At 40.8% G+C, this 131885-nt stretch overlaps 4 protein-coding genes, 1 long non-coding RNA gene and 2 pseudogenes across 7 annotated transcripts; 4 read left to right on the plus strand and 3 right to left on the minus strand.

Annotated features, from left to right (window-relative positions):
• Nucleotides 1-16858: 16858 nt before the first annotated feature.
• On the minus strand, nt 16859-18873 carry LOC148353939 (forkhead box protein E4-like). The gene has a single exon (XM_088351048.1). It carries the CDS (start codon nt 18592-18594, stop codon nt 17482-17484), a length of 1113 nt encoding a protein of 370 aa, XP_088207174.1. The 5' UTR covers nt 18595-18873; the 3' UTR covers nt 16859-17481.
• Nucleotides 18874-27397: 8524 nt separating this feature from the next.
• Nucleotides 27398-35487, minus strand: LOC148353940 (uncharacterized). Its single transcript, XR_015852559.1, has 4 exons — nt 35372-35487; nt 35125-35260; nt 30840-30898; nt 27398-28259 (listed from the first exon to the last, which is right to left on the minus strand). It is a non-coding gene; the product is annotated as an uncharacterized LOC148353940 (long non-coding RNA).
• Nucleotides 35488-38029: 2542 nt separating this feature from the next.
• Nucleotides 38030-42998, plus strand: acyp2 (acylphosphatase 2, muscle type). Of its 2 annotated transcripts, none has more exons than XM_088351327.1 (4): nt 38030-38191; nt 38367-38383; nt 38462-38571; nt 42745-42998. In XM_088351327.1, exons 1-4 carry the CDS (start codon nt 38134-38136, stop codon nt 42857-42859), a joined length of 300 nt encoding a protein of 99 aa, XP_088207453.1. In that variant the 5' UTR covers nt 38030-38133; the 3' UTR covers nt 42860-42998. The 2 variants fall into 2 exon arrangements, with proteins under 2 accessions (XP_088207453.1, XP_088207452.1); XM_088351326.1 differs by having other exon boundaries at nt 38055-38191; nt 38303-38383.
• Nucleotides 42999-50500: 7502 nt separating this feature from the next.
• sptbn1 (spectrin, beta, non-erythrocytic 1) lies at nt 50501-119637 on the plus strand. Of its 2 annotated transcripts, XM_088351535.1 has the most exons (45): nt 50501-50655; nt 54115-54343; nt 71810-72067; nt 87136-87287; nt 87929-88102; nt 88851-88942; nt 89199-89279; nt 89950-90065; nt 90467-90579; nt 90796-90983; nt 91120-91237; nt 91636-91794; nt 91874-91969; nt 92089-92295; nt 93438-93591; nt 93674-93825; nt 94372-94590; nt 94661-94741; nt 94814-95020; nt 95666-95877; nt 97061-97198; nt 97301-97421; nt 97675-97890; nt 98520-98939; nt 99188-99390; nt 99493-99583; nt 99664-99810; nt 100278-100541; nt 100751-100975; nt 101413-101502; nt 101570-101848; nt 101962-102092; nt 102165-102369; nt 102453-102827; nt 103337-103423; nt 104005-104162; nt 106157-106295; nt 106743-106827; nt 106905-107101; nt 107175-107260; nt 109442-109496; nt 112819-113027; nt 115914-116087; nt 116363-116405; nt 117792-119637. In XM_088351535.1, the coding sequence occupies exons 3-45, from the start codon at nt 71923-71925 to the stop codon at nt 118050-118052; spliced, it is 7065 nt and encodes a 2354-aa protein (XP_088207661.1). In that variant the 5' UTR covers nt 50501-50655; nt 54115-54343; nt 71810-71922; the 3' UTR covers nt 118053-119637. The 2 variants fall into 2 exon arrangements, with proteins under 2 accessions (XP_088207661.1, XP_088207660.1); XM_088351534.1 differs by lacking the exons at nt 50501-50655; nt 54115-54343; nt 71810-72067 and adding an exon at nt 80983-81460.
• LOC148353943 (U2 spliceosomal RNA) lies at nt 57853-57934 on the minus strand (annotated as a pseudogene).
• Nucleotides 77940-78064, plus strand: LOC148353944 (U2 spliceosomal RNA; annotated as a pseudogene).
• Nucleotides 119638-123127: 3490 nt separating the features above from the next.
• On the plus strand, nt 123128-125640 carry LOC148353945 (2-aminoethanethiol dioxygenase-like). The gene is made up of 2 exons (XM_088351735.1): nt 123128-123702; nt 125085-125640. Exons 1-2 carry the CDS (start codon nt 123375-123377, stop codon nt 125468-125470), a joined length of 714 nt encoding a protein of 237 aa, XP_088207861.1. The 5' UTR covers nt 123128-123374; the 3' UTR covers nt 125471-125640.
• The last annotated feature ends 6245 nt before the right edge of the window (nt 125641-131885 follow it).

The raw sequence follows: 131885 nt of genomic DNA on the forward strand, positions 1-131885 counted from the left end.
CCTGTGTGCCCTGCGATTGGTTGGCAACCAGTTCAGGGTGTCCCCTGCCCACTGCCCGGAGATGGCTGGGATGGGCTCCAGCCCCCCCGCGACCCTAATGAGGATAAGCGGTACGGCTAATGAGATGAGATGAGATATTTAACTATGCTGTTCAGTTGATGTTTCAATGTATCCTTTCATTTAGGAATTTCCTAGTAATGCTTCTAACAAGTGTTCTGATAAATCTGTCCTAGTCTTATAACACAATTTGCATAATCCAGTTAGATCTCGTAAGAACAAAGGTTTCTTGTGAAGACGTCCCTCCCTTAGTTGGACTGGAAAATCCCATCTCTGTTAAGTCAAATCTTTCATTTTTGGCAATCCACGCCTCTTTCCAATGAAAACGGTGGACAGCCATTTTTCGATGCTTTTAAAAGGGAGGACTTTATCCCAATCACAAGACCAGATTATTCTGTTTCTTTCTTATTTTGTTTCTGTGTAATAAAAGTCCTCAAAAGAACTGCTCTAATTAGATCTTGTTTCTTCGTCCACATCCGAATCTCAGAAGTTGAACACACGACGAGACCCTGCTAGTCTATGCCAACACTATGTAAGCGTTTTTCAACCAACATGCATGGGCGCGCTAGTGTGCCCTGAGACCTTGTCTAGTGTGCTGCAGAAAATTGCCCAATTTTTTTCTTTGCAAAAAAGCATGCTTTGGTTCAGTATTTCCTTTTTTTCTAGTGGTCAGCCAGGTAACTGAAACATTCATGCATATCAGTAGGTGACAGCACTTTACCACAATTTTATTACCCAAACAAGGTTTTGGCTTTCATATTCCTATATAAAACCAGTGTTAAGCAATGTTAATTAAAGTAAGTCTTTTCTTTTTGGTGACCTAAAATAACCCCTGTGAGTAACATTCTAAATGAAGCTGCTACCTTGTTTATGACTTCTTATGCTGACTAGTCGACATTGTGTTTGTCAGAGGGAAAGTTTGTTTTTGTGTTTTGTTGTTCGTGAGGGCCGAGGAGGGGCCGAAGCGTCTACTGACCGCGACACTGCTCTTTGACCTTATGGCCTGTAAAGCTAAAATACTTCCTTTTAGGGTCAGGGTGAGGGCATCTTGCGGTCTTCTCGTTCTTGAAGAAAGACAAGGGCTTGTCAATCAAAATCACAGAAATTCCTGAAAAACGAGGTGATCGGACCTCCAACTTCCTGTGTGTGTATCTTGGTAGGTGTAGGGGGGTTGGAATGTATAAACAGGCCAATGGGACGCGAGCGTTCAATCAAAGTGAATACGAGCCAAAATGGCGGCAGTCAGCGTAATGGAATTGGACGCGGCGGCAACGATCCGTGCTTAGCGATTAGCGTAGTCACGGAAGGCTAGCATGGCGCATGCGCGATGGCGCCTCCGCCCAGGAAGGTCACGACGCCCCTTGAAACCCCCCGTGTTCGCACGCTAGTCGATGCCTGGATTTCGCACGCGATTTTCGACGACGGGCGGGGGAGACGGGCAGTTTCGCCTCCGGCCAATGGGATTGCACCGTTGCCTTTCGACCAATCCACGAGCTGATACGATGACTACTCTTTACTTCTTCTTTTTCTCGTTCGCGCTCTTGTTTGTTTGAAAACGTCCAAACGTTCAGGTTCATGTCGCCAGCAAAAATCTAGCTAGCTTGTCACGAAAGTTGGCAGTGCGTAACGTCAAAAGTGAAAATGCGCTTGAGACAAGATAGTGTCGCTAGCTTCCATTTTTCCCTATATTTTTTAGACCTATCCTCATAATGCTCCTATTGGTTTGCTCTCCATAAAAAAATATGAACTAAATGATGAATTTACTTATACAATATTTTTTGCATGAATTAAATTCCAAAAACCGTGTGAAATCTTTAGCATGACGTTTTTGCGCGTACTGACAAAAGCGATGCTAGATGTTCGTTATCATAAAAAAGTGTCATAAAATACATTAACATTTAATGTTCCTACAAAATAAAATTATTTTTGAAATTATTCATGTTTAGGAGTATGTTTATATTCACTTTATCAAACTTTGTATGCGTGTGTTTGTGGTGTGTAACAGAGAGAAAAATAACTTATTTTTACGAATTATTTCCTCAATTTAAATTTTAATACAAATATTGTAATTGATTTCAATAATTCTAGTCTTATATTTGTGTACTTGGTTATTATAGATATGATATAAAATGTAAAACCTTTTACAAAACGTTTGTGAATTTGGCTTGACGCGTGTGTGTGTGCAAGTGTGTGTGTGTCTGTAATTGTTTCTGTCTCTGTACTGTACATGAGTGAAATATTTAAGTCTTTATTTTCAACCGTGATCACATAATGCGAATTTCTTTCTATTTGTTCTCAAGATTTTTATACTATATATTTGCTTTGCTCATTAATTTTAACTGGCTCACATATTTTGCATTGAACCGCTACAAAATGGAATGTGCCATGTTAAGGTTTGGACTCTACAATTTTCAAGCGTCCGTAAATGCAGTTAAAAACAACTGAGATGTCCATTACATAATTTTGGCAAAGAGAGAAATGCCATAATTTTGGATGACGCTGTATATTCTTCAGGTGAAAACGTAATTTGATTTTCTTTGTGTAAATACAAAATTCTGATTCACTCAAAAATGCAGTACAGCCCAAAATAAGTTTGTTTTTTTTGTTTTTTAAAGTTTACATTTAGCAGTTACATTTTGGAATTTTTATTAACTTTAAGAAAAAAGGGTGATCTGTTGTCTGAATTATGTCATCATATATTGTGCAGAAGTCTGGAGCAATACTTCCAAAAGTTCACTACAACCCCTTTTTATCCTCCAAAAACGTGCATTCAGAACCATACACAGGGTAGGATATCGGGATCATACTAATATTTTATTCCTGCAGGCCAAATCATTAAAATTGGATGATTTAGTCAAATTTTTCACTTCACAACTGCTATTTAAGGTCAACGAAAACATAGTGCCAGAAAACATCAAAAAACTGTTCACTCAGAAAGTGGGAAATTATGACTTAAGTGGCTGTTGTACTTTGGAACAATTAACAAGACGAGATCAAACAATGTCCAACTATTCACGTGTTCAAATTTAAATACAAAAAAAAACATTACTGGCAGAATACAGAGATGAAGAAAATAGGGTATGAGTTATACTAAAGATTGGAAATATGCGTTTACAACTATAGTTAACCTTGTTGTTATTGTTACTATTATTATATCATAACTGTTATTATTGCAATTGTTATTATCATTGGTGTCATAATGATATTTAGTGACTAAGAGCATTTTAACGTTAAAAAGATGGGTACTACAATGATTAGTGTGTAAAATATGTGACTATTGTTATTATTATAATTCTTGATATTTGACCTACGTAATATGTCAGTCCTGCAGGATATGTGTTATATCCGTGAGATTTTGTTATATTTAGACACAAAAGAGGAGCTATCTGTAACATGTAATTAATATGGAAGATGAAGGGGTAGGGAAAATAAGCGTCTGCTTCTTACTACCCCTTTTCAAACATGTTATGTTAACATTATTTTTTTTGTTGAGTCACTGTTTTTTGTCCTGTTTTTATTTTATAATGTTCAAAATAAATTTTTCATTCATTCATTCATTCATCACAAAAACACAATAAGAAATGTCTTTATTGTATTTGATAATTACTTAGTAACCATTACTTACAATTAAATTATAAGTGGCACTCCGGGATAATCATGTAATAAAGGCTTAAAAGTGAAAAACAAGATCAAATAAATGTCAGAACAAATAGGCAAAAAATATTTACAAGGTGCTGCTTGGAAGATGGCCAAAGTTGAAGGTGCATCATCATAATAGTTAAACAAGAAATATTGCAATAACATCCGTATAATTATTAGAATTGAGCCTTAGCAGAACATCAGGACCAAAGTTGACGTCCTCACCCTTCACCCTTGAGTGCCACAAGTGAGTGTTTCTGTTATTCTGAGTTGTGTGTCTTTGGCTTTTTATTTAGGCATAGCACAAAAAACATCAACCACTAATAAAAAAAAAAACAACAACAGAATATTTGCAAACACAAAAAACATTTGTATGGTACAATCATATAATACATAAACATGTGCCCAAAGGGAGTAGACTGAAACCGAAGCCTTTTTGTGCCTATCGCTGTTCCACTTTTTTCCTTGCGGGGAAGACAAATTGAAAATCAAAACAAGAAAACAGAACCTTACCCAATAAAAAGGAAAGTAGAAAAAAAATTATATTTTAAACCTTCAATGATACCCCTCGCTACTCCAATAACATATAACACTTAAAGAAACTCTTGATATATTAATCCTTTTTCATGCATTTTTACCTAATATATGTATAGTACTGTATTTAATTTTTCAAATTGATATAAATTAAGGACATTTTTATAGTACTAATGTAAATCATTCCATAAATTAATACATTTCCAGGTGGCACGATGGCTTTTCAAAGTTCAAGGATTTATGAACTTGAAGTTATGGATTTCCCTGAGATGATGAATGTTTGCTCTGTAGAAAACAGTTAAATGGTTGTTGGGAGTTGATGCTTAAGTTTCAGAATAAGTGATTTAAGTTTCAGTACATCTTCAAGTTGTAGGATTTTGAATTTTAAAAATTGTTTCTTTTATATTTTCATTCTGGTTTAATTTGAGTAATATGTGCTTTTTGGGCCAAAATGTTGCACTGATGTCAGACTGTGTTTGTGTTAACAAACATTTACGGGTGGAAGTCAGCGCGCCAGCATGCCGCCATGGATGTCGGTATTGCTTGTTTTGAAATTGCTACCAGAAATAAAACATAGGAAGGGGAAATAAGACTTATTGCTTATTTGGGATTTTGAAAAAAATCCAGATTGCAGGTGTAAAGCATGGAAAGTCCTCCTTGAAATAGCATTGTTTCGAACAACTTTGAGGTGGCCCAATTGTTTTTACGTTGTCCCAATTCATTCATCTGTTTTTAATGCGACGCCATCTACAAATAAGAGCTATGCAACATATTTAGCCCTGTGTTTTTGCTTAGAAATTCAATGAAAAAGTTGGAAGAGTTCTCAGTCGATCTTCAACAGATTTTCGCCTCAATAGAGTCAATGAAAATTTCCAAAACTTCAACAATGTAAAATTTTAGAGTCTAACTTCGCTTAGTTTGAAATGCAAACATTTCCAAAAGTGAATCAGCAGTATTTCTACGTCAAGCTAAAGTGTCTACATCAGCCCACAGTGATGTTGCTCAAAAGCAGAATACAAATGCAATTAAAAACCCTGCATATAATAGGTGTATCCAGATTATTTTACCAATTTTTATTTGGGTTTGATGTTTCACCCCGGGATGGCAAAACTCGAAATGCTTGAAAAATGTAGTTCACTTGGGGAGATCACTGCAACATATTGTCCACATTTTCTTTTAGTTTTGTTTTTCTTTTGTTCCGTATCATTTCAATAGATTTGATTGTTTCCTTTTTATGTGCTAGTATCTGTTTGATTTTGGCTAATGTTTGTTTTAAGTTGAATTAAAATGTTTCGTTTAATATACTGCATAACAAGAACATATCATTGAGAATTCCGTATGCCACTTTGTTTTTGTCCTGAAAACCCCCCACAATGGTAGAGACGGACTAATCTAGCTAAATTGGTCCGTACAATTGCACGAAACTAAATTAAACTTCATGTTTTTGGAAAACAACTTTAAGAAAGCAACTTTGCAATAAATCTGCATTTTCACACAATAAAAATACTTGGTGATTCACTCTGAAAATGTCATACAACTCATTTAAAGTAAAATCCGGCCCACGAGAACATTTTCCATGGCCCCTGAGATGATCTTTATTTACTATCGTATTGTACACCAAGAATCGGTGTTTATTTTTGTTACTGTATTTTACTTATCCATAATGAAAGTGTTATATTTGTATTTTAATACAGTCGTATAAAAAAAATCAGGTGCGCTAATGATACAAAATTTCTGTTATACAGTATATATATATTTTTTTTCTTTTCTAGATACATTTTGCCTGCTTTTGCATGAATAGAAACTAAAGGTGCCCTATAATTTAAATTTAATATCATGGGGATTTTTATGCTAAATCTTTTTTGAAAATTGAATATAACTGATGGAGCCATGGAAAATATAGCTGTATTCAACTGCTCATATTAAATTATATTTGTTGGGTTTTCAATAGGTTCAATTAGGATCTCTAGACTATATGCATCACTTTAAGTCTTTTCAACATCTGATCAGTCTCTGCTTGCTGTTTGTTCTATTTGGCCCTTTCTCATATAATATATAAATTAATAAATGGGTAATGCAATGGAATGTCACATGTACGAACGTCTATGAATGTCTCGTAAGCAACACTCTAACAATAATAAATAACAACATGATTATTGCAATATTCTTTATTCAATATGTTATGACACAAATGTTGCGTACTGTGACTTCATGTAGTGGACTTTGGTTGTATTGTATCATGTCATGACGCCATGATTGTTGTCCTGCTAGCTTCGAAATTTATTTGAATTTGTGGATTAAGAGGAGGAGGAAATCCCAGCTGCTACATTTTAGGCATTATGGCAGTACTTTGGAGTTTTTGGCGTCTGTGGCTGGGGTTTACTATCCTTTTGGACCAAAGGAATAACAGTGGTCGTCCATCCATCAGATTTATTTAATGGGTATGTAGACGAATGAATGCTGAAGATACTTGGCGCACTGAGTAGATCATTTTGACCAGGACCTTTTTAGCACAAAAAAAAAAACATTGACTTTCTGATATGGGAAGGTTTTAATTGTGCATTTTAAACAATGCAACAGATAGATGGTCCTGTTCAAATCAAATTATTATGTTTTTGTATAGTACTTTTCATACAAATAATTTCACCTCAAACTGCCATATAATATTGTTTTAATGTACAATACATTATTTCAATAATGGATGCGTTTGTCATTGTAGAAATGCACATAAATAAAATGAAAACTTAAAAATAAGGTTAGAACAAATCAAAATAAATACATAAATATCAAAATGAGTATCAATACAAATATCTAAGAAATGCTAAATCCTTTACCGGACAAAGACCAAAATGTCATCGCAATAGAGTTTGTGTAATGAAAGCCCCAATTGAAGCAATGTATGAGTCATATTTATTTGTATAACCTTTAATCACAAAGAGTCTCAAAGGGATGCACAGATCACTATTACTATGTGAATGTGAACAAAGCAGGCCTACTCAAAATTTTGGAACATAATTAAGTTTAATTGCCCAAAAAACAGGTTTTTTTTAGTTATCTGGTATCAGTTTATGGCTTCCTTTGTTTATTTGGGAATTTTTGTTGATGCGGTATGTATTACACTATTTTTCGTTGCATTCGTGTTACAATGCATACTTTTTTATTGCACGATTATTATAATTTAAGTCAGTCTCTACTTACCATGTTGTAAATATTTTTGCCTATTTATCCTGACAGTCTTTTATCTTATTTTTCTTTTTAAAGTCTTTATTTCATCTTTACCCTGGAGAGCAGTTTTTAATCTCATTGCATACAATATTTAACCACATTGTTATTAATGACAATAAAGCCAATTCGATTCAATTCTCTGATTTTGATTTGACTGTGTTTAAAAGTCAAGCATATGCCTGATAATGTCCTGTATGTTAATCTAAAATATAATGTGAATGGATGTCAGCACTGACGAAATACAAATTGAGTCTTCCCATAATAATCGTAGTAATGCTAGCCAAAACAAAAAACAAATCAAATCAAAAGAAAATCTTAGCTGCAACGCTGACGATATTTTAAAGATAATATGTGTTTGGATCGTAAAAAATGATAATGGAAAAAAAACAAAAAAGTGGAACAAACTTTTGACGAGCACAGAACAATTTGCAGTCGAAAATCCCCCAAAAGGGGAAAAATCGGAAAGGCTTTTCGGTTCAATTGCATTCCCTGACATTGCATACATTTGATCTCCTCTGCTTTGGATGATCTTGCATTCAATGAGGAGTCGTTCGGTTGCGTTTGCTGAACTTCTTGCGGGGCTTCGGCTTTCCTTTCAGTCTTTCAACTCGCCCTCAGATGACCTTTCCACTTCCCGCTCAATTTGTAAGAAGGTCAGGGTGCCGCTGAACTCTGAACTCTCACCCATCCCCAAAAGCACACCAAACATCCTCCTTAATTAGGACTCTGTTCCAGTCTTTGGTCAACTCGGTTCAGCAACACCTGCTCTGGACACTGTTGAAATGTAAAAATAACAACGACAACTACCACTTTTGTTTTCACGATCTACACCAGGGGTTTCCAACCTTTTTCGAGCTGAGAGCTACTTATTTGTTTTACTAAATAGCACAAAAGCAACCCAGTTTGACTTGTGAGTCCTTTGTTAGCACCTAGTTAATTATTGGAAGTGGGGTTAAATAGACTCATTTTACTTGAAAATCAAACTGATCCAGCGCTGGTGAGCTTATTTCAGACCAGGTCTTTGGGCACCTTAGCTGTCCTCTGGGGACACCCTGGTGCCCGTGGGCACCACGTTGGAGACCACTCATCTATACTAAATACTTTTTGCATCCTTGCCTCCATGAACCGTTTCATATATTTCAGAAGGGTGGAAAATAAAATAAATAGAAAACATACATCCATATTTCCAAATAGTTTTTGTCTTTTTGTGTGATTGTGTTGAATCACATGGTTTGGTGAAAATGTATCATCTTTAGATGTTTTATTTTTCATAATAAGGTTTATGTTGATTTTGTTTATCTTTAAAAAAGAAAAATGTTGTGTGACCCTGTCAAGGTGTATCCGATATGTAACAATGATAATGGGATGTGATTCCTTTTTCATGTAATACAGTCATTTGTCATAATCTTTTGGTTTTCTGAAAGTATTACTGTGAAACACTGTCAATGGGACGGGATCAAGATAAGCTCTGGCTTCTGACTGACAGCCATTTTTTTTTTCTCGCATTTCTCAATTGTTTCATAAAGTTGTTGATGTGATTTCATTGTTACCTTCTATTTGCATGAACGGGGAGAAAACAAAAAAAAATGTCAATCAAGTAATCAAAAACTAATTTGACTAAAACTGCCAAGCCTGCTCTTTGGTAAAAATGTGACTAAGTAGTTTCATACAGGTGAAATTACCTTCACCTCCAGGATAGTCCTTCCCTTTAGAATCATGTTTGCATTATCTGTCCTCCAGACCTTTTTCTTTTTTTGCTACGCGTATAACCCTAAAGTGGTTCCATGTTTTAGTGGTTAACCCTTTTGACTGTGAATCCAGCTTTCTGAGTTCAAATTTTGGTGGAACATTTAAGTTTTCCTCTTAAAAATATTTCGAAAAGCACCAATTCATTTTGCATTGAAAACGACCACCAAAGAGGGATTATAATTTCCTTGTAACCATGCAATTGTAAACAAAAAAAATACAAGAAAGGAATATTGGCATTTGTATTTGTTGTTTATTTATTTTCTTTTTAATCATGTTGCAATAAACATCACATCACAAAATGAACAAATCTCCTGAAAAGAAAAAAGGGATGACGGGTTGAAGCAAAAGGCTTATAAGGGCCCGTCCCTAAAATAACTTTAGATGCTTCTTCTATCAATCATTTCACAATTTGTCATATCTCACATCATTATAGCATTCATTTTTATGTGTTTTACAGTTTCTGTTTCCCCCCACACTTCTTCTCCTTACTTTCTAACAATCCAGTGTGTAAAACCTGAGGCAAGCAAAAGGGATTGAAGAAGGGAACATTTCTCGTAAGACTCCTGAAGGAGAATTTTGGTGTGGCTCTTTTTCTTTCAGAAATGAAACAGGAGGTGCAATAGAGATAGATAGATAGATAGATAGATAGATACTTTATTCATCCCCGTAGGGAAATTCACACTTCCAGCAGTCTACCCCGTTGTTTATTAACAGATTAACATGATGCCCTAGGGGTGCTTGTAATGCATTTCAACCACATATTTTTTTGTTTCTATCACTCTTTTTTTCAGAAATCAGCGATTCTGCGTCAATAAACACATTTAACATTTAGGAAAAGCAAGAAGGCGTATGTGGATTGTGATTCATTTATTTCACTAAGAGGCAGGGAAAAATCAAAACAATGTCTCAGATTACCAGCCTTAACAGTAAAAAACAATGTTACAGCGGTCCTGCCGCTAGTGGTAGAAATGTGGGACTGCCTACCCGGCCTCAATAGTAATCAAACATAAATAAATACAGTAAAGGGATAAATAGTATTAATTAAATAAAGTGCAAGTTTATTATGAGGGAGTCACCATAACGAAAATGTGTTTGTGGCACGGAGGTGTGTAAATCGAGAGGGGAAGTGTGCGGGAGGAGTGACGGCGCACGATTTTTGACGATATGTAAGCTCTTACAGTACACTTAAAATTAAAGTTACTGATACTTTAAATAAACATACACACAATTTTGCAGCATGCTGTTTTTATGTTATTTCTTTTATTTCAATGAAGTGAAGTGCTGCAAGAGCTCTTCCACGGCTTTGTAACTGCACTCACTGCTTCCTTATGCCAAACCATAGTCACAGACACAGTCGTCTTCTTGAATTTCTCAAACGAGTCATTAAAATTAATTCCAGTTGTACCTGACGCTGTCTAAAGTTGTAGGTCTTTGTGAATAGACAGTGACTTCTGCTCTCGGTGTCGCTATCTCCTGCTAGCTCCTTCTCTCGTATCCACAATACCAAGTCTCTCCATCCTGCCATGAATAGTGGGTCGCAATATGCAGTGACACACCTAACCAGTTATCTAGCCTTGATGATATATTTCCGGTTCAATAGGGACAAATGGGAGATGTTGACCGATCGTACTCCCTAGCTAGGTCACTCAGATGAACACCATGATTGTCTGTTACATCCTGCTTCATTTCAATTGACATCATTCTCCTTAGTTTCAAGGAAAACATCTTACCATTTCCCTTCTCAGAACTCATGGGTAGGGTCACAAAAAAGGGATGTGAACTTGCTAGTAATATAAACAAGGTGGTGGGATCAGGCGTCTGATGGTGGGAAGCGCATGCGCCAACTCGGAAAAGCTGATGCTGATGGTGAGCGGTCTCTAACGGTCTCTATTGGTAGTCTCTGGGACTGCTTGTAAACTGAACTTTCCTTTGTGAAGTAATTACGATGAGATTAAAAAAAAAACTAGGGTATCGTAAATTTCGTGTGTAGACGTCCTCTTATAAAGTGCTACCACTGTATTTTGTCTGAGCCAGATGTTTTCTTAAAACCAGCCACACCTGGCTCATGAGCTATAGGATCCTGACGCCTGATCTAAATCAGCAATTCCTCTGGAGTTGTGGACGCCGATCTTTGTGCTGGTCTCTCAAATGGGCTAACAGTCTCATCCATCCATTTTCTGTGCCGCCTACCCTGAATAGGGTTGCTGGGGTGCTGCAGCTTATCCCAGCCATCTTCAGGCAGTGGGCAGGGGGCACCCTGAACTGGTTGTCGGCCATTTGCAGGGCACAGAGAGACAAACAACTCACTTTCTTATTTACACCTAGGGACAACTTGGACCGGCCAACTAAGGCTAACAGTCCCATAGCTACCAGAATGGACTTGAACATATCAAAAAAACCTTGGTGTGTGTGTGTTTGTGTGTGTGTGAGTGACACGGTGTAAACGTAAAATCCCACAGGGGACGGCGGCAGTCCAAACGTGGCAGGGCCATCACTTGTCAGTCCTGCAGGGTAGCACCACACGTTTTGAGACACAACATGTCAGCCCTACCACACAAAACGGCTTCTCGATTTCACCGCCGGCCGATGTAGCAAATCACTGCATTTGGACTCAATGCCAGCCTGATGCCAACTGCTATTGCTTCCTTTGATCGTTCTTTTTCAAACTTTTTGAATGAGGTACTGCATTAAACCCAAAAATTCCCCAAAAAAGAATGAACCAGGACGGCTCAGGAGGCGGGGCTCTTGAATATGCCAATTGGGCCAAAGGTAGAGCTGGCAAAGCCCGAGCAAGAAGCTTTTGAATGAACTTAATGAGTCTGCCAGATGGAAAGGTAACGTGCCAGGTGCTAGTCCTGTGATGCATTCCTAACAAATAATCTTGAAGGACTCAACAGCAGTTTGGTTAAAAGAACCCAAGTTTGGGTCAAAATGGATCAACCTAATCTTTGGGTTGAACTGACCTTACGTCTGGTGTATTTTTGAAAAAACAACCCCCACAAAAATTTAATAATGTTTATGTTTTCTGTTCAGGGCAATTCTGCAAAACAAGTACTTTTGTTCCAAAAAATGGTTCATACAATACAAAATAACCAGGGTTGATTTTGTTTAGATCAACCCAGAAACAACCCAGAATATAGGTCATATTGACCAAAGTATTAGGTCGGTCCCGTTTTTGACCCAAGTTAAAGGTAAGATCGGGCCGTAAAAAATCCAGCCGAATATGGGTCGGGCTTGGGCCAGGATTAGCCTTGGGTTTAAGATTGTACCTCTAACCCAAGTGTTTTTAGAGAGTAGGGTAGAAATACACACAGGACTTAGTACCCCGATGACCCTAGCAATTAAATGATCCGTGAACTGTGAACTAGTACGAGTACAGTGATGAAAATGCTTGTCCACATGAGAAAGTTCTGGAGCACTTTCAACACATATCATAAACAGTTTTTAGGTAAAATATTATCGAAACTATTATTTTTGTTTTTGTTACTGTTATTATTGTCAACTGTATGACTATTTTTATTGGCATTTTTACTTTATTGCTGTCAAATTATACAAATTCATTCCAATCTAGATCTACGTTTATAAACAAACTAGTGAGGTGAATAAATATGTTGGTGATGATGGTGAAAACAAAACAAAAACGAAACCAAAACTAAATAAATAGAGACACAATCACATAGATAACTTTAAATAGAAACACAAAACAGACATTCCAGCACATTTTTAGTTAGGGCAGACAAGTGGGAGTTTTGATGCTGGAGGTATCTGGCTTAAGCTCCCGTACCTTGTCTTTTTAATGCAATGATCAGGACACTCAAGAATGGTAGTCCTGCTAACCTGGGGGTGGAACCCCTAACGCAGCAGGTTCAAAGATACTCATATGACAAAAAACACACACCAGATCACAGTCAGTTGTCACCATGACCACCAGTGAGAATTATAGTAGATACTCTTATTATATATTATGCTGAGAATGGATGGAGACAGCAATGATAGTGATGGTGATGGTGAAAATGGTGATTGTAAGGATGATGATGATGATGATGATGATGATGATGACAAGGTGACTGTGCATCCACAAAACGTATGTAAATAAGTATATTCTTGAGGCATTTCTTATATGTAAATAAACAGGATTTTTTGCAATAAGACACAACTATTAAGGAAGTGGTGTAGGATCAAATAAGCATATGCTTCTTCCTATGTTACGTTCACATTGTTTTTGTTTTTTGACTTGTTGTTTTGTTTTATTTTGTTTTCCCATGTTCGAAATAAAGTTTCATTCATTCATTTTTTAAATAAGAAAAAAAAGACCAAAAAAAAGACAAAAATTATCCACCTGTGGAAGATTTTTTTGGGGTGTGTAAGCTCAAGACTTGTGTTCGTTGAGACCTTATCTAGTGTGCCTCAGGAAATTGCCCGATTCTGTCTTTGAAAAAAAAAAATGTTATTGTTCAGTATCTATGATTTTATTTTTCCAGTGATTAGTAACTGTAAAATTCATCCATAACACTAAGTGGCAGCATTTTAATATTTGTTTTCTTTCTATATACCAGTTTAATGCTCATGTACAGGGAAATATCCCAAATGACTTATTTTGTTTGAAAAAGTTGTTTAATATTGCGCCGCAAAAATGAAACAAAAAAAAATCAACGTAAAGATCTTTCACATCATTTTGTTGATTTTAACTATTTTCTTATTCCACCCAAAAAAATCGTCATAAGAAAATATTTGTTCCAGACGCAGATGATTTTTTTGAAAATCTGTTTTTTTTTTTTTTGTTACTTTCCTCGAAAAACACGATCAAAATATAGTAAAACTTGAAAAACAGATTAAAAATGAAGTAAAATCCAAAATTTAAGCAAAATGATTAATCCAAATGAATAACCGGTCTTACCTCCTAAACCAAGGTGACCATAAATGGTATTAAAAACTTGATACCGTCAATTTACTCAACATGATAATTTAAGCAAAAAAAAAAAAAAAGAAATTGGAGCCATAAATTCATTTAGAAACATTTTTGACGGACGGTGTGCCCTGAAATCCTAAAGGACTAGACCCTAGATTGTTATATTTGTAGATTTTCTGGAAGTTACAACCACAATTTCCATTCACGGGGGGCAAAAGAACTTCTATATAAATTTTCCAGTGGGTTTGTCCTTTGGTTAGTTGTAATTTGCCTATCTCCTTTGAGCCTTTTGCAACTTGCCCAGTGACAAACTTATTTGCCAAACTGACTTAGTTGATGTCATTCAGCCTTCAAACAGAGATAGCACCTTTCAGACACTATATTTGCAATCATGTAAGTGTACAAGATATGGCTTGTGGGCCAAATTACACGAGTCAAGATTGTCAGGTATAAAAAACCTTAGATAGCCAGCAATTCAAATAAACGACTTTCTCAATTTACAAACAAAAATAAAAAACATCATCTGAATACGAAGATTCTGATCCCTTCTTGTGGGATTCCCAAATAATTTAGAGTTTAGTATGGGTTTTTTGTTAGTTTAAAATAAGGTTTACATCACAGTGAAATTTATTGTTTCTGGGCACAATACCTTCCCATCATTAACAACTGTTTTATATGAGTAATAGTATTGCCTGCTACACGTTTTTTTTAATTGGACGATGTCATTCCATATCTCTTCTGTAGTGGCAGTATATTATGGCACAATTTGAAAAAAAAACGATTGAAGAAAAATTGTGGTATATCAGCTATTAACCGTTTACCAGAAGTTGCTTAGGTCAAATTGCAGCTTGGCAAAAGAAAATCCATCCATCAGGCAAAGGCTTGTAGATTATCTTTATAAAGGTGATTATAGTTCCAACTATTGTGCCTAATTTGTTACACACACACACACACACACACATCTCTCTTTTTCTTTCTCTTAATGTTTCCCTCTTTAGCCTATGTTCATTGCTAGCCAAGAGTTCAATCAGTCTTAACCTCCAAAAATGTTATCTAATCATGTGAAAAATCCAAAATCAAGTCAAAGTGATTGAAACAACAGCACACACGCATACAATATTGAATGAATGATAGAGAACTGTTTTTAAAAAAACTCAAGTTTGAAAATAAGATCATAAATAAATAAATAAATAAATAAATGATAAGTAAAAACATCTGCATCAATGAATACAAATATTTTCTACTGTCGTTTTTATTGTTGTTGACAGCAAAAGTGAAAAATATTTTCTTAACTTGATACTTTTCCCAAGAGAGTCACGTTTATTTTTACATGTATTGTCTGTTATCGGACAACACAAAACAATTGAATTTTTGCAGAAGCCAACTCGCCATGATCTAATAGCATCAAAATAATAATCTGTCATATTAAAAAAATAGGCAATCGCCTTTCCCAAATTTACCTTGATATTGGTATGGTTTCGTTTAAATATAATAAATATATTAATCCAACCTAAATGAGTGCAATGAATTGTTTATAAAACATACATTTACGTCATTAATTCATCTCAAATATATAGTTTTTTGGGGCGGTAAAACATTTACAATACCAATCAATTTTAAATATCTTAGACATATATAGGGATAGTGCACCAAAAATTGTTTTTGAGTCAATTGTAAAATTTACTCTCACACACATACACACACGTGCGTGCGCAAACACGCTACAGTTGGCAACAAATTTCATTTAGAAAATGTATATAGCAATTTCGGGAAATTAACAGTTTCAAAAATATATATTCCAATTCATTTTTGTGTTTTGATTACTAAACAACAATAGTCGTGCAGGACAAAAAGTCATTAAGTTCTTCTCAACCGTTCAATCGGAATAGGCCTGTCTGTCTGTTTTACCATTATATTCCCCTGCTTTGCAAACACTTTCACACGCAAACTGTCACAAATAATATTGAAAAGGGAAAAATAGATCCGGAATTGATCAATAAGACAACGAAAAGTGTAGATGGTCCTTTTTAATTAAGTTCAGTTTGCAAGGGGATGAGGAAAAATAAACAAGACACATGATATTAAAAAAATCATCACAAATAAAAAAATAACGGTAACCAAAGTGCCAAAAAATAATACTTAAAAAAAAAATGTTTATTATAGCAAAATGCAACATTTTGACATTTTACTCCATCGTGTCAAATTAAAATATATCACAAAAAAAGAAACTTGCGACTTCTCAAAAATACGTTTTTGTCTACATTTTTTGAATGACTTTGTCAAGCGTTTGGTTGCTAATTTCGACAGAAGGAGATTTGCGTTTGTCTCTAAACACAAAAAGTTAAAACCAGCATCAAGTCACCTGTTGGAATAGGAGGAGGGGGTAAAAGTGTCTACAAAACGTCATCGTTAGTTCATGTGTTAAAAAACATTAACGAAAATAAAACAAAAAAAAACAACTTCTTGTCAAAACGCATTTCAAAATTGACAACAAATTAAATGCAAATATTTTGCAAAACATAACGAAATTACTCCAGAGTTGGTCAATTATGTGCCTACATCAATTCTAATTTTCATGGCTACGAAGCCATGTCAAGTCATGTTTGTGTGTTTTTGTGTTTTTGTGTGTTCTTGTGTGCATGTTGTGTGATGCTCAAGTAGAAAATAGTGAGAAATATATATATATATATATATATATATATATATATATATATATATATATATATATATATATAATTTTCAGCTGCCATTAGTGAACACAAGCACACACACAACAAAAAACACTCGCAATATTTTACACACACACACACACACACACATGCAAATTACACGCAGACACACACAAACGCCATATTGAAGAAAAAACATAAACAAAATACAGTTTCTTCTATTGCATAAATTTCCACGCGGGGTGAGTTTCATTTTGAACGCAAACTCCTAGAATTTCAAGTCATGTTTTTATAATCACTACTTGAGGCAAGTTGACCTGAGAATATTAAAAATGGGAATAAAATGCCTTGCTCTTTCAACCCTGATTGTTTTCGCATATATAAGGCTAATTAATAAGTGTTTAAAATATGAATAATAGCTATGATTTGTTTTACAGATTCCTGCCCCCGACTCGATTGTCTTGCTGCAAAAAAATAATGTTAATAAATAATGTGTGACCGAGTGCAATGTCGTCATTGTCAGGCGCACAACATTTTAAATACAATAAATACAAAATGTCCTCATAAATAAGAAATACGTGGATATAAATATACTTTAGTGTCGTTTCTGCATGTGCAATAGCAACGTTGTCCCTTTTTTGCCCTCAATCAAATGTGGCACCGATAGCTTTGAAATAGAGATTTTTGCACAGTTTTGCATCAGTTTAGGAATGCGTTGGAGGCGACCCTCTTCTGGTGGGTTAGAGCACCGGGGAATGCCGCTGCAGGGCCGCTCCGAAGCGAGTCCGACAGCAACGAGTGAGGGGGGCTGCAACCGCCTCCATAGCCGGTTGTACTTTGCTGCATGTGCGGGGGCCCCTGGGGCCCCGGTGGGCTTGTGGAGGATACAAAGTAACCGGCGGCGGGGCCTTGTGGAGAGAGCAGGCCGACTCCGTACGAGTTCGTCAGGCCGCCCTGCAGCACGGAGCGGCCGAGGTCAGCCCCGTTGGCCAGTTGCTCCACGCCGGGCAACAATGAACCATACCCGGCAGCCTGGCCAAGGAAGCCTGCGTTGTAGTGCGGGTGATGCGCGTGGGGGTGGTGCGTAGGGTGCGGTTGCGGGTGCAATGAGAGAAAGGGCGAGATCTGCCAATAGAGAGGGTTAGCGCCGGTATGCTGGCGCTCCACACCTCCACCCCCTGCGAGGCCCAGTGGGGAAAATCTGAGGCCGCGTTTGATGGCCAGTTTACCGCGTGATGTAGCCGAACGCCGCCGGAGCTTCCCGGTTGTCCCGCCAATGAAGACATCGTCGCTGCTGGGGTCCAGCATCCAGTAGTTTCCCTTGCCCGGGTCATCGTAATGGCGTGGCACCTTTACGAAGCACTTGTTGAGGCTTAGATTGTGACGGATAGAGTTTTGCCAGCCTTGTTTGTGCTCCCGGTAAAAAGGAAAGTTTTTCATGATGAATTCGTAAATGCCGTTGAGCGTCAAGCGCTTCTCGGGACTTTGGCGGATCGCCATCATGATGAGCGCGTTGTAGGAGAACGGTGGTTTGTCGTATTTTCCGCCCTTCTTGTTGGCCGTTGCACCCGAGCCTACCCCGGCACTTTCGCCACTGTCCTCCGCCGCTACTACAGCGTCAACACCCTCCTTTTCAGGCTCCTGGGGCCTTGCAACTTCCGGGGAGCGCTCTGCATCCGAACCCGGGGAAGGCGCCTCGTGCAGCAGAGTGCCGGAGTCGCTCCCGCGGGGCTCGCACCTAGCCGACGGCAGCAGGAGGCTTTTGATGCTGAACGACGACGAACATTTCACCGGCTCCTTCACCTCATCCATGCCGGCAAAAGAAAAAAAACAAAATGAAAAAAAGTTTGCAGTGCACTTTTACGAACAACTGCACCAAGATCACCGGCAAAAAATCAAAGTCCCGTTCTGTTCCGTCCCGTACCGTCCCGTTTCCAGGCGGGAAACTGCTGAGTGACAGCCACAGGAGAAAGGCGCGCGACTGGATGACAGAGAAAAAGAGAGAGAGATAGAGAGCGCGCGTGCGCGCCACAGAGAGAGATAAATGAGTAATTAAGGAGGAGCCTCCATCGGCAACAACTTGTCTGTTCTTCTTTTGCTTTTTCTTCTCTGCGTCTCCTGGTGCGCCCCCAAAAAGTCCGAAACGCATGACGTTGGAGAGGGGCGGAGCGCGTGCACGTCGTCCGGCTTTGTTTTCTCAAGCACAATCATCATGTGGGCAAACACTGCGCGTGCACGAGCCTGTGCGCTCATGCGTGCGCTTGAGTGGGGTGCGGGGAAACACACGCTGACGCACAAACGTCACACACACACACATTACGTAGGACGCTTCCTTGAGCTTTAGCGCTCTCCTTCGGCAGTCTATGTTACTGCAGTTCCACATCCCCGACCATTCCGAACCGCCGGTGGACTTCTCTCATCTTCTGGAGTCCTTCAACAGGAGTAGCACAAATAATTGACACCACACAATGGGACACTTCTCAAATATTTACTCATTACTGTTCAAAAGTTTAGGGTTGCTTGGAAAAATCTTTATTGTTCAAGGAAAAACAAATTTTTTTCCAGTGAAGAAAATGAAACTAACCAGAAACTGTCATGTCTTGCACGGTTGCCATGGCGCCCAGCTGGCCCCGCCCATTTGAAATGTGCTCTGCCAGATCGTTTGTTAAACCTTGTTATACCTGTTAAACTTTGATGAGACTTCGGTGAGATTCCTACAAGTTCTTTTTTATTCTGAGAAGTGCCTAGTTTGTTATTTTGCCTGCGTTTGACCATGCTTTGTTTTTGGTCTGGTCCGTTTGTGTTTTGGACAACTTTTCTTTTGTTTGGATATCTAATCCACTCCGCGACCATCGATCCCGGATCGAGTGTGCGCACCCTCCTCATCTTTCCCCAATAAATTGTGTGAGTAAGTCTACGCAAATGAGTTCTTATTTCATGTTCCACGCTCCGCTTTGTGACAAACACACCCCAAAGTTAACGTGGTAAATGACTACTTTAGCAGCAAATGTCTGAATGTTAATGCAATGTGTACATAACCAGTATTCTGGTGTTCTAATGATACTATAGAATACTCTTGTGCAATGATGTTAGCAAAGCTGACAAAATTTTAACTGGTTGAAAAAGCTATAAAACTCACCTTCATTTAAGCCAGTTGGGTATCTTAGGCATCCCTTTTGTGGGTGTGATTGAACGATGAAAATGGCCAGAAAAAAGCAACTTTCGTGTGAAACTTAACAGTCGGTTTTTGCTCTAAGAAATGAAGGACATTCCATGTGAGAAATTCCAGGAACTGAAGATCTCCTATAACGGTGTGTACTACAGTAATCCCTTGCTGTATCGCAGTTTACATTGCAAGGTTTTGAAAACGTGAAACACGGCTATATCTCGTATTTTAGCAACTTGTTTCATTGAAAAGAAATTCATCAATTAAACCGGATTCTGAGGAAACACAGAAGAGCGCAAAGAAATGCTGATCACCAGCAGGTGCTCCGTGGATTGTTATTGAGTCCGGAAGTGACTGAGGTGGCGTTGGTAGGAGAAGGAATAGCAGTGCTGCACGTCCAGCCTAGTACTCGAGCTACGTAACTAGCCACCTCTGCCAAGACTGTCCAATACCCATGAAACAGATGACTTGGAGAGCCGACTTAAAGGAAACCTCTAAATTCTTATATTTTAAACATCACAGGTATCTGGCTCAACAAGACGATCCCCTATGCCAGCGTGCAGCTAGCCGGACACTATCTACATCAATTTTACATGAAAAGGAGAAGCCGTCCAATTTCATTATACTATTGTATAATGACGGGTGGCACGGCAAATTAGTGGTGAGTGCATCCGCGGCACAGTTTTGAGGTCATGGGTTCAAATCCGGCTACCAGCCTTTCTGTGCAGAGTTTGCATGTTCTCCCCGTGCTTGCGTGGGTTTCCTCCAGGCACTCCGGTTTCCTCCCACATTCCAAAAATATGCTTATCAGGTTAATTGGCCGGTCCAAACTGTCTCAATAGGTGTTAATGAGCGAGTGAGTTGTGCCCTGCTACTAGGTGGCAACCAGTTCAAAGTGTCCCCTGCCCACTGCCGAAAGATAGCTGGCATGGGCTCCAGCACCCCGCGACTCACCTGAGGATAAGCGGTGCAGATAATGGATGGATATTGTATGATGACAATAAAGACAATTCATCCAACTGCATTACTGTGTTCTGTTTCTATTTGTTAATCTATAGTTGTTTTGTTACAGTCCCCTGACATCTAATCAGATAGATAAATCATGAATAAAGGATATATTTTCGTGATTCACGAGATTTGACTATCGCAGGCCCTTTTGGAACGCAACCCCCCAAAAAACAAGGGAGTACTGTACTCCTTTCGTTTTTTTTCCGTTTTTTTCTGGAGCTTGTGATCATACATTACAGAATCATTGCTCTATTTTTTTTAATGTGCTTGTGTGCTTGTATTTGTGCTCTTTAGTATATCTCTTCATAATACTCTGACCATCCCCGTGCATTTTTGACTCATAGCTGGTTCAAGCAGACAGGAAACCTACTAATTTCAGAGAACAGCAAAAAAACAGCCTCTAACTACAGCGAAGAAAAGGTGGCATGATGACAAGTACATTAGAGTCTTGGGTTTGATTTATAGACAGGTCCTCAACTAGCAGCTTCGTTAATCACTTACTGTTACTGTAATATTTGCCCATGATCTCAATCCAACTGTACCAAAATTAAATGGCATGCTCTTCTTCAACCATTTGGAGTATATGAACAACTCTGGTCTCTTTCGAAAGGTCACACTCTAAACTTTTATTCTAACTTAAAATAATCACTGCAACATAGAGTAATCTGAGTTGAAACACACAGAAATAGATGGTTTTATTCACTCTTGAATTTATTTGCAATCAAATGCTTGCAAAAGAGTGTGGCCGGGCATCTTAGCTCGAAAACAGGTGACACAATAGCTTGCAGCCTTACCTAGTTCCTTGTCAAATTTGATCACGATCTGAAAACCTAAACATTGTGTATTACACATTTTTGTAAAGGTAAGTGTAGGCGTTTCCAAAAGTGACCGTTTTGATACGACCAGTTCACAGCCCTTAAAACTTTTGTGTTTCACCTTGGCCATTTTTTAGACATTGTGAAAGATTATAAATATTTAATTTCGACATATAGAAGTCAGGCAGCACGGCGGCGCAGTGGTTAGCGCTTGTGCGGCACAGTTCATGTCATGGGAACCTGTCGTGGGTTCAAATCCAGCTCCAGACTTCCTGTGCGGAGTTTGTATGTTCTCCCCATGCTTGCGTGGGTTTCCTCCGGGCACTCCGGTTTCCTCCCACGTTCCAAAAACATGCATTTCAGGTGAATTGGCCGGTCCAGATTGTCCCTAGGTGTGAATGAGCAAATGAGTTGTCTGTCCCTGTGTGCCCTGCGATTGGCTAGCAACCAATTCAGGGTGTCCCCTGCCCACTGCCCGGAGATGGCTGGGATGGGCTCCAGCCCCCCCGCGACCCTAATGAGGATAAGCGGTACGGCTGATGAGATGAGATGAGATATAGAAGTCAATTTATGAATGTGCAACTCTGCACGTAATACAGGTGAGTAAAAATGAATCACGGGTGGCTTTGTGGCTTACCTTCAGCTCTGATTTGAATACACACCGTAAATGTGTAAATTTTTACGTTGAGGATTCATTGGCTTACCAATGTGTCAATCCACATTTGAATCGGTCACTATTGACTAATGATTTTAGAAGCTGAATTGGTCATTATGTTTGTTTTTTCTTTTTCTTCTTTTTTTTTTTTTCAAAACAGGCTCTCATAGGTTTTCACGTTCTAAGGACAGTTAAAAAAAGCTTGCGATTGGCCAAGAGCCAGGCTAATCAAAAGGTCAGAGGCTAACAGAAGTATTGAAAACAATCTGACGAGTCTGTTCATTTTTAAAGGGGTGTATTGAAGCCAAACACACAGATACAACAAAGATCTCAAACAATGCAAGGATGCTTTTAGGGGGATTTTTTTCACCGGCATTTTTCCTGCATTATCGTGTGTTTTGGAGTAAATATTTGACACAGTTGGATTCACTGGACGTTTGTGAAAATAACCACACCATATTACGTAATACGAGCCGAGTTCCAGGAGACGCTGTAGGTGAGCTATACCAGGTTTATAGTTTTCGCATATCTCTTTTCAACTGATCGTAATGTTTCTGTGATGAGTATGGTCTGAAATGAGGGTAAGAGGATAAAAACATTAGAGCCTCTAGTTTGAGAAATAGACACCTTACAGATCCTAAACGAGCAGCTTAGTTAAATAGTACCCGTCAAACATCAGTGTCAACATATACAGAAGCGATTCCGAGATGCTGAGTGGCAAAGAAAAAGCCATATTTGAGACTGGCCAAAAATAAACGAGATTCATATTGGCAAAAGTACTCATACATCGGAAAACTCTTGATCAATAAAGGTCTGACTTTTCCATGGAAAACACAAAATAGTCTGGGTGATCCAGATAAGATAAGACAGAAAAGTCAGAGGCATGACAATGCAATACTGTCAATGAAAAGATCTCCTAGTAGGTATGATAAAGACTGTGAAATATAGAATAAAAAAATGAACTGACGATGTTGAAAAATACTTAAAACAAATAATAATAATTTTCTTGGAACTGATTAACGAACGCTCTCGCCCACCAGCACATCATCAACGTCTATTACTTTTGTCCAAAATGGTGGCACTGCATATCTGAGTGTGTGGACAAGAAGTGTGATTAATTTGTTCATCTTTCATCCAGCAGCTCTGCAACTTAGGCACGTCTGCTCATCATCGCTGTTTGTTTGCACTCGCTGCACATTGTGTATGACAACAGCGCTCAAATCCAGATTACACACTCACACACAGACACACACAGCAGATTTAATATGGCACACGGTGACCTGTGTGTGTGTATGTGACAGATGGTGTTTCTGTTTAACTGGATGTGAGCCGCCAACAAAGGCTTCGTTTGGACCCCATTCACAAGTAGAGACCACACACAAACACACAAACACATATACACACTAACTAGCTCCCTGCACAGTAGGCGACAGACATGTTTCCCTCCTCGTCCATCTTGCTGTCATCACAACTTAAAATTTTCAAGTGTATGTCCACAAAGGCATCTTAATGGAATTCATAACTGTCTTCTTGGAGAGAATAAAAGCGTGGAAAAATCAGGCCGAAAGTTGACTGGACTCCGCCAGAGTATTTGCTTTGACTTTGTGACCTAGAAGCAAGCGAACCGAGCACAAGCTGGTCACGCTTTGGCACTCGGACGAAGAAGTCGAGCGAGTGCTCGGAGGCCCGGCCGAGCCGTTGTTTCCTAAACATGGCCGTCGGCCCGGCAACACATGAGGTTGACCTTGGCGCGAGCGTCCACAGTGAATGTCCTGGACCTCGAGGACTTTGAGAACCTCTGTACCTTGGACTTGGAAGGTTCCTTTCTGGTTTGTACATTTGTGATGTGTGCTGTTTGTCTCTCGATGGTAGGAAGTGACTCGATGACCAAAAATGAGTTAAGAGAGATTTAGGCTAATTAGAACCCTCAGCCACTGCATTTTAAATAATCTTTCAAGTGACTGCACCACAGGTGATCTTTTGGTCGGATGAAATATTTCACAGGAAGATTGCTCTTCCAAAATGTTATGTCATCCTAACTACTGTAAAATTCAGACTCTAAGGCGCACCTGATTATAAGTCGCACCCAGTACATTTTAAAAAGAAAAAACATTTTAAACATACATAAGCCGCACCTGACTATAAGCCACATGTGCCCACGTTGAACATGAGAAGTTTACAAAGAAAGATGCTACACAGAAAAAGTTTTAATAATATACGCTACCTTAACCACTTAACATTCTGACGGCCTGCCGGTAGGACGCCAGACCTTTGCTAGGCAAATGCGTGTCTGTACGATGTCACTAGTCTCTGAAATAAGTCATATCATTGGACAGCCCAAACTCTTGGGATTCAATATGTGATCACCATTTCAAAATATACTCATCAGAGAAACATCCCCATCAGTCAGAAAGACGATATCCGAAAACTGTAAAGCCTGCGTAACTCACCAGTACGTCCCTTGGGCCGTCTTCAACTTTTTTGACTGTCCACAAAAATAGCTTTGTTACATCAAGGACAATCCACAGAATCCAACTGTGTAAAATATTCACTCCAAAACACAGCATAATTGCCGACGGATAGATAGGAATACGCCTTAAATATTTCTGCTTCGTTAGACGTAGCTTCTTGTAGTCCATTCGTATTATATGTCGAAGTATCCTTGGGCTAGACACTGAATCCCTTCTTCCCACGATAGCAGGTAGTTGCCTTGCATGGCTGACGATGCTTTCGGTTAGTTAGTGTGTAAAAGGGAAAAGTGTGAAACACATTGTAAAGCATTTTCTTCATTGACTTAAAAAGCTCTATATTAATGTAGACCATTTACATTTGTCACAGTATTACCAATTACAAATAAACAGACTCACAATATGATTCCCAATATGGTAGTTAACCCTACCATTTAGATTGACACATTTTGCATGATGGGGGTTTGTTCATGCTAGTTTTATTCATGCACAAAGTGCGAGTTTACATCAAACTTGTGTCTTGCCCGACACATATATTCCTCGTGTCTCACTCTTACCCTGGCAGCTGTAACAGGAGGAGCCAAAGTGGTCTTTTTGGAGATACTGGGCAAGAATGAAAAGGAAAAAAATTAACTCTGGAAAGACACCCAAGAAGAGTTTACTGTCTTCCCAAAAGTTTACCAAGGACCTCGGGTGAAGTTCACATGGCAACCCAATGACTTTCAAATTAGCTTTTAAAAGTAGCTCATTGCAGATGCAATGCAGACGTGAGAGGCCTCCGGAACCATACCTATCCAGCCTGAAAATCAAGCAAGAAACATCAACCTAAAAGATAAACTCCATTCAGGGACCCTCCACTCAGAAAATACTGGTCCACTAGTAAGTGGAGGCTGCAGCGCTACCGACTGGGGTAGTGTGAGGAGGGTAACGAGGACAGGAGAGAAAATAATCGGGACTACACTTCCCTCCATTCAGGACATTGGCCAGAAGCGCTGCCTATCCCATGCTAAGAACATTACCGGGGACCCCTCTCACCCCCATCATGGACTGTTCACTCTGCTAGCCTCTGGGAAGAGGTTCTGCAGTGTGCGGTGCAGGACCACCAGGCTCCGCAATAGTCTAGTCCCCCTGGCCATTAGACTGTTAAATGGTCAATCTAACATATAGTTAACTTAAATCTAAACGGCTGCTAATCTGACTTTTTGCACTACTGGCAGTTTTTTATAGCTTGCCACTCATTGCACATTGCTCTCTGCACTATTGTAATTACAGCGTTATTTTTACAGTGTTAATGTTACTGTGTACCTGACTTGTTAACCTGACTGCCCATTTTGCACATCTGGTTAGCTACTCTTCTTGCACTATCGGCACTATGGTAAAATACTATACGTAGCCAAAATACAATACAACTTTATTTATATCTGTACATTCAAGGAAACTGTGGGGGTCAGATGCAACCACATTTCGTTCTGTATACACGTGTACTAGAATGACAATAAAGTAGATCTGAATCTGAATCTGAAGTCCAAGAGCAGAGAAGAAATAGATAGATAGATAGATAGATAGATAGATAGATAGATAGATAGATAGATAGATAGATAGATAGATAGATAGATAGATAGATAGATAGATAGATAGATAGATAGATACTTTATTCATCCCCGAAGGGAAATTCACATTTCCAGCAGCATCCCTGAGCTGAGAACAATACAATAATAAAGCAAAAATAATACAATATACAAACACCCAGTGTGATGTGCAAATGCCCACTGTAGCGTGTTATATAGAATATTTAAATAGTGCTACACGTAATACATATTGCAATAAAATTCGGTAATATGCAATGTAGGTGGTGTGATTTAATGTGGGCTTTTACTCTGCCGGGTAGAGTTAAAGAGCCTCATGGCATGAGGAAGAAAAGATCTCTTCAGTCTGTCCATAGTACAAGACAGTGACAGCAGTCTGTCGCTGAAACTGCTCTTCTGTCTGGAGATGCTGTGTAGTGGATGCGATGGATTGTCCATGATTGACCGCAGCTTTTCCAGTGCCCGTTTCTCAGCTACTGCTGTTAGGCTGTAAGTATATTGTTGCCCACTTTTGCATTTTAGTTTAATGGTGGGGTGATGCAAGAAGCACAGAGTGATTTTTCTAATACACCACCGCTGCTCCGGAGGCCACTCACTGTGGTATTTGGTGGCGCATGCTGTCAGCACATCCGGGATACAGAAAAACCCCAAAATACAACAAATGGCAATCGGCAAATGTCGAGTGCGCAAGATGCCATTGGTTTATAACCTAACTACCCAACTAACTACACAACTAACTACCTACTCTACTGACTGTCCAACAAACAAATGTGGACACAAATAAAATCGTTAGATGCATTTTTGAGTTGTAACCGACTTCTTGTTTATTGGCACCCTTTTCGGCGGGGAATTCAAACAAAGCCGATCAAATATGGAGGTGTGATAGAGTTCTCCATTCAGGCCCTGGTGCTGTGGAATGATCTGCCCTATGAGATAAGATCTGTAACCTCAGTGCAAATGTTTTAGACACAGTTATACTGTATAGTTTATGATTGCTGTCGACCTCATACTATTGTTTTATTGTCCTTTCCGGTGGCCGGGTGTCAGAGAAGGACAAGCCTGGATGTTGCACGGCGCATGCGTTTTGAGCCATCAGACCAACACCTGAACCTGATGTATGCCATCACCTAGATGTGTGGGAAAATAATTTGAAATTTACCTTGTCCTTAAATATGCCTACATCCCCACAAATCTGGTACGAGAATGTTCTAAACTTGGCTGGCTTGACTTTCCTTGGAAATGGACCAGAAACATTTTTGACAATTGTACTTCCTGACAACCAGTGTGATGTCTCGACATGTTTCTTCACCAGCATTTAGCTTGTGACTTTAATTGAACGCAACATGTCGGCTTCTCTTGGGGTCGAAGTTCACAGCCTCGGCTTCTATTTCCTGGATGTCCTGTGCAGCTCAAAGAATTTTTTGAAAAGTTTGCGTGACGAAACACGACAGACGAAGTGGAGGAGTCCTACCATGCGTATGGCAACACTGGCCTGGTGTTGACCCTCTTCAGCTCGGAGGTTGTGTGCCGGTACTCGTCTCTGACAGACCTCTAGAACAATAATAAAATGCTGGCGACCCATACGCTGCCTTTCAAAGCGACTCTTATCAAAATGACAGCATAGGCACACGCGCAACGACCTTCCACCTGGGATGATTGAGGCGAGGAGAGAAGTCCACCGGAGCAAATAAATCCATATTTTTGAGGGATTTTCCAGACTTGACCAAGTTCAGCAAGCCCACCTTCTCAATGCATCTCCAATCAAGTGAAAGCTCACTCCTGAAAAGAAAGAAAATACATGTACATCTTTACAAAGGTTTCTAAGTCAGCCCCCTAAAAACATCAAATGTTAATATGCATACACCAAGTGCTCCTGCCGCTGCTGGTAAACACACAGTATTTCACTGCCGGCCTGAATGCATTAAAAAAGTGAATTTTAGCTTTGAGCCGGATGTACTCATGCAAAGAGCCACACCTGACTCACAGTCATGCATTCCTGACCCCAGATCTATCCATCCATCCATTGTCTGCACCGCTTATCCTCAGTAGGGTCGCGGGGGTGCTGGAGCCCATCCCAGCTATCTTCAGGCAGTGGGCAGGGGTCACCCTGAACTGGCTGCCAGCGAGTCACAGGGCACACAAAGACAGACAACTCACTCGCTCATTCAAACTTAGGGAAAATTTGGACCAGCCAATTAACATGATATGCAAGTTTTTGGAATATGGGAGGAAACCAGAGTGCCCGGAGGAAACTCACGCAAGCACGGGGAGAACATGCAAACTCCGCACAGGAGGTTCGATCTCATGACCTCAGAACTGTGCCGCACACGCGCCCACCACTGCGCCTCCGGGCTCTAGTTCATATCAAATTGGCCCGGCTGAATTAAGAGCATTGTCATTTATCAACAAGAACCTCAAAAGTGTCAGTCAAGGACGTTTGTGTGCTCCAATTCCAAGCTAGACTTCTGCTTATCTCCCAACGCTGTTGCCTGCCTTTTAGTCTTGTGAGGAACCCGCTGGTGTTTTTCTTGTTATGCTGTTGTTGTTACAGCACCAACGTTAACATGAAAAAAGGTCAAACTAAGTCAGGCTGACTCGTCGCCCGCTTCGAGGTCATGTGGAGTGTGTAGCTAATAATAGAACTGTGTGTTCCAGGACAAACTCCCCACACCACTTTAGTCTCCGCCCACAACACGTTACACACGTGCAACATGCAGACCCCGCCAGGCTTTTCCCACACGTGTGCACTCTCGTACACACAATGAATGGAGGCGTCATCAACACAGAGTGTAAGGGGAAGGGGAAAGGGGGACGTCAGGTTGAGTCGCCGCTTACGCCTCGGGCGCTGAAGCGTCCGTTACAAATCAAAACATTTGCTTGATTCATTCTGGGATGTTTACCAACACACACAACACGCCACACGAACACACATGTGTGCTGGGGGGTGCTCACACACTGACCTACATTGATATAAGTGTGCTTTGACTGCTTATGAATGAACGTCCTTTGCTGTGAGTGGGCAACTGTTGGAGATGAAAAAAGGCTCCATGTGGTAAGTTTCGGGCCATGTTTGATTTCAACAATCATAGGGCCGCTCTTTCAAAGATGACCGCCTCTCTGAAAAATTTTGTGAGAACTCTGAGAGCACGGAACTTCCTTGTGGCCCACCGTATCCTGCATTGACTGTATAACAGTGTTTTGCTCACAAATTTACCGGCTTAGCTCAGTGTTCTCATGGTTCTTATTGATCAAGAACTGTTTGAAATCAATCCATCCATTATCTGCACCGCTTATCCTCAGTATGGTTGCGGGGGTGCTGGAGCCCATCCCAGCTGTCTACGGGCTGTGGGCAGGGGACACCCTGAACTCATTGCCAGCCAGTCGCAGGGCACACAGAGACAGACAATCACTCTCTCATTCTTACCTAGGGAAAATTTGGACCGGCCATTTTACCTAATATGCATGTTTTTGGAACGTGGGAGGAAACTGGAGTGCCCGGAGGAAACCCACGCAAGCATAGGGAGAACATGCAAACTCCACACAGGAAGGTTCGATCTCATGATCTCAGAACTGTGCCGCACAAACGCTAACCACTGTGCCACTTCAATTTGAATATAAGCAATGGAGGTAGATCAGAAGATGCTGATGTGGTTGCAGCTTCCATTTCTGTTTTCAAGGTCTCAGGATAAGACTCAGCTTGTATATAACAAGGACAAGGCCACTCATTCAAAGATGGCCACCTCTCTGAAAAGTTTGGTGAGAGCACGGAACTTCATTGAGATATTGGACATTCCTCCGCCCAAACAACAGTGACTCTTCAATCTGCCCTGTGCTGGAATAACTCCTTTAATAAGATGCTCAGTAAAACATATTTTGTCTTTTATCTACTAGTTATTTATCTATTTAAATAAATCCATAAGTTTAACATAGATACACAACTTTATGAAACACAAAGTCCTTTACCAAACAAAGAGTCTTTGAGCTTTTAATATGTCACAAAAGCAAATGTCGTAACGTCAGTCGCAGTTTGTTTTTCAACAAATATATGCATATATACAATGTAATACTCAAAATTTGGTTACAAACTTGTTTTTCCCCAGTGTTTTAGGACCTAGTATCAGTATTGTCACACGCCGCTACCCATCAATGACAAGGTCCAGCTCATGTCTGAAGAGTGCAATGACGCTTTACACCAAAAACACAGACCAGATGATAAAGGTGCTGTATTAGTCAAAACAGGAGGCATCTCCTGCTACTGGTTATCATGGAATCCAGTACTGTCCATTTCATGTGGGGAAGCAAACCCTGACCCAAAAAAAGCGTCCTGGAGATGGATATGCCCCACCAGGCTTTACTTACCCAAGACACACTACAGGAAGTAGTTCTCCAATGACCCGGGTGGTGAAGGGATTTGTGAACTGTGACAAAAGAACCAAAAATTTCCATTACATATTCTCCTTCTTTCTCACGGCGAAATCAGTTATTTTATTCATCACCACAATCCATAAAGGATCATAAATGTCTCCTTCTCACGAAAAAGCATACTTCATTGCAGTGTCTCATGCGTATGTTGCCAGACGTATGGACATATACAAGATGTGTATGGATACTGATATGTTTTTTTCTGTCTTTAATATTGGACACCTGCAAAAGAGAACAAATAGGAGGCCAGTTCGTTGTTCCTTTGTCACTATCCGCTAATCAAGATGCTGTTCTTTAAAATCCACACTCTTTAGGGCCAATCTGCTTTTGTAACCAAGGAGATTTAATAAAAAGAAAGAGCTCTGGGGAGGGCTTTAAAACAGGTTGGAATTTCTTATCTGAGGTTTGGGCTCTCCTCTGTTCTCCTTGCAAGTTCAAAATCAAGTCTCCTTATTTTGAGTGTCAACTAGATTAGAAAATTATCAGATACATTTTTGCTGCAGTGACAGATACAGGTATATAAAGTGAAAAAGTTTGTTTAGCGAGTTTTCCAGTTCGTGGGTTCAATTTGTTTCTATGCTGAAAAGACCAAGATTCATTGTGGCAATTAACAAAGAAGGACAGATCTAGCATGAGCATTGGCAGAAATCAAACGGTTTCCATTGAATGATAAAAAAGTGAAATAAGTAACTTTTTCAGACTGTTAATAGAATTAAAAAGTATGTTCTGTTAGAATATTTAAACGTGTCAACGAATATGAAGTCACGAGTGTATGGGTTTCTCCCACTCTTTATAACCTTTTTATTTTGTTTAATTGTTGCATTATTTTAAGAACGATTTACTTCTTGATGTATTCATATGATGTCTTGATGTATCCTTTCACTCATTCATCCAATCTGTACAGGTTTGGGGGGAGTTTTGAGGAATTTATACTGAACCAACAATGCTTTGTTCTTTCAAACATATTCACTTATTATGAAACCACCGGCCCACCATTTTGTTGATGCAAATAGCGCGCAGGTTGTTCTGTACAGACAGGCCCAGAATATATTATGCATTTGTTTTATTGTAATAAAAATCTCAACGGGAATGTTTCGCTCCAGTGCTGTTTTTACTCATCTAGTCATGCGACCTGTATGTTGATTAAAACATGCGGAGGAGAAAAATACTCCTTCAGTTCTGATCATTTTCTTTTAGCATAACATGACCTCTTATGAAATCATACATATTTATCAGGCAATAGATTATGAATAATTCTCACAACATGAATGAATGAATGAATGAATGAATGAAAACTTTATTCGAACATTAAAATAAAAACAGAACAAAAACAATAACTCAACAACAACAAAAAATCTTTGATAATATGTTCGAAAAGGGGTAGTCAGAAGCAAATGCTTGTATTCCCTACCCCATCATCTTCCCTATTAAACAGACCATTTATATAAGACTGGGCAGCACGGCGGCGCAGTGGTTAGCGCTTGTGCGGCACAGTTCATGTCATGGGAACCTCCTGCGTGGGTTCAAATCCAGCTCCACACTTCCTGTGCGGAGTTTGTATGTTCTCCCCGTGCTTGTGTGGGTTTCCTCCGGACACTCCGGTTTCCTCCCACATTCCAAAAACATGCATTTCAGGTGAATTGGCCGGTCCAAATTGTCCCTAGGTGTGAATGCGCGAGTGAGTTGTCTGTCCCCGTGTGCCCTGCGATTGGCTGGCAACCAGTTCAGGGTGTCCCCTGCCCACTGCCCGGAGATGGCTGAGATGGGCTCCAGCCCCCCTATGACCCTAATGAGGATAATCGGTACGGCTAATGAGATGAGATTTATATAAGAACAATTGTAATACTATTAATAATAACAGATATAATATAATAACAGCAACAATAACACAAAGTTAATCATAGTTCTAGACGCACTATTCCCAATCTCTCGTGTCACTCATACCCGATTTTCTTCATCTCTGTATTCCCCCAGGAATGTTTTTTTGTATTTAAATTTGAACAAATGAATTGTTGGACATTGTTCGGTTTCGTCTTGCAAACCGTTCCAGAGCTTGACTCCACACACAGACACACACATACTTCTCCTGGTGGTTCTCACCTTTGGGATCATGAATTCACTACGGCCCCTTAAGTTATAATTCCCTTCTTTCCGATTGAATCATTTACGGATGTTTTCTGGCACTATGTTTTTGTTGACCTTAAATAGCAGTTGTGCAGTGAAAAATTTTACTAAATGATCTAATTTTGATAATTTGGACTGCAGGAATAAAATATTAGTTCGCTCTCGATATCCTACCCTGTGTATAGTTCTAATTGCACGTTTTGGGAGGGTAAAAAGGGGTGTTGTGAACTTTTGTAATTAGACTTCTGCACAATATGTTAAATATGGCAGAACTAGAGAACAATATAATGAATACAATGCATTATAGTTTAAAATGAATTTGGCTTTATTAATTATTGAAATGCTTTTAGATACTTTAGTTTGTATGTGTCTGATGTGTGTTTTCCAGCTTAATTTATTATCTATTATGACCCCTAAAAACATAAACGAATTTATCAAACACACATCTGAATACATGAGTATTTTCAAACACAAATGTTTTTTCTCGCATTTAAAAAGCTTTTGCAGAATCTGAAGTTAAACTGTTTGATAACTATAACCAGTGAATGTTTTAGGAGGGTTACTGGTCTAACAAACGAGGATATTAGCTAATATTTGCCAGAAAAACAGATATCAGCAGTGTGTAAAAATACAGTAAGTGTTGTTGGTGTGACATCATAACTAATTACTTCCCGACAAAATGAGATACTAGCTGTGTGTAAACAAACAGTAAGTGTTGTTGGTGTGACATCATAACTGATTACATCACTTTTAATGCCACCACCGTGACCTAAGGCCCTGGATGTAAGAAATCGCATCTCCTTTTTCCATTGCCAGCTGGGTGTTTGGCTTTGTTTGCATTAAGCCAGGTTGACCTTGACACTATCCCATACATCGGCACGATCAGACGATCTGAGAACGACATGTTGCGGAGTGTGAGCCAGACAGCCAGCGAGCGATTGGCACCTCTCACGAGTCGGTGGTCGCACGTTCCTCGTGGAGCGCCGTCCAGCTTTAATCCAAAGTAGATTAATGGGTCAGTTTAGTCAAGTTCACGCAGGGTTCAAGAAAGGTTCACTCAGAGTTCAGCGCGCACAAACGCGGGCGCACTCGTGGCCGAGGGGAATCACTGGGCCGGAAACGTGACGAGGGAACACCCGCGCTGACGAACCCAAACGGGACAAGAGGAAAGCAAGATAACGAGTGACAAAACAATAAAAACACACAACACAGGAGCCACGATCAACCTTCCCCATATGCCAATAGCCAAAACAAAGTTGAACCAACCCCGCAAAGAAAATACAAGTGGACGTCACGTGTAGCCCTGAGCCACCGGCTGACCCCCACTTGACATTATCTCGTAGTGACCCCTGGTCTATGTTAAACTTTACCTTAAGGCACGATTTGAAATGTATCACATTTACATAATCCCACCTTCTTACAGCCACTTTATCTGAAATTCAAAAGCTAGGCTGGTTAACAGAAAAAGACCATGGATCATAAATAGTAACATCTCAAATAAGCAAAAAGTATGTGCTGTAAGTTAATGAAATTATTTTAATGATCAAGGTCAATAAAAACATTTTTTTGATTGGTGCTACACAAAGATTGTGCAAGCCACTTTGTTGAGCTTTTTTGTGCGACATTTTCATATCGCATCCAACGCCGGTCAATATTGGGTAATTAACAATGAAAATCCCTTTTTAATTTCAGCAAGTTAATTGGACAAATATAGTGACTCAAACGACGAGTCCATATTTACAGTAGCTTAGGTCACACTTCTCGCATATGTTAAACTTTAGAAGAATTTACTTTGCTTGGCTTGCACCCACCTTAAATACATTGTTATTGTTGATGGGATCATTAATAATAATGCTAACAACCAATCAATTATTCTTAATAAAAGAATAAAAATTGTTATTATCAAATATATATTACACAAAATATACATTAAAAATAATGTTAATTTTACTTTTACTGTTATAATTATTATTATAAAAGATCTACTAGCTAGCACCAGTTGTAGCAATTGGAAGGCAACAAAGCTTTTCCTTAGCACATATCCTACTTACACAAAGCATTCGGAATTCAAGTAAACAAGATCTGTACGATAAGTTACCAGATAGAAATGGAAACCGCAACGGACCTTCCTAATGATGTCCTCGGTCCATTCAGTGAGCCTCCATCCTGAGCATGTTTGTAACTGGACACAGGTGTGTCCAATATCCACACACCTGCCCCTAATTATCCTCACCCTTTAATAAGGACATCTTGAACAGTACACATTGTCAGGTAATTTTCATATCCATCACCATGCCAGGTGTGTTAGTGGTTGCTTCTGGTTTCTTTGTTTCTCTGCTCCCTACGTTTTCCATTTCCAGATTTGGTCTTTGTTTCCGGGAGTGTTTAGTTTGGACATTTTGTTGTTTTGTGGGCCCATTCTTCTTTTTGAGCACCTCTTCCTCCAGTTCCTGCTTCCCCCACATGGGTCCAGCCTCTTTAAAAAACATAAAACACAGGCTCTTACGGTCCTTTTGAAAAGGCCACTTTCCTCTTAGAATTGCAAAAAATGGTGCTCCTTAAAATTGTGATTTGTACACCATTACACACAACAGCTGGGCATGTTTTTTTGTAAATTGCGACTTTAATAAAGTAATAAGAAAATCTTCTCTCACTCTATTCAAACTCGTGCTACCACTTCAGCTGTTTTAGGTCAACAATGCTTGCATATCCTGTGGTTATCCGGTGACGATGTAGTTTGGGAAACATACAACCAAATTGTCTATGTGATGCAACATTTACGCAAACTCACTAAAGTTTTTATTCCACACCAGTAGAAGTCAAAATGAGATTGAAGTATAATGCATGTAGGTGCGTGTGCGTGCACGCGCTAGGGCTCATTTTACGCGCTCATCTGTGTGTGTATGAGTGCATGTGCGCATTTCCACTTGGTTGAGCCTTCTGCTCAGCGTGCAGTCGCTCTCAGTGAGCTGCGTTTTTAGGTCGCAGTGTTCTTTCCGCGTGCGCGCTTACGCGCTCACACACTAACGCACGGTTACGCAGCGACGTCAGGGGAAGAGTGCTATGAGGCGCTTTGGCTGGATGGGGGTTGATGTGCACGCGCGCATGAGTGTACGCGCGTGTGATTGTGTGTGTATACGTGTGGTTAAGTAGTCCCAGAGGTCTTGTCATGCGTGTAGACGCAAAGCAAAGCTGAGAGCCAGTACGTGCAAGTGTGTGCGAGTGTGCGTGCGCGCGCGTGCGTGCGTGTTGCCGGAGGGGCTCAAAGCTTCAACTGCTGCGTAACATGTCAAGTCCTTTTAGTAATGTCACCCCACACAAACAAACTCACACACACGTAAAAGACACACAATTAAGTGCACGTGAAAATTTCAAATGTTGTCAATGGGAAAAAACACAAGCTTGCTTATGACTTCCTCTGATCTCTTATGTCATATTTATTCTAATGGATTACAAGAAAGTTCAAAAGTTCAAATGTCGTTTTCCACACACAAATGTAAGTGAGTATGCAATTACAGTATGTGCGTATGATGAAACGGATTGGCTCCATCATAACAGGTGCAAGGGGAGGATGCGTTGCCTTGACGACGCGTGGTGTCCTTGCAGGCGGCTAAAGAGGCTTTCCTGAGGTTCTGCTGTCATCTAGTGGCTGAATACAAAAACCTTAAAGTTTTCAATTTTTTTTCGTTAACCCTGAAAGACTAAACGTTTTCATTTTTTCCTAAAAATTGTAATATGTTTTTATGTGAGTGGCTTTCTTCACATTAACAGACACATTGGGTGCTATTGCTTGAACTATTTTGGATTATTTAGGGTCGGAAATTTCTCATTAAATTGTACAATATGTTTCAGCATGGTTAATTAATATTTTTTTTTTTATGTTTTCTATATCTGGGTCTTATAGTGTGTATTATTCAGCGCCGCCTAGTGGTAAATAAACTCACAACATTAATTCAAATAATAACCAAAACTTCCTATGAAATCCATCCATTATCTGCACTGCTCATACTCAGTAGGGTCGCGGGAGCACTGGAGCTCATCTCAGCCATCTCCTTTGAGTAGCTCAGTGAGTTGAGCAGAAAAGAGACGCTTCTTGAAAAACAAAGGGAATTCCCATCACCAAGAGCTTTTTTGAGTGAGAGGCGCGACCTGGTAAAGGCAATTCACTGCTAAATTCTGCAAACACGTAGCACAACACACGTGGGGACACAGATGAGAGGCAAGAAGTGCAAGATGAGTGAAATGAATAGAAATAGTTCTTCTTTTAATGCGTTTCTTTTTCTTTTTTGGGCTTTTTCTGCTCCACCTAGCACCTATCTGCCCTCTATTGTACCTGACTCTTATCATTTGCACTGTTGCGAGTTAATTTTACCGAGTGGTGGTGGGCAAAACCAACTTAAAATTTTGGAAGGGGGAATTCGCCCAGATGGTAAAACTCACCTCATCTGTTGCGCTGAATGTGTCCAAATAGCTGACTAGAGAATTAATACACAAATAGGGTTAGATGCAAGTAACACATACACTTTAAAACCATTTTTCTCATCTAGCCAGCCAAAATCGACCTTGACATGAGCCGGCCCTTCGGGAAATCTCCTGTTCTTCCCGATTAGTCACTCCAGCATTGATTTGGATTATATTTGAAACGGTCCTTTTTTTAGTTTCACCATTTTCATCCTGGGGAAAAAACTCCTTTCCTCCAGCCTAATGTGCTACATTGACAGAACACTAATGATTAAAGTAAGATAAAAGGAGATAAGCCCAGTGAAAAATATATATAAAGGCTCTTTGAACTTAGTTCGACATTGTCAATACATACCTCAAACTATGCACCCCACTGTTGAATAAAACTTATGCACTTGTTTTAACTGTTGGTAAATGCACGATCTTGTTTAATCGCATTTGCATATTCAAACATCTTTGACGTAGTGGTTGTTTGATGAAGGTGATTTGATGTCAGATTGCATTCAAAAGTTTGCAAATCCACGTGGTTGCGTTGAGTGGACATATTTGTAGTTCGTAAGGAAAGACTACAAGTTAGCATTTGTTTGTGCTAGTCAGACCCCTGCCCACGGCTCACCTCTTCTTCAGCTTCTTCCCTGCTGTACAAATGGCGTCCGGGAGTCAGCTGCTGTCTGTGGACTTTGAAGTTTTTGGACATGTTCAAGGTTCGAACGCAATGGATAAATGCAGTCTCTGTTTTTCATTTGGCTTTCCGACCATGTGTGTGTATTAAGGAGCGTGCGTGTGTTTGTGACATGATCTGCTTCCTAATTTAGCAACAAGCAATATTGTGTGTGCCTAAGAGGAACACTTCCATTTGCTTCTCGTTTTTGTTGTCAGGAGTTTGCTTCAGGATGGTGAGTTGGATTCCTCTCATTCGACGCCATCAGCTTTGGCCACCTCCATAAATCATGACGTCATATCTTGATTGACAGTACACAGAGAAGGAGGCGGCGAAAGTGGGCGTGGTCGGCTGGGTGAAGAATACCAGCGGCGGGACGGTTGTCGGACAGCTGCAGGGGCGAGTAGATGACGTAGAGCACATGTACGCGCATGCGCAATCTTCATTACCGCTAGATAGCGCCCTGACTCCTTGTATCACAGCAATCATTTTTACCGGTGGCGTCACCAGCTACACCCCCACCCCCACCCCGAATTCTATGGATTCTGAGTAGTTCACTTTAAATTTGTTGAGTATATAAGTATAATAAAGTACAAAGTTTAAATGAGTTTAAAGTTCACTGCAGAGTGAACAAATAAATGCTAATGTTATTTATCAGAATAAGATATTTTGTGTTTGGTGCATGATATTGGTAATACAGTACAGTATAGTAATCAAGAGACCAAACGACCCCCCCCCCAAAAAAAAAAAAGATCTGTCTTTTTTTTATCTTTTTTCCCCTTTCTTTTCCTCATTTTCTTTCTCTTGTTTATTTTTTCCTAGCTTTTTCCTGATTTTTCCCCCCCGCTTTTTTCTTCTTTTGTTCTTCATATTTCCTTTTTCCTACATCCACTTTTGTGTGTGAGCAGAGCATATCTGTGTGTGGGCACTGCCCACCCTTCATTTATTCCGTAATTGAAATTCAACGGAAGCATTAGAAAGGTGTATTCAAACACAACTATTAAACGTTGAAATTAAACTATAGCACGTGAGGTGGTTAGTGATTATCTTTGTGCCTGTCAAATTGTCAATTCGTCTTTATCTGAATTTCCTCTTTGGTTGAGGAGCTGTCAAGCGCAGACCCTTTGAATTATGTGCTGTGTTGTGTGAGTGTCGACACTAGGGAGCGCTAAATAAAAGGTTTCCCTGCACTGTTCCCAACCCATTTTTGAGGACATTTATAATCACTAACTCAAGGGTGTCCAAACATTTCAGAAAGCGGGCCGGATTTGATAAAGTGAAAATGTGTGAGGGTCGACTATTCAGCCTGGCATTCTTTGAACGGTCTTAAATAAATTCCCCATCCGTGAATTGTTTGCAATGCTTGGCAATCATCGCCGCAACCTAGTATCATGACTTTTTGGCATTTTCATTTGACACTTGTGAAAAAGCATTGCTGTGCTGTTAAAAAATCTTCCAGTTGCTTTATCTTTTCACAGCGTTTGTTTCCAGTTAGTTTCTTGTAGTCAGCATGATTCGTCTGGCAGTGCGTCTTGATATTATTCATTCATTCATTCATTATCTGAACCGCTTATCCTCAGTAGGGTCGCGGGGGTGCTTGAGCCCATCCCAACTACCTTCGGGCAGTAGGCAGGGGACACCCTGAACTGGTTGCCAGCCAGTTGCAGGGCACAAAGAGACAGACAACTCACTTGCTCATTCACACCTAGGGACAATTTGAACCGGCCAATTAACCTGATATGCGTATTTTTGGAATGTGGGAGGAAACCAGAGTGCCCGGAGGAAACCCCAGCAAGCACGGGGAGACAATAAAAACTCCACACAGGAAGGATCAATCTCATGACCTCAGAACTGTGCCACACACGCGCTAACCACTGCGCCACCATGCTGCCCTCTTGATATTAAATTCTTTGGAAACAGCCAGAGTCTCTTGGCAAATTAGGCGGACGCAATTATTTCGGATTTTGGTGAAGAAACATTCTAATTTCCACTTGTCCGGGAAGCGGAAGACTTCAGTCAACTTTCCTTTTTTTGATTACAGTCGCCATGTCCCAAATGGGTGAGGCTTAAATTCTCAAAGAAATTTAAGGGCAAGGTGACCGAAGGGCTACTGCCATCGTCTGGTGATATGGTGACTTATTTAAAAAAAAAAAAAATTGTACAATTTTATTTTATACTGCAGTCAACATTAATTTTGTGACAGAGGCTGCGGGCCAGTAAAAATTGGATCACTGGCCCCCGGGCCGGACTTTGGACTTTCCTGCACTAACACTACTGTTTAATGTGTTAGACGACCATTTTTTTCCTTTAAATCGCCTACCGATTTCTTTTTTTTTTCCTCCAAGTTTAATCAACAACAGCAAAATCCTCACTCGACTAGTTATTATTCCATGGCTGTTTTATTTTAAAGCCAAACTATGTGTTGCTAAAGTGCTTCACCTATCACATTAGATTTATATTTTAGTAAAAGGTTTGCCACCAACGCTTTTTAATGTGAAAAGGTAGGCATGTATGGGTTACGGTGGCTCAGGAGGTAATACAAGTTATTGATTTGGATTAATAATATTTCTCTAATTTGGGATTTTACTATGTGTTTACCTATTTTCCAGATTTTCTATATTTTTTTAATTCTTCTTTTTATTCTTGTCTTTTTAAGAAAAATTACAAAAAAAAATCTTAAAATGGGCTCAATATCTGCCAGTGGGGGAAGAAAAGTAATATGTTACATTTAAACTTTTCTCTTTTTATTTTAGTAAAATCGGAAAATAATAATTCAAATCAGCAAAATTATGTGCAATATTTTTATTTTATTTTAGCAAAAACCCAAATTCATAAAACAAAACAGGTTATTGTATTCATTTCCCTACCTTGCCTGAAAGGCCGATAAATTCTATACAGACGCTGCCCTACTTATGAACCGAGATACGGTCCGGACGATCGTTCGTGAGTTGAATTTGTTGGTAAGTAGCTTTAGTGCTATATTTTGTATATAATGTATGTTTAAGGTTTATACGAGTATCTTTAAGGCTTGTATACGTAACCTGTATTGTTTTGTACAAAAGAAATAAACATTTCATAAAATAATATGCTCTACAAAGATGAATAAAGTTGAGTTCACCTTACTTTTGGAAGATGCGCTTTGAGAGGTTTGCTTCTGTGGTAAAAAGTGTCCGAAAAAAAGCATTCCGACCATTTTATCAACCGCATCAATCTTTCTTATTCCATTATCATTTAAATCAAACGACTCGCCTCTCGTTTATACTTTACACCAACCATATTGAATGGATGCACGAGATATTAAACAATACAAATGTCAAAGTTCGTAGCGCTGGAAATACAGTAAATTATGTTTACACACGAACAAGGAAGAGGAAGCCGGATTTCCTCTTCGGGGTGGATGCTGGGTGACCTCTCACAGCGCCACACGCCGGTAGTGGTGGAAAGAAGCACTACAGTAATGTCCTGTACTCACAAAAAGATGCACAATACAAAATCTAAATTACAGCAATGAACGGATGTTTTTCGACATCCCAAAATTTTTCGTATCTACCGTTTTTTGTAACTCGAATGTTCGTAAGTGGGGAAGCGTCTGTATACATATAAATTTGCAATCTGCTGCCACCTACTAAAATTAATGAATGTTACAGTTACTTGGCTGATCACAGTAAGAAAGCAAATATACCAAACAATAGTATTCTTTTTTGCCTAAGTAAAATTGGGCGATTTCCTGTCGCAGCACACTATTTGAAAAACACTGTAGTATAGTATGTAAAGGAAAAAGAAAAGTGATAAGGATTGGGAAATGGTTTAAATCTCTGCGTCAATGCCGCATACTTCAAATTACGGATAAGTGGTGAACGCAATATGTCCGTCAAACTTTCTACTAATATTTTGCCTGTGAAACTGTCATATCGATCCAAAACCGTGTTTTTGTCTACATGTGGCATCTGTCCTCTTCCCCTTATTTTCATCCTGTGGAGTGCACTTTCCACCCTGCTGACTTCACTTCCTGCTGGGCCTGGGAACTAGCTCGATGGCGAGTGACGTTAAGGGGCGAAAAACTTTCCCATGTCAACAATTGAAAACCCCCCACCCCATCCCTCTCAAAAAAAGCACATATAAAATGGAAATTAATTTTATTTACGGGTATTTGGAAATGAGTAGCTTGACTTTAAATACAACATTGATGCGATTCAACTGTTTTTTTCCAGTTGCAGATGTTGTTAAGGGAATGCACATGAGATTAAATCCTCCAAGCACTCTTTGGCAGCTGTGTGTGCGTGCATCTGCGTGCATTCCAGTGGGTCAGCACTCGCGCGTGCACCCATCAGAGAAGGGGAAAGTAGGCCAGCTGCTGGTGGGTGCCATGCAGCCCCAAAGCACTGGAAGCCACGCAGTTACTCAGGCCTGACCCTGATCCTCCACAAGCCCCATAATCACACACACATCCCAAAATGGTGCAAGCAGAAAGCAGCTTTTTGTTGTCTCCATGGGACTGTCCATCGTTTCCTGTTTATTTAAAATTGTATTACTTTGTAGTTTCTAAATGTATGATGTATCAAAAGCTTTTTTGTTGCGTTTTGTGCACATGCGCAGGAAAGTTTGGCTGAGCAAAACAGGCAGTCCGAGCAGTCGCATCACGAGGACGTCGTTCAGTAATGAGAGGGAGATCTCGGCTTTGGAGATGAGCGGCTTCGGCACCCGCTACTGAAGACTGGTCATCAACTGGTTGAAAGGTCGCCATTTGGGGGCCTACATGAACTTAGGCAGGTGCAATCACATGAGATACAGTCCCATGATCTTTACCATCAAACCAGTGTGCCATTAAACTGAGTGTCTCTTGCTGAAAACGTTGATGTCATATTTGAACGCAGTTGACCTAACCCTGGCTCATTGTGAATTCTTCATCCAAAACACAAATTACACAAAAGCTAGTATCACATTTTTTACATACCTGTGATTCAAGAGATGTGCTGAAAAATATCCTTTTTTTCCATTTCCAAACCGTCACTTGACCATTTGGCACAGTCTGATGACATACGTGTGTCGAAAGTCATGAAAAACAGTAAAAAAAAAATGGAATACTTGGGGATAGTAACACCTCAAATGTGGCAAGATGTAAACAAAAACAAATGCATATTCAATATAAAACTGCCAATTATCTTCCTTTTTTTTCTAATTGCAGCCATGTCCCAGGTATTTGTATAGCCCTTAATCACATAATGATAGTTTCAAAGGAATGCAAAGGATTACAATAACACAATCGCCTGATCTTAAACCAACATGCGGGCAAGGAAAAACTCAAAACCCCAGCATGAGGAAAAAAAGAAACCTTGAGAAGGGGCCTCACAAGTGGTAATCCCCCTTCCAGTATGACCAGGGTACAACAGATTTAGCATTAGGTAAAAGTACACAGTTTACGTACAAACTACAGACTTAGCATTGGAACAATGTAATTATACTGTTTTAAACTGTCAAAGCTATAACTGTACGCACAAGATGAGTTAGTGAAAAAGTTAAAACTGATTTGCGGGAAAAAAAAATCCAGGTCATAATTCAATATTGGCTCTCACACTTGCACCTGAGATGTCTCTCGTTGATAAGTTCCAAATGTTTATCTATTATTATCCATTATCTGCACCGCTTATCCTCAGGAGGGTCCCGGGGGTGCTGGAGCCCATCCCAGCCATCTTCGGGCAGTGGGCGGGGGACACCCTGAACTGGTTGCCAGCCAGTCGCAGGGCACACAGGGACAGACAATTCGCTCGCTCATTCACACCTAGGGACAATTTGGACCGGCCAATTAACCTGACATGCATGTTTTTGGAATGTGGGAGGAAACCGGAGTGCCCTGAGGAAACCCACGCAAGCACGGGGAGAACATGCAAACATCGCACAGGAAGGTTGGCAGCTGGATTTGAACCCATTACCTCAGAACTGTGCCGCACACGCGCTAACCACTGCCCCGCCGTGTTGCCTAATGTTTGTCTAGACAGCATAATAATGGGTGGTGTCTTCTTCAATGTTTTTATCTTCATAGCCACCTTGTTTTTTTACGTTTTCATCTTGTACGTCCTCTGCTAACCGGTAAACCTCACGCGATTATAGGAAGTTCTCCTGGGATAAGAAGTGAATCATTCTTCAATGGAAACAACTACAAGTTGAAATTCTTTACAGAAATGGTGTAAATATCACATTTATCTTTGGAAAAACTTTAAACGTGGTGTGCATTGTTTGAGGTGTCCTTAAAAGTTGAAAGTTATATATTTTCGCAATGTTTATGCTTCATTTTTCACCATCGCTATCTGCTTCTCTTACTTTATGTAAAGATGTTCAGTGTGGACCAAAATAAGTCACAGGACTGGGATGGAATGCTGGACCATGACGTAATGCGTTTCCCTGCTTGTTTTGTTAGTGTAGCATAAACATGGTGAAAGTAAGGCGAGGCCTTGTTCAGGTACAGTCCAAACGCCAACCCAAACCCCAAGAAAGATGGAAAAAGAAGTGTTTATTGGAGCGTGTCTAAGAAATGCATGTACTTGCACACACAACAAAAAGGAGCTGAACAGAGGCTGCAATGATGACTCACGCCAGAGGTGGCGGTGCGAGTAAAAAGGTCCCAAATTCTGTACAGCTCCTTTGTATGATTATTATGATTTGATTTTATGCCTTTACAAACTAAACTACAGGCATTTATACAATTATTTCTTATTCTGATATCATAGAAATGTATTTTTTTGTAAAATAATGTAGACTGGTGGAGATTATTCTCACCGAGAAGTAGGACACTTGTCAGAACCTGAACAGACGGTGGACCCAGACGCGTAACGTTTTCACCCAAGCTTTATTTTACGGAAATAGGGCAGTCATGCGCGTGAACACAAACGCCAGTGATTCGGCGATCGCTGGGCGGAAGAAGTGAGACAGAGAAGCCAGGCGCGGGAAAACAGGAAGCCAGAGGCAGACGAGATCGAAATCGGATAGGACAGACATGATCCATACCAGATACAGGATACACGAGCAGATACCGGACATGACAGGACAGACAAGATCGATACCAGATACTGGATAGTGGAGCAAGATATTGGACAGGACGGAACAGACGGGATCGATACTGGATACTGGATACAATAGCAAGATACAGGACGGGACAGACGGGATCGATACCAGATACTGGATAGTGGAGCAAGATATTGGACAGGACGGAACAAACGGGATCGATACTGGATACAATAGCAATATACCGGACAGGACGGGACAGACGGGATCGATACTGGATACTGGTTACGTGAGCAAGATACTGGACAGGACAGAACAGACACGATACCGGATACACGAGCAGCATATCGGACAGGACAGACGGGATCGATACCGGAAACTGAATACACGAGCAAGATACCGGACAGGACGGGACAGACGTGATCGATACTGGATACTGGAGCAAGATACCAGACAGGACGGGACAGACGGGATCCATACTGGAGACACAAGCAGGATACCGGATGGGACGGAACAAACGGGACTGATACTGGATACACAAGCAGGAAAAGACAGAGTTAAAATACAAGTGCAGAGGTTCGTTGACGTACTGACAAGGAGTGAATGGGAGCACTGAGTTTAAATAGGAGGGGAGCCAATCAGGCAACGAGTAGCAGCTGGCGCCAAATGAGCGAGCCCAGGTGAGGGCAATGGGCAATCGTGACAACACTCCCAAGCACAGCAACCACTTGCCTTGTGTGCAGGATAAGCAGTACGATCATTGACAAGACTCGTAACCGGGCTGACTGGTTAGCACATCTGCCTCACAGTCTAGAGGTCATGGGTTCAAAACCATCTACCTCCAGGTGTGGAGTTTACATGTTCTCCCAGTGCCTGTTGGGTTTACTCCAGGTACTCCGGTTTCCTCCCAAAATTCGAAAACATTCATGGCAGGTTGATCGTGACTCCAAGATTGTCCCTAGGAATGTGTTTTTGAATGGTTATATGTCTATGTGAGCGCTGTGATTGGCAATTAGTCCTTGGTTTCCCCTGCCCACGCCTGGTAAGGGTAAGCTAGGATTGGTTCCAGCACCCACGCAAACCTAGTAAGGATAAGCGGCTCAGAAAATGATTATTTTATCATATATATTGCAAAGGAAGAGGAAGACTGAAAAAGAACTGGGCCGACAACATAAAGGAATGGACTGGTGCCAACTGTGCCACGACCCAAGAAAAGGCCAGGAACCGTCAACAGAGGCGAAATCTGTCCAGAGTGGAATCTTCATTGGTGCCCCGATGGCCAAATTGGTTAAGGGATCCGTGAACCATGAACCCTGACATTGCAAAAAAAGGTTTTGGTGTCTGATGTTTTTAAAAATTCCAGATGTTTACAGTCAGAGACTTTGACACGGAGTTTACGCAGTTTATGACAGAGCTGCAATGTAATCACAAATCCTCCCCAGATCGTATTTACGTGTAAGTTTGGCAAGTGTTCATGTGAATTCCACAGATGTATTCTTTGCAAGCGTCGCCGCCATGGTGGGAGAAAGCCTGACACAGCAGCAATCCTTTGTGTATGTGTGCACATGTGTGCACACTCAGGGGGAAATCTTGCTGGTAGTTGGGGAGGCCTTATCGTCGTGACAACCCGCTGTAAAACATTCACACAATTACAAGAGAGCCATGCGTTTCAGTTTGTGTGAGACTTTGTTTTAGCTAGCTCAATGCTAATGCTCGCAAAAATCCACATTGCAGCTCTGTATTTATTAAAGCAGGGGTCACCAATCTTTTTGAAGCTGAGGGACACTTTTTGGTACCGATTAGCTTGAAGGGTTACCAGTTTTATATGCATTACTAGAATAATAACTTATGTTATTATTACGTAGTTACTATGTTATAACCAGGTTTTAATCATTAGAAGTAAAGTAGGCCCAATTATCCACTGAAATATCATGCTAGTTAAATATCAAATTTCCTTGAAAATCATAATGACCCATCACTGGTGAGCTATTATCAGAACCTGTCCGCGGCTACTGAAGTGTTTTAAGAGTAAATGCTGGTGGCCGCAAACACCACGTCGGAGACTCCTGCATTAATAATAATCTAATTTTTTTTATAGTAATATAATATTTGACTACTGGATATTGATGCATTGTGTAGTGCAACCGAAAACAAGCACTACAAAGCACTGGAAGAATATAAACTACGGCGACTCAATGTGATCAAACCGCACCATTTTTCTTTTCATTTTTTACAAGGTTTTTAGTGGGTACCCGTTGCATAAAGATGGCAGAAAATGTTTTTTTTATTTTTGTTTCTTTTGTATTTTTAGGGGCTACTTTTTTATTATTATTGGAGGTTTTTTTATACTTTTATTTCTGTATTTTTTTTCTTTTCATCTTTTAATTTTTTTATGATTTTGTTATAATTATGATTTTTTTTACATATTGTTAGTTTTTTTATGTATTATTTATTGTTAGTTTATTCTAACAATTATATCTGTTCCTTCTAAATGAGCTAAATTTGATGTCAAATAAATACAAATTTCTCGACCTTTGAGTATTTTAAAAATACCCCCCAAATAAATCATTTTTAAACCACTTTTTTACCACTTAGACGGACTTAACAATACAAAGGGTTCCTTAAAATATGAGATTAAACATGGACAGAGTTAGTAGACTTGTTTAAAGTCATGTTGTCTTTATCCTCTGCATTGAGTGACAGCTTGATGAGCTTAATGAGGGGTTGATGCTGCCCCTGTCTTCGAAGGAGTGTTTTTTTTTTCTTATATTGCTTTGTTTAAATCTTTCCATTTTGTTGTTGTCGTTATCTGGCTTATTTTAACGAAGCAATCCTTATATTGTTTTGTCTTCCTAAAAGATGCAACCACAGCCATTGCTCAGCCAAAGTCCTGTTCTATAACCGTAGGTATCCTGGAGTCTTCTTCAATATTCCAGAGCACATCCGTAGATCTGCATGTGGCATAAACACCTCCAAATATAACATCCCCATTATCCGCCCCCATTCAACAAGAAGCTCTTCTTTCAGTTTGAGCTGCCACACTGGAAACAATCATGGGGGTGCCGCCCCCGCACCAAAAACCCACCGAGCTTGACCTCCTCCTCTTCTTCTTTCTCGTCCTCCTCCTACTTGCCTGGCAACAACTTAGGCATCCCAGTGCTGTCGCTATAGAAACCATCCCCTCTCTCTTATAAATGCTTAACACTGACAAAAACTCTTCCATGCAACCTTCCCCATGTCTGCTTGCTGCCAAGTCACAAATGCCCACACCTACCTGAATTTGTGTGGGTACTACTAGAAGTTGCTGAGCAACAGGTTGACATTAAGGCAACTTTGGCCTCGAACTTTTATAAATGTTTTTTTTTTTAAGTTTCGAAATATCACATACGATATTTCTTCATTAAAAATGCAGCTCGTAGAGCATTAAAGGAGTGGTACGGAAATTTCCTGGCTTTTGACGTCACTGCAGCCTCCATCAGCTCATTTGTGATGCGTGTGCAAGTACATGCATTTCTTAAACACGCTCAAATAAACTCCTTTTTCCAACTTTTTGGGGTTTTGGGTTAACATATGGACTCTACTAGAAGCCCACCGTTTCTAACTTCCACCATTTTCTTTCCACACTGATGAGTAGAAATAAGATAAAAACCTGCAAAGACGAGCATGACGTCACTCTGTAGCACAACCTCCAGCTTTGTTCCTCGAACATAATGTGTTGAGCCCCGAACAGCTCTACCGAAAGTAAGATACAAGCATTTTATGGAAAATAAAGCTTGAGGGCTCTTTGATACCAGTTGGGGATTGTTAACACATACTTCTATCTATCTATGTACCGTGGTCATATCCCTAGAGAGGGGTGATCGACAGCAAGACAAACACACACAAAAACAAAGAAAAGAAAAAAGGAAAAAAAAATAGCAAAAAACACAAAAAAAAATGACCATGGCCAACCCAAATGGCCAAACACTCAAAAAAGTTATACTTAATAGAAAGTATTAAACTTTCAACTTTTTAAGAACACCTCAAATGACACACTCCACCTTCAAGGGGCAACTTTTGTTGTTGTTTTTTTCAAATAATTGCACTTTAATTTTATTTTTATTATTAGATATCTTTAAAATTTAATTTGTGGTATTATTTTATTATTTTCATTTATTTATTGATTAGGGCAGGGGTCTCAAACTCGCAGGCTGGAGCCTAATTGCTTCCAGGATATAAGTTTGATGCCCCTGCCTTAATATGAACGTTAAAGGGACTGTGTTTATTATTTTCGTACAAAACGTCGCTGTATACTGTCATGTCACTAAAAATGAATACTAAAAGCGCAACGGAAGAAGACTAAATACAGAGACTTAAAATGACCAAAACACACCTTATTACTTTTGAAAAGAAGTGAAATAAGAACAAAAAAGAAATAAATAAAATAAATAAGAAAAAAGAAAAATTACAAAAGGGAAATTGGACAAAAAGTAAAACTCAACAAAAAAGGAAAAAAAAAGAGAAAAATCAATGAAAAGATAAAAAAGAGGGGAATATTACTTTTTTTCGTTTTTTTTTCTTGACTTTCTTTCCCTTTCCTCCATTTTTTATTTTTTTTTTTTGCTTTCTTCACTCCGTTAATTTGAAAATTATTATTTTACGATTTATTTTTACTTTAATGGTATTTATTTATTTATCAACATGTCAGGGCACTACCAGAGGTAGCCATTAAGGCAACTTTGCCCTCAAACTTTTATAATAATTATCCTTATATGTTTTGAAGTTTCACATACTATATTATTTTTATCGAGTTTGAAATATCATCAATACATTTCAAAAATAGTTTATCTTCACAAACAAGCACGAGCACAATGGACAATAAAGAGGGGGTGACGATTTATTGTCTTATTTCCTTTTATTTTTACTTCTTTCGACTTAATTGTCTCTTTTAGAAGTGTGTTTTAATTTACCTAAAATAAACATACGTCATGCAGTCCATGAATGCTTGGTACATCAATGCCATCAAAAGCGCTCGTTTAGTCGTACTTACGTCATTTTAGGTTGAAGTGTTTTTTTTTTCATGCAAAGCTATGTTACTCTCTTTTCGCCTTTTATTTTCGCAAAAACTGTTCAGTATGAAACAGAAGAGCACGTTACGTGTTGTAATACTTGAGTCATCAAGCACAGGCAGACTCAATTTCTACTTTTTCTCCATCATCCAATCTCTGCAGCCTTCCCCCTTCCCTCATGTCTCCTCCCCTATCGCCCCTCCCTCTAGTTACCGCCACTGATTTAGGAAAAGGAGCGCTTCTTTTTAGCATCTTGTGCTACCCATGCGGGTGGAGACATAGTTTGAGAAGTCCCCAAAGCGTTTCTGAGTTTCTCTTTTTTGAAGATAAGAACAACTTTACCTCTGCTAGCTGAGATCTGGCACATTTATCCCTCGTACGTTAAAATGTGGTGCTGTAGGGGAGAATGTTTAAAATGTGTTTGATTCATTCAGAAGCAGATTTGTCACGTCATTTAAAGGTAAGCACAAAACGTTGATATACAAACTCAAATAGGATGTGCTAGCCTCATTGCTAGCAGTGAAGGTGCTAAAAATAATTTAAAAGGAGTATTAGTTTAGTGATCATATTAAATTTTGGTGAGTTAAGCCCAGAGGTGGGCAAACATTATAGCCCTGGACCACGTTGGGAGTCCAAACTGATTCTGGCCTGGGAGAGTCAAATATTTTTCTCTGAAAGCTGCTGAGTCAGCAGCTTAACTGCTGAGTCAGCTTTTTGGGGGGTGGGTGGGGGCGATTTCTCACACCTAGGGTAATTTACCTGGCTGCCTGTGAATGATGGTGGTCATAACTTAAATTCCTTCCTTGTTGTCTTGGGTAGAAGGACACACCGTCTCTCTCTCTCTCTGTCTCTCTCTCTCACTCTCTCTGACAATATCGGCCTATTCAATTTTGTACATCATCGCTGCTATTTCAAAAAGACATATCAATATTTAAGCATTTTTTTTCATTGTAAACATAACATGCTTGCAAAAAAATCAGGGACATTTTATGTATTTTTTCAATAAACATGCAGACATATACATTTCATATTTCTCTTCTAGTCTATAAATAGATAATGTTATCAAAAAGGTTTGGAACCGCTCTGAATTAATGCAAAGCAATATATTATGTCCCTCTTTTAAAGGAGCTGCATGGAATTTGTTACTTAGTTACTCGCTGCTTCCTAGTGTAAAGTCATAATTGCAGCCTCAATCCGCTGATCCGTCACTTCTTAGACGCACGCTCTTGAATAAATCTACTTTTGCATCTCTATAGGGGTTTGGATCAGCGTTTGGACTTTACTAGAAGACTCTACATTTTCTTTCTTTCACCATTTTCATGCTACACTGACAAATAGAAAAGAAAAAAAAAACCTGCAAGGACAAGCATGATTTGACTTTTCAGCACTCCCCCCAGCACTCATTCCTCGATCCTAATGTGTTTCGCCTCAAATAGCTATGTTAAAAGCAGATAGCCGCAGTGGAAAATAAAGCATAAGGGCTCTTTGAACTCTGCATTGTTAAGACATACTTGGTAGAAAAAATATTTCACCTTTTTAAGGACACCTCAAATGACGCACACCCACCTTTAAACACTAAATTCCATTGTATCCATTGAAAAACTTAAAATTCCATTGTTTTTTTTTTGATGCATAAAATATCTTGGTAAATAAAATAAATACTGGCTGTTTTCTTTTTTTTAATTATATTTTGATGAAAATGTAGCCAGTTATTTGAATGTTCGGGACATTGAGGACAGGAAAGGCACCCAAGCAACACATTTTTAATAGTAATATCTTCTTTTTTTACCATTTTATACATATTATTCTAAAGGGTGTTAAAAAATGAATATCTTTCGGGATGTAAGGATCACAGAAAATACATCAATAACGCAAATTGAATAAAAAGTAGTATTTTGAGGATCATAAGATTGCTTTTTTTTCTAAATAACATATTCAAATGCATGTAAATTATGTGAACAATTTCACAGATGTTTAATATGTCTGAGACACGGCAATTGTGAAGTTGGTAATCCAGCTCCCGAAAAACACGCTGGAGCATATTTTGGGTAACATTATCAATTTTTTTTGTTTTTATTTCAAAATTATCTGCTTGTGAGATAGTACAGGGAAATATTTTTTTATGACAATAATTAACTATTTATATTAAAAATGTATACATTTATTTAAAACCCTGTATTTTTGTCATTTGGCGCGCAGAAATTGAAAAGCATGGCAAGCCACATGAAGCCTACAAGCCAGAGTTTGCACACCCCTGCTTTAGCACTTTCTTTGCTAATAATTTTGTTTTGGTTTGTGGCCGAATGGGTTTGATTTGCTGATCTTCACATCGGAATCCTTGAAATGATTTGCTGAACCAGCAGATATATAAATTGAATACCGTAAATTCCGGACTATAGAGCGCACCTGATTATAAACCGCACCCATCACATTTCGGGAGGAAGACCGATTTTGTACATACACAAGCCACACCTGTATATTAGCCGCATGCGCCCAGATTGAAAAAACGCAATACAAACACGAAATTAACCCATACCCAATAAAGTCCAAAAAACACAGCCGGCTAAATGGACGGAAAATGATACCGGTACTTACTATTTAATGCAGACCTGCAGAGTCCGGGTGCCCGTTGAAAGTAATCCAAGGAAAAAAGTGTGTATTTCCAAAGGTAAGGGTGGGAAAAATATATATCCACTATTGTCGGCCGCGTCCACAAACACGTCTCACCTTTACTCCACTTCCCGTCAGCCCGCGTTTGCCCCGCCCCTTCTTTCTCATTTGCTTGTACAAAACATATCAGAATAAGTTTCTGAAATAAATACATTACAAAAATATACAGTTGCAAATACATATTATACATGGTTACACATATTTTCAAAGAAAGACAGTACACCGAGAGAGTTTTCAAAGCTTTAATAATAATATTATAACTTTCCTCCCAAACCGTGCCTGTGAAGGGTAGCAAAACGCTACTAGAAACACGCTCGCAACTTGGTAAACAGGTCTGTTAAGAAAACATACCGTAATTGTACGGTTAACCGCCCTCATCTTCCTCCTCATAAATGACGTCATCAAAGCCGTCTTCCTTCTGTATGGGAAAGAGACTTTCTCATATAGACATCGTCCCACACTCCCTTATTCATAAACACGCTAGCATCACGCTCGCAAGGTAAAATTTACGTGCGGTAGCTCTGTTTCCTTCTATGTCGGACTGCTCGATTGTGTTTAGCTTGAAACTTGCGTCATGTGTCTTTCTTTTTGCAATTTGCATGATGAGGACATGTCTACGCTAAATTAATTTGTGCAAAAACTAAGAAGTTGCAGTCTAAATCTTACCTTTTGTACTTGAGCGCTGCTGACGGCTGTTAGAAAAATTACATAAATTGGCCGCATCACTGAATAAGCCGCATAGTTGAAAGTTTGGGAAAAAAGTAGCGGCTTATAGTTCGGAATTTACGATACTTGCTATTTTCTTTTTGTATTATGTCAAGAAAATATGAAGCCAGCTTTTTTAATTGTGGGGTAAGGATGGCACCAAATCAACACATTTTATTAGTAGGAGTAGTTGTTTTTTTTTACCATTGATAACATTTGGTGGGCTGGGATGAGAAGCCTGTCGGGCCACATGCGGCCCACCTCTGCTTTAGCCATTTCTTTGCTAACAATTTAGGTCTGCTTTGTGGCCAAATGGGTTTGATTTACTGATCATCACGTCACGACTATCACGTGATTCACCAAACCTGCAGTGGTCACCGTAGGCACCGCCCATGCGGGACACACCATTAACCGAGCATCTTGGGCAGGAGCGCTAGCTCGCAAGTCCTTATTAGACGACTTTTGGTTGACTGGAAACGTCGTGTTTAGCGGTTTGTTTTAATGTAACTTGTGGAATTTGTATTTTCTGTACAATTCCATCCAGGACGGAGCTCTTTAACGCTCTCGATTGCGACGCGGTGCCGCCCAGCGGTGGCACCGCGTGTAGAAAGCGAGCGCATCCCACTCTGCAGTCTGGTCCTCGGATCTGAGGCGGGGGAGGAAAAGGAGGAGGAGGAGGAAGAAGAGGAGCTTCTCTGCATTGTTTTCAGCACCACTGACCCGGCCGCCCTTGACCAGGACCGCCAGCACAGCCGCGCTTCGTCGGCCTCGAGGTGAGTCCCGAATACAACCAGTCCGAACCCCTTGTTTTCTCAATATGAACCGTCGCGGTTCTCCCCGCCACAAACATGCGCAACATTGCGTGTTTGTGGTGGGCTCAGCGTGAACGCGTCCACAAAATGACGCACCAGCACGGCTAAAGTTGCCGGGGGAGGCCGAGGAGCAACGCCTCTCCCCGGATATTCGGCCCCCAGGCCCCTCCTTGTAATCCGGACCTCGTTGGGTCTCTTCACCTAAATGCTTGTTTCAGCGTGTGCGCGAAGCACTTAATGCCTACCCCTTATTGCAGCATCTTTTTGCCCTTCGCATCCTCTTTTCAAGGAGGTTGGAGGTGTAGAATGTTATTTTCATCTGCTTAGGTGGTTGTGAAGGATGAGGGTGATGATGGCGCCAGTGATGAAGGAGGAGATACAGGCGTGGTCATGAGTGTGCGTGTGCAATTTTTCTGAGGTAAACACGAATGGGATTGTGTGCATTCGAAGCTGTTGCGTGTTAGGCCCGACGATCTTTTGCTTGTTGTTTGTCTGTTTTTGTTGTGGTTTTGGTGCAAACCGGCCCCCCAGTCCAGAGGCGTTGTTATGTAATCGGATCCGACTGGACCTACTGCTCCTGCGGTGGTCCCTTCTCCGCCCTATACACTACCTTTTTTTCTTCTGTCCTCTTCCCTTGTTTGATCTCAAGTCTCAAATGCGAGGTTTGACATTTGCACCGTTCAAGTTGTCCCACTTGAACTCATGAAGTCACTTGGGTTTGCTTTCCCTTTGTGGACATTCTTAGTTTATCTTATTCTCAGTGTTCCCCATCCCTCCTCCCCACCAACACCCCCATCCGCCAACTGGCAGACATTTGGTTACTTGTTGGAGTTGAAATGAGGTGTGACCGCATCAGTTGGTCACCTGTTAAAAATTGTTCAGTCTGCGCACACGCTTGCCAACCGGTTTTCAACCAGGTTGTCTCGATTGTCAGTGAACGATGAGCCTGTGTAGTGCGGGGCATGCTGAGTAGATGTGACTTAACCCCATATTAAAATAGGCTGTCGAAAAATAGTCTGGGATTATGGAAGTGACATTCGAAGTGTCCACTGTGTCGGACTTTATCCACATTGTCAACACTGCTGTAATTTATGGATCATTGTGCTAAAATATAATTCCCTTTCATTAAATTTCTTTGCATTACACCCCTATGTCACCTGCCCCCTCCTTAATTTAACTTGTATTTCTTTTAATGTGGTGCAAAACATTTTGTCTAGTTTTGACCAGTACAGACGCTGCCCTACTTACGAAAGCTTCCGGATGATCGTTCGTAAGTTGAATTAGTTCGTAAGTTGCTTCAGTGCTATATTTTGTAGGGAATGTATGTTTAAGGTTTATATAAGTATGTTTAATGTTTGTAAAACTAACCTGTCTTGTTTTGTACTAAAAAATAAACATTTCATAAATAATATGCTCCTAGAGATAAATAAAGTAAATTTTAACTTACTTGTGGAAGATGAGCTTCAACAGTTAGACGACTTCCTCCTCCGTGGTAAATGTGGCCTAAAAAAAGCGATCCAACCATTTTCTCAACAGCATCAAGCTTCCATATTCCACTTTCATTTCAAATGAAACGTCTCGTCTCTTCTTTACACTTTTACACCAACTATATGTAATGGATGCATGAGATATTAAACAATAAAAATGTCAAAGTTCTTAGCGCGCTGGAGATACAGTATAGAATATTCACACACAAACTAGGAAGAGGAAGCGGATCTCTTGTTTAGGGTGTATGCTGGGTGACCTCTCACAGCGGCACACGGCAGTAGTGGCGGAAAGAAGCACTACAGTGCTGTCCTGTACTTCGAAAAAGGTGCTCACAATACCAAATCTAACTTACAGCAATACAGTAATCCCTCAGTTATCGCGGTTAATGGGGACCAAAACCACCCGTGAAAAGTGAAAATCTGCGAAGTAGTGACGCCCCTTCAAAAATGCTTAAAATTTTTATTTTTTTATTTATTTAAAATTATTATTATTATTATTTTTTTTTTTTAGACCCGGTTAATGGGGACCAAAACCACCCGCGAAAAGTGAAAATCTGCGAGGTAGAGACGCCCCTTCAAAAATGCTTAAAAAAAAATACTTAAAAAAAATTTTTTTTTTAATTATTTTTTAGACCCGGTTAATGGGGACCAAAACAATCCGCGAAAAGTGAAACCTGCGAAGTAGCGACGCCCCATCAAAAATGCTTAAAAAACAAAAAATATATTTTATTTTTATTTTATTTTATTATCTTTATTTTTAGTCCTGCGAAGCTCTGAACCCGCGAATGTGGAACCGCGAAGTAGCGAGGTCCCACTGTATCCAGATATTTTTCGACATCCCGAAAAATGTTCGTAACTACCGTTTTTCTTTAGTCGAATGGTCATAAGTAGGGGAATGACTTTATTGCTGTTTGTTTGACCAATCTTATTGTTAATGATCTCAAAAACGGATTCATACAAGCAAAGCACACTTCTGCTCCTAGTTTTATTGTCTTGGTACACTGTCGGAAGTAAAAAAGTTGTACAAGGTACACCTAATGCTTGGTAAATTTTAGCAGTGCTTATTACAACCAAGGTCAAGTATAGATACAAATAATACTTTTGATGCAAAACATGTATTCATTGTTTGACCTCATATCCCTTCGAGTGTCCATGAAGTGCTTGATACCAGGACACAGCCGGAACTGGTTAGAAGTCGATCACACTGGAGACAGAGACTCCGAACTATTTCTTAAAATTGTATAAAATAAATGGCTAATTTCCATCCTTCAAATTTCTCAATTTTGGACATATTAAACCTCTGCTGGACATATTGTTGGAATTAGTAATCCTTTAGAAAATGATGTAAGTTCTAAGTGATGTAAGTTCCAAATGAAACTGCAAACACGATATCCTAACCCTCTTGTTGATCGTTAATCGCATCCGCTTTTCTCAGTTAATTTAAGTTAAAAAGTTGTCTTGCCTTGTACAAGCATAACAAGGTGCACTTCAATTTAAAGTGACTTTATGTGCAGACTGTCATGAATAATTCAACAAAGGCTGGCGTTTGCTTATGCCTGTGCTTTTTTGTTTTTAAACTGATTTGTTCTTCCCAAATATAATTCTGATTTAGTCAGTGTGACATTAAATAGCATGGTGGAGTGTTTTTGTATTTCTTTATTGTTTGATCTTTGACGGGACACGCAAGTGTCTCCAGTCTTCGAGTTCAGGTCTCTTTTGTGAACTAAGTCAGAAGTGAGAGTGAGAGAATGGTGATGACAATAATGATAAACATCTGAAATTTGATGTGATCTTTACTTTTGACCTGTTTCAGGGGTTTGGGGTTTTTAAGGGTTATTGATCTATCTTCGTTATTCATTATCCATTATCCGTTATCGGTCAGTTCATTATACGCTACAAAGCCTAGGAGCCGGGACACTTACTCTCAGCCAAAAGGCTAAGCTAAGGTCCTAGCCCTATAGCCTTGTTGCGATCATTGCGAATGCACCGTTCCCGGAGGTACTGCAATACCGGGCCGATGCGTGGAGTGGACAGAGCAAGCTCTTATTCCATCTCCTTCGTTAAAGTCCACAGTCCAAAAGTGTCAAGCTTTATTGTTCTGGAATTTATTTACTCAGGACTTGATAAATTCTAGTAATTTGCCGTTGTTGGATGACTCCCTAATTATTGATCACAAGATCCAAGTGGACTGATGGTTTGTAACACAAATGCAATTCTTTTTGAGTTTATGGTTTATTCCATTAATTCCTCCAGTCTCCCTTGTAATTAAGAGTTTGCTGGAGAGGCTTTTAACTAAACCGATATACCAAAAATCAAATAATGGGATGTCATGTGACCTAGTCTAAGCTTATTGGCTTCCAAAACACCTAACAGACAGCTGCACTTTGTCAAAGCTTTTAACTGGCCCCTCCACTGAGCCTCATTTATAGAGCAAAAACCCTCCTACAGCATACTGTAAGTTTTTTTCCTAAATAGTAAGGGTAGACGCAAAATGGTTTCTGGTATGGGGGGAAAATGAAAAGTTTAATGTTTTGGCGATGCCTTGTTTTTGTGAAATGTCAACGTTAAAGTTCCAAGTTTCGCATTAAAATTGAAATCAAGCCAAAGGATTTTCTAACAATCATATGTTATATGGGCCAGCTCATTAGTCCAAACACAGCATTTTGATTAATATTTTTTTGGTAATGCATTAAGAAAAATCCACAACCATTTCCTGACTCTTCTTCAGAAAGCAGGTGAACTATGATTGGTTAACAGGTGAACCCTGAGCAACATCAATGCCATCAGCCTTTGACTAATAGGAGCCCGTATAGCTTGATACAATTTCAAAATCCTTTCCCTTCGGCTTAAAGGGAAAAAAATCCTTTATCATGCTGTCTGTAAGGTCTCCCATGTCGGCATTGCACTGGTTGGACACGTTAAATCTACACATGGGTTTGTCAGTGCGTGTTTGTGTATTTTTGTGTGTGTTTGTATGTGGGCGCCAGAGGAGGAAAGAAAATCATGGAGGTGATGTTGGCATTTGCCTAAAAAGAAAACCACGCAGCCCCATGCAACTGATTTGTTCATCAAGCAAACAAAATCATCCCCCAACCAGAACACTTACAATTGAGTTACAAAAAGTCAACAAAATGAGACCATGATAAGACCCATGATGAGAGTAAGTTAATGACGCTCATTACATTCTCTGTAGTTGCCTACAAAAATACACAGCAAGCTTGAATTCACTTATACAGTGCGTCTTTACTGTGTTACCAAAGAGCTAAAATTTCACAATGCGCACATTTCTCCAATTTATGTGTGTATAAGGCACACTCATATATTATGTGCACCACTAATTCTTTATTAAAAAATAAAAATGTAATTGACAAATGTTGAATACAAGAGTCCATGATTAAAATCATTTATTGACAACAAACACAATACATACAATTTAAATCGTATTTATTAAATGTCCCTCAAAGGCTGAGTTATCATCAGATACACCAAACAGTCGATTGCCTCGTTGTGCTTTTTTAGCGTTTGTATCTTTCAGGATGATTTTTTTCGTTTTCTCCATTCTCTAACATTCGTCTCTGCTATCGTGATTAAAAATAGTGTGCTAATGGGATGACATGCAATGCCTTTTTGTATGTCATCTATATCACTGGTGGTCTGGTGGTTAGGATTTGGTGCTCTTACCACAGTGACCCAGATTCAATTCCCATTGCGTCCAATGTTTTTTGATTTTGTCAGCGACCGATCAATCATTGCACAAATATGGTAATACAGTACTAAATACTAATACTCATGTATAATGCGTACCTAAGGTACAAAGATGTGCATTATACACAAAGAGATACAGTAGGACTCAGTACTGTGCCAATACTTGCCTTCAGTTTAGGAGAATTCATGCAAACAACTTGCCAAACATCTTGTGGCGGTTTTACAACAATACATACACGTTAACTGAATATAAAATTGCTGTTCATTACATGCTATTTTGACTATGTATTAGGTCTCGTTTGAAAAGCTTTGTAATCTTTGGTCCAACTTCTATTAAAAGTACTCAAAAGGGATGTCCAACATGATGTGGGTCTTTCTTTAAAAGGATGGTGCTATAATTTTGCTTGAACTGTGTATTACAAACACTCATAAGGGATGTCCGACTTGATGTAGGTATTTATTTAAATGAATAGCTGTGTAAAGTTTCATAGAACTTGTATTAAAAGTTCATAAAAGGGTTGTCTTGATGGTGAGACCCAGGGACAGAGGAACCTTCTGGAAAATGTTCAGCAGGCAGGAAATGGACACACTCTGGGTGACCTAATCAGCTGGCCACGCCCATGGAATGCAAACATACACTCAGATTGAGAAGTACTGTCTGTGTGTGAGGTCAAAGTTGCTTTTGGGTTTCCAGTCAAATTTGCCTTTAAATCGTGTTCACCTAATATCTGCATTAGTGTATATGTCGCATGTCTGTGCATACATTTGTGTCTTTATGTCCGTGTGATTTTATTTTTTCATAATTGTGTTCATAACACTGTGTATGTGTGCTTGTTCCTTTCTGTCTGAATGTGGATGTGAAGAACATGTCTTGTTTCGGTGAGTGCCTCCGTGTGAGTATATACACTGATGCAGGGTGTTTTGGGGTGTGGTCAGACAGGAAATGAGCCATTAGTTGTAAATGGATCTAGTTCTGTTTTCTGTGCGCTCCCTCTAGCTGCTGATCATTATGTCAGAACGACAACCAGAACCCCATCTCCATTCAGAATTCACTCACCTGACCTGTCTCACATTTTTCATGTTAGACTCATATCAAATGAATTGATGCTAATCTAAGAAATTAGCACTAAACTGCGGCACCATCGACATACAAGGTGTATTCGTTGCCGGATCAAGTTTGTTTCTAGAATTACTCGTATCTTAAAATAGGTTTCTCAGTAAGAAGTAACTGAAAACAAAATAATACGTTCCCGGCCTCCCAAAATCCTTTAAGTAATACCTAAATAGCAGTGATCACTAAAACACATTTGAATAGTAAAATAAACATAAAAATACAGTAATAAAATAAATGCAATGATCTTAACGAAGCAAAACGTGTGTTTATTATGAGCAGTTACCTTGGAGGAGGTTGGTGGTTGTTATTTAAGCTGTATGTGTGGTGGTGGAGGATTGAGGGAGATCCAATGCAATTAAAAAACACAAGCGCGCTGGATCAGGTCTGTATGGACATAAACACGTGTGTTATTTGGGACTATCTGATCCCAGTAGTGAGCAGTCTTTAGGAGTGGTTGTCCTGAAATTCTCGTACCTTGGATTTTCTTCTATGTCGGGCAAGACTTTTGCTCGAAAGACATCTCGTATTTTGAATATCTTGTATTTTGAGAAGCTCGTATGTGGAGGCGCCAGTGTATTGGCTACCCTGATTGTTCATGGTGAGAAAATAATGCTTATCAGTTATATAAGGCTGTTCAACCCTAACCAACACCCCTTAATGCATTTAAACCCCGCCTTTCGACTTCATGCTATTGTGATGCTAATAGAGGTAAGACCTTTAGCCCGACTCTAATTCAAAAATTACCCCTCCTCCTGAGTCCTTACAAATAAAATATAAAAATTCAGGTTGGTTTCCGTCCCTTAAATTAAGTTAACTGGTCGGGCTTGGGCTGGGTCAGGCTTTAGTGACCACGGGCCCAAGTCGGGTCGGGCTGGATTTTCCTAGGCTTGATATTACCTCTCAAATCTTAAAATACCTAAGGAACTGAATTTGATTTAGTCTAAGAATCTAGGCAAAAAATAACTCAAAAAGTGTAATCACCAAGGCCCCAACGTTGGCATTTTTTTAGAGTTGTAATGGTGACAGTGGAGTGGATTTAGTTTGCGCTCCACCTGTGGTAGGCCTTTGGGATTGTAAATCGAGCCCGGGCGACATCAAGTGTGTGTATCAGTGAGCATGTGACGAGGCTTAGAAGCTTGCCACTGCCGCTGGTGGCACTTATATCATCATCATCGCCCTCACCTTGAGTTGTGCGTCCTTGACCAAAGATGGCGCTGTCTTCAAATTATCCACTTTCATCTTGTCAGCTGTTGCCGCGATCAAAATGTTCTGAGCCCGCTACTGGATTTTTTTTCTTCCTTGGGGATCAAAAAGGGACTGATTGAATTATTCCTATATTTTAGAATAGCAACTTGAGATTGAGCGACCTTGCCAAATACTGGCTCTAATATTCTAAATATTGGAAAAATATTGTTTTTTATGTTTTCATTAATCTGTCAGACGTCAAGCAATCTATTTAAAAGTGCACCCTGTTGCCTTAGGTTCAATATGTTTTAGAATCTCACTTAGGCACTGTCCTGCTTGCAGCAGTATCCATGGATACCAAATACTATGATCTTTCCATAGTTAACTGTACTTGGCAAGTTTATAGTAAATTACAACAAAAAGCGTTGTCTATGGAAACTATAAACATCAAAATGCACAAATCAAGCAAGGCTAATTTTGTATTGACATTGTTGATTTTTTCTTGGTTATTCATGGTGCATCCGTGCCATTTGCTGGACACTTCCAGGTTTGATGTGCAGTTTCTTTTTGTCTAAGAACAACTTTCAGCTTGAAAATGATGCCCTTAATTGCTACTATAAAGAATTTTTCAATATATAATATATTTATCCATTCTGAAATATGATTTTCAATGTTTGACAGCTTTGCAGTCTCTGATTGTCTAAAGCTTTTGTACAACTAACCAATCAGTAGTGATTCAATTAGATAATTTTCCGAGATAGGCAAGTACCGATACCAGGTATTGGTATCTCTACTGATACCCAGTACTTTCCTTGTTGGCTATTACTAGTATCCACTGCCCTGTATTGGCCATTTTTCAATCAAGAACTAGAAACTAAAGGAATAATGAATTTCCCTTAACCAAATTAAATGTTAAGGAAGTATATTAGTTTAGGATTTATAGGTATGTCTTTAAAATATAAGCTTTTTTTTTTCTGGAAAGATGAAAGTTACATACTACTGGTAGCAATATTGTTGACTACTACGTAGTTGATTGTCTGTATTGGTTGCGTCTTACTTACTTTATATTCAGTTATATCAAATCGTTAAAGAAATTTGTATCTATGAATTATGCAACCCAATTTCTGTTTCATCATTAGAGACAGCATAGCTTTTATTTCGCAAATATAGTAAGATTGACTGGCCACCCGGGTCTATTTGGTCCTACAAGAGTCTCATGTACTTTTACGATTAAAAAAGTAATACTTGTGAATATATATAAGTGCGTATTTAATCACTGTCTTCTACATTACTCATCGTATAATTGATCGCAAATGTTATTCTTTGTATTTGTTCTAAGTATATCTGTCAGTCAGAAGGAGTCTTGGCCAATCAGCCCCTCTCCCAGTGCTAAAGCGCACACCCTTTCTTGCAAAGATGACATTCGGTTGTTGCGGTGTTTGTTCCACCCCGCCTGCACTGTGATTTGACGGCTGGGGAAAACGGGACGCTTATCGACTCTCTGTGACCAGAAAAATGGTTTTGCGCCGAGTGTTCCACGCCGAAAACCTGCCCAGCGCCGACATTTTAAACAGAGTAAAAGAATGGCGCTGCTATTTCAATTAGAAAAAAACTGCTCAGAGCAGGAAAACGCTTTGGTAGCTCATAAGTTGTGCGTTACAATAACTTCCAGTAAACCATTGAAGAAAAACCAGCATCCTGTCATTGCAGCAATAAGATGAGCTTTTTTTTTTTTTTTTTTTTTTTTTTTTTTTTTTTTTTTTTTCTCTCATTAAACTCCTGTCTCGTTTGCCATGCTTTGTGGGTGCAACTTGTTTGCTGTTTTATTGCGTTTCATTATTAGCTTATTTATGATTTGATAGTTTACAAGGGCACACATTTATCATAGATCGAGCTTCTTGATTTGTTCTAAACTTGCACCCGATCGATGCTTTTGAATTTAAAACCTACTCAAATTTCTTACGGGAGCGCATTCCCCCTGGACTTCCTTAGACTGTCCACCCATCAGGGTTTCACAAAATTCTTTAGTAAACACTGTTGTTTCATTGTGACCAGTGTCAATAGGGGTGGGAATTTTAGGGGGCAGCTTGCAATGGCTTAACTGCAATGTAATTACTCCTAGCTTAAAATAAAACTAAACTAAATACATAAAAAAAAGATTCTAAAAAGTCCGCCCCAAAATTTTTGGGAATTAGGTTAGGGGCTTGGAAAATGTCACCAACGACAAAGAAATGGTCTTGACCTTGGATTAAATGTTCGTTGTCTCGAGTCCACCTGCAGCGTTGAGGAATGCGAGTGATCCCCATCGAGTGGCGTTATTTTTTTTCCTCTCGTGCGGCTCCGATGTGACATCACACAAAGCAGACGAGAGCAGCCAAAGGCTCTGGCTTCCGGCCAGGATGCAATGATAGGATGGATCACCATAACGACACGCAGACCCTCCAATCTGGACTGTTAGCAAGCACCAGCGTGTAGCGGGTGTGCGTGAGGTATATTTTTGGACTCAAAGCTGCCACAAGATTTCCAGGGGGGGGTTGTTAATTCAGTCTTGGGATTTTTTGCTACCATTGGTGGAAATGTTTCAAGTGACGTCAGCAGAAATAAGGTTCTGACTTTCTGTGTGTGTGTGTGTGTGTGTGTGTGTGTGTCGGGGGGGACTTCACAATGAATAGCGCAAGAAAGTTAAAATGTGGTGAAACAAGATGAGCATCAAAAAATAAGCCCCTTCCTGGCACCATCCCAAGAATGTCAGTCTCCTCCTTCTTCCGTGAGAGTTTTGGAATGGGGCGCTCTGTGATTTTCGCACAGAAAGGCAATCTGTATGCCACTAAAGCACCAAGCTGAGCTATGCTAACAAGTTCCATGAGAAGTGCAAATGCCTTCTACTTGCCTGTTGCACAATACAAATTCAGTCCTCCTAGACAAGCATGCTTTAATTTGTGGGGAGCAGCCAAATGTTGCGTGGTGAGCTTTTGTTTTTGATGGCTGGTTGACCTTGGACACAATTTTGGACCTTGGGTCATAAAGGGAGCAGCCCTAATTTTTTTATTAAGCTGGCCAGACAATAAAGACAGATGATGGCTTGTGCTACAGTCCTGACAAGTCTCTAGTTGTAGAATGACTTTTTGACCACATCCAAGTTGTTATTGCCTAACTGGAAAAGTCGTAAGACTGTTTGCATCTTCTCATCCACAAAACATGCGCACCAACAAGTGTTCTTCCGTCCACGTCACAATGGAGCTGTCCTTCTTTCTTCTGTCTGTGCACACTGTAACCATTCAGCAGCTGAAAGTCAAAATGAGTTCGGGATAAAATGTGGAATTTGTCTCCCGGACTCACTGGAGTCCTAGCCCCTAGTGACTTTTCCCTATTTTTGGAGCTAGGTGCGGGGCCATTCCCTTTATGACTTTATTAACTGACTTTTTAAAGTATTTTTTTTACTTGAAACCCAATATAATTTAAAGCCTTATAACTTGCTGCATTCACCAAAAATGAAACCCTACTAATCTGATTTCAAACCTTAACCTTGGCTTTGAAAAACTGATGTCAAGGTTTTACACATACCTGTGGTTTGAAACTACTTTGTAGCAATAATTACAAACCCAATTGTGTGGATCTCAAAGCTCTACTCCCTACATTCCACCAGCATGTTAAGTGTGCCACTAGAGGAAATAATACCCTGGACAAGGTATATTCAAACTTAAGAAGGGTTTCAAGGCTAAATAATGGTCTCACCTGTCTCAGTCTGGCCACATGTCCCTGTTTTGGATTCCTGCATATGCCCCACTTTGAAAACCAGTCCACAGTCATAAAGACTGTAAGGACTTTGACAAAAGTGTCCTTATTACAAATTGTGTTTGTAGTCCATCCTGAAATACTGTGTGGATGGTTCACCAGCTGCACAGCAGCCCAAAGATCTGCACTTTAGAAGATGATCAGCACATCACAGAAAATTGTGGACTACCCCCTACCATTGCTTGATAAACTTTAGAGAGTTTGCCGTGTCAAGAGAGCTCAGAAAATTGTGAAGGACACTTTCCACCCCAGACATTACTTGTTTGAACTGTTGCCCTCAGGTACTATTTAGGACCACTGAGTACAGAACTAATAGATTGAAAAACAGTTTCGACCCTAAGGCGGCAATCCCCCTCAACACTGCAAAATGAAAAAAAAGGGCTAATTCACTTATTCATTTACTATTAATTAATATAATGTAATTATTACCTACAACCCTTAATTACTTATTTAAACGGTGGTATTTGTATCGTGTAAATTTTCTTGCACCATCAGGATGGCACTTATTTATTCGTACGTTCATTTAAGTTTAATCTATCCTAAATATAAACCCTCATTTAAAAGTGTTTTCCTCCCCACTTACTTCCATATAAAGCATGTTGCTGATGAAATGCGTACATTGAAAAAAAACATTGTTGTTTACAACCTTTCAAGGCCCTCTGGCCATTTTCCCTCCCAAAAAAAACAAGTAAATTAAATCTACAATGAATAAGTGGCCAGGCAATAAGTCGTGGGATTTTGTTAATTTCAAATAAGTATTTGTATTTGTTAGTTACCAGCAATATAACAAAGATTCTATTATTTCTACTTGTTTGAAATTGAAGAGGAGGAAAATTCCAAGAGAAAAAAAGTGGTTTGAACATTGTCATCTCCATCATTTCCAAGCAATATGTGAAGCAGCTTTTTGGCAAAAATCTGAGGTTTTTTTTTTTTTTTTTTTTTTTTTTCCTTGAAACTTTAACACGGGTCTCCACAAGCATTGCAAGAAAATCTTTTTTGCTTATGTAGCATCTCTGTGTTTGTGTGTGTGTGCTGATTCCTGATGTGTACATAATTTCACGTGCGTGTGTGGGCCCGCTAACGTGAACCGACAACATATTAATGGAGGGCTTATGAAATATAGATTAGTAAGCGTGAGTGCTAGCGCAGCTTTTGTTTGTTGCCGCCGCTCCTTTTGTTTATCACCTTACTCGTATTCCAGTCACCATGGAAACTCCCGATTATGTCATCTGAAAACATTTGAAAGAAAAATAATGGAGTTAAGCTAGGCCCCTTGTTGTTAGCATCAAGTTTTCACCACTTCCTTTAATCAGATTTCGGCTTCAGCTCGCTGCTAATTAAAGACGCTCCTTGGTCCTATCTCGGCAACGTGTCCTTGGACTTCTTGGCAAGTCCAGGAAGAGAAAGGAGCTGCGCCTCTGTTGCTAATGCACACATCGATTCTTCTGGTAAATCTGTCTCGTAATGATGATGTCATGCAAAAAGGGGGGAAAGTGCACTCATATGGTCGTCAATCTTCTATGCTTTTAGCGTCCGCCGTCAGTTCGATCGCAACTACGCCTTACTGCGCATTTGGTGCATTCATCAATAAATTGATCGGCGTAGCCATGGAGACGGCAAACCACATTAGTGCTCGAGCCTCTCTGCTAACTAGATTGTGCAAAGACAAGCGTCTGCCAGCAGGAATCCGCAAAAGACAAGTTTGTAAATGTATGTTGAGAGTTCAAATTAACGTGCTTTTAACGGTCGTAGCTGTTTAGTAGCGCTGGATTCAAAGTTTTCTGCACTTCACGCCTCTTCAGTTGGATGGATGACTCGCCACTCGGCTTGCCAGCCTATTGAATGCGCTTGCTTAAAAATGGACAAGTGCTAAACTCTGAATCAAAAATGCTAAGCCTGTCCTGTGTGCGTCAAAACTTTAAGCAGCAAGATTGAGACAGTTTCATATACTTGTGTGCAAAGAACATAAAGAAAAACATCCGACTCGATACCCCTTTTTAGATTCAAATTATTATTTACATGAAGTAAATTTGTCGTTTGATTATGTGTAGTGCCTGAGAGGCGCTCGAGTCTCTGTCTGCGTGGGAGCATGAACAATGCTGCTGCATGCTGGGTTTCCATGGTGACCCGGTGACGCCTGTACCATACTGATGGAGGCGTAGGAGAGACTAAAAAAGCTGCCGGATCTTGTTGTTGGGCATGCATTCATCGAGTTGTTGAAGGCTGCCATTTAGAACTTGACTACGGTGAAACATTTTGAATTAATCTCCAAAAGGTGTCCATTACCTTACAACTGCTGTGAAATGTATAGAACATAGGTGGGCAAATTTTTTGAGTGGCGGGCCACGTTAGGTTAGAAAATTTGGCAAAAGGGCATAGAGGAAATTTATTTTTATTTTTGGGATCTCCTGATACAGTCTTCAATCCGATACATGAGGGGAAAAGATAATGTAGGCTTATCTATCTTTTTGGCATTCTTAAAAATATAGCACTACTAAATAAAATTTAGACGTCTGTTTAAAGTAGAAGCGACAATATGCATTTATAAATCAACACACATGCAGACATTTACAAGTAAAATGTATATTTCTTCTTTTTTATCCATAGATTTTATCAAATTTGTTTTGAAATGCTTAGAATTAAAGCAAGGTAATAAATGATGTCCCTTTTCAAGCCTGTTCAATTTAATAGTATCCTTAATAGTATCCTTTCAAAAACTCAAAATGGAATACAGCTAGCTATAGTTAATACATTTTGATTTATATTTTGAGAGCTAATCCTAGTTTCACGGATTTAAACCATTGTTTTAGCTTTAGGACACAGCTGCTAGTCACATTAGCAAATAGCATTGTTTCGGTGACTAGCTTTGCTTTACCCACAATAATTTAGCATCTAATTCTAGTGTCACTTATCTTGACTCCTAATGTTATCCTTGTGGACACGTCTTTTAGCTACTAATGCTAATTTCTTTGCATCAATTCCTAATGCTGATTACAAAAATTATGATAATAAAAACGATAAAAATAGCATCCATCTATTACCTGGACTGCTTATCCTCAGTAGGGTCGCGGGGGTGCCCATCCCAGCTATCTTAGGGCAGTGGGGAGGGGACACCCTCAACTGGTTGCTAGCCAGTTGCAGGGCACACAGAGACAGACAACCAATCACTCGCTCATTCACACCTAGGGACAATTTGGACCAGCCAACTAAATTAAAAATACCAAGTAAAGAAATATATGACCATCTATTTGAATGTCACAAACACTGGGGACAAGAGTGGCGCCAAATATACACATTTTCATTAGTAGTACTTTTTTTTTTAAAACCATTGCATACATATCTTTTTTTTAAAAAACATTTTTGTTCAGCGGGCCAAAATCATAAAGGGTGCTGGGCCACGTCATTTGCCTACCTATGGTTACAATTTTACTGCCAAAAGAGGGGTAAATAATGAAATGTGACTATTTAATTACTTACTCCTCCTTTGTCATTGTATGGACGCTATCCTCATTAAAATATGGACATTTATAAATGTTTTGGTGACTTCAGTAAAAGCCAACACTTTAATGGTGATTTTATGCCTGATTGTGAGACATTCCAAGAGGTTCACATAATTTGTCATACCATTTTGGGGCTGCCCTGTCATCATAGGTCAGGGCAACTCGATGAGCTGTGGCTGTGCAGTGTCAGCCCATCAAAGGATAAGGATAAGGATAAGGATGGTGATACTTACTTAGAATGTGGCTGTGTCAGTATTCGTAGTGGTGAACATTTTTCTTGTGGCTGTATGTCATGGGGGCTCCCACGCATTGGGAGGATTGTATCCATGGTGACTGCAGCTTTCCGCTCAATCAAGTCCAACTTTGCCTCTACAGTCAGTTAGAGGAGCTTACTTTAAAAAACTAAATGGTTTTGTGTATTTTACATACAAAACACAACTAGTTGAAAATTCAAAAAGAATCTAAGTAAAAAGTTTCAGCAAAATTATTCAACAATATGCTCGTGTGTTTGTGTTTTCTGATTTATGTTTGACCTGATGGGACTTCAGTTTTGGCTGGCCCACTTTTGAAAATCAAGTTGCAATCATGTTGCTGTGAGTGGTGACCCACTTTAAGCAGTTCTCTTTTCAGTTTTCCTGCAAAGATCCATCTTTGCTGCGTGAATGATTATGACAATAATGAGTACACTAATACTGAAGCGACTTTTGGCTTGCAACTGGCCATTCTGTAAATCGCCCTCCGGTGGCCTTATAGTGTAGTGCAAAGTGAACTTGGAGAAGGGGGTGGTATTTGGTTTACATGGAGCAAGTGTTGCGTTATCTGACAATGTGTAACAACAGCAGGCAGTTGCCAAAAGGGGTCGCACTTGCCTCATTTGTAGCTTCTGCAGGCTGCTGCAAGGCTGGCCAATCACAGTGCAATCATTTATAATTGTGTTTCCATACTTAATGCCGATGCTTACATAGATAGATAGATAGATAGATAGATAGATACACCTTTATACTCGTAGAAAATGTAAACATCGAGTACAAATATAATTATAGCTATATAAATCAGTGTTTAAATTGAATGTGCAAAATGAAAATGCCTAGGATCTTTTATTTACAGCAGTGGTCCACAACCGCCGGGGCGCCGACCTGTACGTGCCGCACAGAAAGAATAAAAAGCTCCCTTATGTTTTGTTCATGCTGGAATTATTTGTGTAAATTGTTAAAACCAAATTATTATTCAGTTTGGGTGCAGGGTACACACAAGGTTTTATGGTAGTGTATTACCATATTTGAGTAATGATTGATCAGTTGTAATATATTGCCGACCACATTTACACATCAGCAGATGCCATCGGAATCGAACCTGGACCGTGGCGGTGAGAACACCAAATTTTAGCCTATAGACCAGTGTTTTTCAACCTTTTTTGAGCCAAGGCATGAACAGTATGTTTAATTACAATATAATTCATAATACCCCCAGTTTTTACAGCACATACACTTGACAATGACATAATATTTGCCGAAAATTATTCAAAAATGTTTTATAAAATGTTAAATTTTAAAACGTGACATTGGATAATTTCTCACGGCACACCTGACAATCTCTCACGGCACACGAGTGTGTCGCGGCACAGTGGTTAAAAATCACTGCTCTAGACCACGAGGGATGTAGATGACATGGAAAAAGGCTCTAGATGTGTTCTAATCATCATTGCACTCACAGTTCCACGTTGTTAAATACGTGGGGCTATGATTAAGATCATTTATTGACAAAGTAAACCAGGGGCCAGCAAACATTTTTCACAGGGGCCAATCCAGAGGGGGAAAAAGCTGACTGATGTATTTAGTTTTTTTGTATATGCTGATATAAAGTCTTAAATCCGATGTCTCTGCAACACTTGGGGAAAATAGCTAAAATAAGCAATTTCAGTTTTTCTCAATTACTTTTACTTGCACAAGCTGTGTTTCATCGTCCATTGGTTTATACAGGGACCATTCCATTTTATTGGTTTTGAAACACAAAAAAACATAGTTATATTCATTTCCAAATTCAATGTTTAATTGAGAGTAATAGCAAAGTAATACATATCTTAGACTAAATTTGATAATTTTCATTGAAAATTTGCAATAAGGCTACTTAAGTGTTTTACTGCATGCTTTGGAAACATCCAGTTGACATTTTAAAAACTTTAGGTCATTATTTAAATAGAGGCAGCTCATATTTTTTCTTATTCTTCTCTCGGCAACATCCCGCAGGCCTGATTAAATCTGCTGGCAGGCCTGAAGTTTAGCTGTAGTTTGGTGACCCTTGACCTAAGCTATGAACACAATACTAAAATAATTTTTATGCTAAATTTATTTAATGTCAAAGTCTGGTGTGTCTAATGATGAACCAGTTTTTCCCTTGTCATGTTTTGCGTTGTTCCATATAGTGTGATATTAAGAGGAACCTGATGCCTTTTCATGTCATCTACATCCGTAGTGGGCTAGTGCCTACACAGTAGATTAAAACTCTTTTATTTTTATTATTATTATTATTACTCTTCTTGGGTCAGGCCACGAGAAAGTTGTCAGACATTAAAACCGCTCCATGGTACAGAAAAGGATGCTTTACAAAACATCTTAATTAAATTAAATGCATTTTCTTGCAGGTTTGCCAAGACAGCACCTGGGTGTGGCGTCTGCCAGAGTGAGGAAGGAAGCTAAGAAGCGGGGCCAAAAACATCTTGCGGCATAGTGGCGTTGGCGCGGCGTTGGTGTGGCCATGACGTCGGTAGCGGGCGAGTTGGAACACATGGAGATCCAGCAGACGTACAGCGAGGCAGTCAACAACCGCTGGGACGATGAATGGGACAACGAGAACAGCTCGGCCAGACTCTTTGAGCGCTCGCGCATCAAGGCCCTCGCAGGTGAGTGATCCGCCTAGCGGGTGGGGATAGAGGCTGTGGTGGCTCCACACTGAAGCTAGGAGGCACTGTTACACTATGAAATCTGCATCCACACACTTGGTATGTCCTGCGCATCATTTCACCTTGTAAAACACATTTCTCAGCCACTGAATTTCCACAACAACTTTTTTGTAGCAGTAGCTATTGACATCAAGTGTCAACTTTTAGTGTTTGTGTTTTAACATTAGTGCTGAAGTGATTATGTAATCGGACGGAGAGATGCTGTCATTTGTTGGGTGTGTGCTGAAATGATGGGTGCCATGTTTGTGAGTGTGTGTGTGTGTTTGACCTGAACAGACATGAACGTCTTTACAAAACAATTACATGTTTTTCTAAAAATGCAATCCATTCGCAAATTTTTTGACTTATTTTGGTAAAACAGGGAAGTAAAGTTAAAAATGTGCATGGTATTATGTATCACATATTTGACATTTTGGAATTAACTTTCACTTTTAATACTTTTTTTGTACTTTGAACTTGTCTCACACTTCCTTGATCCTCCGCTGATCATTAACCACCTTTGCTATTTATTGTCTGTATTTGGTTTGTGAACCCTAATCTAAATGGAATGTGATTGTTGACTTAGTTTATTTTTGAACTACTTTCTCCATTTTCACCTCATCATGAACATCTTTTCTTGGTTTTGTGTCTGTGAGACGATAGACTGCAGTGTCCTGCCTCACTAAATAATTCATAACGGTCTGATACATGCACAAGATAGTGCGTGTGCACGTGTCTTGTTACTGAATTTAAAGTGTGGGCTGTGTATGTTATCACCTTAGCCATAAGGTGAAACATTTCAATGTGTTTCGATCTGCTGGATGTGAAACCCTGGAAAGTATGACTGTTGAAATCCAGCGTCGATGTCAAGTTGATTCCTTACATCTGTAAAATTTCAGAAAATTGACTTATGGGCGGGGCTAAGCGAGCAGCGGAGTTAAGTTATTCAAGCATAGATGTGTACTTTTTCACCAGTGCACAAAAGAACAAATATAACAGCAAATTATTGTTACCCTAAAGAATCCAAAATTCTACTTCGGCTCAAAGTTGACTGATCATCTATTTCATGGTCTGCTCTATCTATTCAAATAATGTGTGTAAGTCAAGAGTGTTCCACCCACATACGATATACCAGGAAACACAAAACCGGCAGTCACCATGGAAACCGAGTCCTATGCATTCCACAAACGCGGCTGGAGAGTGCTTGTTCCTCTTCCTGTCTGTGTGCATGCATGCACGGGTGTGAGTGCGTGCTTGTGTGTAGGCAGGAAGTGTTCCCAATTTTTGAGTAAAAGCATTAAGTTAGCCACCTTAACAGGAAGTTGCTGTCGCTCTCCTCCTGATTGGAATTGTTTTTGTTGTTGATGTCGGTGTCAATACAGGAATGTCTTTTTATGCGTGTGACATGTTGGTGTAAAATTCAACAGGCCTGTCTGAACTGCTGCTGTTGTTGGCCTGATCACAGCTCATAAGTTTTAAGATGACCAATCACTTTGTTACATCATCGGCTTACAAATAGTATTCTTTTTTCTTTGTTGATGTTCTTTTATAAATCTTCATTTGTGTAACACTTCCTGAATGCCACATCATTTGGATCCTTGAATAATGCACTCCCTGGCGTTAGTAAAATTTAAAAAAAAATTCGCCATGGCTGGAAATGTCCTCTTTAGAGGGATGTTCTGATAGATGGTCGTATTGTCTTTAAAATTCAACTTTCACGTTGTGAATTTGAGTTGGGCTCCACGCTTGTGGGCCAGATACAGTTTGGCTAGAATCATGATGCCAACACAGTAAAGGTCAAATTCAATGATACATGTTACGCCAAAAAATTTGCACTTGCTACGTAAACTGTGGGTACGTTTACATGAAGGGAATAGTCCATTTTTGAACGGAATTCGGAATGTCAGACAAATCAATGAATAGTTTACAGTGGGACCTCGCTACTTCGCGGTTCAGAGCTTCGCGGGTCTGAAAAAATAAATAATAATAAAATAATTTAAAAACATAAAATAAAAACTTTATTTATTTTTTTAGCATTTTTGAAGGCGCGTCGCTACTTCGTGGTTCCACATTCGCGGGTTCAGAGCTTCGCAGATCTAAAAATAGTAATAATAAAATAAAATGTTTTTTTTTTTTAAAAGACCTTTTTGAAGGGGCGTCGCTAGTCCGTGGTTCCACGTTCGCGGGTTCAGAGCTTCGCAAGTCTAAAAAACTAATAAAATAAAATAATTTTTTTAAATTTATTTTATTTATTTTTTTATTTTTTTTAAAGCATTTATGAAGGGGCGTCGCTACTTCTCGGATTTTCACTTTTCGTGGGTGGTTTTGGTCCCCATTAACTGTACCTGTTAATCGCATTGCGTTTTGGCATAATACGTTTGGAAGGGGGCAAAGCATGAATGACGGTTTTACAGAAATGACGTCTATTTCTACATCTAACTTTTGACATTGAATCAAAGATTATTTAATACTTATTACTCACCACCATCAATAAAGTACTGCGCTTGTTTCTTCCTCAATCCGAAAGTGTGCTCTCTTACCGTGTTTTGTGTGTTTACAAGTTGTGCTCTTATTTTAATTCCCAGACGCATTGACTTGCACTATTTATTCAGGTTCTTGGAAATTGGGGTGGACTATAAAAATGAGATCACACGGGGAATACACCAATTCACAAGGATTGTTTAGCGAGTTAGCCAGAGTTAGCATGTATCATTTGTATCTGCACTACAAGTCCACAGTTCTACGCCTCACAAACGATGAAATAAAAGTGTCCCAATGGAGAAATTCAGAATGGATCAGTCAAGTTGGTATACATGCACGACTAATCAAAAATAAACACAAAACTATTTCCAATTATTTCTGGTAGGATAAATACCATAATCAGATTTGTATGCGTTAATAAGACTTTACATAACTAAATATCTTAGCTCAGTCAGATTGTCTGCATGTAAACGGTACCCCGCGTTTCAAGAGGTCAGGGAGTACAAAACTAGCTGCATGTCAAATAAACGCATTAAACTCCACGTTTGGCGTTGCTCACTGTCAAATCTATTATAAATGTTTTCCTTTGCCAAATGTAATTGAGTTACCCCAATGCATTCGGAAACCAAATTATGACTTGAAGCCAAATCTAGCAATTTTACACCAACAGCTCCAAAGCAAAACTAAATGAGATGCTTTGAGAATGGCACCTCACTAGCAATTTCACTATTTTAAACGTTCGGCAATTTGATATTTTCCAAAGTCTTCACTTTGCCTGCCGTCTGAGGCAACGGCTGTTTCTCTTTGACAAATACTAATACCGTCGTTCAACTTGCAAGGCCACAGGGGCCAAAATATTTGCATCTTAAAGGCTGTACATGCTCTAGGACAACATTTTCCAACGTGCAAATACCAAGTACTTTTGTCCTATGTCAAAATGGCCGTCCTTAAACTGTACAGCTTTCTTCTCCCATGTAAAATTCCAGGAATCCAAATCACTCATTGCTTTTTCATTAAATGGATTTGTACACTGTATGTGCAACAATTTACCGATTAATCCATAATTATTGAATTGCCAAAACGGTCAAAAGTTATTTTAACAACTGAATTATTATTTTCCAAAAAATATACCAACATAAACTTGTCCAAAACCTCACAATTTTGGCCTCTCAGGTGTAACGTTTAAAAACATCTGCTTTTGCCTGGTAATACGATCTGTGACATCTCGTAAACAATTTTCCAACTAAATAAGTAATGGAATCATAGTCAACAAATGTGAAAATGTGTCCAATTCATCAAATATGCAGTTCACCACTCAGGTAAGAGCTTAAGCTAAAGTCTGAACCAACCCAAATTGCGATCCAAATCATCATCAAGTTTTGGCCAGGCTTCTCTCTCGCTGCCTGTTTAGGCCCAATCTTACCTCTGGTTCAGTAAGCAAGCATGGGTGAAAGTAAAGTTTCCAAATATCCCAAATGTGTTTATTGACGTAAACTTTATGTCTAAATGCTTTATGAGGACCTCCCTGATCCATATTCTTCAAAGCAACAGATTTTATGACGAAATACAGAAATCCTGTGTATCAGCCATAGGTGGGTAGTAACTGAATACAGTTACTCCGTTACACTTACTTGAGTAAGTTCAGGGAAATTTTGTACTACTAGGAGTATTTTTAAATCCCCATACCTTTTACTTGAGTAAATTTGTGAAGAAAAAAACATTACTTTTACTCCGCTACAATAGGCAACATTGAAGTCGTTTCTTCGTTTCTTAACAAATCCCATCCATGTAAGTACACGTCCGTCTGTCTCCGCTAAGGTGCATTTATTTTGACGCAGAACTCCGCCAGGCTATACCATGTTAAAACATCAAATGTAGCAGCCTCGTCACGTTACCATATTCAACTTCAGTGGGGGAAAATGTTTTTACGGGTAAAACGGATCAAAAATGTCGCTTACCAATACCGACAAAGAAAACACAGAACTTTGATGATTTGACGATCTGATCGGTTGTTTAAAAAAAATCAATGAATTAAGACGTAGCTAGTTATTTAGTACTTGAGTAATTTTTTCACCAAGTACTTTTTTACCTTTTTCTCAAGTATTTTGATGACTACTTTTACTTCTATTTAAGTAATATTATTCTGAAGTAACAGTACTTTTACTTGAGTAAAATTTTTGGCTACTCTACCCACCTCTGGTAACAGCAGAAAATAGTGTGACGAGTGGAATTGTCGAGTTATGTATGAATGGACACGTTTGGCGATATGCTGGGGGCCTGAACCACGAGGAAGCCGGATGACGACAGGAAACGCAGCGTGACGGTCGCTGCCAGGCCAACATGGTCGTTTTAATTACTTATCCCAACATCTGCCGTCTGTGATGTTCTCTGACCTTTTACCTCTGCACTCATCTCACAATGCTGTCTCGTAATGCTATCGGATAAATAAGGTCCCAACTGAGAAATGCTTGTACATATAACCCTGCTAACATTTGCTGCCAAGCCTAGCTCTTGCTAATTGACTCCAAAATGGGTTTCAATTTAATCCGAAATGTATAGTGTCTATCATCAACATAAGAAATTATTGTAACTATGAACTTTTTCATCATCATACAAGTCAAGTCAAGTCATTTTTATTTGTATAGCCCTAAATCACGAAGAGTCTCAAAGGGCTTCACAGATTGTTACACTATATTACACAAACTATTTTCAACCGACAAGAGGAGTAGGTTATTCGTATGCAATGGAGTAGAAGTGAGTTTTAAGTTTAGATTTAAACATTTCCACTGAGGTTGCAGATCGAATCTCAGGGGGAAGAGCATTCCACAGCACCGGTGCCCGGATGGAGAACGCTCTCGAACCAGCAGAAGACTTCTTTGCTCTCGGGATCATCAGAAGACCAGCACTCTCAGATCGTAGGCTTCGACCCGGGACATAGTGGCAGATCAGATCTGAAAGATAAGAGGGAGCAAGTCCATGTATGATTTTGTACAATACTAAGAGAACTTTGAAGTCACATCTTTGGCTAACTGGGAGCCAATGCAGGTTAGCCAAAATCGGTGTTATGTGATCGTACTTTTTTGTCCTGGTTAAGAGCCTCGCTGCGGCATTTTGTACTAGCTGAAGAGACAAAGAAATGTTTCCTTTGTTGTGCATTTAGTTATAGCTTTCTGGATGACTTTCAGTTTTCTCCATCCGCTAACATTTGTTTTTGTTACCGGGACTAAAAATAGTCTGATAATGAGATATAATCTAGGCCCTTAATTATTTAACTAGTGGTTAAGAGCGATCAGGATTGGTTTCTCTCACCAGGTTTGGACTGTAATGACATGTGTCGGTTAGGCGATCTCCGCTATCTAGAAGTTACAGCAATGCTGTAAGTTTGATTTTTGCAATCGGGAAATGGAATAAGAGCTTGCTCTGTCCATCCCACGCATCGCCCGGTATCGCAGTACCTCTGGGAACGGTGCGTTCGCACTGATCGCTGCTTGGCTCTGTGGCTAGGACCTTGATTCAGCCGCTTGGCTGAGAGCAAGTGTCATGGCCCCTTTGCTTTGTAGCGGAATATGATATGACCGATAACGGATAATGGATAATTGATAAAGAACATAGAACAATAAACCTTACAAAATAACCAGGAATCGAATGCAATCCAATGTTTTGCTATTGTGGTCAGCGATATTTTTCGACAGATTAGTCATTGCACAGATATGGTAATACACCTCGTGTATACATTCTCCCTTTCAAATGTAGGCTTCGATTACAGACATGTTTATAAACCGTTTGAAGCGCATAAAGTAAGATTGTTTAATAAATATGATGCCAGCAGGTCTCATTCAAAAATGTAACATAATAGATGTGGTTGAACACATGCTACAGTAGATATGCTATTAAGCAGAGGCAGGCTACACTAGTGTTAAGATAAAAAGTGACAGTGTCATGTCATCAAACACTTAGTCTTGATGATCTTATTGAGATGTCTGAGATGAACCAAAATACAAACTAGATAATGCTAAAATGTTAGCCGTCATGTTAGCTAACTTACATCTGGGGAGCTAACCGTGCAAAGTGCAGTCAGGTGAACTTTTTACCCTCAGGACATCCGTCAATCATCAACTTGATGCATTTTCACTTGGTTACAAAGGGGCTTTGCTGCTGAATGTTTTTGTCTGTGGATGCAGCCTTTCGTGTTCTTGTGCGATTTAAATCGCAATGTTGTCTAAGAGGAAGTGGGAGTGTGGCTCAGACAGGAAGAAGATGCGCGCGCACACACAAAAAGTCATCTAGTAGTGCTAATATTAGGGCTAAAACATTGTCAGGATGTTTGGACTTGGAGTAGTTGTTGTGAGGAAACGTCCGTCCATCCGCTCGCCCGTCCGTCCGCTTCCCGTTTCCGCTCGCTTGGCCGCAGTTTTGTATTTGCTTTGATCACACCCAGGTCAACTTTTTCACCTTCAACCCGCCAATTGCTCAATTTGATTGTTGACGACATACTTATCATCTGCATTCCTATCATTTATCTTATCATTTATTGTTAAGACCAGCCCAGGCAATTGCTTGTTTTTGTCAACGATTGTGACATTATGAAGAGGTAATCTTTCAGGTAAATTACATATTGAAAGCCATACAACACAACCTTTTTCAAAGGGCAGCAAAGAGTAATTTATTTTCAAAATGTCTAAAATATGTCAAACTTGCAAGGTTAGGCAATTTTTTAATCCTAAATGATTGCTCTACTAGAAATGAGAACCAGGAGACAGCATATTTGATTTAACTATTTACTGGATGCCAGAAATATTGAATACATAGCCTTTTTCAGCATGACTCAAAAGAAGTCTGTCTGATCTAAGGTGATCCCTTGTTTTATACTGTCTCAGCTACCCACCCACACGGGAGGTGACTCAGCCTTACCACTGTGCCAATGCGAGACCCAATGGTCTTGACTGGTTCAAACTGAATAATGTGTGCAAGAGTGCTTTTAAATAGTAATACGCCAAGCAAGAAAGGTCACAGCAACCTAGTGGGTCAGCTCAAGAGTCTTCCATCTAATATCTGAGAGGCCTCATCTAACAAACTTTAGTTGCAAAGAAAAGGTATTTCAAATAGCAAAAATAAAGCTTTTTTCCCCATTTCACTTTTCGTTGCATGTGGATGCTTCATTCAAAGAAATTCAGGTGGCAAAATTTGATCAACCCGTCAGTTTCCTTTTTCTTTTCAGGTGTTCAGTTATTTTTTTTAAATAATGCAATAATAATAATAATAATAATAATTTCCTTGTATTGTCATTCTGTGTAACAATGTACACAGAACGAAATGTCGATTGCACCTGACCCGTTGTAGCGAGCCGATGCAGCCGCAGCCAACAGAGGGCGCCGCCGACCACTTTTTAAGCCTTAACATGTCTGAAAATAAAAAATTAAGTGAAAAACACACCCAAAAACAGCCAGCTGAAGATAAAGTTTCAATCCACCAAACCTTCATTTTCCCAGGCGGTACATTCCAAAAAAATCCATTGTTAAATTAAATCTGTAAAGTAAGTTTATGTAGAATACTTAATGTTGTTTTTTTTTTTTTGCAATTTTCATACAGTACAATTACTTTTAATACTTTTGCTTGTGCAGAGCGTTTTGTTAGCATTACTGGTTTTACAAAAATTCAAAATTGCAAGAGAATTTGCATGTACGTAAAGAAAAATTGTTGTTTTCATGTATGTGTACATTTTAAACTACGATGTTATTGGTGCACGTGTAGAGAAAAAGAGGAAATACTTTTTAGCCAATCAGAATGCAGAACACATTGCACGCTGCAATTCCGTGAAGTAGCAAGACCATGAAAAGTAAACCGCATTATGGCAAGTGTTCAAAATAAAATATTTGAGTATAGTATGCTTCACGGTTAATCTAAACAGAGCTTTACGATGAATATGCGTTGAATACAAAGTCCCGGTAAGAAGTCCAAATTCACCTGTTCTGTTACCAATCATGGTTTAGCTTCTATGTGAGATGTGATTGGTCGCCCCCACAGATGGATACACAAGAGTGGATCTTGTTTCATCACACAAATTGTACACGGATCAGAATTATTTGTCACGGGTACAATTTTGAGTTCTCCTATCAAGTTAAAAACTTAAACTCTACACATTCTTATTCGTACTTCTTACGATGTGTTGGCTCTTTTTTTTTTCCCCAAGCTTTATGTTTCCCTTTCCTGGTACCGCCTCTTATTCAAATGAGGCCTGAAACGATTGGCAGTGCGCTCCCCGTGGCCGCTCCCTCTGCTGGCCCCTCCCCCCAGCAGAGGTGTTTTCAGTCTGGAGCTTTTCAGTATGTGAGCGTCTGGCTGGAAGACAAACTCCTTTCCCGCCTATAAGCCTGGCTTCCTTTCTTCCTTCAACCTTTTCTTTCTGTCCATCATTTCATGCCTCTATTTCCAGCTTTTTCTGTGCCAACCTTTTTTGTGGCGGCTGAGTTTAAAGAAGGCTCCCATTTACTTGTGCTCACATGGATGTTCGCGCGAGGACCCGATCTCCTGAATCCATCGGATTGATCTGGATTGCTTCAGCGTGAAGACTGTTTTTTTTCTTTTTATACTGGTGAATACTTGATTTGAAGTGGCTTGGAAGTTTGATGATGGAGTTCCAGAGCGCCAGCAGCACATTCACAGCACCTCTGTCCCCAACGCTGGACTATGCCGGACCGCTTTCCCCTTCTTCTCCTTCAGTCATCCCTGGCCCTTCTCGTAACTATAGCCCCAGCCGTAGCCCCGTTCGGGCATCCAGCCCAGGGCCCGGGGGCGGAGGGGGTGGTGGTGGCTTCCCAGGCCAGGCAGCATTCAACTACAACCAGCTGGAGGGCCGTTTCAAGCAGCTCCAAGGTAAGACAGAGGCAGATGTGTTTGCTTTTTGGGGCGAATGTCAACAGCAAAAAAAGTAGGTGGGGGTGAGGTGAGGCAGGAATGATGCAGCTTTACAGCTCTTCTTAAAAATCAGCAGCCAACTTCCTGATGAAGGAAAACGGCAGCAAACAGCTGGAGAAGCAATCTCTCCATCTTAACAAGAGACAAAAGCTATTTGTCCGCTTGCCTTCTTGTCGATTGGTGCATCCTCGTGATGTAGAGAAAGTTCAACAGGCGTACACATGACCCGACAACATTCGGCTACAAATATATCCCAGAATGCATTTAATGCCAGAAATAAATTATTCCAGAAATGGTTTGCTCTGTAGTTTGCAAGACTTTTCGTATTTTACTCTTCACCCAATTTATGTCCAGCACATTGGACCTTAGATGATGTTAGAACTTATTAGCTCATGTCTTTGGACCTGCAGGCCGATAAACGTTTTTCGACTGTGTTTTGCTCCTTAGTTTTTCATTGCTTTTGTTTTTGACGGGTGTCATTTCGACATTTTCTGATGAGCGCAACCTAAGACTCCTGACTGCAGCTGCATCCCCTTAAAAGGTGACCAGGGTATCGTATTCTTCACATCAACATAAAGGACAAAGGTTTGGATTAGACATGTGCATTAGTTTTTATGTTCCGAATCCTAATTTGCAAGGATTTAGTAGTTTTTAGTTGCTAATTTAACAATAAACCCATTACTGGATGTTCATGATTTAGCTTAGGTGTTGGATGCTTTTGAGCATGTGGAGAGAAGAGTGTTTTGCAAGAGCCCACAGAAGTGAAATACTTTGCCTGACATCTGAGTGATGAGAGAGCTCTAAAAACAAAGAGTGTCCCTACAGAATCACAACGGGGCTACTGCGTGATTGGTCCAACTTTTGAAAACCATTATTCCCTTGCTATTGGCCAGCCTTGCGAGATGACACCTTCAGTCATTTGATGAGCCATCAATCATGAGCAACCACTAACTGTTGATCCGCGCATTGTGGTGGAATTTGCTTAGCAGAAGCCCATTGGATGCTGGCCTGAATTTGTAACTTCACCACTGAGTTGTCCTTGTCAGTCTGTGAACATTGCCCCACGTCTTTCTTTTTTGTCGGTAATGTTTTCTAACTGAAAACTGACTGATTTAGTGACTAATTTGTGTCCTGACCTCGCCCATTCATAGATCCAAATCACAGTCTTACAAGAGATCAGTTTTTGAAAAACATACATCCAGTATTTGAATCAATATTGATTCAGTACCTTTAAATCAGATGCTTTTTACGCCGTGCATGGGTGCACAGATGCACAAAGACTCCCCAAATAAGTGTAATGTGCCCCCAATAAAGCCCTTCCTCCCGTCCTGCCTTTGTTGTCCCTTAGCAGCCAATTAGACAGCAGGATGCTGCACTGGGGATCTCCGAGCTGTGCATGGAGGGGAGGGGCGTGTCCAACATGATCAGTCGACCTCGCGTCTGTCTTATGCGCTCTTTTCTGCTTCATCATCTGGTCATAACCGCCGTTGTGGCTCATCACGGATCAACTAAATCATTGGCTGTTATTATGGAGGACATTGCCGGCTTGCAATACTGCTGAAGAGCCAACAACATTATTTAGGACTCCTCTTACCTGGGCCACCACCTGCCGCCCTCTAGCAGATGCCACAAGTCCCCTAAAACAAGGACTAAGAGGCCGGGAGACAGGTTCTTTCCCTTGACCAGCACCACACTAAACAGGTGCACTAGACTGTGAAAAAATATATATTTCTTGCCTGTGTAAACAAAAACGCGTAATCATATTTTTTTCTCAACTGGAAATATTTAGCTCCTAGATGTCTTTGCAATACTTTTCATTGTGCTCCACAAAGCTCTATGGAACAGCAAGGAGCAGAGCCATCAAGATCACTACTAAAGCAGCTGAAAAATCCTCGAGATGGCGCTGGATATAAAGGGAGAGAACCATGGGTACGGGCTAATGCCACATGAACGCAAGTTGCGGGGTTGAGCTCCTACGTGTGGGTCACTTGGCTGAGTGTGTATCATGCTGTGAGACCCAAAACACCCTAAGAACCCAGGAGACATTTTTGGACAGCAACATTTAAAAAATGGTTACCCCGACCACGACCTCTGGATGCCACCATTTGTCAATGACACCATTGAGAACTAGCACTTTGCCCATGTGGCCCTCACATGATCTTCCACCAAACCAGCACCAGCGGCAACATGTCGGGAACATTCTCGGCACTTAACTGATTAAATTGCAACATTCTAGCAAAATGCCGCTATTGTCTGACGCAAACTGCTAAGGTGGCACTATGAGGAAGTGATGGAGCTCCAACACACCGTCTGGCTCAAACCGGTGCTTGCTTGTGTGTGCGAACTCGCGCTATTCGATGAAAGGGGTCTTTGATGGAAGTCACCCACTGAGCATGCTCTGGCAGCACATGGGAGGGGGGGGGGGGCGGCTTGCAGCAGAAGTTTAAAATATGATGTGTGAGATTGTTTGCACGTGTTTGTGTGTTTCCCTGTCACTATCTGTGGTCCAGATGCTTCGTGTTTTGGTTGCAGTATGATGATGACAAATGATCTATATGACGAGTTTCGTGTTTGACAGGGCATCATCAAACCTTACTGAGATTTTTGCACACAGAGGCACCTACAAAAAAAGTTTTACCATCTCTTTTGTCTTTTGAGCTTCAAAGTCATGATCAAACAAATGTTTAGACTTGAGCTCATGTGAAAAGTGACCAAAATGTCTTTGTAGTAAGATTGTAAAAGCATTATCTGGCATTGCCACTCATCGTGACATTGAAGCATGTTAGGCAGCATTAGCTATGGATGCTACATGCACATTTTTTAAAAACTAATTTATATTCAGTGGACCCCACCTAATCATTACAGTCCGGGATTCATTTTTGAATAAATTGAACTTTTAATTCAAGGTTTAGATTAAGTGCAATGATTGAAATTGATTATTTTCAGGGCAAATTTTACGTCCAACTCGATTGTACTCCAGCACCCCTGTGAACCTTATCGGGATAAATGTTTTGGACAATGAATGAATGAAAATGTGTCCGTTTAGGTCACCCAGTAACCCCAAAGGTTTCCTGTTTGATCTCAGTTCTCTTGGCTGATTCGTTGCACAAAACATTTGCTTCCAGTGCTATTCTGGTGCATAAAATTTGTGAATGTCCGGTGGTAATTGGCGAGGCTACACACCTAACTTGCCACTGCCAAAGTGTGAATGTGTGACAGAGTGAAAAATGTTCTGCGTATCCAGAAATCTAGTAATAATGCATTTTAAATATTATTTTCAAACACTGGATCTCCTGGTAGAATCACGAGTTGGCCAGACTTGTATGCCACTGTGGTGTTCCCCGGGTGCCCATGCATGGTTCCCGAGATTAGTACAAAAAGGCAATTGAATTGGGATACTTTCGGATTACATTTTTAAGTACTTCAGTTTCAAAATTGAGTGTTTGATTCGTAAGAATGAGAATAAAAGTGAACTTCATTTGTCTGTTTCCGTCTTACAGCTGCCGGTTTGCTAATCTGCGTAAATTATTCAGAACTGCTTGCTCTTCTGCAAGCGGATTGGTTGCCGCTGGTGTGATGTCATCTGTCAGGCTTCTTGAGTGACAATCTGATACAGTGACCTACTGAACCCCCTGGTTGTCAGAGCAACCACACATCAGTGGCTCTAGCTTCTTTTTGTGTTTATTTTTTTCTGCTTGTGCTGCTTTCCTCTCGTGTGGCAATGGCAAGCGTGCGTTGCTTCGTTATCGCATCCATGCCACTTTCAAAAGATGCTTTGTCTGTTCCCTGTTGCGGAATGTCACACATGAACACACACACGAACAAATATTAGATTGCTCATTTAAATAAGGTTAGTCAATCAGTCAGCTGTCACCTGGCCCGATTTTTTTTCCATCAGTGTCTTGGGAAAAAAGTGTTACCAAATATCCTAAAGAGAAAAGTTTTTTTTTTCAGATCTATGAAGATACTAATTATTTTGGTCATTTTTCTAAGAAATTAAGAGAAAATGATTAAGATGTCTATTTTCAAAGCCTAGCTTTAGCAAAACAATCCCAAAAAGTTAACACCCACCCGTAGGTTTGTTCTTTTTATAGCGAGGCCACGGTTTATGGGTGTGGTGGCTGCTGCCTCCCTTCTAGGTGAACACCCCTTAAATTCGAATCATGTATGATGGCTGTTAGCTACACGCTAACATTAATTGAAAAGCACTTTTCACGCCCTTATGTCAAATAAGGACATTGTGCTAGTGCATGTGTTCCAGTCTAGCTGCCAAGCATTTTATGGCATTAACTAGTACTGCACAACCACCTTCCCCCCCCCAAAATCCACCATGTAAACAATATCAAGAACTTCTGTTTCCAAAGTCTTGTGTGTGGGTGTTCGCTCAAATTGTGAAACATTTGCACATGACGTGACTAACTTTTTTTCTATGTCATGACATCACTGCAGAGAAGTCTGGTTTGGTACATCTATGACTTTTTTTGTCTGACTGGTTGCTACAGCAACGAAAGCCCCACGTCCAACAATTGTGTGAGCAGGTTGAGTTTAGGACTGGCCGGCCTCTCATGGGACAGTAGGAATGTTGGAATGCGTTTTGCCATGACCGCATGATGAGAGTCTCTGTGTGTGTGTTTGGATTGTGTCATGTGAGCCGGTGTGAGTTGGACGCATGCGAGAGACATTTGAGTTTGTCTTAGTGGATCCAGATGTTTTTGGTCTCCCCCAGATCGGACGCTGAACTTGTCCTTCCAACTGGTTGCGAATGAGTGACACCGCCCATTTTGCAATGCTTTGTTAGCGGCTCAAGACAAAATATGAAGCCAAATAGAAACTGGAATGTAACTCATGCAGTTGAAATAGAGAACCTTATTTATTTTAAGTAATATTACTTATTATTTTAAGTAATGCAGCAAAATATCTTTCAATCCCACCTATCTTGCTTTCGCTTGCTCTCTATACATATCTCTCTCTCTCTCTATATCTCTCTTCTCTCATCTCCCCATAGGGACCCGCCCATGTCTGCTTTGTGTGTGTCCTCCGGTTAAGGTCAAATCCCAACTGTGTGTGTATGTTATGGATGCCCCCCAGATCAATTGAGTGCTGGCTCTTCTTACTGCGGCACGTATAAACGTGCACGCCCTCCTTCCTGTGTGTTCAGCAAACTTAGTAACCGATGACCACTTTGACTTTGGCTTTGTGTGTCTTGTGCATCTGAGAGCGACAATGATTTGAAGGCGTGGCATGTTGGGCTTGCGCTTATTAGCCAGTCATCATAATCATATTTTCTTGTAATCATGCTTGGTTAAAAATCCCTGATGGATTATGTTCTTTTCTAATGTTTTGCTCCCTTGATTTTAGCATTATGTTTTCTGTTATTTTCGAGTGTCTAATTGAGAAAAAGTGTTGCGTATTTCTGTCAGTTTCTCTCCAGCAGGAAGCCCCTCCCATGTGCACGCCAGGGAACAATGCTCACACAGGAAACACGCACACTCACTCACTCACCCTGCTGCTTAATATCTATTGGAAACAATAGAGTTGTTGGCATCAAAGTCCATGACAAGTGTGCGTGCGTGTGTGATGAAAATATAAAACGAGCGTGCGCTGACACTTCGTACGTGTGTTTTGATCCTCAGACGAGCGTGAGGCGGTGCAGAAGAAGACATTCACAAAATGGGTCAACTCTCACCTGTCACGGGTTTCCTGTCGCATCACCGACCTGTACGTGGACCTCCGAGATGGACGCATGCTTATTAAGCTGCTGGAGGTCCTCAGCGGCGAGAGGCTGGTACGCACACGTGTGCACAAATACTATTTGCTTATACAGGAAAAACGGTTAGAATAGTGGATGGATGGAAATCACAAAAAACAGCAATTTCACTGAGAAAGGATGAGCATTATGTGTTCATCCATCGGGAACTTAAAAACAAGTTGGCACTGTCCGCTACAGAGAATGACAGATGGCAATTTGTCCCGACCGTTCAACTTTGGTGTGGCTGCTCAGTTTGAGCCTTAAAATGTTTTCTTCTGACATTTTAACAGTCACGATTTAAATTTAATTATCACTAATAGTGGGAATGTTCACAACTATTGGACATAATGCCCTACCCCCCCCAACCTCACCAATTGTTTGCCGAAATCTGCTATTACATTAAAAAAACTCAACAGATTAAGGACTTTATACTAATGAAGGTTTTTCTTTCAGCCCCAAAATGAATGTGAAATTAAATGTGATGTAAACATACACAGCACTCTTGTTATGGTCCTTGATGTGTCAAAAGTAAAACCTGCATGCTCAAGTCTTAATTTTTAAATGATTTGTTTCAGGAAAGTTTTCTATATTAGAAGCTGACATTTGGAGGTTGTGTGAAGAATGTCAATTTTGCCAATGTTGTCCCACTGTGTTTGCGTTTGTGTGTGTGTTGCTAGCCCAAGCCCACCAAAGGCCGCATGAGGATCCATTGCCTCGAAAACGTGGACAAGGCCCTGCAGTTCCTCAAGGAGCAACGCGTCCACCTGGAGAATATGGGCTCGCATGACATAGTGGATGGCAACCACCGCCTCACGCTGGGCCTCATCTGGACCATCATCCTGCGCTTCCAGGTATGTGTGTGTCAAACCTGAATCAGTCTGTCTCAGCTGTCATAGGAGACTTCCAACACTAGTTTTAAAATATGATGACTCCTTGCTTATTCCTACCTAATTCTTTATAATATTGCACCTCTTATCCTGGAGATATTTTTACAGATTTCTCAGTCCGGCTTGCACTTGTTTTTTGTTGTTTTTTTATGTAGAATCGATAAGCTTTTGTCCGAATATATTTTTTTGCCTTAAAAAGATGTACAAAATCTGCAAAAGTTTTTTTTTTCTCATGTGCCTTAATGCATTTTAGGCTTTTATCTATCTATATATATATATTTATATGTATATATATATATATATATATATGTTTGTATATGTGTATAGATGTATGCATATGTGTATATATATATATATATATATATATATATATATATAGATATAGATATATATAGATATAGATATATAGATATATATATATATAGATATATATATATATAGATATAGATATAGATATAGATATATATAGATATATATATATAGATATAGATATATATAGATATATATATATAGATATATATATATATAGATATATATATATATAGATATATATATAGATATATATATATATAGATATATATATATATATAGGGAGAGAGAGATAAAAGTCCATCCTGATGCCAACTACAAATGATGTTCTCTGCATAAAAGTGTGTGCGGTGTATTCAAAGTTTTTCAACCACCACTATTAAAAAAAATGTGTATGTTTCAGATCCAAGACATCAGTGTGGAGACAGAGGACAACAAAGAGAAGAAATCTGCTAAAGATGCTCTTCTGCTCTGGTGTCAGATGAAGACAGCTGGGTCAGTTGACTGCGCAAACACACCAAACTCCTCCTGACCACTTATTTTGCTTTTGACTTGTGAGTGCTGGGGGCAAGAAAGTGTGAAAAAAACACTTGAGAGATGAGAATATTGCCACTGTAAAACCTTGTCGAAGTATACTATGTGTACTACGTACTCCAAGTTGTCGATTTGGCTACATGCCGCCATTTCAGTCACAGCAACAATACTTCACAGACTAAAAATTGAATTTTCTTTGTGTCACGTTGCATTGCAGCTATCCAAACGTCAACATACACAACTTCTCCACCAGCTGGAGGGACGGAATGGCCTTCAATGCCATCATCCACAAACACAGGTACGTCCTCATCTGTCAGTGCCATCACAAATCACATCCCCCTATGCTCTCTGCTTTTAAGGAAGCAAGACATACATATACACCCACGCATGACCATATCTAGGATATTTGCTCTGATATGTGCATCTTCCGGCCTGATGCCTACAAAGACATCCAAAGTTGTAAAAGAACTGCTGATCATGTCACCTCACATAAAATTGACACTCAACATTCTGAAACATAATTTCTTTCAAAATAAGTGTACAAGTAAATTCATGGAAACAACTGAAACGTTTCTTAAATAGCGTATTTTACAAGACTTGCCCTCCCATTAATGGATCCAATAAGCCCACTCATCAGCAAATCTGTCCATTCATATTGAATGGAATGCTGATTGATTTTAAATTCCATTTTTGTTTCTCCTACTGCTTCAATTTCATACTAGACGTGTTGTCATGTAAGCAACATATTGCTCCTTACGTTGATCACATGAAATCAAATTTTCCTTGAAAAAATATTTTTCTTCCAATCATGATGAATTATTCTCAGAAAGCAAATAAGTGCTTGTGTATTCCCCTACACACACACACCCACTGTCGAATGCGCACCAAAACAGAAACCTGTATTTGTTTTCATGGTTTTGCCACATTTGAAGACCGAGCATAACTAAAAATGTTTGCTTGCGTGTCAGACCGGACCTAATCGATTTTGACAAGTTGAAGAAGTCCAACGCTCACTACAACCTGCAGAATGCCTTCAACCTGGCCGAGCAACACCTGGGCCTTACCAAGCTGCTGGACCCCGAAGGTCGGAAAAATTCTTTTAAACCCCACTGCACTTCCAGACACCCTCAGCTTGAAACTGTCTTATTGGTTTCTCCTAAAATATTGCTCAGATTTCAAAAAGGGCATTCCAAACAACAATGTAATTTACAAATTGGGCTGACAGAGTAACAGTACCCATTTGTTGCTATCCATATGTGGCCAGAAAAAACATTTTCAAGTCTTCTGCTGACTTTTTTTGTGACTCATATAGGAAAAACCTGTCTAATTGAGTTGATTTGAATATTGATTTCATTTGGCTGTTATCATTCAAAAGAAGAATCACTGAGTTTAAATTATTGTTATGATCTGGTTTTGCAGTGAGCACATGGGTTGTGACCACTGTGCCTGTTTTCCTAATATTGTTCACTTGTGGTATTCTGACAGACATCAGTGTGGATCACCCTGACGAGAAGTCCATCATTACCTATGTTGTCACCTACTACCACTATTTCTCGAAGATGAAGGCCCTCAAAGTGGAGGGCAAGCGCATTGGCAAGGTGAGCATAATAACTTTTTGTTTGCGTTGTCCAAGAAAATATATATTAATTCGCCAAAGAATTATGTGAAAGTCGGTCAAAGAGCATGAGCACAGTATGGAAAATTTTGTGGGGGCTCGCCTCACCTAAAAGTTGTGCCCCTGGCCGAAGCAAAGTCTCGTCCTTTTTCAGGATGCATCTGATGTGTATTGGTCTAACATGTGGTTTTGCTTGCAGGTTCTGGACAATGCCATAGAAACGCAGAAGATGGTGGACAAGTATGAGTGTTTGGCATCCGAGCTCCTTGAGTGGATCGAGCAGACCATCATCATCCTCAACAACAGAAAGTTTGCCAATTCTCTGGTTGGCGTCCAGCAGCAACTGCAAGCCTTCAACACCTACAGGACAATGGAGAAGCCACCAAAGTGAGTATGCTTATGGAAACGGGGGCTTCAATTGAAGATATAAGCACATTTTTGACAAAAATTCAACACTTTGATAAATTTCAGCCTCCAACAAAAAAGTGCTCGTGTGTAAATATGTTTTTGTATGTGTGCTTAGGTTCACAGAAAAGGGCAACCTGGAAGTTCTTCTCTTCACCATCCAGAGCAAGATGAGAGCCAACAACCAGAAAGTGTACACGCCTCGCGAGGGAAAACTCATATCAGACATCAACAAGGTAGCTACTCCCACTCTGATGTCATTGGTGCCCATTCACAGTTTACACGTTTAGGGTTGGGAACTTTCTGTATGCCCTTTTATACTTTGACTATCACTCAAAAGCTTTCGTGTTTGCACAGTTCCAAAAGCTGTCAAAGTTGCTTGAAAGGGCTTTGACTACAAGTTTGATCAGTTGAAAAAAACACCCTTTTGCTAATTTAGTAATGATCCCCTGATTTAATTGAACACAATCAATCTGTGAGACAAATGAGTACAAATGAGGCAATTAATCCAATTTGAGGAAATGTCAATGTGACCAAAAGTTTTATTGAGAGTTTTTAAGCGTGCTTTTAAGGCCTGTTCTCAGTGGATGGCATCAAGATGTGAAGTGGCATCTTACAGCTTGTGTGGTTCTAGGCATGGGAGCGCCTAGAGAAGGCTGAACACGAACGCGAGTTGGCGCTGAGAACAGAGCTGATTCGTCAGGAAAAACTGGAGCAGCTTGCCCGCCGTTTTGACCGCAAGGCTGCCATGCGTGAGACTTGGCTGAGTGAAAACCAGAGGCTTGTTTCGCAGGTGAGGCCACGTGAAACTGATGTGCCAACACAGGCCTCACCATCAGTTCTTGCCTTTCTGAGTGTGTGGCTTCCCACAGGACAACTTTGGCTTCGACCTACAAGCAGTAGAGGCAGCTACCAAAAAGCATGAGGCCATCGAGACCGACATCGCTGCTTACGAGGAGCGTGTTCAGGTGTCTAGAGCGAACTTTGTACTAGCTTGATACGGGTTTTAACTTGCTGCATTCAGGAACAATTATGGTGTGGTCCGAATTCCCCTGCTAAAACTTTAAGCTGTGCTTCTACGGTGCAGGCGGTGGTGTCTGTTGCCAAAGAGCTAGAGGCGGAGAGCTATCACGACATCAAGCGCATCACTGCCAGGAAGGACAATGTGATAAGACTGTGGGAGTACCTGCTGGAGCTCCTCAAGGCGCGTCGGCTGAGGCTGGAACAAACGCTTGGCATGCAGAAAGTCTTCCAGGAGATGCTTTACATCATGGATTGGATGGACGAAATGAAGGTACCATTAGCAAGATGTGGATGCTCATATGGTTGGGGAAAGGATGTCAAAAGCCAGCTACACCATTGTAGCATCAGTCTCGATACTTCAGCAGTAAATTCATGACTGTCCGTAATCAACATCATGAAATCAAGCGCATATCCCTTATAGCGCCTTACGTAGTCAGAAGTTCAGATTCAGATTCAGATCTACTTTATTGTCATTCTAGTACACGTGTATACAGAACGAAATGTCGATACATCTGACCCGCACAGTTTCCTTGAATGTACAGATATAAATAAAATGTTGTATTGAGTTGGAGTATTGAGTACTAATAATATACTAAATAATTATGGCTATGTATAGTATTTTACAGTAGCGCAAATAGTGCAAGAGGAGCAGCTAACCAGATGTGCAAAAATGGGCAGTCAGGTAAACAAGTCAGGTAAACAGTAACAATAACAATAACAATAGTTGTAGATGCTTGTTGACATTATGGTCAAAAAGAACCATTCATCCATCCATTCATTATCTGCATCGCTTATTCTCAGTAGGGTCGCGGGGGTGCTGGAGCCCATCGCCGCTAACTTCGGGCAGTGGGCAGGGGACACCCTGAACTGGTTGCCGGCCAGTCGCGAGGCACTCAGAGACAGACAACTCACTCACTCATTCACACCTAGGAACATTTTGGACCGGCCAATTAACCTGACATGCATGTTTTGTGGGAGGAAACCGGAGTGCCCGGAGCAAACCCACGCAAGCACGGGGAGAACATGCAAACTCCACACAGGAAGGTTCGATCTCATGAACTTAGAACTGTCCCGCACACCTGCCGTACTGCCCAAAAATAATCATTGTTAATTTATTTTACATTGTAGAATTAAGTACATATGTACAGTTTTCAGTTAGGCTCCATTCAATAGCGTCACTACTTCTCCACTATTGTCGTTCTGACTTCAATAGTTACGTTTGGAAAGACGAAATATTGCTTAGACTCCACGAATCGGGTAATCAAGTCCAAGGTCTCATAAAATGTGTTCCTTTTCCTTCCTTGACAAATACACTGTTTTTTGGTGGTTCAGCAAGAAATAAAATGTTGTACCAGATACGAGTTTGATGAAGATTGAGCATCCCTGTTTTCTTTTGCTGGCTTTGATGCGCAGATGCTGTTGCTTTCTCAAGATTATGGCAAACACCTCCTGGGCGTGGAGGACCTTTTGCAGAAGCACGCGTTAGTGGAGGCTGACATTGGGATCCAGGCCGACCGAGTCCGCAACGTCAATGCAAATGCTCAGAAGTTTGCCATTGACTCGGATGGTAAGGCTTAACTGCCTAAAACTACGCCTACAAGTCTTTTGTGTTCGCCAACTAATTTTTTTGTTCTCTTCCGCCTGCTCAGGATACAAACCCTGCGACCCTCAGATCATCAGGGAACGTGTGGCCCACATGGAGTTCTGCTACCAGGAGCTCAGTCAGCTCGCGGCTGAGAGGCGAGCACGACTGGAAGAATCTCGTCGCCTCTGGAAGTTCTTTTGGGAAATGGCCGAAGAGGTTTGTGGCACCTCTGCACTCAATTTAAGCAAAGAGTGCATTTCTACAGCATTTGTTAAATAATTAAGACCGTTACAAGGATGCTTTGGAATTTAGTTCTGAATACCTATTGATGTTCTACAACACATTTATTAGTTGTTTGCTTCCGTTAAGAAAGGCCAAAGACAGTTAGCATTAGTGTTGTGACCACCTCTAAAAGGTTACAGACCCCATACATGTAAAGTTCATTAGTTGTTAAGTGACGGCAATTAGTATGGTCGCTAATCACAGTAAATACATTTTGTTGTTGGTGGTCCCACAAACTTATTATTGGTTCCTTGAGTGCCAAGTACAGTTTTCCATTAACATTAGGCCATATTATCCTTGGTTAATTAAGTTATGAACTCTGAAGGTCAGATCGATAGGTGTTAAATGGATTTCTTGTAGCCGACTGTCAAATGGGGTCCAGTACACTGATTTGTGTGGATAGAATGAAATGAAGGAAATAACCTAGCCTCATCTCTGAGTAAGCGTGGGCTGTTTATGTGTCCGTGGCGTATCCTGTAGGAGGGCTGGATCCGCGAGAAAGAGCAGATCCTGTCATCGGAAGATCATGGCAAGGACCTGACCGGGGCCGTGCGGCTTTTGAGTCAACATAAGGCCTTTGAGGATGAAATGACCGGACGCGCCGCCCACCTTCAGCAGACAGTCAAGCAGGGAGAGCAGCTTGTGGCCGACGAGCACTTTGGGGCCGACAAGATCCGAGAACGCATCCAGGACATCCAGGTCAGAAAAACAAACCAAAGCCTCAGGTTACCGAGACGACAAGAACTGATGGAATGTTGGTGCCTGGCAGGATCAGTGGGCGGCGCTGGAGCGGCTGTCTGCGGTTCGCAAGTCTCGCCTGCAGGAGGCCTGTAACAAACATCAGTTCCAAGTGAGACTTTCCTCAAGTATCCATAAATTGTCCTTCTTGGTTCCTTGCATAATGTTATGGTGCTCGTTTCAGGCGGACGCCGATGACATGGACACGTGGATGCTGGACGTGCTGCGCATCGTGTCCAGCGTGGACGTGGGCCACGACGAGTTCTCCACGCAAGCGCTGGTCAAGAAGCACAAGGATGTAGCAGAGGAGATTGCCAGTTACCGGCCCGTCATCGACGCCTTGCACGAGCAGTCTCGCACGCTACCGCCCAGCAAGGCTGACTCAGACGAGGTTGGTCTCCACAGAGGCACACTTAACTTACTGTAAATTCCAGTGTACAGAGCGCACCTGATTAAAAGCCACATGCTCAGATTTAAGAACAAAGCCCAATGTTGTTGCTTTACATGCCTCACTGGCGTTTAAACTGCAGGCTAAAACAGCCATAAAAATTAAGTTATTTAAGTCCATTTTTTACATTTTAAGCCCGTCCCACTCCTGGCGCCAACAGCGTGCGGAATTTGGCGTTGACGACTTTGGTTGCAGAACGCCAATGGTGCCATGCCACCTTACACCAGACGCCGTTTTCAGCTGCGTCGTTTTCATTTCTGTCAGAAGTGTTTCCAGGCGTCAGAGTTGTTTTGTTTTGTAGTGTATAAGTTGTGGAAATGAGCAGCTTGCTAATTTTTTCAGCGCTGCTACAAAACGAAAAGAATAAGCTGCACCTTATTTAAAGCCGCAGTGTTTAAAATGTAGTAAAAAAAAGTAGCTGCTTGTTGTCCAGATTTTGAGGAGCCAGACATGCCAGTTTTATTTTTCTTCTTACATTGTTAAATCCTGTGAATTTTCTCTGTTGAAAAACATCATCCACATTTTGTCATTATCAAATCGCACACGCGAACACCGTTTTATTGTCTGACGAGTGCTGCCTATCGATAGGTGCAGAGCCGCTTGGCAGGCATAGAGGAGCGCTACAAGGAGGTGGTGGAGCTGGCACGCCTCCGAAAGCAGGCGTTGCAGGACGCGCTGGCCTTGTACAAGATGCTGAGCGAGGCCAACGCCTGCCAGTTGTGGATCGACGAGAAGGAGCAATGGCTCAACAGCATGGACATCCCTGAGAAACTGGAGGACCTGGAGGTGGTCCAGCACAGGTAAACCACTTCTCTCTTGCATATTCGGCTGCATTTCGATGAGGTGCTGTTGAAAAAAGTACATCAGAGTTCTCATAAACTAAACACATGATTGCCGACTGGGCCCATTGCTGACTTTGCCTGCAAAAAGATCTGATGATTCCATCTTGGAGTTTAAGGGGGAAAAAAGGCCCCTCCTACCCCAACTAATGACTGAACCCAAACTGGTATTTTTATTCACAGGTATGTGTTGTAATCTTTCTATGGAGAGCAATTCTACCTGCAGCAATAATACAATAGTGCAACTATAATTAGTATTAGAACTGTCCTTATTGTCGAAGATAACAACATAGTGAACATTGTTAATAAGGAGATTAGACGTGCCACTCCAAGATAAACATGTAATAAAAGACTAGAGAGAAAAATAAGATAAAATAAATGTCAGGATAAATGGGCAAATATTTGTTTATATTTTATAAGTGTTGCTTGGTGACTGGTCCGAGTTGTACATAAGAACAATAGTGCAATGACAATAGCAGCAACAAGAGTCAAGAAATAAGATACGATTTTTTCTTTACTTAGGCAAGATATGCAAAAAAAATATATTTGCAGTCGTGTATGCACTTTTAGGGTGGTGACGGCCCTGGGGAAGAAAGTAGTCCTTATTTTAAGGGACCTGTAGCGTCTGTCAGAGGGCAGCAGGTCAAAGAGGTAGCGCCCGGGCTGATATGAGTCTTTTATTATGTTGTTGCAGTAAAATAGCACTGTTGCGTTTAACTCGTCTACTTTATAACAGCGTACAGAATTTTTTTTTCTGGTGAAGTGAAGGTGATTAGGTCAGGGGAACCATCCCTACGAGGCTCCCTGACCAAGACGCACTTGGTGGGACACACTACAATGGCGCACGAGAGCTGGAAGACAATTATGATGCGTCTCCAACAACATGATGTCTGCCACTTGAGAAATATCACATTTCGGCATTGACATTTCCATCAGTTGTTAGTTCCCACGTCATCCAATCAACTTTAAGTATGACATAATCTCCCTTTTATATTAAGCTAATCGCAGCAGAATGCTCCTAGAGTGATATTGTTCAGTACAACATGGAGTTGAGCAGAATTTCAATTTGACATTTTCCAGGTGAAATTGAGGCCACCACTTGACATTTTTTGCACGTGTTCATCTTTCATTTCTTTCCGCACAGGTTTGAGAGTTTGGAGCCTGAGATGAACAATCAAGCCTCACGGGTTGCCGTCGTCAATCAGGTTGCCAGGCAATTGATCCATAGCGGCCATCCTAGCGAAAAAGAAATCAAGGCTCAGCAGGACAAACTCAACACCAGGTAACGTCTCTACAACGGTCTACTAAAGTCCATGTGGCTGTCATGTTGGACCCCCATGTAAAATCCAAGGGTCTGAAGAGTGGGATAATGTTTCATGTTCAGGTGGAGCCAGTTCAGAGACCTGGTGGATCAGAAGAAGGAAAGTCTCAATTCTGCTCTGGGAGTGCAGAACTACCACCTAGAGTGCAATGAGACCAAGTCTTGGATCAAGGAGAAGACCAAGGTAGCGCTCGCTTCAAACAACTGTATCAAGAACTTGTCTTCCTTTTAGACCTTGTTACAATTGTTTATCACATTAATATGAATATTTAGCTGCTCTGTCATCTTTACAAAAAACTCTCATTCATCAATTTTTAAAACATTTTAGCTCCTACAAATGGCAGTGAAATTGTTTCAAATTTCGAATGAAAGCTTATTGCGCTCTTTCTTCAGCCAACGTGCTAACCAATCATGGTGTGACTGTGACATCTCCTCAGGTAATCGAGTCCACCCAGGAGCTGGGCAATGACCTGGCTGGTGTGATGGCGCTTCAGAGGAAACTGACAGGAATGGAGCGGGACTTGGCAGCCATCGAGGACAAGCTGGCTGACTTGGCCAAGGAGGCTGAGCGCCTTGCCTCTGAGCACCCAGAACAATCCCAGGCTATCAAGGGCCGCTTGGGCGAGATCACCAGTGTGTGGGAGGAGATGAAGGTGTGTTTGAATGTGGAAAATCCACTGCTGCAACTATGACAAATCAAAACGTTTTCAAACGACCTCCAACGAGATGCTGAAAATGGGCAACATCAACCTAAGGTCCCACCTTGATCTGTCACCTGGTGCTTTGCTAAATTAAATTTAAAATGCTATTCAATATCTTTTTATGTAGAATACGCTCACTCCTGACCAACGAGTCACTTAGCGCAGTTACACCCGCCTAAGGCCCCAGTTATCTCTTCCATTTACCTCTGCATGACATGCAGAAATTTGCATGTGTGAAATTTTAGCAGACCATGACATACTCTAAGTTGGCCACACAGCCAAATAATTTCCACCCCTTTCCACTTCTCTCATTATTTTTGTGCAAAGCCACTGCTGACAACAAGGTATTTTAAATCTATCAAGCTGGTGCCATATGATATGTTTGCTGTTTTTTCATTGTTAGAAAGATAGTTATATCTAAGTCCTACATGGTACTTGGTCTTGGCATGTTCTCAACAAATGTAGAATGTGCACCTACATGTGTTTTACAGGATCTTTTATATATTGATTTTTTACCCCCATCTTCACATATTGTTAGTAAAGTGAAAGTATGGTTAACTCAGGAGTGTGTTCTAATTCAGGGTACCATGAAGAACCGAGAGGAGTCGCTGGGCGAAGCCAGCAAACTGCAGCAGTTCCTGCGCGAGCTGGACGACTTTCAGTCATGGCTGTCGCGCACACAGACAGCCATCGCGTCTGAAGACATGCCCAACACTTTAGCTGAGGCCGAGAAGTTACTAGGCCAGCATGAGGCTATAAAGAACGAGATCCGCAACTATGAGGAGGACTACCAGAAGATGCGTGACATGGGTGAAATGGTGACTCGGGGCCAGACAGACGCGCAGTACATGTTCCTTCGCCAGCGGCTCCAAGCACTTGACACTGGCTGGAACGAGTTGCACAAGATGTGGGAGAACCGCCGCAACCTCCTGTCCCAGTCGCACTCCTACCAACTCTTCCTCAGGGACACCAAGCAGGCCGAAGCCTTCCTCAACAACCAGGTCAGCCAATGAATTGCTTGACCAAATAATAGTAACTGGTGTGTGCAGAAGAAGGAAAATCATAATTAAATACAACTTAATCCACAAAAAAAGACAAATGCTGCAAGTTAGTGCTAGTTTGCCGCAGGTGCAACATAAGTAGCCTGTTACAATTGATAGCTAGCCTCAAAATTTGTAGCCTGTTGCTTCACTTAGGACTTTACTTTCTGTTGTCTTTAATGTGATGAACCCACTCTCATGCTTACCAGGAGTACGTGCTGGCCCACACAGAGATGCCAAGCACTCTGGAGGGCGCTGAGGCAGCTATCAAGAAGCAGGAGGACTTCATGACAACAATGGATGCCAATGAGGAGAAGATTAGCGGTGTAGTGGACACAGGACGGCGCCTTGTCGCTGACGGCAACATCAACACAGAGCGCATCCAGGACAAGGTGGACTCAATACACCAAAGGTCAGCCACACCTTCTTGTTCATTGAATGCAATTTTACCTGATTCATGATCAAAACCATAAATGAGTTAAAAGAGTGCAAAATGTTTGCTCTCTTTTACCAGGCACAAGAAAAACAGGACTGCAGCCAGTGAGCTCCTTATGCGGCTGAAGGACAACCGAGACTTGCAGAAATTTTTGCAGGACTGCCAGGAGGTAAACTTGTCACTGCGCACCGGCACAGCATTTCCCTGCTTTGTTAGTTCGGCCAACTAACGGTGCGATGTCTTGCGTAGCTGACCTTGTGGATCAACGAAAAGATGCTGACTGCTCAGGATATGACGTACGACGAGGCACGCAATCTCCACAGCAAGTGGCTCAAGCACCAGGCCTTCATGGCTGAGCTGCAGTCCAACAAGGAATGGCTGCAAAAGATCCAGAAGGTCAGTTGGGGGGAAATGGCTTTTGCCAGGTTGGGGGAGATAGTGGGATTTGTCTGTTTTGTTTTTGCTCTTCAGTCAAAATAAAAGGGTAAATGTTTTCATTATGGAAGTTGACTTTTCCCTGAAACCCAAAATAGGCACCGGCGATGTTTTTGTTTTGAGTTTGGATGTTTCACTTTCATATATCTTTTGACATTGTTTAATTGGAAATCTACTGCTAAATTCGATTACTGACAGCTTGTGTTTGATTCAACCCCCCGTTATAAATGTTTGATACTATTTTTAGTCGTCGTGTTAAGAAAAAATCTGATAAGAAAAGGACCCGTGCATCCCAATAAAGCATTTTTTCTTGCAATTTATTATGTATGAACATTTTCAATGAGTTCTTTTGCACCAAATACACACAATGACATAAGTTTCAGCCATGAAAATTAAATCAATAATATGGTCTTGCTGTGCTGTGTCAGGACGGTGAGACGTTGATGGCAGAGAAGCCTGAGACCGAGGCGATGGTGCGCGAGAAGCTGGCTTCGTTGAAGAAGATGTGGGCAGAGCTGGAGTCCAGCACACAGACCAAAGCTGAATGTCTGTTTGACGCCAACAAGGCTGAGCTTTTCACACAGAGCTGTGCCGACCTGGACAAGTGGCTGGATGGTCTGGACGGGCAGTTGCAGTCTGATGACTACGGCAAAGACCTTACCTCTGTCAACATCCTGCTCAAGAAGCAGCAGGTGTGGCTTGTCCCGGCTGCCTTGTAACGTTTGCCTCGTGCCGACTGTTATCAGAAAGTCCAAAGCTTGCCACAGCTTTGCAACACCGCCAAGAGGTGGCGAACAAAAACCTGCATATGAAGCCAAACAGTGGCAGGCTTTTGGCTTTCTGGATTTGTGGGTGTGCGGTGTAACAGTGTTCTAACAGGATACATTGTGGGTGTGGCCAGATGCTGGAGAGCCAAGTGGAGGTTCGGCAGAAGGAGGTGGATGAACTGCAAAGTCAGTCGCAGGCACTGAGCCGGGAGGGCAAAGGCTCGGAAGAGGTGGACGGTCAGCGCCGCTGCGTGGAGAACAAGTTTGGTGCTCTGAGGGCACCGCTACAGAGTCGCCGTGACAACCTGATGGCCTCCCGTGAGATCCACCAGTTCAACCGAGATGTAGAAGATGAAATTGTACGCACACACCATCTTTACCATTTTCCTTTCCTTCTTGGTGTTTTTGTGCCTGCTTTCAGACCTGTTGTCCTTCTTTCAACAGGCATACTGTATGTCCTTTTTAATTTTCTTCCCCTTCTTTTCTCTTATTCTGTTCTTCAGCTACTTGTTCTCTTTTATTTTAAGCTTGTCCTCCTCACCGTTTAGCTTTATCCCATACTGGATTTTTTTTAATTTTGCCCTTTACCTGTACCTTCTCTTACTCCTTCTCCATGTGCTCCTTTCCCGATATTTTTCACTTTGTATTGACGTATCCCTGCTCCTCTGTTGTCCTCCACTGCTTGGTCATCTTACCCACTTTGGGTCTTCATGTGAATATCATAACTCCACCTTTTGGTCCCTTGTCCTCTTGGTCCTCCTGACCTATTTGCTCTGGCTACTATGTTTTGTGTTAGCTCTGGGTTGAGGAGCGAATGCCCTTGGCCACATCCACAGACCATGGCAACAACCTACAAACAGTGCAGCACCTCATCAAGAAGAACCAGGTACGGTGGTTATCCTGTCTCTTTGTCTCTGCAAGTGGTAGAAACCCCAATGCCCTTTCCCCCCCAGACACTGCAGAAGGAGATCCAGGGTCACCAACCGCGCTACGACGACATCTTCGAGCGCAGCCAGTACATCCTCCGGGAGGATCGTCCCACTGGCGATCTAATCCGCCAGCGCCTGTCTGAGTTGCGTTCACTGTGGGAGCAGATCCGCCAGGAAACCGAAAAGCGACACACCCGTCTGGGCGAGGCCCACCAGGCGCAGCAATATTATTTTGACGCCGCTGAGGCTGAAGCCTGGATGAGTGAGCAGGAGCTGTACATGATGTCCGAAGAGAAGGCCAAGGTGGGCAAAGCCTTTTTAAATCACCAGAATATATTGGCTCCAATCAACAGCCCTTTTTCAGGGTGATTTCCGCATTGAAAATACATATGTCAACGTTGTGCATTTGGTTACAGGACGAGCAGAGTTCTGTGGCGATGTTAAAGAAACATCAGATCCTTGAGCAGGCAGTGGAGGATTATGCCGATACCGTCCACCAGTTGTCTGCCACGAGCCGCGGCCTGGTGGCTGCAGAACACCCTGACAGGTAGGGAAGTCGTCAACCGCAGATTGACGCGCTTCTGCCGCAGGTTTACAATAAGGGCTATTGTTTCTGCAGCGAGCGCATTGGTATGCGTCAATCCCAAGTAGACAAGCTGTACGCTGGCTTAAAAGACCTTTCAGAGGAACGTCGCGGCAAGCTGGATGAGCGCTTCCGCCTCTTCCAGCTCAACAGGGAAGTGGACGACCTGGAGCAGTGGATTGCAGAGAGGGAAGTGGTGGCAGGCTCACATGAGCTGGGCCAAGACTACGAGCACGTGACAGTGGGTTGCAAACACCGCCGCAAAGGAGAAGAAAGACTTCTAAATTTAATTGAGCTCAGCTAACATTTTTTTGTCCCTCACAGATGCTGCAGGAGCGCTTCCGAGAGTTCGCTCGTGACACCGGCAATATCGGGCAGGAGCGCGTGGATGGTGTCAACCGCCTGGCAGACGAACTGATCAATGCGGGCCACGGCGACGCTGCCACAGTGGCCGAGTGGAAGGACGGCCTGAACGAGGCCTGGGCTGACCTGCTGGAGCTGATCGACACACGCACTCAGATCTTGGCCGCCTCCTTCGAGCTCCACAAGTTCTATCACGATGCCAAAGAGATCCTGGCGCGCATCTTGGACAAACATAAGAAACTGCCTGAGGAGCTGGGCCGGGACCAAAACACTGTGGAGACGCTTCAGCGGATGCACACAGCCTTCGAGCACGACATTCAAGCGCTTGGCACGCAGGTAAATTGCTGCTTCTGAGGTTCCCGCTGCAGAAACTGAATAACCAAAATATTTTTCTCGTTTAGTCCAGGAATTGATCCAGTTTGAAATTGGTTGTTAGTCTTGGTTTGGTTGATACTGTTGGTTTTTTTTTGTTGTTTTTTCAACTCACCTTCCAGTTGAACAGTTGGGTGCCCAAATTTGTCCGCAAAAATGTATCGTTTATAAATGGGGGTTTTCTTATCTAGTCTACTTTTTATCTTTTGAAAAGCGTGTGCCAACCCAAACCTGGGGTCTGGTTTTCATTTTCAAAATGACCAAAAATTAAAAGAAAATATGTGAACGTGTCACTTCAAATTATTTTGAAAACAAAGTAAATGAAAGGGAATAAAATTTCTTGTGAAATCTTACCAGCCCTTGCCCAATGACTCGCACAAGACTCACGCTTTTATTTGTTTGCATTATTGCAAGCTTTCTCTTCTGCAAGTAGGAGTCAAACATTCTATTTTTTTCTTTCTTTCCCCTTTTAGGTGCGTCAGCTTCAAGAAGATGCCGTCCGTCTGCAGTCGGCATACGCAGGTGATAAAGCGGACGACATCCAAAAGCGTGAAGGAGAGGTCAGTGGCGCCACCCTCACATACAAGTCTGTCGTGTGCAGCCTACGACGTTCCGCAGCAACAAAACTTTATCATAGCCACGGTACACACGGACTGCTGACAAAAATAAAGCTTTCAAGGAAAGATGACAATTACGGCATGTAACTTAAGGGTTGTTGGCCGTATTCCATGTGTTTTTGTTTTTGTCGCCCTTCCTTTCCTTCGCGTCCGTGCAGAAACGAAAGGGAGAGGTGAGACTCGAGCAGCAACTCCAGCTTTGCAACCATGTGGCTGCTGCGCCTCATCGCCCGCCGCTCAAATAGAAAGTCTTCCCATTTAAACTCGGACTAAAATCAGGCATTTTAGTCGTAGTTGAGCTTGTGCTTGCTCTTGCTGCTCCTTTTTTCAAAGCCCTGTGATTTCTATCTTCCCACCACCCCTGCTCCTTCCAGGAAATCAAAGAAAATATTGCGATTTGCGATTGTTATCAATTTCAATCCAACTCGCATTCAAGATGACGATGCACACTTTGTCTAGATGCATTGTCAGGATTCTCTGTTGTGTCCTGATGGGTTGTGTGATTGTGCGTGTACGCTGTTCAGGTTCTGGAGGCCTGGAAAAACCTACTCGAGGCAGCAGAAGGCCGTCGAGGGAAACTGGCCGACACTGGAGACAAGTTCCGCTTCTTCAGTCTGGTCCGGGACCTCATGCTCTGGATGGACGATGTTATCCGACTCATCGAGGCCCAGGAGAAGCCGCGGTATGAAATCATGCACATGAATAAACAAAGATTGGGTCAAAAATAACTGCTAAGACTTAAAAGACTACAGCACTATCTGTCTGAGTCAAAATAATTATTGTCATTCTTTAGCCTCCTTCAACTTTCCATTTCCTTTATTTGTATTATTTTAAGTCCAAAGCACAAATATCTGTTTTCAAAATCCAGCCAAATGAAGTAAAATGTTTTCCAAAAAATTAGTTGGAGAGCAGGGCTGCAATGATTAAATCAAAAACAAAAGTGCAAGGGGAAAATAGATTGTTGCTGACCTAAACTTCCAAGGCAATGTTGGTGTTGGCCCACTCCACCCTACTTCACCTCACTCAGCAGCTCTGCTCCTTTCCTTTCAAACCACATAAAAGTAAAGTCAATTCTGGGGTCATGTGCAACATGAAACATGTCAACACCGCCAAAATATCCTGTACCTTCACATGTGTTTTATTTCAAAAAGGCAAATATGTGTCGATTCAGTTCATTCAAGGAATAATTTAATTTAAAAGGTTGCAAATCCTGTGTGTTTAAGCCTCCTACACTAAACATTAACACTTTTTCTTACCTTTGACGTAACGGCAATAACTTATCAGTTATTTTCTCCAGGAAGTAAGAGGCTATGTTCGGGAAAACGACGCTAATCCCAAGCAAAGCACCCAGTTTCATACTGCACTGGACTCAGGTTACATTCAATAGCCAGGGAAAAAAAACCTTGGCAACTTAATATGACATTTTTTTGTTATGTTCTATTTAGTTTTTCAGAAACATGTTTTTTCAAATGAAATGTACTTGATAAACACTAATTATATCAATGTTACGAGCAAGACTGTCTCCCCACTGTTTTGAGTACAAAACACACCAAAGCTGTTTTCATGAGATGGGACTTGTTTTAGATAGATAGATACTTTATTCATCCCCGAAGGGAAATTCACAATTGACCCTCCTCTGTTCAAGGCTCAGGTTGAAGATGCGCTGTAGAGGGTCCCCCAGCTCAGACGCACAGGCTTTCAGCAGTCGGGGGGATACTCCATCTGGACCAGCTGCCTTGCTGGTTCGCAGCCTTCTCAGCTCTCCACACACCTGGGCTGCAGTTATTTTTAGTGGGGGGATTTCTTCCATGCTAGTGTCCAGAGGGGGAGGGGGAAGGACAGCTGCAGTACTCAGGGGTGAGGATGAGGCGGAGTGGTCAAACCTGTTGAAAAAGTTGTTCAACTGGTTGACTCGCCCCACATCTACATCCACAGCCACACCCTGCTTGGTGCTGCAGCCAGTAATTGTTTTCATCCCTTCCCACACCTCCTTCATGTTGTTGTTCTGCAGCTTTTTCTCCAACTTCCTCCTGTACTGCTCCATCCCTTTCCGGAGCTGGACTTTGAGCTCCTTCTGTACTCGTTTTAGCTCCTGCTGATCACCATTTTTAAAGGCCCTCTTCTTTTGGTTCAGAAGGCACTTGATGTCGCTCGTGATCCAGGGCTTGTTGTTGGCATAGCAGCGTACAGTCTTTATAGGAACAACATTGTCCATGCAGAAGTTAATGTAGTCAGTAGTGCAGTTTGCCATCTCCTCAATGTCCCCACTGCTGGACCCTAGCAGGACATCCCAGTCCGTACGTCCAAAGCAGTCTCTCAGAGCCTGCTCTGCCTCGGTGGACCATTTTCTAAAAGAGCGTGTGGTTGTTGGTAGCCTCCTTACTTTTGGTTTGTACTGTGGTTTAAGCAGAATGAGGTTGTGGTCTCCTTTTCCAAGGGCAGGCAGTGGTTTTGCACTGTATGCATTTTTGATATTTGCATACAGAAGGTCAATAGTCCTATTTCCCCTGGTCTTGCAGTCCACATACTGGATGAAAGAGGGCAGTGTCTTATCAAGAGTCAAGAAGAGTGAAGAGTTTCCATTTCAAAATGCCCAAAAGTTCCAGAAAAAAGATTTTAGCAGGATATGTTTCCTTTCTCTGCTTTACTCAAATACAAATGTGCTTTGTCCTTTAGAGACGTGTCGTCGGTGGAGTTGCTGATGAACAACCACCAGGGCATCAAAGCTGAGATTGACGCGCGTAACGACAGCTTCACTGCGTGCATCGAGTTGGGAAAATCTCTCCTTGCCAGGAAGCATTATGCCTCTGCGGAGGTAAGAACTTCGTAGTAAAGTGAAGGAGATAAAACTTAATGACCTCAAATAATTTGCATAAGCGTTTATATCCTTCATAACATCAAACTGCACATCAGCCCGCAAGGTTCATATCAATTTCTGACCTTTGTTCTGTACACGAACTGTACGATTTGCTTCGGTATTCGTTTAAACCTATTGGGAGCAGACTTGCCAATTTAACGTTAACATGTACCAGCTCAGTAGCCTAGATGGTAAGGCGCCCGCTTTGAGACTGGGAGGTTCGGGTTCGCGCCCCGGCCGAGTCATTCCTAAGACTTAAAAAGTGGTCGGCGGCGCCCTCTCTTGGCTGCGGCTGCATCGGGTCAGGTGCAATCGACATTTCGTTCTGTGTACATTGTTACACAGAATGACAATACAAGGAAATTATTATTATTATTATTATTATTATTACTTGCGTGTCTTTAGATCAAAGAAAAGTTGCTGCAATTGACAGACAAGCGGAAAGAGATGATTGACAAATGGGAGGACCGGTGGGAGTGGCTGCGGTTGGGTGAGGCTTGGTACTTCATTGTGGCTTCATGCTGACCTAGCAGCTGAGGCTGACCAATTTTTTTGTTTGTGGGTTAGTACTGGAGGTGCACCAGTTTTCACGGGATGCCGGCGTGGCTGAGGCCTGGCTGCTGGGCCAGGAGTCATACCTGTCCAGCCGCGAGATGGGCCAGAGCGTGGATGATGTGGAGAAACTCATCAAGAGGCATGAGGCCTTTGAGAAGTCAGCCGCCACCTGGGAAGAGCGCTTCGCCGCCCTGGAAAGGTTGACAACGGTGAGTTACACACCCACATTGGAGTCTCTGGAGAGATAAAAGGTACATGTGTCTTGATTTAATCTGTTGTCAGATGGAGCTGTTGGAAGTGAGAAGAAGGCAAGAGGAGGAAGAGAGGAAGAAGCAGCCGCAAGTCGGCGAGACCGCCTCACAGCAAAAGTAAGTCCAGGCCTGTCAGTTATCATTTTTTCTTTTTTTGATTGGCTTGACTCCCGAATAGGTCTGCAAAAAAGTCCCAATTATTGAAACAATTACTCTAATAGTTTGTCACTTTCTCTTAAATTTAGCATGACATTGATTTATTTATGGTACAAATAAATAAACACGACAAAAATTGGTATAGTGAATCCCTTTGAGACATCTTGTGACTAAGGGCTATACTAATAAACATGACTTGACGTGACAATGAAAAATACATCTTTTATTGATCATACTGGTGATTCGTACAAAAATTAAATAAAAATGCCCATCTAAAACCAATTAGGCACAGTGCTAGCTGCTCAGTAAGTAGAAATATAAATCCATAAACCTGTTTTCTTTTTTAGGTACAGGCCAATAAATAATATATAGACATCAAGTAACCATTTTTTAAGCCTTTTAAACCAAGAACAGGCTCATAAGCAGCAGTCGAATAGTACATAACACAAATCTTATGGGCATTTTCTGAATTGCGTTCAGTGGTCAACTGCAACAAAAGTACTTAATCAAGTCAAGTCAAGTCATTTTTATTTGTATAGCCCTAAATCACGAAGAGTCTCAAAGGGCTTCACAGATTATTACACTATATTACACAGACTATTTTTTCAGCCGACGAGAAGAGTAGGTTATTCATATGCTATGGAGTAGAAGTGAGTTTTAAGTTTAGATTTAAACATTTCCACTGAGGTTGCAAATCGGATCTCAGGGGGAAGAGCATTCCACAGTACCGGTGCCCGGATGGAGAACGCTCTCGAACCAGCAGAACACTTCTTTGCTCTTGGGATCACCAGAAGCACTCTCAGATCGTAGGCTTCGGACCGGGACGTAGGGGCAAATCAGATCTGAAAGATAAGAGGGAGCAAGTCCATGTATGATTTTGTACAATACTAAGATAACCTTGAAATCACATCTATGGCTAACTGGGAGCCAATGCAGGTTAGCCAAAATCGGTGTTATGTGATCGTACTTTTTTGTCCTAGTTAAAAGCCTCGCTGCGGCATTTTGTACCAGCTGAAGTGATGATTCTCAACAGTTTAAAATCAAACGGTTTCAACAACTGACTTTTGTTTATGAGTTTTTAAAAACTGATGTTTGTTCTTTGGACTGCATGCATTTAATTCCAAATACGTTTGTCTGGCACATTATGGCATAATGCTCAAGGTCTCTTATAGCGAAATATACACATACAAAATTTAAAATGCATGTCATTAAAACCGTAATGGCTTGAATGCTACTTTTATCCTACAGAGGCATTCAACTTTCCAACTGTTATCTTTAAATGTTTGTGCATCTAAGAGATTGGGTATCAAACTCACGGCCCACGGGCCACATCCGGCCAGTGAGATCATTTTATATACATTTACTATAATGGCCCGGCAGATAACTCTCCAACTTCAGGTCCCATAGTGCAGCACTTCAGCTGTCTTGCAGCTGCAAGACTTCTCTGAAACATTCCCGCATCAATCGAGTTAGCTGTAGCCTGACGAGCGCAGCCACTTTTAAAACTATGCGCTAATGTGGCCGTAATTTAGGAATATTATGTTAAACGGCACTATGAGACAAAACATCAGGATACAATAAAAACCTGAAGGCAGAGCAGAAGATACAGAAAGTTGAAGAGTTAAAGGAGATCCAGCAGATGTTTTTTACCAAACAAAATCCCAAAGTGAAAAGCACAAGTTTCATTTATATTGCCATTTCTTTCACATTTCAAATTTAGATAGTTTTGACAGGAGAGGTTTTTATAGAGAGCAAAGTATTTTAGGTTATTTAAGGTTTAATTTAGTTTATTCTGGAATAATTTTTTAAATAATATTTTAATTAATTAATTAATTAATTTTTTAAAAATTAATAATAATCTTTTTTTTAATTCAAATTTATGTTAAAAAATCAGCAAAGCCTATATTTATTTCGAGATGCCTCACTTTTTTGGAAAAATATTTCTGGCGACAATAGTCGACATTGGAATTTATTGTCGACTATTTTCATTTCCCATTTTTCTCAATAATGTAGACTAATTGTGCAGCCCTAGTCTCAAATGGAGTCCATCCCTGTTTCTCTCTCAATACTTTGGTTTTAGCACAAGCTGACATTGTCATCATCGCCGCTAAATGTGTGCAATTGCTGGTTTGTGTTTTTTAGTGAAGGTGACGCGGCGAGTCCCAACGGACCGAGCAGTGGGCCGGACTCAGCCAGGGTTAGTTACCGCTCGCCCGCCTACCAGCAATACCACCACAGCCGAAACCTGCACATGCGCAGACACCCGCCGCTGCAATAGCAACACACACATTAACATGCATTACTTTCTTTCTTTCTTTTTTTTTTTTACTTTCTTCGACTTCTATAGCCCGACACCCTCGTCCTCCTGTCCACTCAGCTCTTAATGCCTTTCCTCCTTCTTTACGTGGTCCTCTACAAACTCTTAAACATGTGACAATGGCACCACTTAATTTTTCTTTACAAATTCACAAAAGTATCAAATATTGCGGATAGCGATCTTGCACGTGTCAGATTGCGACTTCATTCCCTTTGTTTTGTGTGTCTAAAATGTGTTATCATTGAACCACTGTCACTGTCTTGTTTTGTTTCCCTTTTGCATGTTACCACGTGTCACCTTCACTAACCAACACAATAAAACAGCAGCGGCGCGCTCCACTTCATTATTGGCTGTGTGTCATGCGTGCATGACTTTGTGTGTGTACGTGCGTGCAATTGTCAGCATTTAGAGCAGCACTTGGGAAACGTGGGAAAAAACGTTTGCAGTTTACACATTGAAATGCGTGCATGCCATCTCCACAGTGGACAACATGGGAGAAAAATCGTTGCCCTTTAAAGGAAAGCATTTTTCAACAACAATGGCCGTTTTTTTCCCTCTACGGCATATTTGATAAAAACTTGACTGAAAATTAAATGCATGAAAAGCAAGGATGAGCGCTAATGCGTTGTAGTCTTACCGGCAGTGTCTAACATCTCAGCTTCTAGCATTTTCATTGTCAACCTCACTTAATTTATGTCTTTCATAAATGAGCAATTATTCCACTCAATCAGAATAAGTAATTGCTGTTTTAGTCCCCCATCCTAAATGTCATCTACAGGTTTTCTGTAAAATCTTTTTAGCATCTGAAGCAAGCTACAAGGAGCAAATGGCTAATAATCATAAAAAGTCACTTTTAGCCACTTCATTTTTATCAGAAAAATTAGCTGCTCCTTGGAATTAATGGGACATGGTTTATCATATGGCGCCTCCTAGAGGTAAAAATAATAATTCCTCAAACGTATTGTTTTGAATAACAAGCAAAAATGCATGACTATAATATAAATTTGATTTTTTTTTTTTTTTTTTTTTTTTTTTTTTTTTTTTTTTTTTCAATTATCGTTGGTCACGAAATTCCTATTTGTTTTACATAAAAATAGACCTCATCTAGAGGGAAGTTACATGCCTCTGCGCCATCCTGCTATTCGGGTACCCAAAGAGCCAAAAGTTGCAAAATGCTGGGCAAGTAATTAAGATGAATAGTGTTTACTTTGAGTCTCCATAGTTTGTATTCGTCCTTTCGGACGTTTTTAATCTGGACTACTTACTCTGGTGACATCTCGTGGTAAAATATTGCACAATTTCCCCTTAAGAATCAACTTCTCTTATTAAAAAAGCAAATAGTGGAAATGACGATGAAAATTTGTTCACGTTACTTATAAGCCGAAAATCTACTGAGATTCTAAGTAAATAATGGGCTTTAGCTGTCCATTTTGTGTAGAGGTCAAAGATAACGCACTAGATTTATAATTTGTCAAATAGACAAACAGGCAACCATTCACATTATGACTGCTCGCTACATCTTCACCACAATAAATTGACAAGTTGCTAGAAGTTGGCCCGCGTTTTAGCATCCGCACGAGTTTCCGTCAGGATTGGTCGCTCCTTGGCTCCCTTCCTCATTCTGCACGGATGGACAGACGGACGGATGGCCCTGCCAGAAGCCAAAAGGCTTGACCTGGTAACAAATAAATCGACCGATGAGTGGTTTGGCTTCGGCTTGCCGTGGGCGTGGCCACTAGGTTGGGTGTGGGCATAGCCGCAGGTGTGGTGTGCTGCCCACCTGCCAAGCAATAGCGCTTGGGTGGGATTTGATTGTCTGCGAGGATATTTCCGCTTTGCATGATGTGGCTGCATGAGCTGCTCACACTCGTCCTCCAAATACATTCTCCTGAAGACACTAATGATGGCCAAACCGGATTAAGTAGGCACACACAGCTGGATTAATGAATCACAGTATTCAACTGGGGCTAATCCTGGATAAAGAATACAGTCTTCTATTTCAAAACTTTTAGGGGTTCAAGTCTGGTCTGAGCCCCAGTTGTATTTCTTTTGATCTAACTTTACTTAATGCTATTTTACTTGGTCTGATTACGAATTTGGATGGTTATCTTTTAAGTGTTAAAATAGGGTAATATGAGTTTATTTGACCTAGGCTAAAGCCAGAATCAATTGAGAAATGAGAACAGGAATCAATCTTGTGCAAGGCTGGATTTCCTTAGTGCTGTGGCCCCTCTACATACGAGATAATTCTGTTCCCGAATTGAGCTGCTATCTAGAATTTCTCATCTCAAACACATTTTTACACATAAGAAATAACTGAAAACTAATTTATCTGTTCACAAAATAAAATTAGAATTTATTATGGAATTGTCATGGCGGAAGTAGGCAGTTGCTAATGGAGGTGCATAGATGGTTGGGGAGGAGTGAAGAGAAAGCAGTGAGAAAGCACAAGAAAAGATAAATTCAATTAAAATAACACAACGCAAGCGTGCGGTATCAGGTCTGCATGGCGGTAAACGCACGTTCTACCTGGGACAAGCTGATGCTGGCGGTGAGCAGTCTGGAGATTCTCATAACTAGGATTTTCTCTCATCTCGTATATCAAATTTATGTAACTAGATTAGCTTGTTTGTAGAGGGGCAACTGAAAATAAAAAGGATTGAACATGTTTAAACATTCCCAAACTTGTGCCTAAAACATGTATAAACATGCACCCCTCATTCTAAGTAGGGTCGCAAGCACAGGGAGAACATGCAACCTCAGCACAGGAAGACTGGTAGCTGAATTTGAACCCCTGACCTCAGAACTGTGCCGCAGAAGCAGTAACCTCTTAGCCGCCGCGCCGACATCAAGCATAGAGAGAAAAAAAAACACCTACGAACCTGAATCTTTTCTCTAGTAAATGAGAAGTACAACCTGGATCAAAGAAGTATCACATCTGGATTCAACAATGTTATGATGGATTCAACCAGGGCTATACCATGATGAAAACAGTGACCAGCCGGGACAGTTGTGCCATGCACGACCTCCTTAATGATTTAATGTCTGATGTGTTGTCACGGCAACATGGAAATTGATTTTGCTGTGCCCTGCATGCCATCGCTCTTAATACCCTAAACGAAGCAATCTTTTGAATCAGGCTTTGATCAACACATTTCAAGTTAAGGTGCTCATGGGCCTGACAATACTGTAACGTTTGCAGGAGGACGGTGGCGGCGAGGCGGTGAACGGCATGTCGGAGCCCAGTCCTACCGACTCTCCTGCCGGTATCCGCAAAACCAAAGGCGGCCAACAAGCAGCCACACTGCCGGTCAAGAGCCAGCAAGAGACGCCCTCGGCCACATCGCAGCTGGAGGGCTTCCTGCACCGCAAGCACGAGTGGGAAGGCCACAATAAGAAGGCGTCCAGCAGGTAAAGTGGTGCTTTGCATTGCTTTAGCGGCTTCAATCATTCCAACTCACTCAGTCTTACCGCAGCCATTAGGGATAGAGGCATTTTTGTATTTTCTGACGCTGCTATCGGTGTGTGTGTTTGTGAATGAGTAAGTGTGAAGCACATTGTGAAGCGCTTTGGGAGGTCATCATTGACTTGAAAAACGCTATATAAATGCAGACCATTTACATTTACATTTATTTCATCTTTGTACCTAGCAGTGACCTTAGGTTTTTGTCTGGTGAGGCCCCGTCAGATTTATGGATCAATGAACCTACAGCTTATTCATTATTTGATTGGCAGATTTAAAAAAATCATATATAAACGGGAGCATACCTTAACTTGTAAATGACCTCTATATGCTATAGTCTAATTGTATTGTTACGGCTTAGGTGTGCACCAAATCAGAATTATTGTACTCCGTATGGTCCTCCACCATGAGGCAAGCGAGTTATGTGCCTCACTCCAGATCTGTAGACGCTCAGCACAGTAAAACTTCAAATACTAATTGCATTAATGATATTCGTAATGTAATGTGAAAATCATGAATAATGATATTAATAGGATTGGGCTGTATCTGGTCGTGTCTGTTTTGGACTTTATTTAGTCCCAAAAATTAACGTATAAAATCGGGTCATGTTTAGCACATCCTATGTGAACCGGAACATTTTTTGTCACAAAATAGTTTTACTTTTTTACAACTAAGCCAATTGACACCCTATAGTTCAAATATAGTTCATAAGAATTGTCTTTATTCTCATTGATAACAACATAGTTAACATTTTTTTACAACGAGATTAGAGAATGCACTCCAGGATAAACATGTTATAAAGACTTTGAAAGATTTTGAAAGATTATGAATTTGAGAGTTAACTAATACTGAAAAAGTAAAACTTTTAATGTATTTCTAATATTTCCATGATGATTCCCCTAGCTGCACGTCACTGGTACCTAGCAATCAATACGTGTACTTTAGAGGTAAGATCGAGCCGAAAAAGTTCAGCCCGACCCTACCCAAGACACGGGTATATAAATCCGAACCCGGCGGATTAACTTAATTTGATAAACCAATCTTTTCCGCCAAAGTAAACACGAAGCTTCACTCCAGCCGTGCGTACTTCAGCACGTTTCGGTTGAACTACGCAGCTTGGGGTTTACTTGGGGCCGAATCCCTCAAATCAAGTCTGCAATCAATGAACGGTTCGGCGCAAAGTTAGCATCTCGGCGACGTGCAGCGAACGAACGTAAAAGCGAACAAAATGGCACCGAAAAAAAATTCATTTTCTGCAGATTACACTCTGCAACTAGTGAAAGAATTGCCCAAAAAGCAGAAAGAAAGTTTGTAAAGCTTGTAAGCTATTGGCAAGAAGCAGAAATGATGTCTAACATGAGGGAGGTGAAATCCGCGCGTCTTTTACCCTAACACCGAGGAGGAACATTTCTTTGAATTTAGATTTTTAATTAAACTGATAGTTTGGTAAGCATTTCTTGATCTAATCATTTACTTGAGTAAAAATAAGTACCGTATTTTCCGCACTATATGGCGCACCGTGTTATAAGGCGCACCTTCAATGAATGATATCTTTTAAAACTTTTGCCATACATAAGACGCACCCCATTATAAGGCGCTATAAGTGCATGCTGGTTTAAGATCAGGTAATTGTGCAATTTTGTAATTGTAATCCTGTGCAGTCCTTCGAGACATTTTTGTGATTAAGGGCTATTTACGGTAAATAAATGTGACTTGACTTGACTACAGTAGAGAATGTAGTTACGTTATGAAACCTCTAGATGTTGCCACGCTAAAGGGAATTTCAACAAAACATTCAAAATGGTCAAACTTTATTGTTAACAAACAAGCTTTCCACAACTCCATTCACTCCCAAAATAAATAAACAGCCGTTTTATTATTTTCTCTGAGGTAAAGCATTTTCGTGACACATCTTTAACATCTTTGAACAACAACTTTTACAACTTTTATTCCATTTAGTCAACACGCAAAAAAAAACGTCTGATACTGTTATTTTAAATGAAACGTTAGTGCAATTGCAATAAAGTGACACTCGCAATGTGCAAAAACAACAAGTGCAAAACAATAACAATAAAGCAATAACATAATAACTGTAAAATGTAAAACGTAAACACACAAAAGAAAAACAAAGATCACTCGAAAAGCTCCTCATCGACGAATCCCTCGAATTCTTCTTCTGCAGTGTTCGAATTGACCATCTCAGTGAATGGGCCATCCAACACGTCCGGCTCCGTTTCATCAAGGTCGTCATTAATTGAGTCAGTGTCGCTGATGTTGTCTGACTGTTCGGGGACAATTCCCGTCTTCTTGAAAGCTCGGACCACAGTTGAGACTGATATATCAGCCCATGCATTTACGATCCACTGACAGATGGTGGCGTATGTCGCCCGGCGCTGTCTCCCCGCACGTATGAAAGAGAATCGTTGTTTAATATTTCACAGTATGCACAGCGCGAAAAATGGAGTCGGCGGCTGTTTCTCGTAGTTGCAAGACCTTGCGAATTTAATATTGAGCCATATATAAGGCGCACTGTGTTATAAGGCGCATGGTCAGCTTTTGAAAAAATTTTAGACTTTTAGGTGCGCCTTATAGTGCGGAAAATACGGTACATGCTGTGTAGATCCTCCACGAAGGGGGTCGGCTCCGGACCCAAGATCCTACCTCTACAGTACTTATTAGTCCCAATTTTGGTATCTTTCTCATAGCATTATTTGGGCAATGTAAATAATGCTTTTTACAATTTAACCGCAAATCTTTTCTATTCTTTGAAATTAAATGATATAAATCACAGGTAGGCGCAAATTCACTTACTTAATTTTGTGTTTGTGTGGCAGGTCATGGCACCACGTCTTTTGCGTGATCAACCAACAGGAGTTGGGCTTCTACAAGGATCACAAGAGCGCCACGCAGGGCATCCCTTACCACGGCGAGATCCCCGTGGCACTCAAAGACGCTGCCTGCGAAGTGGCGGTCGGATATAAGAAGAAGAAACACGTCTTTAAGCTCAAGTCAGTCCAAATCACATTCAACTTGCCTGGAATAGAACATAATGGGATTTGAGATTCAACAACAAGTCTTTGGTGTCTTTGAGGCGACATGTTTTTGAACAGTAACGGTTCCATCGGTTTTCAGTTCAATACATGTTGCATTCTGTTTTTGGGATGATGCGTCGTTGATAATAGATGTTATCGTTCAGGGCGCGAGTTTGTGCTTGATTCACTGAGTTTAGAGCTTTTTGCCATGCCTGTTTATCTTTTTTTTTTTTTTTCTTTCATTACTCCAGAGTCACTGACGGCAACGAGTACCTCTTCCAAGCCAAAGATGATGTGAGTCATGGCTTTTTCACTTCTTAAAACTGTTGGAATTTATTTTGAATTTGTGTGTAACCTTGGTCCATGTCTGCTTTTGGATTATTGAGATTATAGTTTTGTTTGTGTGGACTGAATTTATGAAAGTATTATTTGGCGCATTAGTGGTAAAACAACATTTATTTTAAAAAATATATTGATTTAAATGGTCAGCCTAAATACATGACACAACAAAAACATGCATATATAAAATAAAATTTTGCATTTTATTTTACATAACATAAGCCTCACATAAAAGACGCTGACATAATTTTCGGCCATCTTGCTGCCAACGGTACCAAAAACACTTAAATCGGCTGTGCAAAAAAAGAATGCGTTTTTGTTTGAGTCTCTGTAGTTTGTATTCTTCCTTGTGCTTTTTAGCACTAATTATGGGTTGCTCTAACCCAGGGCTCGACAACCCAAAATGTTGAAGGAACCACATTGGACAAAAAAAAAATAATAATAATTTGTCTAGAGCTGCAAAAAAATAAAAGCCTTATATAAGCTTTACAATCAATTAAAAACATTCTGTAAATGTCTATATTAGCTACGTTAACCTAATATCAAAATTAATCCGTTGGATTCAGCGCATCCTGTGTAGAATGCCGCACCATAAGTCTGAGTGAGCTGAGTTACATTGTGACGGTGCCACTTTAGGGGGCCGAGCTCGAGCCCACAAAGCTCTGCCTTAACACAGGGGACAGGGGAGGGAAATGATAACAAGCAGAGGTGAGATGCGCCAGTTTTGGATTGCAGCGAAGTTCAAGTCTGAGAACCACGACTTCATGTCACAATAATTGACTTTGCTGCATTCGAGGCGACAACCTTTAGCGCATGTTTTTACAACCTGATACCAGTGAGAGAGCAGCAGTCAAACCAGTCACTTCCAACCCATGAACTGGTACCAGTTGATCTTCCCTCTTGTCTCATAGTAATCTATGCATTTTATTGTACTGAAAATGAACTTTACCATGACTTGTGTCCCCTTGTACATACCAAACAGAAAAACGTATGCGCCGTTACACCTCTAGTTGAAATGTAATATTTATTCTACACATTTTTACATCATCGGAAAACGTCAAGAGTGTTTGTGTTATCTTTGTCCTCCTACTGAAGCCATATTAAAACAAAAATATATTTTTCTCTCCCCAATTTTTTCAATGAGTAAACATTTTTGGAAAAGTGCCAGGGAGCCACTAAGCAGCGCTAAAGGGCCGTAGGTTGCTGACACCTGCACTAACCAATACAGCAACATTTAGCGGTTAAATATTACACATTGTCCCTTTATGTCCAGTTCTGGGTACAACCGACTTCATCCAGACGTTCAAGTTAAGACTGACCATGGGTTTTTTTGCGGCGCAGGAGGAGATGAACTCGTGGATCTCCACCATTTCTGCGGCAATTTTAGGCGAGAAGGGCGAAGTGACGCCGAGCGGCCACAGCACGCCGGCGCCCGCTGCCGCCACCCGCTCCCACACGATGCCCGCCACGGCGGCACGCTCAACCACCGTGCCCACCTCCGCTTCTGCGGAGGTGGCGGCCGCTGCTGCCGCCGAGTCCAGCCCGGGCAAGCGCGACAAGGACAAAGAGAAACGCTTCAGTCTCTTCAGCAAGAAGAAATAAACGGCGCAAACGAGCTCCTTTTTGCCCCGTTCCTTCCTCTTCTCCCTCGCCCTGTTCCCGTCGGTCCCTCCGGCGCAGATTGGCACCGTGTCGACCGCCCCACCTTCTCAATAGGACTCTTAGTCGTCAAAGCAAGAAATTATAACAATAACCACCTTAGTCTCGTTTAACTTTTCCACTTTTAACCGTGCGGTGTAACGCTCGCGCATTTTCCTCTTCCTCTCGGTCTCGGTCTTGTTGCGATGCGAGCCACTGCAGAGCCAAAAGTGTCCACTCTGTGCCTACCAACAGTACGCCCTGGCTCGGAGCTTTCGTTCTGCTAGTAACTTGTTTGGCTTGTTTTTTTATTAGGGTTTCAATCAGGTTCAGATTGTGTTACTGTGGAGCCCTGGTTTAATCCTGGTGCAGTCTAGGCCAGTCCTGTTTGTTTTGGCTTAAGCCAGGCCTAATCTTGATTGAAAATGAAGATGAATTGAATCCCGTGTAGCGGTTTTGATCTACATTGCTCCAGATGTGTTTCAGTCCAGGTTTTTTTATTACATTTGGTCTAAATTAAATATATATCTGGTTCTAAGTTGCACCAGGGTTAATCCTGGTTTGGGCCTGATTGAGTCCAGTTGTGACCCCGTGTGGAGCTCGGTGAAGGTTGTTGAGTGGTGCCAATTGATGGCCATTGAGTTTGTCGCTGTCTGTTTTGCTTGGCTTTCGAGGCAAATGTACAAGTTGTGTATATGAAGAAAAGAAAATACAGTCACTCTGACCTGTTCTTATCTGTTGACTAGACCAAGACCTGGTCTGTTCTAGTCCAAGTTGAGTCCTTGTTTGGTCACAATTGACCTAAAGTATGGTTCAATTCTGGTTAGTCCTGTTTGAGTCATGATATAATCCTTGAGACCAAGATTAGTCTTATTTACTGATGATATTCAAGTTGTGTATAATAAAAACTAATCAGCCGTCTCCTGGCCTCTCCTAACTAATCTGCTTGATGGACCGAAGCTTTCTCAATAAAGGAAGACTCAAAGTGAAGCGAATGTTTATCTTCCTGATGCGTGTTGGCCTTCCAAAAGGTCTTCTCATTCTTCATCTCATCCCGATTGGAAACACTGAAGTTGCTTGGCGCTTTTGATGATGGCTTGCTTTTCCTTTTGCTTTTTTTTTCTGTCTTTTCCTCTCGCTGACCATAACAAGTTCCTATGAAGCAGCCAATGGAAGGCTGCCCGGCTTTAGAGTGCGCTTGTATTTTTTCCACACTTGACCTTTATTTCTCTTTTTCTCTTTTCAGCGTGTAGTGCGTATGCGCCATGGTCACCGTAACCGTAGTAACCGGCACTGAAACGTTGTTAGTTCATCCCGCACGATCGATAAGGCTTCGGTGGAGGGAGGAGGGGTGTTGTGTTTAGTGGTCCTGAGCAAATCGCATGGGAGGGGGGTTCACTGCTAGTTGGATGAGCACCTGTAGACTCCTCCTTCCCCTCTCTTGTGCCCCTCTCCTCCCACTCCTCTTTCTGTTTCGCTCGCTCTGTCTGTTACATAAATGCAAAGAGCCATTAAAATGCTTTTAAAAAAAAAAAAAATGCTCTCTCTGTTTTGACTCCTGATGTCACTCCTTTTGCAGTTTGATGTGCCAGAGTCTTCCTCACTGTTGCATCTTCAAAGCAATTCAACTAAATTGGTGTGGGAAGTGAAGTCACTCTTAAGATGAGGTACTGTTAGTACGGGCCTGAAAAAAAATCACCCCGACCCTGGCCCGCGGATATTAAAGCCCCACCCAGCCTGAGTCCGACCAATTAACTTGATTTGCAGGACCGAGCCTGTAGCATCCCTGAATTTTTTTTTTATTTTTTTTGGGGGGGGATAATAAAAGTCTGTCTTTTGTGATAAAATTCAAGTTAAGCAAGACTGTAAAAACATTTACATATTTTACATTACTGTGTCTGCAGAGGTTACATTAACCAACAATTTTCCATGATTGACAAAAAAAAATTAGGAGTTGAGGAGAAAACTATTAGGCCGCCAGTCATTTTTACGGGTAAAAAATTGGGCCATAAAGTACAGCAGTAGTACGTCCTTGATAATCTAGCGCGGCACTTTAGGGGAGAAAGAGGCAGATAGGAAAAAGAAGAATGATGGGTGGTTAATAGACAGAGACAGGAATGAGTTATTTGAATTGACATTGCAAGAGTACAGTACATGTGGAGATGAGGCGACATTTTTATAAACATTTTTTTTTAAAAGTCTGTAAAAGAGAAGCCCAAGCCAAACATAATGATTGACATTTGAGGCCAGACCCCGGACGAAATTCATAAGATCTTACTTCTGCTCTTAAGGCAGATGTGAAGTGAAAACCAAATATGGTTTTAAAAAAGTAATCCAAAGTGTAGTTCCAAATTTTTATTATTTTCTTTAATCCTTCACTAGTATTCCTATAGCAACACATCAACTTGGAACATTCGCTTTGTTTTTTTTGTTCCCATGGCACCTGCTTCACACCAGTCCTTAATCCAGACTGAATCCTACACTTTGATTTAAGACTCGAGGACTCCCCCTTTTACTTTATCAGAACTCCACTTAGAACAATGTAGAGATTGTATAAGTACTAGATAAATGGGTATATTGTGGCAACAAGTGAAAAAAAAACAAGAAGTAAATAAGTGCATACGCTGGAGATCAAAATTAAAGAAAAACTTGTAAAAAAAAAAGTTGAATAATTCTGAAAAAAAAATCCATCTTCACAGATCAACAGTTTAAGGTCATTTTTGATGTGTCTATACCATGCTACTACAACACTTTTTCACAAAATGGGTGAGTCATTTCAACCAAAAAATGTATTTCGACAAAAAAGGCACTTGTGAGAGACCCCTTTTAAGTGTCTCCCACTGAATGGTGCTAATCTAGCACGTGGGCCGTTTAAAGTGACTAAAAACCTCTGGCAGCAGGTTGTCCAGAAGAAAACGAAAGGGATGATCCTATCAGCCTTAGCAAGTCCAGTTGATCGTTCCTAATCTGTGATAAAAATACAGGTAGGAAATTAGGAATCTTTACAAAACTTTCAACTCATTCAAGTCGCCCAAGAAGGCTGATGTCCACAGAAGACAAATGCAAGAAAGGACAGGTCACTGCGGAGGATGTCAATAGGTAATTGTTTCCACACTGCAGCTGACGTTGCTCGCCAGTTCAGTGCTTAACATGGTAAGGATCTGTCTCGCCATACAGTGTCTCACTGTTTAAGAGCATCTGGTTTGAAACCCCCAAACTGGAGAACTGAACCCAAAAATCAAAAAGATAGACTGAGCTTTGCTGGGGAACACACTGTGTGGATGAAGGATTGGTCCAGAATTCACTTCAGCGATGAAAGCAAATTACATTTATTTGAGTTTGCGGAAAGTATTATGTTCGGCAACACATTGGTAGAGGACTAAACCCAAAGTGTGTAAAAAAAGTCCGTGAAAGGTAGAGGAGTAAGTGTCAAGGTTTGGGGTATGTATTCTACAGGAGGAGCTGGGCCTCTTCTGCAGCTACATTGCCGAGTGAATGCAAATGTAAATCAGAACCTTCCTCAACAGCACCTGGTTCCTTTCTTGTGTTCATCGCTCAATCAGCCTGCAGTCTTCATGCAGGACAATGCTCCATATCACACAGGGAAATGGGTAAAGAATTTATTTGAGGGTGAAAAGATTGAATTAAGGACATGGCCTGCTTAGAGTCCTGATCTCAACCCAATAGAGAACTTCTGGAAAATCCTTGGTGACAAACTGGTCAAGAAACCTACTACAATCATTAAACTGGAGGAGGCTGGATGAGGAATTGACCAAAATCACACAAGCAGTGTGAGAGACAATGCTTTCCTGTGGCCGCAGATGTGCTGAAATCATTTACAGCAGAGGCCTGTAAACTTCTTACTAATCGCAGACTGTTATAACCTTCAGAATATTTTTTTCCATGCCAAAGTCATTGTTATTCTCTAATTTTGATGAGTGTGTTCTCTTATTTTGATTAGTGCGTTTTCTAAAAAATGTTTTTTTGTGTGAAGTACCTTTAGTCATTTTGAGAAAAAACGTGTTGTAGTACCATGATATAGATATAATAAAATGTCATTTTAACCGTAAAACAGTAAAAAAGGTATTACTTTTTTAAAAAATAATCATTTTTTGTATAAATGATTCTCTAATTTTGATATTTGGTGTATATGGATAAACAATGTGCACCTATTACCACTAAACTATCAATCTAAAATTTTGTTATGATTTAAAAATATATATAACTGGAAAACTCACACAATTATGAATACCGTATTTACAAAGACATATTTAAATTTTTCAACAATTACAAAGACATTTCTAAAAAATATCGTGCCACGTTTTAATGATTCTCTGAAAAAAGACGAGATTGAGCCCATATAAAAGACATTTGTGTTTAAATGTTTTTTATTATTCCGTTTTCAACGTGTATATACCCGAGAAGACTGCAAAAAAAAAGACATCTTACCAGTGGAAAAAAATACATAAGGAGAATAATTATGACAGGTTAATTTTAAAATTCCTGCTCTCCTGCATTAAATAAAAATATATAACAAAACATTCTACTGGATAACGTGCAATCAAGAGGCCTTCCATTTGCTGAGAGTCAACTTCTTTTTATTCATAGCCTATAAAATTTGTATTACATTTACTCAAAAAATAGTCATTTTCTGGCTAGGGAACCCTAAATAATTGCCTGGTTTGTCTAATTGTAAACTACTGTAGGTTACGAAGCTTTTTTTTTCGTTGCGTCGTCCATCGAAAAAGGTGAGTTTGTGTGGCCGGGGCATGCTGGAAATTGTAGTCTTTATAACAGTAAACGATGCCACTTGAATGGAAAGAGGTTGACGTTGGTACCATGGTGAAGAGTGAGGACCGCAATTCCCAAAGTGCATTAGGAAAAAACTCAATAGGGTCTTCGTTTTATTTCTATTATGTTATTTCTTTTTACAAAAGTTACATTTCTGTGGAAATGTGAAAAATTGTGTCAATTTAAGTGTTTACGGCTGTTTGACTTTGTTTTATCCATACCTTATCGAACACCAAGCGGTCATGTGACAAACGGAAATTGATCGCTGAACCGGAAACAAAGATGATTGAACGAATGATGGGAGTGTGAGAGAGCCCGGTCACAGATCGCAACAGCAGTTTGTCGCCTGTAAACAAGAGCGTCAACAGTATATCGACATTGAGTGCTTTTATAGAGTCAAGTTCGGCTAATCCAGCTATGCTCAAATGTGGAGGGACTATCTCTAGCTAGGTACGCATCAGAAGGACACTAGCAGCTAGCTTCCTTGCGAGCCGGATGAAGGATCGGGAATACAAGGAAGGTCCGTCGCCAGTAATGAGCTCGTTAGTGCAGCGAATTGCACGGCAGGCACTCGTCACTTTCCGCCAGCCTGCTGTCGCTTCCCCCGAGACTCAGCAGCAGTTGCTGGGCCTCATGGCTCAGGCACGAGCTGCCGATTTGCGACTAGCACCGCCCCCTGTCGCCCCTTCGGTACAGGGCGCCCCGCCGGTCACTTACATGCACATCTGCGAGACGGAACACTTCAGCATGGGCGTGTTTCTGCTCCGTAGCGGAGCCTGCATCCCGCTGCACGACCACCCGGACATGCACGGTGCGCTCAAAGGTAATCCCAAACTATTCAATATGTAAAATATGAGGAAATAGTACATGTTTCAATATAAAATCTATTTGTCTTTAGTATATTCCAATTATTTTCCAAGATGATGCATTTTTCTTGTCTTTGTGATCCTGAGCTGTGATGTCATCGGAGGAACACCTGCACCCTAGCAAAGCAATCGCCATATTGTTGTATGTGTTAGTCGAAGAGGTTACGAGTGTTGGTCGTTTTTGTGGATAATGCCTAGGTGTTGTGTCACAGGTGGTTGCATGAATGCTACAATAAAGGGGAGAACCCAAAAATAAAAAGCATGAAGAGCTGACGGGACCAATACAACGAAAGGCGGCCGCAACTTAAGCGGGCAAACGCGAGGCTGACCAACCCAAAAACGTACAGTGAGCAGTAAGGCTGCCACGAAAAATTGATAAAATTGGTTAAAGTCAATTATTTAAACTATTAGAAGCTAATTTCATCATTGATTGGTAATGGCACACGATTAATGCGCTACTCGGTACGTTAATTCGTTGCAAACAAGAGTGGCACTGGCATGCTTGTAGTAGCACTTTGGTCCAGCAGAGGGCGCCTTGAGACTGTTTTTCTAAAGTATCTCACATATTTGCAGTTGTTTAGCACATATTGTATGTATTTTTGTTAAGTTATTTTACAAACACTTTGATGTTTTTTTTAATTATTTTATATTACAGAATTTTCTTTTGGTTTGTGCACTATTTTTCAATTTGTCCAAAACCTCAATATTTGAAAAAAAGGAGGAAAATAAAAATGTGTTTTTTTTGTTTTGTTTTTTTTATTCGATTTATCAAACAATCAAAAATCGACCAATTTATCCAATATTGAAATAATTGTTAGTTGCAGGCCTAGTGAGCAGCCAGGATAACGGGGAGCCAACAATCAACCATGAGAGCAGCTGCGGCAGTAAACCGCCGCCAACGCCAGGTTAACTGGCCAAACAACACACGACGGGCAGCCAACGAGCTCCAACTGGGCTCAAACTAGACAGGAAACCCCTCTGCAGCCCGATGCTAACAGGGAGCTAGCCGGGCAAAATTGTACCAACAGTGACACACGCAGCAGCAAACACAAAAGAAAAGCCACAATTGCCTACCTCTAAGCATAAGTGAGTGGTATGCAATCGCTTTTTACTATAATCGCAGTCTGTTTCGGAGCTTGCCTCACATGTTGTGTTAATGGGATTTGCCACTTTTAAAGTGTTGTGTGCCTTCAACGACGTCACATCTCTACAGCAAACAAGACGGATGGGTCAATTTGAGATTGAATTTCTCAAGCCCCTGGCGCATGCAATAATTGTGAGGTGGGAAATTACACGTTCTGTGCCTAATTTAACATTTTTTTTGTGAATTTCCTCAAAGTCCTGTACGGGAAGCTGCGCGTCAGCTGCTTCGACAGACCCAACGGACGGCCGTCTCGAGCGGGTTCCGGCCCGCGGGTAGGTGCCACGGGGCGCTCGCTGCTCCGATCCAGCACCGAGTATACGGAGAATAGCGAGCCGTGCGTCCTAGCGCCCGACCGGGACAACTTGCACCAGATCGACGCAGTGGACGGACCCGCTGCCTTCATGGACATCCTGGCGCCGCCCTACGATCCGGATGACGGGCGGGACTGTCACTACTTTCGAATTCTGCAGGGGCCCGAGCGAGGGGACCCACCCGGTGAGGTCCTGCTCATGGAGATCGCGCAGCCTTTGTGGTTCTGGTGCGGGACTGCACCCTACCCGGGTCCCGAAGTAAACCTTTAACACCCCTGAGGCCTGACTAGCCGTCTTTACTCAAAGTATTTTCTACAATAAGCTGCTCATTATGATGCTTTTGAAACTTTTCGAAAGCAATGCAAGAGTGTGAAAAAATGAACTGAATGGAACTTGCAATTAGAAATGCTCATTTAAATAAATATTGGGTGTGACTGGAACCACACAGGATCATTTGACTGCTTAGTGAAGGGGTGTCAAACTCATTTTAGCTCAGAGGCCACATGGTAGAAAAAACACTCATTGGGGCCGGGCTACTAAATTAACGGCATAAAAAGTATGCATTTAGCTGAAGGGCTGGGGGTCTTTTCAGAGTCTCCCAATTTAATGACGTTTATGAAAAGATTATGGAGGGTTTTTTCCCTCAATATTGGTTTTCCTTTACTCAAGTCGAGTCAAATTTATTTATATAGCCCTTAATCACAAAATGTCTCAAAGGACTGCACAGGATTACTATGACACAATTACCTGATCTTAAACCAACATGCGGGCAAGGAACAACTCAAAACCTCAGCGTGAGGAAAAAGAAACCTTGAGAAGGGACCTCACAAATGGTATTCCCCTTCCAGGATGACCAGGGTGAATTACATTTAGCATTACAGTACACAAACATAGTAAACACTAGGTATCATGTTGAGAATTTGTCCGGAAAGTGCATGACATTTACTAAGATGTAATCTCTTGTTGTGTTTATCAACTGTGCACTTGTTTAAAAAAGCAACACACTTAATTTCCGTTACACTTCATTTAACTCAAGAAAATTCATTTTAAAGTGTCTGGAAAGTGGCAAAAATAGCAAACACTAAGTGCAAATGACCCTTTTCCTCCTTTTTATGTATTAATGTGAATGTATACCCGATTTTGGGAACTTGGCTGCTAGATTTCATATCTGTTACAGAAAGGAGTTTAAGCTTCTTTAAACTTCTACAGTGACACCCAGGTAATATTCTTGTATGATATTTTTCCATCTGTGTACTAACCAATAATTCCCAATCGCTTGGGATAAAAAAAAGCATAGTTTAATAGAAAATTCTGCAGTTAAGAGAGCCAAGCACTGCACATGAGTGCAATCGTATTGCCTTAAACCAGAGGGGATGTTAGGTTCAGAGCTTTGTGTGTGCTGAGCACCCAGAGTGACTGGCCTCGGTGACCCCTTTGTCGTGTTAGAATCTCCAGCGACCCGTTCACATTATATAAATGTTATATCTGGTGTGTCTCATGGGCTATGAAAACAAATTACAATGGGAATAAATTGTTATGGTTGCATATAATGTTTGTTAGGATGAAGTATTTCTGGTGGTCAGGATTGAGTTAGACCCCTGGTCAAAATGTACCCGCTTATAATGGTCGGTGGTGACAATTCCTAACATGACATGAGGGTTAAATTGTTTTGTTTTCATTTCACCTAAAGCGATTTAGGATCATTCAACGGTGTTTAAGAGTGTCACTTGACATTTGTGGGGCTTTTTTACAGATAAAAGGTTATTGTTCATGCTAATGCTGGGTGGATGACCATACACATAGCTAACACACACAACCAACAATTAAGCTAGGCTTCTCAATGTTGCCAGGGCCGTTGCTAGCCATTTGAGTGCCCTAAGCACAAATGCTTTATTGCATGGTGCAATTTGTCATTTCACACAACACTGTCAACAAACACTAGAATTAAATAAGTAATTTTCTTTTGGATTAATAAGGTGAGGACATTTTAATTTGTTGTCTTGGTAAAATATTGTTTTAACATGCTTTGTATGAGATTTGTGTTTAAAATTTAGTGCTGTTGAAAAATATTTTACATAGACATTAAATTCATTCGTTCTCACCTTATTAATCCAAAACTTTCACTGACAGTCTGAAACTGACTCAGGTGACACTTTTCACTATCTGCCCAACACTATCATCTACAAAGTTTGAGGCCTTTGTTTAAAACAATGCGATTACCAAACTGTTCTTTTTTTTAATATGCACCCTTGTTTCGGTATTAACGGTGGTCGTGTGAAACTCATCTAATAGGCCAGTGCGCCATATGGGCCGACAAAAAAAAAAAAATTCGAACCAAGGAGAGTGCGCCCTTTAAAACAGTGCGCCAAGTGGGTGTGGAAATTCTGTACAATAATGAGCCTTTTTTATTTTAACATCGACTACCAGCAAGTGACGCACGAGCTTCATCTCGTTTTTTCTTTTCTCCACTCCAGACCAGTGTTCCCGCTAAACTGCGCCTGTGCGCAATTGCGCACTGCTCGCACATTCTCAGACCACAAGAAAATCTAGCCAGCACACAAAAATCTCTTCAGGTTGTTTTTGCTTCTTTAATCCCAACATGACCAAATATTATGTAAATTTATGCACAAAATGACTTAAAGGAATGGGGGAATAGAACAAAAAGGAAAAAAATACCAAAATGAAAAAGTAGTGAAAAGCTGAGAAAAAAAGAAACAAAAGGAAGAGAAAAAAAGAAGGAAAAATTTAGAAAAAAGCCAGAAGAAAAGAAAGAAATGGAGGAAAAAAGTAAATAGAGAACAAAAAGAAAAAAGTAACAGCTCAGAAAAAGTAAACACAATAAGATTTTTTAAAGGAATTTTTTAAAAAGTAGAAAAAAAAGAGGAAAAAGTTTGTTTTGCATTCAAATAATTTCCAATTATATCAAGTGAATCTTGTTGCCAACGTTGTACTTCCACTAAAAAATGTGATTAAGTACAGTTCTGTATCTTACAACCGACTAAATAGGCCCCCAAAAATGTTAATATTATGCGACAAAAAATGTCAGGAAATGAAAATAAATGGATATCTTGTGAAAGAATTGTAAGAACAAACGACATTTATAGGCCGTACAACCTTTGCAATAGTACATGAGTCAATTCATTCAAAAGAGAAAAATAATTTTGCATTGCCGGAAACTCAGCAAAATGTAACGTGATTTCAAGTTTTGGACATGTTTGATAATGACTTAGTTGCCACACTTGGGATTGCTGTTGCTCACTGTTGTTTCAAGCGTTGCTCACCGACTTTGTGTGAACGCTCAGACCCGTGGAAAAATTACAGGGAACATTGCTCCAGACTATTGTTGCCGTTTCGAGTCCATGTACGCAAAGGTGTTCACCAAAATGCGAATGAGGCATAATCGAACATACCACTAGGAGCGTCGGGGGGCATCATGAGACTGGAGACAGGCCAGGGCACAAAGCGGGTTCCTACTTTTTCTTGGGAAATTTGGTTTATGCTGCTTTTGTATTGTTTAACCATATTGGCGCATGTTATTAACACTTTAAGCACTTGACCCTTTTTTTACACGACCCCGATTTCATTTAATTCCCTCCTGGGCACTTGATGCCCTACGCTTTGCGCGTTATGTGTATTTGCGGGTCTACGGCCCTGATTGTTGCATTTAATTCAACGCAAAATGAGGAGTAATATCTGTTGATGATGAAAAAAAGTCGTGGTACTGAGTGATAAAATAGTTGTTCAACATAACTACTGTAAAACATACATTCACTGAAATAATCCGGAGCCTCCACAGACTTATTTGCTATGCTGCAAGTGACACTAGCCGAGGGAATGAGGAGCGAGGAGGGTGGTGAGGGCGGTGCTTGAAATCAAATGGACTGATCCATTTCAAGGCAGTGGACGCTGTCTTGTTTACCTGTTTGTTTTGTTTTACTTTTATTATTTTGTATCTAGTGTTTTACATCATACTTAAGCCTACCCTGTCCTTTCTTAAGTAAAGTCAGTTTTAGAAAAGCCATATTTTTAAGGGCGCTCCTATTGAATTAAAGGGTGCTCAAGCACACCTAAAACGGTCTGGTTACACCCATGCCTAAAACAGCAGGTCCCTGACCTATGTTAAGTAAAGTATCTAGATGTGTGTTTCCTCAAATGTCTATTGGTTGATTAATGTTAGTCAGCCAATACAGCTACAGTGTGTGGTTTTCGTTTGTAGTGGCGCCTGACTCTGGCATCATTCTCATCTCATTAGCTTAACCACTTTTCCTCAGTAGGGTCGCGGGGGTGCTGGAGCCCATCCCAGCAATCATTGGGCAGCGGGCAGGGGACACCCTGAACTGGTTGCCAGCCAATCGCAGGGGGACAGACAACTCGCTCGCTCATTCACACCTAGGGACAATTTGGACCGGCCAATCCACCTGAAATGCATGTCTTTGGAATGTGGGAGGAAACCGGAGTGCCCGGAGGAAACCCACGGGGAGAACATGCAAACTCCGCACAGAAAGTCCGGTAGCTGGATTCGAACCCACACAGGAGGTTCCCAAGACCTTGGAACTGTGACGCACACGCGCTAACCACTGCGCCGTCTGGCAACATTGAGTAAACAAATTAATAACTGCATGTTATGGACGCGATACGACTCATTTTTCTCTTGTGCTTCTCTCAGCATTGTCTCGCAGGCAAATTCAATCCGTTGGCGGGCCTGATCGGGCTAGCGGGCCTTATGTGTGACACCCCAAAGCTTTAGTGATGTCAACAGTCGACAGCAGTGGCAGCTTTTATTTTGTGTCTGGGCACAAAGCATCCAACAAATTGAACAAAAACACACGCACGAAGCCATTGTTGATCATCCTCCTTACAAAAGAAAAGACGTTGCTGGTGTCAACCAAAAAATCGCGGAAAGTAGCCTTCAAATGTGATGTCTCTTTTCCAGTCTTAACATCCAACGTTTTTTCAACCAGCCATCCAAGTACTAAGTGTTAAAATGGGAGGATTTGTCACCAGGAATCTCATCCGAATGGTGACCCCTTTGTGACACCAAATTTGAACGCGAATCTTGTATGTTTTGTATATGCTCGTATCACATGATTGGTTTTTGTGTTGCCATGCCGCCCTAAAAAGTATGTAGGGCCAATCCCGCCATATGTAGAAAAGAATATGCTATTTAAACGACGTTAACACCTAAATAATTTTTAATACCTAAATAAGTAACATGAATGTCATTTATTCATTTATAAATATTGTCATTTATTACTGTATTTTGTTGTGTATTTTGTCATTTATGTACGTTGTCGTGGGTTTTGTATTCAAGTTTGGGGGCAGGTAAACTGGCTGAGATTTTCAGGTGAATAGCACTGCCAGTTGAACTGCCCCCAAATTTGAATAGCATTTATCTATCCATCCATTATATGCACCGCTTATCCTCAGTAGGGTCGCGGAGGTGCTGGAGCCCATCTTCGGGCAGTGGGAAGGGGAAACCCTGAACCGGTTGACAGGCAGTCGCAGGGCACACAGAGACAGACAACTCACTCGCTCATTCACACCTAGGGACAATTTGGACCGGCCAATTAACCTGACATGTTTGTTTTTGGAATGTGGGAGGAAAAACACACAAGCACGGGGAGAACATGCAAACTCAGCACAGGAAGGCTGGTAGCTGGATTTAAACCCATGACTTCAGAACTGTACCGCAGACGCGCAAACTACTCAGCTGCTGTGCCACCCTGAATAACATTGATTGGTGCTGAAGACCATTCTCAGGCAATCATGCAATTCTGGGCAGTGGGAAGGGAAACCCTGAACCGGTTGCCAGCCAGTCGCAGGGCACACAGAGACAGACAACTCACTCGACAACACATTTACACCTGGGGACAATTTGAAATAGCCAATTAGCCGTAAATGCATGTTTTTTTGGAATGTGGGAGGAAACACATGCAAGCAAGGGGAGAATATGCAAACTCCGCACAGAATGTCTGGTAGCTGGATTTGAACCCATGACTTCAGAACTGTACTGCGAACGCACTAATCTGCCGTGCCGCCCTGAATATCATTCAGTTGTGACAAATACAGAACATAAAATACAGAAATAAGAAAAAGCTTAAATAAAGGAATACATTGCATTTTATGTTTTATACTCTGTATGGGGATTACATGAGCTATTTTCATTCAATTGTGGAATATTTTAGAGTTATTCCTCCAAATGGCAGAATTGGTCCCCCGTAAAAACATACCTGTGCATCCTTCCTAATAACCATCAAGTCACAGAGTCTCTCTATATCCTGTCTGAAAGAGGCTCTAAATAAGGGGTCCTGGGTGCTATTTTCAACCCCTGGTATCATAATTGGAGGCCCCAGACTTAATACGAAACGTTTAATGTAATCACAGCCCATGTGAATTATTTACTTAGTAATTGATCTTCATAGTGTGATAGTCACGACCGAAAAAGGCAGTGGACCCAAATGTGTAATGTATCACACAATGCTTTATTCAGGGATCCGGGAAGTCAGGGCGCGAGGAAAAAGACAGCTAGCTGGTGCTCGCTGGGCAGGAGGAGCAGGAAGGTGGCAAGTCGGGTAGCCGGGACAGGAGAACGAAGCGTGTTTGTGGATCGGAAGCAGGTCGGGTAGCCGGGACAGGAGAGCGAAGTATGGTCGTAGATTGGAAGCAAGTCAGGTAACCGGAGATG

Source organism: Urocampus carinirostris, chromosome 13 (assembly GCF_059441175.1).
Source record: "Urocampus carinirostris isolate Australia breed hairy pipefish chromosome 13, RoL_Ucar_1.0, whole genome shotgun sequence".
In the NCBI taxonomy this organism is placed as follows: domain Eukaryota; kingdom Metazoa; phylum Chordata; class Actinopteri; order Syngnathiformes; family Syngnathidae; genus Urocampus; species Urocampus carinirostris.

Excerpts from the sequence above, each read along its gene's own strand:
- LOC148353939 (XM_088351048.1), bottom strand. The coding sequence starts at position 18,594 with ATGGATGAGGTGAAGGAGCCGGTGAAATGTTCGTCGTCGTTCAGCATC.
- acyp2 (XM_088351326.1), top strand. Across the intron at positions 38,384-38,461 it reads CAGGAGTTTGCTTCAGGATG|TACACAGAGAAGGAGGCGGC; the intron begins GTGAGTTGGATT and ends CTTGATTGACAG. Across the intron at positions 38,572-42,744 it reads GTAGATGACGTAGAGCACAT|GAAAGTTTGGCTGAGCAAAA; the intron begins GTACGCGCATGC and ends GCACATGCGCAG.
- sptbn1 (XM_088351534.1), top strand. The coding sequence starts at position 81,214 with ATGATGGAGTTCCAGAGCGCCAGCAGCACATTCACAGCACCTCTGTCC. Across the intron at positions 93,826-94,371 it reads TTTGGGAAATGGCCGAAGAG|GAGGGCTGGATCCGCGAGAA; the intron begins GTTTGTGGCACC and ends CGTATCCTGTAG. Across the intron at positions 99,811-100,277 it reads GGCTGCAAAAGATCCAGAAG|GACGGTGAGACGTTGATGGC; the intron begins GTCAGTTGGGGG and ends GTGCTGTGTCAG.
- LOC148353945 (XM_088351735.1), top strand. The coding sequence starts at position 123,375 with ATGAAGGATCGGGAATACAAGGAAGGTCCGTCGCCAGTAATGAGCTCG. Across the intron at positions 123,703-125,084 it reads CATGCACGGTGCGCTCAAAG|TCCTGTACGGGAAGCTGCGC; the intron begins GTAATCCCAAAC and ends ATTTCCTCAAAG.